General features: G+C 42.7%; 2 protein-coding genes across 2 annotated transcripts; both read left to right on the forward strand.

Annotated features, from left to right (window-relative positions):
* Window positions 1-15,343: 15,343 nt before the first annotated feature.
* LOC147603570 (GTP-binding protein OBGC, chloroplastic-like) lies at window positions 15,344-70,428 on the forward strand. The gene is made up of 6 exons (XM_086795790.1): window positions 15,344-16,996; window positions 61,990-62,263; window positions 68,971-69,265; window positions 69,348-69,513; window positions 69,670-69,778; window positions 69,878-70,428. The coding sequence occupies exons 1-6, from the start codon at window positions 15,402-15,404 to the stop codon at window positions 69,962-69,964; spliced, it is 2,526 nt and encodes an 841-aa protein (XP_086651916.1). The 5' UTR covers window positions 15,344-15,401; the 3' UTR covers window positions 69,965-70,428.
* A 34,970-nt stretch (window positions 70,429-105,398) lies between these two features.
* Window positions 105,399-106,653, forward strand: LOC147603571 (glutaredoxin-C1-like). Its single transcript, XM_086795885.1, has one exon. The coding sequence runs from the start codon at window positions 106,104-106,106 to the stop codon at window positions 106,482-106,484; it is 381 nt and encodes a 126-aa protein (XP_086652011.1). The 5' UTR covers window positions 105,399-106,103; the 3' UTR covers window positions 106,485-106,653.
* Window positions 106,654-144,179: the final 37,526 nt, after the last annotated feature.

Here is a 144,179-nt window from a genome sequence, read left to right on the forward strand (position 1 = left end):
CACTCCCAGGGGAGATTTGTTACCATATATATAGGCAGTGATGTGTGTGAACACACTTAGGACCGTCGGGGCACTTTTTTCCTCTTTAGGAGGTTTGCTGGTGCATTGGTCAAGCCAAATGGCATCACCCTATAGGCATACACTCCCCAAGGGATTATAAATAAGGTTTTTCTTTGATCTTGTTCACAAATCCGGATTTGAAAGTATCCAAAGTATCCATCACACACTAAATACAACTCATGACCTACAACTTGATCCAAAATCTCATCCTGAAGGGTAGAGGATAATAATCCCTCTTTGTGCATGCATTTAGAGGGCGAAAGTCCACACACACACACAATATTTTCCACCCTTTTTGGGAGTGACTACAACTGGGGAAATCTACTCTGAATTCTCTATCCAACTTCAAGCAACTTTGGGAGAAATTCTGATTATCAATGAAGTAAAGGTTAAGAAATTAGTTACATGAGTGGAAAGAGCATATAAAGAGCTTCCTAGCCATATGATCAATTTTAGAAACCAATACTCGAGTGATGAGTAATTAATAAGATTTAAAATGTACAAAATCTTTCTTTCAAAACGCTAGTCAAATCACAACAAAAAGATTTTAAAAGAAATGATTCAAGCTAGAGGGTAAAGGTTAACATTGCTCAGCGGACAATCGTAAAGATTTACCTATGGTCCCCAAAGTCTTTCCACATGCTCATTACCGCTAAAACCATTGGTACTCCCAAAGGAGGGCGGCAATAAGGCAAGGGCTACCTTGAGAAGTCACAGGCCCACCAAGATAATAACTCCTTATCCCACAAAGAGGTCCAAAATTGGGTTAATTATGAGGAGCTAATGCTAAATGAGACATTCACATGTAAAGCGAGTGTTTGAATAAGCGTTTGAAGATAAGAGAATGGCAATGACACAAAATGCTCAATTGAGGAGGCTTTCATTCATTGATTTGAAAGGGAGAGGAGGGCTCCTTTTATAGGTGGTGGAGAATCACCCTCTCTTCCATTGTTACAAATTACAACATAAAAATCTTCAACCCTTCAGTGACATAAGGGTAGATGTCACCAATTGTCCTCTTAGGCTAAGTCTTCTATTGATTATTAAATTGAAGACTTTTTGACTTTGAAAGTGTGATGAGATAATAGCCAAGTCTAAGTGGCATGTAGGTGGAGATCCCACTTACACATGGCAGAATTCTCCTCTTCCATGTAGGCATTCTAGAAGAATCTTTTCCAATTATGCACCTACACACACTCCTCCACATGTAGGCATTCTAGAAGAATCTTTCCCAATTATGCACCTACACACACTCCTCCACATGTAGGCATTCTAGAAGAATCTTTCCCAATTATGCACCTACACACACTCCTCCACATGCCTTCCACACTCCCCAACTTGAGCCTTTTGGGGTGAATACTATATCAATAATACAATTAAAATCCATGTGAGCATGAAGGCCCACTTTTATTTTCCACATCACTAGCCTATCTACCATACCAAAGTATTTATCAAGCATACTTGTGGCATTTACAATGTGTGCACCCTAAATCAAGTAAAACCATTATATTTGAAGATAGAATGCTGTTATCAGGGTAGCCGCCAAGCTGCCACATCACCACGTCGTTATTCCATTGTGGGTGCCGCAATCTTCTTGGACAAGCTTCCACCTTATTACCTTTGAGAAACCATCAAAATCTGTACAAAATTGAAAATAAAAGATATTAAATTTTCGTCACATCTTTCCCCCCCCCACAGCAGATCCTTCATGCTTGTCTTGGGGGTTTGTTGGCCATGGTGCTCGAGGGTAAAATATCTTTAGCCGATACTCATTGGCACGTCCGAGAACCTCCTCGCCACTTGCATCCTCTAGAAGATAGGTGTCATTTTTAAACTTTTGCTTTATCCTGAAGGGGCCTTCCCAGAGTCAAAGAGAAGAAGCTTCTTATCTAGCCGTTTCTCCACACGGCCATCATACCTCATGACTAAGCTTCCTTGCTTGAGTTCTGGCTTCTTCTTCTTCTTCGTGAGAGTGTCATGCCTTGCCTTGCACCATTGTTGTGCAACCTCCAAATGTTGAAGTGCCTGAAGTCACCTCTTATCCAAGGTCTCCAGTTGTACTAGGCATTGGGCATGTGTTTCTTCTTCATTATTCAAGCGTGCAAAAGATGTGCGAAGACTTGTGATTTCCAATTCTATTGGCAAAATAGCCTCCATTCTATAAACTAACTGAAAAAGTATGAAACCAAGAGAGAGCTTGTGAGTTGTCCTATAGGCCCATAGGACCTCTGGCAAATGCACATCCCACTTTCTCTCTTCATAGTATCCACTAGCTTAGACAAAGATCCACAAAGCAGTCCGTTAGTTTTTTCTACTAAACCATTACATTGGGGATAATAGGGAGTTGACATAACATGCTTTATTTTTAATTTCTACACCAAAGCTTCAATCAAGTCATTCCTGAAAGACCTCCCCCCATCCGTAAAGGATTTCTAATGGACACCCAAATCGGGCACATATGTATTCCCTGAGAAAGGATGCCACAGCCACTGCTTTATTATTGACCATGGCCTTTGTTTCTACCCACCTTGTTGCATAATCTATGGCCCACCAATATGTATTTTTGTATTTTGGGTTGTTGTATTTTGTGTCACACATATGGGTGTTGTGGTTGTGTGTGGTAGCCCTTGAGGTAGATGCTTCTGCATCATGTGTAGCTTTTGGCTCTTTTGGGGTTATATCCTCCACAGACTCTTTTTCCTTGTCCTTTATTCCAACCTTGGTGTTGACAGTTTGTTGCCCCTTGTTTTTCTTGGGTTTAGAAGGTTTTACTTTCTCTTTTGGTTTCTGATTTAAAGCATGTTCCTCTACCCATTTAAAGGTATTGTCTTTTACGTTCTTTTTTATTATTTCTTGTGCCTTGGCTTGTAAGCGCGTAAGCACGTGATCAATGCTACATTGTTTACACATGGGTTGCAAAGTGTCAGTGGACTATGGGCATTGAAGTATTCCAAACTGTGCAATCTTCCACTTTGTGAGGTCCACGACAGTAGAAACACTGAAGTGTTTGCTTAACTACTCTTGAGCAGTTTCTACTCTTTGGACTGTTTCTGTTTGGTGCATGGGAGATAGAGGTTTTGAGTTAATTATTCATGAATTGGGACATAGGCTTGTGTCATGACCAAAGGTTTTGCAATACATGCAATACAAAAAACAGGTGCCTTGTATGCACAATGGAGATTGGGATGGTCGTAGATTGATTTCACTGAACATAAGGCATTTCGCTCATCACTTAAAGAGGCATTAAGGATGTTTGGTTTTGAAGAATCTCATCCTCTGTTAGAGATGTCGGTTGAAAGCTTTTAATCAAGGCTACATAGAACAAGATAGTCAAAATGCTTCCCCAACATTCTTGACATAAAATAATCTTTAAAAAATAGGTTTCATATACAAATACAGTTCCGAACAAAATTTCCATCTTTCCTCATCATTCCACATCCTTTAACATTATTCCTCACCATCCCAATCATTCCGCGTCATTTCTCATTATCCCACATTTTCCTACATCAATTCACATCCATTCACATCATCCCATATCAGTTCACATTATCCCACATCAGTTCACATCCACTTACATCATTTCCACATAACTTCTAGCTTGCTCATTTTCAGCCCTATCCTCATGAATTACATCCTGTAAATCTGCATCAGAAATAGGTTGATCTATGATGTCGTTTGAAATCTGCATAGGCTGAATATTTGCCTCATTAGGACTTACATTTGAATTCCCACCTGTAAAGAGAGGCAACAACGTATCAAATACATCCCGTGAGCTCACACCTGTCTCTTTGGTACATGATAACAAAGGTTGCACAGCATCTTCCACAAAAACAACATCTCGACTAATCAAGATACGCTTTGACTGTGGATGATACAATCTGTAACCCTTAGTCAGCACTGTAACCAACAAAAATGCATTTGAGAGCCTTATCATCCAATTTTCTACGTTGTTGCATAGACACTAAAGCATAGGCCAAGCAACCAAAGACACGCAAGTGACCAATAGAAAGCTTTCTGCCATGCCAAGCTTCGTATGGAGTAATAGACTGCAAGGCCTTAGTGGGACACCTGTTGAGTACATATGTAGCACACATGACAGTCTCAAGCCAAAATGCATGTAGCAAAGCTTAGCTCTTGACCATACATCGTGCCATCTCCATAAGTGACCTGTTTTTTCTCTCAGCAACACCATTTTGCTGAGGGGTATACGGCACTGTACATTGGTGTTTTATCCCACGACTAGCCAGAAATGCATCAAACTCTTTAGACATGTACTCCCCCCCTCAATCAGAACGGAGGGTGCCCACCACAGTACAATTGGATACATTTTCAACCATAAGAAAAAACTGTTTGAAGCACAAAAACACTTCGGACTTTGCCTTCAGTGGATATACCCATGCATGCCTTGAGTAATCATCAATGAAAGTCACGAAGTACAAGTGTTTACCAAATGACGGAGTTTGCATAGGCCCACATACATCACTATGTACAAGTTGCAATTTGCGAGTGGCTCGCACATAACCATCCTTTGGAAACGCAGAATGCTGCATTTTGCCCAAAATACAGCCTTCACAAACATGTTTCAATGGTGCCTCAAGAGGGGACAATGAAGCAACCATATCAAATTTCTGCAAACGCAGCAAACTAGCAAAGTTCAGATGACCAAAACGAGCATGCCATAGTTTTGCATCTGAAACTGCCTTTTCATCAGAAACTGCATTTGCTGAATCTTCTACACACTTGTCATAAGAATTGAGCCTATACAGCCCACGAAACAAGGTGCCAGATGCAATAATTATATCACCAGAAGTCAAATCATGAACAGTACATCTGTCATCCACAAATTTGACTACAAATCCAAGTCTAGCAAGTGCAGAGATAGACAATAGACTCTTCTTTATCCCTGGCACATACAAAGCATCTGAAAGTGTGAAAGCGCTGCCATTTGCAACAGTAAGCATAATTTTACCAATGCCCTTCACTGGGTAAGAAGCATTATTGGCACATGTGACAGTATTCCTATTAGAGACAGCCTCAAGACAAGTGAACATATCACGATGTGAGGTAATGTGCTTTGTAGCACCACTGTCAAAATACCAAACATGAGAGTCAACAGAAACTGCCAAACATGCATCATGTACAGATAGGTCATACTGGCAATACACGCTAAACGCCCATTCTGTATCCTGCACAACATTTGCAGAATCTGCATTTGTAGAAGCATCCGCTATTGTGGCTGCATTTGACTCTTTTTTCTTTGCCTCTTTAGCCTTTAGCTTACGGCAATTCTTAATGACATGATCATTTGCCTTACAATAGTTGCACCTGGTCTTTTTCTTGCCTTTATCAAGAGCCTTCTCAGACTTATTGTTGTTACCTGTGGAAGGAGAAGAAGTTGCAGACCTACTAATAGGAGAAGAAACAGTGGAAGGGACTGCCTTACCACTTCTTCTCTACTGCTGGGCAGCAATAAATGCTTGATCAACTACACGCTGCCTAGCCCTGTTTTGCCTGGACTGCGCTTCTTGCAAGAGCTTGTTGACTAAAGTATCATACTTGACAGCATCAAGTCTGTCCTCAAGAAGTCTCCACGTGGAAGCAAAAATCTGATATGTCTCAGGTAAAGCATCAAGAACAGTCTGCACAAGAGAATGATCAGGAATAATCTCACCTGCAAAAATCAATTGTTCTTTGAGATCTTTAATCTCAGCAAGAAAAACATTCATGTCATCATCTTCTTGCATAATCTTCAATTCTAGCTCTTTACGCAGGTAAGCGATTTTTGCCTCGTTACGACCTGCATACAAACCAGCTAGAATATCCCAAGCCTGTTTTGCTATTTTAGCTGAACGAATATGTGGGGTGATGTTACGTTTGACAGAAAGTGCAATCAAGGCATGAGCCTGCGCATCTTTACCATCCCAACGAGCTTGTTCAGTAGTGGATAAAACAACAGCAATAGTAGAGCTACTAGAACCTGCAACATCCTCAACAGATCCTACATCCATAGAACCTGGACGTACATCCATACCCTGCACAATGTTCCACACTCCTTTTGCAACCAAAACATGCTGCATCATGTATGCCCGAAGTGGATAGTTGCTGTCTCCATCCAATTTGTCATCAGCAGATAACATGCGAAATACATCATTGCTGTTATCAGCCATGGCCACTGACTGAAACTGATGCAAAAGCTACCTGTAATGAAGTAAACACTGAACAGAAAACAACTCGTGCTATGTAGCATGGTCCACAATAGAGTACGTATGCCTGCTTTGCAGAAAACTGCACTGTCGAAATTTCTGCAGAAAATGACGAAAACACCTGTGCAGAACTTGAAATGCAAAAACGGAGCCTGAAACGACCTCAAATGCAAATTCTGAGAACGCAAAGCCCTACGGGTTTATTTGCAGAGTATAGGGACCTGCAAGCGCTCATGAAAACTCACCTCAATCGGAGAACGTGAGTCGGAGGGTACTGGCGGCGTAGCCCTGGGAGCCGATGCCTGCTTTGATATCAATTGTTGGAATTAGGGTTGCAGGAAAGCACACAAAGCTTGGAGAAGAAGAAGCAAGAATGCACACAACACAAAGTTTATTAGATTGTATCAATGTACAAAAGATAAGTTAGCCCTAGAAGGATGGGCGTATATACAAGCCGGGGAAAAAAACCTCCTAAAGAGGGAAAAAGTGCCCCGGCGGTCCTAAGTGTGTTCACACACATCACTGCCTATATATATATGGCAACAGCTAGTGAGTGTGTGTGAGTGATATTAGATAAGAGAAGGGACGAGTACCCGTACTACAACCCGGCGGTGTGACAACGCTCGGGAAGTGCGATGGAATTGCTTCTCAAGGAGTTGTAGAGCTTGGAGACCTCAAGGGTTATGAGCTCGGCCATTGGAAAGATCCTCACAACAGTTGCAGTTCACCAGGTAATCTCTTATTGGATGTGTTTCAAGGAGGGTTAGGGTGAGCCATAATAGTAGGTCCTATCTTGATCTAGGCAGTTTGGAAACCTCCACTTGATGTTAGAACACAAGCTGATGAATAAACATATATTAACAAGTGGAGTCTATGACATCATCTCTTGCTAGGTCCTCTCTTGATCCAGATGGTTAATGAATAAACATATTCTCATTTTGTCTTAGTCCCCATCACTCTTAAGAACACAAAATACAAATGCTTACATGCTAAGTATTATTCTTCTAAACCCTGGTTGCAAAATTTAGGCATAAGCAAATGGGGTGGCATTGAATGTGCACCTCATAGGATACTCGATGCGCTCCTTCCCCGATACTCCCAATCTTGAAAATCTCGTGTCCCCTGCTTCACCACTATTTCATGAGTCAACGATGTTTATGATTCAGCAATGCATTCAATTCCAAGGCTCTCTTTATTCTTTTTGCAGCCTCTTCTGAAATGTGAGGTCGATATCTTGCATGCCTTCCATCTCTTGATATTCTACTAGAAGGTGATGATGGCTACTCTATCATGTGCTCTATCATCATCAAATCAGTACCTTGATTTATAGAATACTATGTTGGGCCATTCTTTGCAACAAATTTTGTTTCTACATTTAATCCACCTTCAATCATTGAAACAACCTCATCCTTTGACAAATTAGTTCCTTTTGCAACTAGCCACCTCGATGAAGCACTTGGAGGGGTGTGATCAATGTTCTTGTCAACTGTCCATGTTTGCATTACATCTCTATTGCAAAACCACATCATTTATCTCTTTTTACCGAGATGGGATGGGATCAGCTAGAAAAAAAGGATGGTTCAAGGGCTCTTTTTGCACAACCAACAATGCTGCACCCACATTATTTCTTGTCCCCAATCATGCCCATGCACTTTACCCATCTAGTGGGAGAGTTTCTTCTAATTGCCCAAAATGTCTCATATACCTTAGTTTCGGAAACTACCGTATGTGAGCCCTCCACACTACCATTACATTTTTGGATTAAAGCTTCAAATTATAACATTTCAATTGCTATCTCACAATTTACTTGCTTAATAACTAAAAACATAAAATAGTCATTGATTTAGGTTCATGCAAAATTTTATTTATTTTTATTGGTTTCTATGAATGTAAAATATATAAAATATTAGTTATTTATGCTGTGTGTGTGTGTGTGTGTGCGCGCGCGCATGCATGCATGTATATGTATGTATGAATACATATCTCTCTCTCTCTCTCTCTCTCTCTATGTGTGTGTGTGTGTGTGTGTGTGTGTGTAAGGTCCCTCCCAAGTCATGTATGTGTCTCTTTTAATATAGATTTCAAGAAGGAAAGAGAGTGAACTTATAGAAGAGTGAGACAATAAGTAGAAACAATAGGAAAGTAACAGAGTAAAAATATTAGCTCCAAAAATCCTAAAAGAAATAAGAAGACAAGAATAGTTCTATTAAGAGATAAGTATCTCCAAAAATAGAATTTTGAATTTAGGTGATGGAGGTCATATTTAGAGTACTTTTACATATTTAGAGTCCATGCATACTAAAAATGTGGTAAAGCAACACGTTTCTAAAGATGGCGTGTTTACAGACGTTTTTGCCTATTCTACCTACAATGGCTTGCAGACCAAATGCCTTCCGGTTCTTTTGAGTGGTTACATGACCATATTATGAGTTTTTATCAGAGAGTTATGGCCAAAACAATTCTTTGATTCTACCAAGGTCTCTACATAGAGAAACTATAAGAATACAGCTAGTAGCCACAAGGTGATTTTAGACCTTGAGATGCATGTATCCCTTCATTCTTATCTAATCTCTTGGAAAAGAAAGCTAGCTTGCTATGCATTTATGAGGAAGAGACTACTACTCCATAGCCTTTCTTTTAAAGAAAGAATAGTATGCCGTAGCCCTACAAGAAAAGGCTACTTTGCCATAGACCTTGGAAAGAGAGAAAAGTCAGAGTACGAGTAAGAGGAGATAAAGCTTGGGGATGATCGAATGTTTTCAATCGTAAGAGAAGGTATTAGAAAACTCTCTATTCTCATATATCAAGTTCCGAAACTCTTATTAGCAAGAAAAGACAACGATAAACGATAAATTTCTATAAGGTATATATATATTTTGTTTTCCAATTATATATCATTCTTAGGGGTTGAGGTATGGCCCTGGCTTCTCTATTAATTATTAATAGTGATCTATTTGAATGATTTACTAGTTAAAGTTTTTATTCTTTTAAACAACAGTATATGCCTTAATAAAGAATGTCTTATCGCTCGTAATCTCAAGTTGAAATGTTAAAATCTTTGTGAAAGGGTTGTTTTCTTAAGAAGGTAACGTGGATTCTAGTCTTATGGTTTAGTTGAGTAAATGGATTGTTATCTTGGTTAAATTAAGGTACAGGTACAACTTCTCCCTGCCTTGATGCTGCCATGTTCTTGTGCTTGTGTAGCCGGATGACAGAGATGTTAGTAAGGCCCGAAAAGTCGGCTCATGGTATCCCTCATACTATTGGAAGAATGAGGTTCGCCGATTGAGGTGAGTGATTGTGATGCTGTCTAGTTCTGAGGGCCCAGGCTAGTGCGGTGAATAAGCCCACCTTGGCGCGTAGACATCCCTTTGAGGGGCGGGAGGATCGAGCGATGGAGCCTGAGGGAGCGACAGGCCGGCTTGAGTCCTCGCTAGCGGTCGGCGATGAGGTGTATGGTCCCGTAGGGTTTTGCCTAGCATGGAGAGGCTAGAAGGCCGAATTCTAGATGATCGGCAGTATAAAGGAAAAGAATAAGAGAGCCGGTTTGGCTTGTATGGAATTGATTCTTGTATAAACTTTTTTTTCTATAAATTTTATCTTTAGCATTATTATATTATAGAAAGAGGTTGTTTTAATGAACCTTGTGAAAGGGTCTTAATTAAGGAACATGTTTATTTATATCAAACAGTGTAGTAGGATTAATTAGAAAACAAATTGACGCATGAGTAGGGTGGAAAGTGGGAGGATGGAATGCCCTGACGGCACCATCCTACGGACGGTGTTGGGTGGACCCAATTAGTCAGGTAGCTTTCCAATAGATTAAGTGAAAGCCCTATGCTAGATAAAGAGATTCTCGGGCAACTCTATTCTAGAAGACTAGGCTAGTGTGGCTGTGCCTTGCATGGATGAGAAAAAAAGCATTTTTCCTAGGAAATCAAGATTATTAGTTACGCAAATTATGATTAATTACCCTATGGGTTATTTGATTTTTAAAAGACCACGCTTCCCTTGTTGCGAGATAGGACTAGGTCTTACCTACAAATCGTATCCTTGAATCTTTGCAATGTCAAGGTGTTGACGAGTATAAAATTTTCTCCAAGTTAAGACTTAGTAGACTATCTTAAGTGTTTCCCCTATTTTGGAAGAGGGGAACCTTACAATTGGTATCAGAGTAAAGGCTAACTATCAAGGGATTAAAACAAGTGATTGTTTGTCATATGAGAATGAATCAATCATCTCTACTGGCCATAGAAATGGTTTGAATATCCTCACATGTTGAGACAATCATCCTATGAAATTGTGCTTGCATCTTGGGGGTGCACATGCAAGATATTTGTATAATAAATTTGAGAAATAAGATTGGGGAGAAAACCTTTTGAGGAAAAACATAGGGTAATCAAATTAAGAAACTAGTGAGAGACTAAATGACTAGATGGATAGACCGAAACTTTGTTTAGAGAAAATTTCTAGGATATATCTCATTGATTCGCATATTATAAATTATTAAGATTATAACTCCATTAAGGTTTGAATAGTTGGCGTATGAATGTCATCCATTGGATGCTTTACACTAGGACGATCATCCAAGATCTTGAACCCATCTCAGGTCTAACTTTGGATGTGTAATTCCCATAGGATCATGCTATTAGATGTGTTAATCCTAAGATACTAGATGTGTAATTTTCAAAAAACTAATCATCTCAGTTGTGTTAATCCTGATAATCTTTAGATGTGTCAATCCCAAGGCACCATATGTGTAATTCAAAAAAAATAAAGATCTCATATGTCTTAATCATCATGAGTGCCTTCAGATGTGGTGCTATGGTAAGTATTTGATAGTTTTGAACTTTTCATGGATACAATGAAAGAAGCAAGTTCACCCTTGCTCATCTAAAAATCATAAGAAATGCCGAATTAGTTGGAAGCATCATTGTCAATCTAACCACTCAAACTAGAATCAGTTATGGGATGCCATGAAAGTACACCTTCGTGAAAGGTTTTGTCCTCCAGGATTTCGAGAGGATAAAATGAATGAATTTTTGGAGCTAACCCAAGAAGGGAAGACCCTGGAAGAATACCACCAAAATCTTGCTAAAACTTCTCCGATTAGCTCTAGAGATGGATGAGGTAACTCTTCTCCATCGATTCACTTGGAAGCTTAATCTACCTTTGAATAACCTCGTCAAGAATGCAAAACCATACTCTATTTCAGAAGCCATAATTATAGCTAGAGACTATAAAGTTTTTTATATGGAAGGACATGAGTCCTTCCATGTTAATCAAGAAGAGGTCCCCTAATTCAAGAGGAACATCAAGCCCACCCTTGGCTACAAGGCATCATGAGCTAGAGTAAAATTAGGTCAAGAAATAGGAATAGCAAGGTTAAAGATAATCAAATTCAACAAGTATCTCTATGAGTAAATAGAAGAGGATTGGTGCAAGATTCATGTGAAGTAATGTACATGATGAATAGAGGTACTACTACTCCATAGCCTTTCTTTTAAAGAAAGAATAGTATGCCATAGCCCTGCAAGAGAAGGCTACTTTGCCATAGACCTTCGAAAGAGAGAAAAGTCAGAGTACGAGTAAGAGGAGATAAAGCTTGGGGAGGATCGGATAATTTCAATCGTACGAGAAGGTATTAGAAGACTCTCTATTCTCATACATCAAGTTCTGAAACTCTTATTAGCAAGCAAAGACAACGATAAACGATAAATTTCTATAAGATATATATATATAGTGTTTTCCAATTATATATCATTCTTAGGGGTTGAGGTTTAATTGTTAATATTTGAATGATTTACTAGTTAAATTTTTTATTCTTTTAAACAACAATATATGCCTTAATAAAGAATGTCTTATCGCAATCTCAAGTTGAAATGCTAAAATCTTTGTGAAAGGGTTGTTTTCTTAAGAAGGTAACGTGGATTCTAGTCCTATGGTTTAGTTAAGTAAATGGATTGTTATCTTGGTTAAATTAAGGTACATGTACAACTTCTCCCTGCCTTGACAACGCTGCCCCGTTCTTGTGCTTATGTAGCCGGACGGCAGAGACGTTAGTAAGGCCCAGAGTTGGCCCATGGTATCCCTCATACCATTGGGAGAATGAGGCTCACCGATTGAGGCGAGTAATTGTGATGCTCTCTAGTTCTGAGGGCCTAGGCTAGTGCGGTGAACAAGCCTACCTTAGCGCGTAGACATCCCTCTGAGGGGCGGGAGGATCGAGTGACGGAGCCTGAGGGGGCGACAGGCCAGCTTGAGTCCTCGCCAGCGGTCGATGATGAGGTGTATGGTCCCGTAGGGTTTTGCCTAGCATGCAGAGGCTGGAAGGCCAAATTCTAGATCATCGGCACAGTATAAAGGAAAAGAATAAGAGAGCCGGTTTGGCTTGTATGGAATTGATTCTTGTATAAACTTTTTTTCCTATAAATTTTATCTTTGGCATTATTATATTGTAGAAATAGGCTGTTTTAACGAACCTTGTGAAAGGGTCTTAATTAAGGAACATGTTTATTTATGTCAAACAGTGTGGTAGGATTAATTAGAAAACAAATTGACTCGTGTGAGTAGGGTGGAAAGTGGGAGGATGGAATGCCCTGACGGCACCATCATACAGATGAGTGGACCCGATTAGTCGGGTAGCTTTCCAACAGATTAAGTGAAAGTCCTACGCTAGATAAAGAGATTCTCGGTGGGCAACTTTATTCTAGAAGAATAGGCCCGTGGCTGTGCCTTGAGGAAAAAAGCATTGTCTCTAGGAAATCAAGATTAGTAAATGTCCAAATTAAGATTAATTACCCTATGGGTGACTTGATTTTTAAAAGACCACACTTCCCCTGCGAGATAAAACTAGAACTTACCTACAAATCGTATCCTTGAATCTTTGCATGGTCAAGGTGTCGACGAGTAGGAAATTTTTTCCAAGTTAAGACTTAGTAGACTATCTTAAGTGTTTTTCCTATTTTGGACGGGGGGAACCTTACTCTCTCTCTCTCTCTCTCTCTCTCTCTCTCTCTCTCTCTCCTCTCTCTCTCACACACACACACACACACACACACACGTGTGTATGTGTGTGTAATAGAAGAAATATACAATGTTAATTGTTAAATCTTATAAATCTATAAAAGATATATCTATAAATGGACTGCACCCCCACCATGACCAGGGAAACACCATGGATGTTTTCGTCAAAAAAAATTTCGTAGCAGTTGGTGGGCGGTCCGGCACGCATATCGAGGTCGGTGTCCCAAATTAGGGGTCCCTATCCCAAAAAGATGGCGTTCACCTACCCGGGCACTTGTACAACAGCCATGTAAGGACCAAAGGTTGACTGTCCCAATGTATGGTCCACATTGGCTGACATGTGGACACCTATGCGGCCACTGACTCGGAAGGTACTTGCGTACCTCATCTTTTGTCCACGTACATGCACCATCCCTTTCCCTAGACTCATGCAACCACACAGATCGGTATACTTTCACCGTACACCATCCTTTGTACCTTGCTTTGCTCTCCCTTTCCCTGCACCCGTACCCCGTACCAGCCCCTATATAAATCCCTCACCACCCCCATGGTCGATACCCCGATAACCTATGCTGCCCGTACCCCACACTTTGTGCAGAGACTGTACCCGACAGTCCGTACTCGACACTCTGTGCGGGACGAGCATTATGATGCTACCTAGTTCTACGGGCCCAGGCTAGTGCAGTGAATAAGCCTACCCTAGCATGTAGTCATCCCTCTGACAGAGCAGGAGGATCAAGCGATGAAGCTTGAGAGAGCGACAGGCCGGCTTGATTCCTTGCCAGCTGTCGACGATGAGGTGTATGGTCCCGTAGGGATTGCCCAGTCTATAGAGGCTGGAAGGCCGAATTCTAGATCATTGACAGAATAAAGTAAAGGAATAAGAGAGCCTGGATCTGGCTACGGGGATAATTTTGAACATTGTATATAAACAAAAAAACAATCAATAAAAGGTAACTGATAAATATTGAAGGTTTATAGATATATAAATGATGCAATTTACTATTGGCTACATGCATGAATAGCAAAAGAAAAAAACCATTAATATGACGTCTTCTATTGATATGGATTGCTAGAATGAAGAGGGAAAGTAACCATCAATCCATGTGCTTGCATTCATCAATGAGAGCCTCTCCAAAGTCCAAGAGGGCTTGCACTTTGGAAGCGTGAACAATAATAAGCCCATAAAAAAAAGTAGCATATATCAAAGCATAAATAATAGAAAGTAACCCATCATTAGGATTACTAGTGGGTTGACTCGTGCTGCTTCACATCTCTTCAAACTTCCAAATTCAAATTCTACCCCACCTCTTCAAATCTCCTCCTCCTCTTCTTGAACCTCCAAATTCTTGCCACATGGCATCTTTTAATATAGAGGTGCCTTGCTTTGAAAGAGTGTTTTAAGAATTGTTTTCAGAAACTACTAAACTTTTTTTTTTGGTAAACAAATTATCAGAGTTAGTGTTAAAAGCAATATACTCAGTGTCAGAAAAAAACCGTCCTTTAGTGTAATTTTCACGGGTTAAATTAAGAAGAACCGGTTGTAATTTTGCTTAGCCTTGAATTTAAAGATTCAATTTTTTGAGGTTTTAGTTGTAAAACCATTAATCTATGCATTTTTAAAATTAAAACCGATTGGGCTTGAAGGTTGCTCTTTTTTTCACTGGTTAGAAAAAAAGTTTAATTCTGACACTGAATATACTTTTTTTAGAAAAATATTATTCCCGAAGAAGCATTTGTGCCCACTCTGGAACCTCCTTCTGCGACTCCTTTATTATACCCTGTACGGTTCTCACTGTGCAAGTGGCTTCCATGCAATCCAAAGCGAGTTCGAGATACTACGTGCACGTTGCGATGCGTGGATTTGCCACGATCTTCTAACCTTCAGAAATGTTCAAAGGTTCGTTACCTTCAAAAATTAAACAAAGCTAGGTTTTCCTAAGACAAAACCAAGACTTTAGGATAACAAAATTATTTATTTCAAGAAAAACATTTTGGGTGCTTATTTTGGTTGCTTGGGAGGACTAATAAAAATAATAAGGCTAATAAAAATAATAAGGCTGTGTGTGTGGATAAAGCTACAGCAGAGGGAGGCACATACAAGAACAAAAGATGGCGATGGCTGTATCGTGCTCACCAAACCCTTTAGTGTCGCTCTCATCCCCTGCGACTCGCCCTACGTTCAGCTCCCCTCGCTACTTACCCATCATCTGCAGCAAGCGAAAGAAGAAAACTTCTTCGAAGCCCAAAATACTTCCCACTTCAAAGCCCAGCAAGCTCAACGTAACCCAGCACGAGGACATCCTGCTGTGCATTGGTGGTGGGGCCTCTACACTCACTGCCCTTCAGCCTCACCTGGATGAAGAAGACCCTCTCTTGCAGCAAAGGCAGCAGCTGGAGCTTCAACTCGCCCATGAGAGACTCCTCCAGAAGCTTCCAGAGGAGCAAAAATTGGACCCGCTGTTGCGGTTTTCCTTGGCTGCCTATGAATCTTCCGATGCCGACATTTCAAAAGTATGTGATACTGTTGATGAGTTGGAAGATGATGATGGTGATGGTGATGAGGAAGAGTTTGAGTGGGTTGAAATCAATGCAGAGGATGACGATGATGATAGTGATGGTCATGGGGATAACAGTGAAGAAGATGAGGATAGATATGTCTATTACGAAGGGGACTTGGGCCCCATGGCAGAAGAAGAGGAGGCCGAACTTCTCCGTGAAGCTGAGAAGGAGCTCACTCAACTTGAAAAAGAAAAGAGAAATGCAGGTAAATGGGTAGCTTCATATAGTCATCTTACCCAGAATGTGGATGATGTCGAGGAGGAGGAAACAGATGAAGAAGAACTAGACAGTGTGGAGGATATAGGGGAAAATGATGAAGAAGAAGATCATAGTTCTGATCACAGTGGGACAGATGAGGTGGAAGAAGATGCACTTTTTCCCGAAGCAGAGAAAGAACTGGCACAGTTTGAAGCAAGAGCCTGGAAGGCGAATAACGCAGAGAGTTATTATGTAGTTGACTCTTTGAACGAGAAACCATTGTATACTTCAAAGAAGAAAAAGCTACAAGACAGTCACACATCATCAGAGAATGAGGTGGCAGAGACACCGGATGATGAAGAAGATGAAGCTGCCTTCATAGCGCGCATCACGAATGAGATTGAAGCAGAAGAGAGGAGAGGGGGCAAGACTCAGGATGGAAAGGGCGGGGAGAAGCCACAAAAGAGGGGACTTCCAGCAGTAATGCGATCCTTTGACAAGGCCAAGATATATGTCAAGGGGGGCAATGGAGGAAATGGTGTTGTGGCATTCAGAAGGGAGAAGTATGTGCCTTTTGGTGGGCCCTCTGGGGGAAGTGGTGGTAGAGGGGGTAACATATATGTCGAAGCAAACCCCTCAATGAATTCTTTGCTCTCCTTTAGAAAATCTGTACACTTTCGTGCAGGTAGAGGCAGCCATGGACTGGGTAAAAGCCAAGATGGAGCGGCTGGTGTAGATTGTACAATCAAAGTTCCTTTAGGCACGGTGATCAGAGAGGCTGGGGATGATCTCTCTGGATCTGGGAAAGTTCTGCTAGAATTAACGAGGCCAGATCAGCGGGAATTGCTACTCCTGGGAGGTCGAGGTGGTCGTGGCAACACATCATTCAGGACAGGCCGCAACAAGACACCTCAACTTGCAGAGAATGGGGAAGAAGGTCCAGAAATGTGTGTTATCCCATTTTTTGCTTACTTTTCTTTCCAACATGGCATTCAGCTGCTTTTTTTAGTAAACAGAGCTGTATGCATATGTATTTGTATTCTTACATGTGCACGTGGAGCGTGGGAGAGACCTCAGAACTGCATATGATAACTAAAATGGCTGAGTAATGCATTTATTGAAATCTTTTTAAGGGACTTTTTTTCCCGGAAAATAGATTTTTCTATTAGTTAAAAAACAGCAGCCATAGCCTAGGTTTATATGCTTAGAACCCTCATAAGAGGCAAAAGAAAACGGGGAGGGCAGTTCCCTCATGGCTGGCAGCTCACGGAGGGAACCACCTCATAAAGGGGTGTGGGGGGAAGCCACACCGGTGGCCTGTAATGCTAAGTGTTCTTGCTGGCCTGATCAGATAGAAAGGGGCCCCAGCTCCATGTGTACAAGAAGGCCTTGCACCGTCTTCGCACCCAATCTGCCCTGAAGCTTCTCTCATTGGCCGCGGTGGAGGGTATGAGTGATGTTGGTCCAAATGGAATGGATGGACCGTCGTCGCACCCAATCCGCCCTGCAGCTTCTCTCATTGGCCGCGGCGGAGGGTATGAGTGATGTTGGTCCAAATGGAATGGATGGACTCAGCAGGTCGGTGGTGAGAGTGCCCTCAATGGTCTCGCTACGATGGGCCGGCCATATATGCCATACAGCTATGCTGCTGACGATCTCCCATCTTTGACTAGTCCCTGAAGGTTAGGGATTTGACGATCTGTCGGGATTAGGTACTATATCAATCTTGCAGTAAGAGAAGCGGAGAGTCTATCCTCCTGCTGCCTCCTTGTAGGAAAGAGCGGGGCTGGCCTCCATCACCCAGTGGCTCTAGGTGATGATACACGGTGATGACTGTTCCGTCGTGTAGAGGCAAACTGCAACGCACACACTGTGCCCTCTTGTTACATGCGGAAGCTCTAAGAGTCTTCTTTCAGCCCTAAACACCATGTAGAACATGCTGATGCAAAAACGCAGACGGGAGAGAGAGAGAGATGGCTGGAAATTCAGTATCTTCATATGGTACAAAAAGGTACATAGGTTCTTGCAGCCATGGGCTGCCTTCCATGAAAAGGTGGAAACACCCAATACAGTCCTAAATACTGGACCCACTCCATAAGGGAGTGAATAACTTTAACTATGAGCTCTAGTGCCCTTATATAGGCCTTTTGGACAAAGAGCAGCAGTCGGCCAGCCGACTGGACATGTTCTCCATTAAACGCAGCTCCGACCTGTTCCATGCAGCCGTCAGTCCACTTGTGCAGCCGACAGGTCATCCTTGTCCTTCCCCATGCCCACATTATAGGTTGGTAACTTCAATGCTCAAAAAAACAGCACACTTGTCGCGACAACATTAACGCACAAAACTGAATATAGATGTGGAGAAAAATAGAGAAAGAGAAATGAAATGTTATATTAACGTCTTCAAAAGGCCAAAGTGACCTATGAAACCAAAGTTACAACCATGTGACATTTGATACATTGTCTGGAAAAGAGAGAGGGAGAAGAGGACACAGTATTGGGTCCCGAATACCCTCTGTAGGGCCCCCACCACGACTGGTGTATTTGCTTTTATTAGAATGATGTAAAATACTGAAATAAAAGACTGACTGAACCTTTCTTGGCTGAGAGGAATCTCTGCCCTTGACCTGCAATCCTTCACCCCTTCTTTGTTAGCTTGATCAGCACTTGGCAAATGGTGAGATGAAGTGAACCGAGGCATGGGTATTTATACCCCTCTAGGACAGCAGTCGGCTGTCAGAAAATCCTCCACAACGGAATAAATACAGCAAAAAATACCTCTCTAGGACAGCAGTCGGCTGTCAGAAAATCCTCCACAACGGAATAAATACAGCAAAAAAGGCTATTAAATGCTGCGCATGCTTTCATACTGGGTTGGGCACTAGGTGCATGGTGAACAGGCTGCTGGGCACTGTGCGCATGACATAAGGGATGCTAGGCAGCCTGTATGGGCTGCCCCACACATGCCCTACAGTCCCCTAGGGCTGGATAACCAGTTGGTTACCCTTGCAAGAGCCCTGGGACTGTCCTAAAGCCCTCCTATGGCCCTCCCAAGGTTGGTGGGTACAGCCAGGGCCTTCCTGGCCCTTATGCGGATTGTCTTGTACTTTCCCCATGCCCACATGAGTTCCTAGGGTAGCTCTATTGTAATATGCGGAAGCTTTGGAGAAGAATCGGTAACTTCAATACTCAGAATTCAGTACTCTTTTCGCGACGGAAATTAACGCACAAACTGAAAGGAGATGTGCAGAAATAGAGAGAGAGAGGTAGAGGACACAGTATTGGGTCCCAATTACCCTCTGTAGGGCCCCCACCACGGATGGTGTATTTGCTTTATTAGAATGATGAGAAAACTGAAAGAAAATACAGCAATCTTGGACCTTTTCTTGGCTGGGAATACCCTGCCCTTGACCTTCAGTTCTCCACCCCTTTGCTTAGCAATTCCCTTGGCTTGTCTAGCCCTTGATTTGCTTGAGCTCTTGGTGAATAATGAGATGGTGAATGGGATTGTGGCCTCCACTATTTATACTACCCCATCAGGAGGAGTCGACTGGTTCACTTTTCCCTCCACGACCTGTTTTAATAGTATTTAAAGCTGAAAATTCCCACGTTCACACTGGACTGTCCTAGCTGCCTTTGTGGGCTGCTGTCGAGGCCAGCGCAGGCTGCTGGGCAGCACCTGGGCACTGGCCGCCTGCACTCCAGGCTGCCCTATGGGCTAGCCAACTGGCTGGGCTGGCCCAAAAGCCAGTTGGCTGCTTGGCCAAGCCCTCTTGGGCTGGCCGACAGCCTGCCCAGCCCTCTTGGGCTGGCCGACAGCCTGCCCAGCCCCTCCTTGGGCTGGTGGGCAAGTCTTGGGGCTGCCTGGCCCCCTTGAGGTGGCCCATAGGTTTCCCTGTGTCCAAACCTGCTGCATACCTACATCTACACAGTTGTCTGACATCTAGTGGCAGACCAGACATACAGAACAACTGACATCATTCCAGAGGGAGACACACAGCGTGGACTGGCACTGTTTCGTGTGCAGGACAATGCACACCTGACCTTGGACAATGCACACTTGACCTCGGACGACTGAGATGGATCCTTGGCTGACTCGTCCCGGACTGGGCTCACATGGGACCAGTTCACCATCCCAGGTCCTGCACCTTCTGTACAGAAATGTCTACGTGGCATCCAAGTGCGGGATGCACGTGACATCCCCTTCTGCTTAACTTGACGGAAGCTGCATAGCCTCCAAATAATCCGTCAATAATGCCGGATAGTCTTCGAAAAACTCTTTGTCGAGCCATACCGCTTCATGAGTTCCTTGGTCCTGAAACTTCGTGAGGAACTGCCGTAGTCTTCGGCCTGAGCCACGCTTGAAACGGTGCAGAAGGATTTGTTCTGGAACCATTACTTCTGCTTCATCAACAATGTCTGGTTCCGCTTCGTCTTTGACCTCTGAAGGGGGTGGACCTGCATATGGCTTTAACCAACTGACATGAAATACATCGTGCATAGTCCAACTCGGAGGTAGCTTTAATTGCATAGACACCTCATTGATCTTTTTCCGGATGGGAAAAGGTCCGAAGCTCCTGAAAGACAACTTTGGGCATCGCTTGCCCACCTGCTTCAATCTTTGCTTCATTATCCGAAGATAAACCCAATCTCCTTCCGAAAACTTCATATCCCTTCGGTCTTTATTGGCCTGTCGAGTGTAGGCCTCTTGTGCTTTAGCCAATCTGTCTTTTACTGACTCTAAGATCTCCCGGTAAGACTCCGTCACTCTGTTCGCCTCCGGTACTGAAGACGAAGTCCTGGTTAACGATGACTTGAAAGGTCTTCCAAACGCTGCCTCATATGGAGTCTTATCAATAGCTGAAGAAAAAGAGTCATTCAAAACAGCTTGAACTAAAGGCAAATACGATTCCCACTTACCTTGCTGATCGTGGACATACCACTTCAACACATCAAAGGCCAATTGGTTGTATATCTCTGTCTGGCCGTCTGTCTGTGGGTGGAATGCACTGGAAAAATTCAACTTAGTACCAAAATTATCAAACAATGCCCTCCAAAAATGACTGGTAAACTTGGCATCTCGGTCTGACACTATGGTCCTAGGAATTCTGCCAATCGGGTACCAATGCCGAATGAACAAATGGGCAACATCCTCGGCGGTCACATTGGCCCTGCAAGGAATAAGCATAACAAATTTGCTAAACCTATCAACAATAGTTAAGCACTGCGTATTACGCTTACTCGAACTGGGAGGCAGATTCGTGACAAAGTCCATGGAAATGTCTTGGAAAGGACCCACAGGAATTGGCAAGGGCTGTAACAACCCTATCTTCTTTCCACCTTGAGCTTTCACCTTTTGACAAATGTCACAGCGTTGTACATATGTAAACACATCACGCCTCATCTTTGGCCAATAGTATTGCCGTTCTAATTCCTCCAGAATCGAATTCATGCCCCTATGACCACCTGTAATGGCGTCATGGGCATCATGGAGAAGAGCTGCCCTGAATGACATCATGACACATAGTCGGCCTATGTAGAAAAGCCAACCATCGCGTATCAGAAAATGGCATGGTCCTGTGGCATCCAATGCCTGTTCCCACTGAGTACCGAATTGCTCGGAATCCGCGTACGTGTGCTTCATGTCCTCTAGTCTTGTACCAACAAGGTCAAGTCTAGTGGTCTGAATCGTAGACACTTGTCCCTTCTTGCTCAAAGTGTCGGCCACTGGATTGGCCTTTCCTGGAAGGTACTCAATCATACCACCGAAATACTGGAATATTTGACTCCAGCGGTGTTGTCGATCACTCCACTGTGCACTTGGCATCGTCTGAATCCCAGCGTAATGCCTGATGGTTAGTGCGAACCTCAAAGTCACGGCCATACAGGAAATGTTTCCAATGTTTCAAGGCCTGTATAACTGCTAGGAGTTCACGATCATAGATTGAGTAGTTCTTCTCGGCGGGTAGTAACTTACGAGACATGTAAGCTACTGGATGACCATTCTGTTGCAATACACCTCCAATTGCGATGTTACTCGCATTGGTGATCACCTGAAATGGATCGTCCCACGAGGCAAGTGTAACGCGCGGAAGCTCTGGGTAGTCTTCTTTCAGCCCTAAACACTCTTGAAGACCTTCTGATGCAAAACGCACCATCTGATGCAAAAACGCAGGTAGAGAGAGAGTAGAGAGAGAGAGTGAGAAGTGCTGGAATTTCAGTATATACTATGTACAAAAAAGGTACAGATCTTTGCAGCCATGGGCTGCCTTCATAAAAAGGTTCCTAACCCTAAATTCTGTCCCCTATGGGACCTCCTATTGACTCACACCCCTAGTGGGTGGAATGCCTAATACAAAGAGCAAGGGGGCTATTTATAGCCCCTTGGAGTGCATGAGAAACTGGCCGACTGCTGGTCGGCCAGTTCATAATTCATTAATTCCATTTAAATGCTGTCGACTGAATCTCTTGATGCGCCTTCAGCCAGCACCCCTCTGTCCTGCAGCCGACAGCCCACTGGTGTTGCTGATGTCATGCTCCATCCAGCCGCCGACAGCCCCTCTGTTCCATACTTGGCTCCAAGTTCTGCTCCATGTCTATCTTCTACTGGTTCATAGTCTTTATTTGCTTGCCTCTTCTGGATCTAGCTCTGGAAATGTCCATGGCATCTGTGATGCACATGACATCCCCCTCTGCTAAACTTGATGACGGGAATCCAACCTGCTCTTGGATGACTGTCATCATCCCAATCCTGTTCCGAAGTCCCTCTGTCATCATCCATTCCTGGCAAACCTTTTTCTCTGAAAATCCGGTCTGTTTCTCCAAACCACTCTGTCTCTGATGAAGATCTATGCATCTGGTCTTCCTCTAGTCCACAATCCATTCCTGCCCTGACTCTGAACACCGTCTTGGTCTTCGTTCCTGGAACTGAGTCTGGCACTCTCACAGCACCCTTGGAGGATCAACCTCCCTTGGGACCGTTACCTGAGAACCCATCTGGCTCACGGCACTGCCATCCCCATCTGGCACTGTGGAACACCACCAACAAACCTCCTGGGAGTTCTTCCCGATCTGTGTTCCCGCCTTGGGCTTCGAATCCGTGTACTTTCCTGTACCTTGGACCTGTACACCATCATATGGGACTGAATCAGTGTTTAGCTTTGCTGAGCCTGATGCTCTGATACCAATGTAACGCGCGGAAGCTCTGGGTAGTCTTCTTTCAGCCCTAAACACTCTTGAAGACCTTCTGATGCAAAACGCACCATCTGATGCAAAAACGCAGGTAGAGAGAGAGTAGAGAGAGAGAGTGAGAAGTGCTGGAATTTCATTATATACTATGTACAAAAAAGGTACAGATCTTTGCAGCCATGGGCTGCCTTCATAAAAAGGTTCCTAACCCTAAATTCTGTCCCCTATGGGACCTCCTATTGACTCACACCCCTAGTGGGTGGAATGCCTAATACAAAGAGCAAGGGGGCTATTTATAGCCCCTTGGAGTGCATGAGAAACTGGCCGACTGCTGGTCGGCCAGTTCATAATTCATTAATTCCATTTAAATGCTGCCGACTGAATCTCTTGATGCGCCTTCAGCCAGCACCCCTCTGTCCTGCAGCCGACAGCCCACTGGTGTTGCTGATGTCATGCTCCATCCAGCCGACAGCCCCTCTGTTCCATACTTGGCTCCAAGTTCTGCTCCATGTCTATCTTCTACTGGTTCATAGTCTTTATCTGCTTGCCTCTTCTGGATCTAGCTCTGGAAATGTCCATGGCATCTGTGATGCACATGACAGCAAGTGCTAAACAAGGTGCTTGTGATAAAGCCACCTTGAGGTTCTGGAATGCCTCCAACGCTCGTGGAGTCATTCGAATCTTTTGCCTTCGTGTTTCACTCCCTTTAGCAGATCGGTGAGATCTGCCGAGAGGTCAGAAAACTTGTCGATGTGGGTGGAATATGCGTGGCATATACCCACAAATGATCTAATGTCATAGGTTGTCTGAGGCACTTCCTAGTTGACAATCTCGGCCACTTCAGCCGGATCAAGTTGAATGCCTTCAGCACTAATTATATATCCCAAGTAATGCACGTGGAACAGATTAAATTTTGACTTCTTTTCATTGACATAGAGCTTGTTGCTTTCTAGCAACTTAAGGACTTTCTCCACATCAATGTCATGCTGTTCAACCGTAGCTGAAAATACCAGTCTGTCGTCCAAATATATGAACACACACTATCCAATCAAATCCCGGAAAACACGCATCATCATGCGGTTAAATGTAGCTGGGGCGTTCGTCAAGCCAAATGGCATGACCACAAATTCATAGTGGGCCCGTTCCGTACGGAAGGCTGTCTTGGGGATGTCCCCTTCCACAATCCGCACCTGGTGGTGCCCACTCTTTAAATCCAGTTTTGAGAACACCTTTGCTCCATTGAGTCTCTCGAGAATATAGTCAATTCGAGGCATCGGGAATCTGCTCTTGATAGTCAGCTTGTTGAGTGCACGATAATCGACACACAAACGGGAAGACCCATCCTTTTTCTTGACAAATAAGATCGGTGCTGCAAATGGCGACACGCTGGGGCGGATGAAGCCAGCTTGCAACAATTCTTGGAGTTGGCGGTCCAACTCCGATTCCATTGCCTTGGAAAGGTGATACGGAAAGTTTCTCGGGGGTTCCGAGCCTAGGAGGGGTCAATCCTGTGATCCTCCGGTCTGGACGGGGGAAGTTGGGGAGGGAGGTTGTCCCGAACAAAAATCTTCTGGAACTTTTCGTGGAGAACCGAGTACTTCTCGGAAGCACTGGCCACTGTCTGGGCTGTCTGGATGTAAATCATCGCACACTGTGTGCCTTTCCTGATTGCTCGCTTAGCCTGCAAGTGGCTTATGAGCGGAAAGTTCGGAATTCATGGCTCACACTTAATGGTCACCGGGGTGTTTGACACATTCCGATTGATCTGGAACGAGTGCTTGTCCCACTTGACATCAGGAAGAAACTTCTGAAACCACTGAATATCCAAAATTATGTCTGCTCCTACCAGAGGGGCAACCATAAAGTCACGCACAAACTCTATGCCCTGAATCACTAACTTAGCACCTAGAGCTTCATACTTGACACTCGTTGTCATACCTGTGCTAAAACCCTCAACCTGTTTGTCCACCGAAGTCAGCTCGAAACGGGCACGCCTAGCGGCTTGTTCCGTGACCAGATCCTCCGTGTTGCCACTATCAAACAAGACGACTCTCTGGCCACCTATGTAGCCAAAGGACTTGAGTAATTCGTTGCACTCATACTCCTGGTCATGGGCGCCCTTGTGCTTATCTTCGAGCTCCCAGCTAATAATTGCTCCAACTGAAGCACCGGGGTTTGAAGAACTAGGGTTAGCCGCCGCTGGGGTCTTTGTGGGAGCTGAGCTCACCACGGAAGCTGTGGAGGCGGCGGCAGCGGGCTTTGGAGGCTTCTTAGGACAATCCCGAGAAGTATGTCCTTTTGTATGACAAAAGAAACATCTACCCTCCTTCTTGTACCGAGAAAGCTCCTCAGCACTCAACTTGCCACCTGTCTTGCCTGCCTCCGCTTTCTGGTCTGGAGTAAGCTTTGACGCATTGTTCGAGTTCTTGGAGCCAGAGGCTCCCGGGCTCTGCCTTGGGGAAGACCCCGTCTAGTTCTGGCTTTTGCACCCCCCAGGCGTTAGCCTTGGGAAGAGCCGACTGGGAAGTCTTGGGCTTGCCACCATTATGTTTCATTTCTGCACTCTGCGCAAGCGAGAGTGCGTCTTCAAAGGTGGCTGGCCTAAACATACGCACCTCCCATTGGATTTGCGTGTCCAGGCCATACAAAAACTGCCCTTTCTTGTCCGTATCAGATAAGCCTAATTGCAGACATAAAGTCAAAATTTTATTGGCAAATTGAAGGACTGGTTGCGCGTTCTGACGCGCTCCCCTGAACTCGTCTTCGAGTCGCTCAAGGTAGTGGGGCGGTAGAAACCGCTGCTTAAGGTCGCGGACAAACTCGTCCCACACATAAGCTGCCATATTTGCTCTGGTGTGGGCATGAGCCCACTGAGTCCACCAAGGAATGGCCTCACCTTCCAAGTACCAACTGGCTAAGATCACTCTGTCAGTATCTGTTTTCCTAACTACGGCAAAGTAAGCTTCAAATTGATGTAACCATGAATAAAGAGTTGTGGGACCGAGCTTACCATTATACTTACTAAAGTTCATTTTCTCGGGAAAATGATTCGAGGGCGCCGTTGGTGTCAATATGGCGTCCAAGGCTCTGAGGTAACGCCGTCGTCTTCTCGTTGTCGGATCTCCAATGCACGCATCTGCAACTCAAGTAAAGAGCTTGGCTGCGGCTGTGACCCCGCTAGAGGATCCTTGTGACAAGGATCTCGAATTTGGGATACGGAAGGAGAGGGAGGAGATGGAAAACGCGACGCTGGAGAGCGGGTACGCTCCTCCAGAGCCAAGATTTGCGCCTTCTGCGTATCCAACTTGGCTTTTTGTTTTGCGATAGCTTGCATCATCTGCTGGAACATGTCTGTGACACTCAAGCCTAGTGCCCTAGCTTGGCTGCCTGGTGCACTCTGGTCCCATGGTTCTTGGTCTCTCTCGTCGTCGAAGCTCGCCATAGCAGGAAAATGCAATTCCTTTCCGGAACGCAATCTGACCATACACTATCTGTGTGGGAGACTTCCGGAGGACCGTCCTTCGAGGGACAGGAGTCACTCTGAAACCGATCCGGTCAAGTGGGAAGAGACTCCGTTGGACAACCACGCGCATAATAGCACAACTTAAAATCACAATTTGAAATGGACAACTTAATAACAACTTGAAATTGAAATGAAATGAAATGGATAGATGGACACCAGCACTGGGGCCGGAACGGGCCGACCCCTCCTTCAATATATGATATATTTATTGGGAGTATTTAACAAATACAATGCTCCATGGGTTCCAAGAACCAGATGATGTCCATGTACATATGAATACAGTACCAAACAAATAGGCTTGAAGTAGATGCTCGAAGCAGTACGACCACTAGCGTGGTCCAGTCTCTATGTTCTTGTGCTTTCACTGGACTCCGCGGAGAGCGCCCAACTGGTGTTTCAAGACCACGCACAAACAGGCGCTCTCGTACTAACGCCTGGCTCTCCCGATCTCAGCACCTTTGGACCGAGGTTCTCCAATAGCTTGGACTACCCGGCACCGAACGGGTGTTGCCGTGGAGAGAGTTCTTTATCAGATTTATCACAAAATACTTTACTTAAATCTGAAATTCACTTACTTGTGGATTGTAGTTGGAAGACCAAAATTCATGGTGTCAATACGCAGTTACTTGAGAGAAACACCATGATGCAGTAGCATGTCGAGAGGAGTCGCTGCCTGAAGAGAAGTATGGCCTCCTGGCTGCAGAAGCACAACTACCAAAAGGAGGAACAGCAGCTACACATGGAAGGTACAGCCGCCTGAGAAGTACATATTGTGGACAGCCGCCTGCTGGAGCACAGCCTGCTGGTGGTGGACAAAAGGCCTAGCTGCAGAAGATAATTTGTTGGAGATGTTCACACAGCCTGCTGGTTATGGATACACAGCCGGCTGCTGTGCAGTGCAGCAACTAGCAGTGCAGCTGCCCAAGAGGGAAGCGCCGTAGGCTGGTGATCATGCGCACAGCCGCCTGGGGGAGCAATTCAGAAGTTGCCTGGGTGTGCAGTTCAGTAACGCCTGGCTACATAGTGAACAGCCGCCTTGTAGAAGAACTGGGGCAGCCGCCAAAACCAGTACAACCGCAAGGCTGAAGAAGCAGCCAACTGTGGTGTAGCTGTAGTCGCTTGGTTGCAGTACACAGCCGCCTGGCTGTAGCCTGAAGAGAAGATGGCGTGGAGGAGCAGCCGGCTGTAGAAGAGCAAAGAACGTAGCCTTTAGGTGGTGGCAGCCGCTGTGCAGAGGAAGAGACGCTTAGTTGCAGCCTGTTTTGGCCGCCTGCAGAGGTTCACGCAACCTGCCGGGAAACAGGTGCAGCCGCCTGGGAGAGGGCTTACGCATCAACACGGTAGCCGCCTATGCGCAGCAGTTCAGTAGGAGATGGCAGCCGTCTGTAAGAAAAAATGAACTCAGAGATGGACGCCTCATTCCTTTTCGATGGAGGTGGTGGCTTTCTTTTATTAAGGTTGGAGAGGGAGTTAGAACCATAGTGCTGGCTGGCTCCCCACGCTTGCATGTGGGTGGCCAGTTCCAAAGGGGTGTGGTAGGTGACCATGCCCACTCACACACTTAAGTGTGGCTCCCCACCTTGGCCCCTAAGTGGGTGCCCACTTTTAAGTGTATGTGAACATACAACCTTATAAATCAAAAGGTTAGAGATTAAAGTATTAAACTAACATGTGCAATATACTTACCACCTGTTCACATGCACCAAAACTTGTCAGAAGAGAGAGCTAACTTCACGACTCACTGGCAGGCGTCCCCGCTCAGTAAGTGACACGTCAATCAGGCAGACACAAAAATACAAGTCATGCGAAAACAGTTTCAAACATGCAAAACATGAGTGCATGTGCAAATAGTATCATGGACATATCTCGCGTTCATGGAACAAGTACAAAATATCTGTCGGCACAGAAATTGCACGACGTAAAACATAAAAACCTGGTCTTCCTATGGAGTGACAGTCCCATAGGTAAGACACAGTTCCAGGCACGAGCCTCCCTATGGAGTGACAGTCCCATAGGCAAGACACGGCACGAATACTGGCTCTTCCATGGCGTGACAATCCCATGGATAGAACACAGTCCAGGTCATACACGGGTGGCACCAGTCTGGCTCCCGTCCATACGACACCATCCTGCTAACACACGGGTGGCACCAGTCTGGCTCCCGTCCATGTCAATAAAATACTGGCCTCTTCACATGAGACACTGGCCTGGTCTCAAGTGAACGAGACACAAAAACTGGAGATGGACCAAATGGTCGGCCAATTGGTGACATCCCCCTGGGCTTCTAAAGGGTTGTCCTGAACTGAAAAGCCTCAAGATATGCATGCAACAACTGTGGGTAATCAACAAAATAGTCCTCATTTATCCATTTTGCATCAATAGGCAAATAATTTTTAATTTTCACAAGGTATCTCCTGGAAAGCTTTCTTGCAGGTAGCTTTGTCTCCTTGTGAAAAACAATCTGTTCTGGCAGGAGGATCTCCTCAAGCTTATCAATCTCTGGCGGATCTTATGACAGGCTCATCAGGATCCGGCCCCACATATTTCCGAAATAGACTCACGTGAAAAGCATTGTGAATCTTCCAGTGATTAGGCAAAGCAAGCGTGTAGGACACTCCATTGATCTTCTGAATTACCTTGAAGAGTCCATAATAGCGAGGAAAAAGCTTAGGATATGATCCTTCTCGTCTTGGCCTCTTCCGAAGCCTGGCTTTCTCAAATTTCAGCAAAACCCAATCACCTTCTTTGACTTCCATGTCCCTTCTATGCTTGTCAGCAAAACAGCCATTTTATGCTTATCTTGAGATCTTGCAATGGCTGTCCGTACCTGACCAAAGGCTACATCCAAGTCACGAACATATTCATCAGCTGCAAAAATCTCATCCTTTGTACGAAGGATGGGTGGCAATACCACTTTGCCATAAATAAAACTCAAACGGAGCCTTTCCCGTGGAGGCATGGATCGTATTGTTGTAGGCAAACTCAACAAGTGGAAGATACTTCTCCCATGCAGTCTTTTGATCTGCCACATAACATTTCAACAAATCCAACACGGCTGAATTTGCAGCTTCACTTTGGCCATCCGTTTGGGGATGATAAGCTGATGAAAACTCAAGTTTAGTACCCGTATTATCAAATAAAGCCCTCCAAAAGAGACTTGTAGTCCTGGGATCTCTATCCCCAACAATGGATTTAGGCATACGATGATGCTTGAAAATATTAGCAAGAAAAAGCTTTACCATATGATCAGCTTTAATGGTTTTCTTGACGGGCAAGAAATGAGCTTGCTCGCTAAACCTGTCCACAACGGTCCAAATAGCATCATTCCCATGCTGGGATCTAGGCAAGTCCATAATAAAATCCATAGTAATACTTTCTCAAGGTTGCGAGGGAATAGGCAATGGCTGAAGCAAACCTGGAGATTTTTGCCTATCAAATTTGACCTTTTGGCAAGTAATACATGCACGCACATAAGCCTCAATGTCTGTACGCATGTTTGGCCAAAAGAAATATCTCTGAATCATGCGAGTAGTGGGCATAATACCTCTATGACCAGCATAAGGTGGAGCGTGACATTCGTCCATAACCTTTGGACGTAAATCCTTCACCACACATAGGCAATTATCCTTCATAAGATAACCCTCGTTGATAACATAAGAGGCATGTGAATGACCAACCATTAAATCAGTCCATATATAGCAAAAATCAACATCCAAATGATACAAATCTCTCATAGCAGATAAGTCCCCATGAGAGGCCATTGAGACTGCAGCTACATAAGGCCTCCTGGATAGTGCATCGGCCACCACATTTTTCTTCTTGGAGTATGCACAATCTGAAAATAAAACATGGAAAGAAAATTCGCCATTCTCATTTGCTTCTCTGAAAGCTTTGTTTGAGATAGAAAGTATCTCAAGCTTTGATGATCTGTCTTGACTACAAATTCAGTCCCAAGAAGATAATGTTTCCACATCTCTAAGGCATGAATTACAGCCAAGAGCTCTTTCTCATAGATATTCATATGAAGCTCGGCATCATGCAAACGACGACTTTCGGACTTGATTTGAAGAGTGGTTATCACCAGATACAAGTGGTGCCACAAGATGTCCATAAAACTGCATTCAGGACAGCCTTTGGATTATATGAATTTCTGGTAATGCCTTTTGGTCTCACCAATGCTCCTGCTACGTTTAATCGTATGATGGATAGGATATTCCGACCCCATCGCAAATTTATAGGAGTATTCTTTGATGATATCTTGGTTTTCTCCAAGAATGAGTAGGAACACAGAACTCATTTGGTCACAGTGTTTGAAGAGTTGCGGAAGCATAAACTTTTCATTAATGCTAAGAAAAGTGAGTTCTTCCTTTCAGAGATTCATTATCTGGGTCATATTGTATCCAAAGATGGAGTTACAATGGATCTTGCAAAGATAGAGACCATTCGGAATTGGCCCGAATTGCAAAACGTACATCAAGTACGTAGTTTTCTGGGATTATGTTCGTATTATAGGCGTTTCATAAGGCATTTTGCTATGATAGCCACTCCTCTAAATGATCTCACAAAGAAGAAAATCACTTTCAAATGGACTTCAAAAGAACAGGATGCTTTCTTGCAGCTCAAGCATGCTATTATATGTGGTCCAGTATTGATTGTTCCTGACTTGCACAAGTCATTCGTAGTTGAATGTGATGCTTGTGGTGATTGCATAGGAGCTGTCCTAAATCAAGAAGGGCATGCAGTTGCAAGCAAGCTGAGCCATCAAGCTTATCCAAAATATCATCAATTCGCGGAATTGGGAATCTGTTCTTGATGGTAAGCATGTTCAAAGCTCTATAGTCCACACACATGCGGAATCAACCACCTTCTTTTGAGACAAGAAGCAGAGGAGAGCAGTAAGGTGAGGAACTGGGCTGAACCAAACCTTTCTCTAAAAGCTCGTTTCCCTGCTTCATGATCTCTTCTTGATGTGCAGCACTCACTCGTTATGCGGATTTGTTGGGTGGAGAACTACCTGGCACAAGATCTATGCGGTGATCTTCGGGCCTTTGGGGAGGTAATTCTCTTGGCAAAGTATCAGCAAAACAGTCATTGAATGCATAAAGAATATTCAGCCTATCATTAGACATAGCATCCACATTTTGATGATTTGGCACAAGGCTATCACGCACAAAAACCAAGTACGCAGAAGGACTCTTTTTGATTGCTTTATTAATTTGGATGTGTGATACAAGTGGGATGGAATCCCCTTCTTTGCCAGCATCAATAAAATGCATGTGACCTTTATGCATAAAAGAAATCATATTAGACTTGTAGTCTTTGCGGGGCTCAAGCCTATGGTGCCACGGCTTGCCCAACAATACATCACATCCATTTAGTGGAGCAACTAGGAAATGTTCATTATCAAGGTAGCCCTGGATATGGATGCGCAGCTTCCCTATCAACGGGGTAACCTGCACCTCTTTACCAATAAATGCAGCTTCAGCTTCAATCTGAGGTCTCATGTTCTCAACCTCAATACCCAATGCAGCTGCTGTTTGCATAGAGATGAAGTTATCGGTTGCACAGTCATCAAACATGAATAGGGCGGGCTGACCCTTGATTTGCCCCCAAGCCTTGCAAACCATTCGCTCTTTTGCATCATGACTTGTATTTCCTTGCACATCAGGAACTGCATGTACATTAGCCTTGGTGTGCTTGTCCTCGTGCTTAGGTTTGCGATTTGGGCATTGTCGAAACATGTGGTCTTTGCTACCACAAGAAAAGCATTTTTCATCCTTGGCATATTGCTCTCTTTGCTCCGGGGTTAAGCCGAATTTGTTCTTCCTTGGGCCCTGATCTTTAGATGTGGTATTTTCAGAACCTCCTTGATCCTGTTTAATCTTGAGCGCCAATTGCTCCGTAGCAAGAGCAGAAACTGTGAGCTGTTGCAAAGTATGTTTCGGGTGCAATTCTATGCCCGAACGATATGCTGGTTGCAGTCCAGAGCGAAACTTCCTCTTTCTTTCATCCTCAGTGATTTGCATAAAGGGAGTTACTTCCAGCAACACTTTCCAGAACTTGTTGACATACTGTTGCACGCTTTCATTATCTCTTTGCTCCAACCTGTCCCACTTTTGGGTGAGAGTTTGCTCCGCATTTGGTGGCAAAAACTGAGCATAGAATCGGTCCTTAAATTCCTTCCAGGTGCAAATGGGATCCTTGGTGATCTTTTCAGTGATCCACCAATGAGCAGCAGTCCCTTTCAAAAACATGCTAGCATGGCGTACTTTAGATTTTTCGGTGAAGTCCTCATCGCTAAAAGTAAGTCGAACTGTGCCACAAATGCTAACACTTTAGAAGCATCATGCTCTCCATGAAAGACATCAAACTTAACAGATTTGTCACCTGCTTTAAATTCCTTGAGCTTTCTGGCATGAGGCTCATGGTCTTCTCTTTTTCTTTTCCCCTTATCCAACGGGGCAGCCCTATCTGCATGGGCTCCATGGGCCGTCATAGAAGTTTCATGAGGCACGGTGGCATGTGCTCCATGAACTTGAAACTGAGATGCATGTGACTTTTCTGCATATGGCAATGTCTCTCCATGAGACAACTCAGAAGGCAAAATTTTTCTAGGAGACCTGTCACCCTTACCATGGGATACATGTCTTGCATGCATGTGACTTTCATGCCCTCCATGAGCACTAGCATACATATATCTGTCAGGCTTTGTGCCTTGTGGAGAAGATGCATGACGAGAGGTGACTGTCACCTCTTCCTTTTGCATAAAAGATTTCAGCCTTTGAGATGCGGGATCTCCATGCTTCAAACGAGGTGGATTTCTGAATTTCAGCTCTCCGTCGTCCCTGCAAAAGTTTTCTCATATGTTCCATTTCAGCCCTCATTGCATTAGGCTCTTGTTCAAGCATGGCTGTCTTTCTTGGAGACAGTTGACCCTTTGATTCACTATCATTAACCCTTTCAAGGGGCTTGTGCCTTTCTCGCAGAGCATCGGAACCACGAGAGGCACTAGATGGACCCCTCAAATTAGGCACTTCTAGAGGGTTGCCTTGGCTGTCCATTGTGTTTAAGTGTGCTAAAAGCGGGGTGTCCAGTACACAGGTTCGTTTCCCCACTAGGAAGAGGGAAACAACCGTGCTCTGATACCAATGAAACTGATCCGGTCAAGTGGGAAGAGACTCCGTTGGACAACCACGCGCGTAATAGCACAACTTAAAATCACAATTTGAAATGGACAACTTAATAACAACTTGAAATTGAAATGAAATGAAATGGATAGATGGACACCAGCACTGGGGCCGGAACGGGCCGACCTCCCCCTCAATATATGATATATTTATTGGGAGTATTTAACAAATACAATGCTCCATGGGTTCCAAGAACTAGATGATGTCCATGTACATATGAATACAGTACCAAACAAATAGGCTCGAAGTAGATGCTCGAAGCAATACGACCACTAGCGTGGTCCAGTCTCTACGGTCTTATGCTTTCACTGGACTCCGCAGAGAGCGCCCAATTGGTGTTCCAAGACCACGCACAAACAGGCGCTCTCGTACTAACGCCTGGCTCTCCTGATCTCAGCACCTTTGGACCAAGGTTCTCCAATAGCTTGGACTACCCAGCACCGAACGGGTGTTGCCGTGGAGAGAGTTCTTTATCAGATTTATCACAAAATACTTTACTTAAATCTGAAATTCACTTACTTGTGGATTGTAGTTGGAAGACCAAAATTCATGGTGTCAATACGCAGTTACTTGAGAGAAACACCATGATGCAGTAGCATGTCGAGAGGAGTAGCTCCTTGAAGAAAAATGGCCTCCTGGCTGCAGAAGCACAACTACCAAAAGGAGGAACAGCAGCTACACATGGAAGGTACAGCCGCCTGAGAAGAAGTACATATTGTGGACAGCCGCCTGCTGGAGCACAGCCTGCTGGTGGTGGACAAAAGGCCTAGCTGCAGAAGATAATTTGTTGGAGATGTTCACACAGCTTGCTGGTGATGGATACACAGCCGGCTGCTGTGCAGTGCAGCAACTAGTAGTGCAGCTGCCCAAGAGGAAAACGCCGTAGGCTGGTGATCATGCGCACAGCCGCCTGGGGGAGCAATTCAGAAGTCACCTGGGTGTGCAGTTCAGTAACACCTGGCTAGAGAGTGAACAGCCGCCTTGTAGAAGAACTGGGGCAGCCGCCAAAACCAGTACAACCGCAAGGCTGAAGCAGCAGCCAACTGTGGTGTAGCTGTAGTCGCTTGGTTGCAGTACATAGCTGCCTGGCTGTAGCCTGAAGAGAAGATGGCGTGGAGGAGTAGCCGGCTGTAGAAGAGCAAAGAACGTAGCCTTCAGGTGGTGGCAGCCGCTGTGCAGAGGAAGAGACGCTTAGTTGCAGCCTGTTTTGGCCGCCTGCAGAGGTTCACGCAACCTGCTGGGAAACAGGTGCAGCCACCTGGGAGAGGGCTTATGCAGCAACACAGTAGCCGCCTATGCGCAGCAGTTCAGTAGGAGATGGCAGCTGTCTGTCAGAAAAAATGAACCCAGAGATGGACGCCTCATTCCTTTTCGATGGAGGTGGTGGCTTTCTTTTATTAAGGTTGGAGAGGGAGTTAGAACCATAGTGCTGGCTGGCTCCCCGCGCTTGCATGTGGGTGGCCAGTTCCAAAGGGGTGTGGTAGGTGACCATGCCCACTCACACACACTTAAGTGTGGCTCCCCACCTTGGCCCCTAAGTGGGTGCCCACTTTTAAGTGTATGTGAACATACAACCTTATAAATCAAAAGGTTAGAGATTAAAGTATTAAACTAACATGTGCAATATACTTACCACCTGTTCACATGCACCAAAACTTGTCAGAAGACAGAGCAAACTTCACGACTCACTGGCAGGCGTCCCTGCTCAGTAAGTGACACTTCAATCAGGCAGACACAAAAATACAAGTCATGCGAAAACAGTTTCAAACATGCAAAACATGAGTGCATGTGCAAATAGTATCATGGACATATCTCGCGTTCATGGAACAAGTACAAAATATCTGTCGGCACAAAAATGGCACGATGTAAAACATAAAAACCTGGTCTTCCTATGGAGTGACAGTCCCATAGGTAAGACACAGTTCTAGGCACGAGCCTCCCTATGGAGTGACAGTCCCATAGGCAAGACACGGCACGAATACTGGCTCTTCCATGGCGTGACAATCCCATGGATAGAACACAGTCCAAGTCATACACAGGTGGCACCAGTCTGGCTCCTGTCCATACGACACCATCCTGCTAACACACGGGTGGCACCAGTCTGGCTCCCGTCCATGTCAGCAAAATACTGGCCTCTTCACATGAGACACTGGCCTGGTCTCAAGTGAACGAGACAAAAAAACTGGAGATGGACCAAATGGTCGGCCAATTGGTGACACACTCCGAAAGGGGTAGTCCACTGGCGTCTAAAAACCAACCACACGGGCGAGAAAAAATTCTGGTTTCTTTGGTGAATCTTTGTACTTGAAGTAGGCTCTGATACCACTGTAATATGCGGAAGCTTTGGAGAAGAATCGGTAACTTCAATACTCAGAATTTAGCACTCTTTTCGCGACGGAAATTTAACGCACAAACTGAAAGGAGATGTGCAGCAAATAGAGAGAGAGAGGTAGAGATGGAGAGGACACAGTATTGGGTCCCAATTACCCTCTGTAAAGCCCCCATCATGGATGGTGTATACAATTCCCTTGGCTTGTCTAGCCCTTGATTTGCTTGAGCTCTTGGTGAATAATGAGATGGTGAATGGGATTGTGGCCTCCACTATTTATACTACCCCATCAGGAGCAGTCGGTTGGTTCACTTTTCCCTCCACGACGTGTTTCAATAGTATTTAAAGCTGAGAATTCCCACATTCACACTGGACTGTCCTGGCTGCCTTTGTGGGCTGCTGTCGAGGCCAGCGCAGGCTGCTGGGTAGCACCTGGGCACTGGCCGCTTGCAGTCCAAGCTGCCCTATGGGCTAGCCAACTGGCTGGGCTGGCCCAAAAGCCAGTCGGCTGCTTGGCCAAGCCCTCTTGGGCTGGCCGACAGCCTGCCCAGCCCCTCCTTGGGCTGGTGGGCAAGTCCTGGGGCTGCGTGGCCCCCTTGAGATGGCCCATAGCCTTCCCCGTGTCCAAACCTGGTGCATACCTACATCTACACAGCTGTCTGACATCTGGTGGCAGACCAAACATATAGAACAACTGACATCATTCCAGAGGGAGACTCACAGCGCTGACTGGTACTGTTTCATGTGCAGGACAGTGCACACCTGACCTTGGACTCATGTGCAGGACAATGCACTTGACCTCGGACGATTGAGATGGATCCCTGGCTGACTCGTCTCGGACTGGGCTCACATGGGGGACCAGTTCACCATCCCAGGTCCTGCACCTTCTGTACAGAAATGTCTATGTGGCATCCAAGTGCGGGATGCACGTGACACCTATGGGCTGGCCCCTTTTCCTAACTGCAACCGTATCTGTCTACATAGTGTTCTGGCATCCGGTATCATACCAGATACACAGAGTCACTGACATCATTCCAGAGGGAGACTCGCAGCACGGACTAGCACTGTTTCATGTGCAGGACAATGCACACCTGACCTCGGACGACCAGGATGGAACCCTGGCTGACTCGTCCCCGGACTGGGCTCACATGGGACCAGTTTACTATCCCAGGTCTTGCACCTTCTGTACAGATATTTCTACGTGGCATCCAAGTGCGGGATGCACGTGACATTCCCTTCTGCTTAACTTGACTGAAGTTGGATAGCCTTCAAATAATCCGTCAATAATGCCAGATAGTCCTCGAAAAACTCTTTGTCAAGCCATACCGCTTCATGGGTCCCTCGGTCTTGAAACTTCGTGAGGAATTGTCTTTGCCTTCGGTGTGAGCCATGCTTGAAACGGTGCAAAAAGATCTGTTCTGGAATCATAACCTCTGCTTCATCTCAACAATATCTGGTTCCGTCTCGTCTTTAACTTCTGAAGGGATCGGACCTGCATATGGCTTTAACCAACTGACGTGAAACACATCGTGCATAGTCCAACTTGGAGGTAGCTTCAACTGCATGGAAACCTCATTAATCTTTTTCTGGGTGGGAAAAGGTCCGAAGCTCTTGAAAGACAACTTTGGGCATCGCTTGCCCACTTGCTTCAACCTTTGCTTCATAATTCGAAGATAAACCCAATCCCCTTCCGAAAACTTCATATCCCTTCAGTCTTTATTGGCTTGTCGAGTGTAGGCCTCTTGTGCTTTAGCCAACCTGTCTTTTACTGACTCTAAAATCTCTTGGTAAGACTCCGTCACCTTGTTCGCTTCAAGTACTAAAGACGAGGTCCTGGTCAAAAACGACTGGAAAGGTCTTCCAAACGTTGCCTCATATGGAGTCTTGCCAATAGCTGAAGAAGAAGAATCATTCAACACAGCTTGAACTAAAGGCAAATATGATTCCCACTTACCTTGTTGATCGTGGACATAACACTTCAGCACATCAAAGGCCAACTGGTTGTATATCTCTGTCTGGCCGTTCGTCTGTGGGTGGAATGCATTGGAAAAATTCAATTTAGTACCAAAGTTATACAACAATGCCCTCCAAAAATGACTGGTAAACTTGGTATCTCGGTCTGACACTATGGTCCTAGGAATCCTGCCAATCGGGTACCAATGCCGAGTGAACAATTGGGCAACATCCTCGGTGGTCACATCGGCCCTGCATGGAATAAGCATAACAAATTTGCTAAATCTATCAACTATAGTTAAGCACTGAGTATTACGCTTACTCGGATTGGGAGGCAGATTCGTGACAAAGTCCATTGAAATATCTTGGAAAGGGCCCTTAGGAATTGGCAAGGGTTGTAATAACCCTATCTTCTTTCCACGAGGAGCTTTTACCTTTTGACAAATATCACAGCGTTGTACACATGTAAACACATCTCGCCTCATCTTTGGCCAATAATATTGCCGTTCCAATTTCTCCAGAGTCGAATTTATGCCCCCTATGACCACCATTAATGGCATTATGTGCATCATGGAGAAGAGTTGCCCTGAACGACTTCATGACACAATCGGTCGTTGTAGAAAAGCCAACCATCGCGTATCAGAAAGTGGCATGGTCCTGTGGCATCCAATATATGTTCCCACTGTGTACCAAATTCCTCGGAATCTGTGTACATGTGCTTAATGTCATCTAGTCCTGTACCAACAAGGTCGAGACTAGTGGTCTGAATCAAAGTCACTTATCCCTTCCTGCTCAAAGTATCAGCCCCACTGGATTGGCCTTTCTTGGAAGGTACTCAATCGTACCACCAAATTGCTGGAATATTTGTCTCCAACGGTCTTGTCGGTCACTCCATTGTGCACTTAGCATTGTCTGAATCCAGCGTAATACCCGATGGTCAGTGCGAACCTCAAAGTCACGGCCATAAAGAAAATATTTTCAATGTTTCAAGGCCTATATAACTGCAAGGAGTTCACGATCGTAGATCGTAGATTGAGTAATTTTTCTTTGCGGGTAGTAACTTACGAGACATGTAAGCTACTGGATGACCATTTTGTTGTAACACACCGCCAATTGCGATGTTACTCGCATCGGTGATCACCTGAAATGGCTCGTCCCACGAGGCAAGTGCTAAACAAAGCGCTTCTGATAAAGCCACCTTGAGGTTCTTGAATGCCTCCAACGCTCGTGGAGTCATTCGAATCCGTTGCCTTCTTGTCTTAACACCCTTTAGCAGATCGGTGAGATCTGTTGAGAGGTCAGAAAACTTGTCTATGTGGGTGGAGTATGCCTGGCATATACCCACAAAGGATCTGATGTCATATGTTGTCTAAGGTACTTCCCAATTGACAATCTCGGCCACTTTAGCCAGATCAAGTCGAATGCCTTCTGCACTAATTATGTATCCCAGATAATGCACCTGGAACAAATAAAATTCCGACTTCTTCTCATTGACGTAGAGCTCGTTGCTTTCCAGCAACTTAAGGACTTTCTCCACATCAATGTCATGCTGTTCAACCGTAGCTGAAAATACCAGTATGTCGTCCAGAAATATGAACACACACTTTTTAATCAAATCCCGGAAAACACGCATCATCATGCGGTTGAATGTAGCTGGGGCGTTCGTCAAGCCAAATGGCATGACCAGAATTTCATAGTGGGCCCGTGCATGGAAGGCTGTCTTGGGGATGTCTCCCTCCACAATCCTCACCTGGTGGTAGCCACTCTTTAAATCGAGTTTCGAGAACACCTTCGCTCCATTCAGCCTCTCGAGAATATAATCTATTCGAGGCATCGGGAATCTACTCTTGATAGTTAGCTTATTGAGTGCACGATAATCAACACACAAACGAGAAGACCCATCTTTCTTCTTGACAAACAAGATCGGCGTTGCAAATGGCGACACGCTGGGGCGGATGAAGCCAGATTGCAACAATTCTTGGAGTTGGCGGTCCAACTCCGATTCCATTGCCTTGGAATTGGAAAGGTGATACGGAAACTTGTTTGGGGGTTCCGAGCCTGGGAAGAGGTCAATCTTGTGGTCCTTCGGTCTGGACGGGAGGAGCTGGGGAGGGAGATTGTCCCGAAGAAAAATCTTCTGGAACTTTTCATGGAGAGCCAAGTACTTCTCGGAAGCACTGGCCACCGCCTGGGCTGTCTGGATGTATATCATCGCACAATGTGCGCCTTTCCTAATTGCTCGCTTAGCCTGCAAGTGGCTTATGAGCGAAAAGTTCGAAATTCCTGGCTCACACTTAATGGTCACTGGGGCGTTTGACACATTCTGATTAATCTGGAACGTGTGCTTATCCCACTGAACATGAGGAAGAAACTTGTGAAACCACTGAATGCCCAAAATTATGTTTGCTCCCACATGAGGGGCAACCATAAAATCATGCACAAATTCGATGCCAGGAATAACTAATTTAGCACCTAGAGCTTCATACTTGACGCTCGTTGTCATGCTTGTGCTAAAATGCTCAACTTGTTTGTCCACCAAAGTCAAGACGAAACGGGCACACCGAGTGGCCTGTTCCGTGACCATGTCCTCCGTGTTGTCGCTGTCAAACAAGAGACAACGACTCTCTGGCCACCTATGTAGCCAAAGGTCTTGAGCAATTCATTGAGCTCATACTCCTGGTCATGGGCGCCCTTTTGCTTATCTTCGAGCTCTCGGCTAATAATTGCTCCAACTGAAGCATTGCGATTTGAAGAACTACGAGCAGCCACTGGGGTCTGTGTGGGAGCTGGGCTCACCACGGAAGCTGTGGAGGCTGCGGCGACAGTCTTTAGAGCGGTAGTCTTCTTAGGACACTCCTAAGAAGTGTGGCCTTTTGTATGACAAAAGAAACACCTACCCTCCTCCTTGTATTGAGAAATCTCCTGAGCACTCAACTTGCCACCTGTCTTACTTGCCTCTGCTTTCTGGTCTGCATTAAGCTTAGACGCATTGTTCGAGTTCTTGGAGCCAGAGGCTCCCGTGCTCTGTCCTGGGGAAGACCCCATCTAGTTCTGGCCTTTTCCCCCCGAGGCGGTAGCCTTGGGAGTAGCCAGTTGGGAAGTCTTGGGCTTGCCACCATTATGCTTCATTTCTGCACTCTGCGCAAGCGAGAGTTCGTCTTCGAAGGTGGCTGGCCTAAACATACGTACCTCCCACTGGATTTGCGTGTCAAGGCTATACAAAAACTGCCCTTTCTTGTCCGAATCAGATAAGCCTAATTGCAAACATAAAGTCGAAATTCTATTGGCAAACTGAAGGACTGGTTGCGCATTCTGACGCGCTCCCCTGAACTCGTCTTTGAGTCGCTCAAGGTAGTGGGGCGGTAGAAACCGCTGCTTAAGATCGCGGACAAACTCGTCCCACACATAAGCTGCCATACCTGATTTGGTGTGGGCATGAGCTCACTGAGTCCACTAAGGAATGGCCTCACCTTCCAAGTACCAATTGGCTAAGATCACTCTGTCAGTATCTGTCCTTCTAACTGCGGCAAAGTAAGCTTCAAACTGATGCAGCCATGAATAAAGAGTTGTGGGGTCGAGTTTACCATTATACTTACTGAAGTTCATTTTCTCGGGAAAATGATTCGAGGGCACCGCTGGTGTCAATCTGGCGTCCAAAGCTGCAAGGTAACGCTCATGTTCCACGCATCGCATGGCTTCGTCTTCACGTTGTCGGATCTCCAATGCACGCATCTGCAACTCAAGCAAAGAGCTCGGTTGCGGTCGTGACCCCACGAGAGGGTCCCTGTGTTGAGGATCTAGAATCTGGGATACGGAAGGAGAGGGAGGAGGAGATGGAAAACGCGACGCTGGAGAACGGGTACACTCTTCCAGAGCCAGGATCTGCGCCTTCTGCTCTTCCAACTTGGTCGTATGGTCTGTGATTGCTCGCATCATCTGCTGGAACATCTCTATAACACGCAAGCTTGGTGCCCTAGCTGGGTTGCCCGGTGCACTCTGGTCCCAAGGTTCTTGGTCTCTCTCGTTGTCGAAGCTCGCCATAGCAGGAAAACGCACTTCCTTTCCGGAGCGCAATCTGACCATCCACTTTGTGTGTGGGAGACTTCCGGAGGCCGAAAACCAACCGTCCTTCGAGGGACAGGAGTCACTTCGAAAGGGGTAGTCCACCAGAGTCTGAAAACCAACCACACGAGAGTGAAAAAATTCTGGTTTCTTTGCTGAATCTTTACACTTGAAGTAGGCTCTAATACCACTGTAACATGCGGAAGCTTCGGGGGAGATCGATAACTTCAATGCTCAAAAAAACAGCACACTTGTCGCGACGGAATTAACGCATAAAACTGAATATAGATGTGTAGAAAAATATAGAGAGAGAGAGGGAGAAAAGGACACAGTATTGGGTCCCGAATACCCTCTGTAGGGCCCCCACCACGAATGGTGTATTTGCTTTTATTAGAATGATGTAAAATACTGAAATAAAAGACCGACTGAACCTTTCTTGGCTGAGAGGAATTTCTGCCCTTGACCTGCAATCCTTCACCCCTTTTGCGTTAGCTTGATCTGGGCTGTCCTGGCCCTTGCTTTAGCTTCAGCACTTGGCAAATGATGAGATGAATGGACTGAACTGAGGCATGGGTATTTATATTCCTCTAGGACAGCAGTCGGCTGGCTAATAAGCAGTCGGTCCTCCACGACTGAATAAATACAGCAAAAAAGGCTGTTAAATGCTGCGCATGCTTTCATGCTGGTGTCACCAGCCTGGACATTTCCCAGTATGAAAGGGGTCTGGTGGACTCCAAGATGTCTAAATATTTGGAAAGTACAAGCTTTGGGAATGGGGGATTATGCTAGAATACAAAGGACCGCATTCCTAAAATTTAGGAGAGTTGCTATTTTTGGCCCGACTCCGATGGAAATTCTGTTCGCGTCATTACATCTGGAATTGGGCAGATGCCAAGAGTTGGCAAAGTGCCTATGACAGAATGTCTACTAGTTGGGATATTTTTAGAGGTAAAGATTATGGAAGGACCCATCTCTTAGATTGGGACATGTGGCAAGAAAGTGGATCAAAGTGAGATAAGTGGCCTCACACTTGTCAGAAAGTGGATCAAAGTGAGACAAGTGGCCTCACACTTGTCACTCCAGCTATTGTGTGGCTCTCCACTTGTCATTGCAGCCTTCTCTTGCCATTTTAGCTCATGGGAGGCCCAAATCTATAAATTGGAGCCCTCTCTCTTCATTAAAAGAGGCTCTTTTGTTGCACACTAGCCTCTACCACTGTTACTGGTTGCCCTAATGATGGCTACTTTCTTTCTCTCTCTCTTGAAGGCTGCCCATGAAGAATACCGGCTGTTGGGGACTGTTTTGGAGGCTTCCATCGTGAAGAAATACTGAAGGCAAGGGTATTTAATCATTTATTATGATTTCTAGCCATTGTACTTGTTGTACCAATCTTTGTATCGGCTGTACTAGCTTTTGTACTTGCTGTACCAGCCACTGTACCTGCTATACTAGTCACTGTACATGCTGTACCAACATTTGTACTTGCTGTACTAGCCATCGTACCGGCTATACCAGCCACTGTACCGGCTGTATCAACCCCGGCTGTATCAACCATTGTACCTGTTGTACCGGCTGAATGGAGAGTTGTACTTGCTGTACCAGCTCTATTGCATGAAGACCCGTGGTTTCTGGGAAAGAATCAGTACCCACACGGAGGTATATGGATTATATTGTGGCTCGGCATTTCTGCAGCTTGTGTTCCGGCTCGGTTGCCTCGTGTTGGGCTGTGTTATGGCATTTGTATATGGATAATCCGGCATCTCCCGTGGGGAGAGTAAGGCTCTCAAAGCTTGTACATGATATTATTCTCCTTGGGTAATAAAATACTCCAAGGGGGGGCTCGGCCCATTCCGGCCTCTATGTGGTGTCACATGTGCAAGCTCCATTTTCAGCATTTGTGGATGTTTTGTCGAGCTTTTATGTTTCATGCAAAGTGATAATGGATGTATGTTAAGGCTGTGGCCATGTTTAAATGTTTTAATATGCATTGATGGTATCAACAAGTGTGTCAAAGGCCCTAGTCCCCCGGGCATCCGCCGCGACTTTCAATTGGGCTGGGCACTAGGTGCATGGTGAATTGGTTGCTGGGCACTGTGCGCATGACATAAGGGATGCTGGGCAGCCTGTATGGGCTGCCCCACACATGCCCTACAGTCCCCTAGGGCTGGATAACCAGTTGGTTACCCTTGCAAGAGCCCTGGGACTGTCCTAAAGCCCTCCTATGGCCCTCCCAAGGCTGGTGGGTATAGCTAGGGCCTTCCTGGCCCTTATGGGAATTGTCTTGTACTTTCCCCATGCCCACATGAGTTCTGGGGTAGCCCTATGGGCTGGCCCCATTTCCTAACTGCAACCCTATCTGTCTCCACAGTGTTTTGGCATCCGGTATCATACTAGATATACAGAGTCATTGACATCATTCCAGAGGGAGACTCACAGCGTGGACTAGCACTGTTTCATGTGCAGGACAATGCACACCTGACCTCGGACGACTGGGATGGAACCGTGACTGACTCGTCTCGGACTAGGCTCACATGGGACCAGTTTACCATCCCAGGTCCTGCACCTTCTGTACAGATATGTTTACGTGGCATCCAAGTGCGGGATGCACGTGACACCCCCGTTCTCTATGTCTTTGCCCTTCTGTGAGTCCCAAACTTGGAACTCTCGCATGTCTTTAGGGTCGTAGCTATACGCACTTTGTTAGAGAGATCACAAGGTCGAAGTGCATGCACATGAGTATGCAAGGACAACCTCAAGCCATCCACAAACCTCTTTCCTTGCCTTGATCGTCAAACAATCCTCAAGAGCATGAGCAAACACTTCTGAAAATGGGCCAAACAGTCTGTTATTGATTCATCATGCTTGTGTGCAAAGTGCTCTCATTGCTTCTTTAAGCTGTCGTGGTAATCCATAGGAACGAACTGTTTCAACATGGCCTTGTGGCAATCTTCAGAGCATGGAAAGAGGGAAGAGAAGGAGGGGAGGATCAAAGCTAAGCCACAAAATGCCATATTTTACTGCTTAGGTTCATATGGTGTTAACTTCATTCAAGGCACTTGTGGATTTTTTCATGTTTTGGTTTGCCCCTAGGAGGGATTTATGCCTCCTTTCTTTATGCTTGAAGCTTTGAGAGAAAATGTGTAACGATGAGGGATGTATCTACTAGTTCATATGGTTCATGTTTGGATATAGTTTGTGTAAAGGGGTGGTGCTATAGTATGTAGTGGTTCCCCAAGTAGGCTTGTTGTATAGTTTCCCAAAGACAGGTTGCAAAATGTGAATATTATGGGCACTTGCAAGAGGTTGGGCAACTTCAACACATAATTAGTGGATCTGCATCACATAATTAGTGGATCTACATGGCTAGTAGTTCTTTGGGCAAAACAGTTGGGTCACGGTGGGTTTCATTGGGTTTAAAGGCTTCCTAGGCTCTAATAAGAATTGTGGTATACTTGTGCTTATGTGCAAGAGTCATGAGAGAGAGAAAGAAATAGATATTAATGTCTTCAAAAGACCTTGAGGGTCTATGCGACCAAAAAGGTAGTAAATGTATCCATGCTGAATATTGAACCATGGAAAAGAAAAAACTATGTGGAACTAGCTACATAAGCAAAAGTATATGTTAAGCTTTTAGCTTAATTAAACATTATTAAACATAATTAAAGATCTCAATACTTATATACTTGAGTAAATAGGAGTTAGAGAGTGGAAAGCTGTGTTGTTTGCAAGCCCCTATACGGGTATGTGGGGTTTTTCACCACTCCAGACCCTCCACGCCAAATAATGGCGCGATGATCTTCTTTCCCCCTCAGTGCCGGGGACAGAGTGGGATCTTGAGTTGATGGTAGCCACCATCGAGGGACAGGCAGTTGAGCTCTCCCACCATCTCCATGATCTTCGCATCACCGACATTCTCACCCATTTTTGGCCTTTGGCTAGGATGGAGCTTGGAGGTTTAGCCCATCGAGGCTAGGACGGGGAGATGGTGGCCTCCAGACTGGAGGTGTTGCTCTTTGTATTCATGCATACTTCTGCTGCGGTACCTCTTCCTCCTCCTTATAGATACCTCCACTGTGATCGATGGAGTCTGGAGTATGCATACGCTCGCGCTCCGACAGAGTGGTGTCACATGGAGGACAGGATCAGTGCCCACATGGCGTGCCTTCGTCCTCGTACGGATTGTGACTACTCCTTGTCTAAACCCTCGCCCAAGACTATTGGAGTGGAGGGCAGTTCCGCTAGTGCCGCATCACACAGAGTTTGATATGCGGATTGTTTCATGGAAGATTAGGGTTTAGGGGGGTCTCAGTGCTTTCAGAGACGAGGTGTCCTTAGAGGCGAGCTTCAGAGAGCCATAGTTGGGGGACCCATAGACATTTTATTCCTCCAGGAGTATCACCTTTCAGAGGGGCGCACCCAACCCGATGCGGGAAGATTCTTCCAGGCAAGAGTCACACTTTCTGGTCCCCATCCTTCGGCCCCTCAGGAACGTAGGGAGGTGTGTGTATTTCTGTCAATGAGCAGGTTTTGTTGGCAGTGACTGGCTCTAGAGTCGTAGTCCCGAGGCGGGCACAATGGATTACCGTTTTGATTGGAGAGGATAGTGTTGGCTTCCTCAATGTTTATGCTCCTCTCGAGATTGGATAGGAGGAGCACCGGCCCCAACCTCTCTATCCTAAACAGGTTTTATGTTGATGAGTGGGCTTGCAACTGAGGGGGCATGATTAGTATCCTGGCAGGCACTGCCTTTTCTGATCACGCCCCGGTTATTCTGTCCTTAGAGGACCCCTGGAGGCATGACAAGCATGCGAGAGCTAGGATTCCGGACAGCCTCATTCAGGACCGCGAGATTTGTAGTAGGATAGAGCAGATATGGACGGGATTGGATTTTACCTCAGGCTCTGCTGCGTGCACAATGGATGTGAGCCTAGGGGAGATCAGCAGTTTCTTGCAGGAGGTAGCCCAGAGCCGATTGGAGGGCTTCCGGGAGTAGGAGAGGAGGAGTCTGAGGAGGAGTTTAGCCTCTCTACAGTGGCTAGAGGAGAGGTCCCTCGATAGCCAGTGGATCAAGAGTCAGCTTGCTACCGCCCGTACAAAGATTAGATCCATCAAGGAGAGGAGGGTGGAGTACAGATATCATGCCAAGGCCTTATTCTGAACTCAGGCCGGTGATAGAGTCATAGGAGATTTCTTTGATATAGCTGGCTCCCACAGGAGGAGAGACGGCATTCGCAGGTTGTGTGGCCAGGATGGAGCTATTGTTTCAGATCCCCCCCATGTGTGAGCCATCGCCACGGACTTCTTTCGGTCTCTTCTCACAGGTGCCCCATTATCTCCACAGGCGGTGGATGCATGGAAGAGGGTCTGGTGGCACACGAGGGAGGTGGTTCCCCTCTCAGGTCCTTATTGACACCATTCATTGCTGAGGAGTTGGCCCAGGCACTGACGGCACTTCCCAGGGGCAAACGCCTGGGGGCGGACGGGCTTCCAGTCTCTTTCTTTCTTCGTCATTGGGACATCATGGAAGGCGGCCTTCGAGCTGCCTTCAATGAGATTATGGTTACAGGTGCCATGCTAGAGAGGCTCTCAGAGGGCTTGGTTCACTTGATTCCCTAGGAGGGTGGTGACAGATTGGAGATCTGGCAGGGGAGACCCATCACTCTTCTAGGGACAGCCTATAAGATCTTGGCCAAGGCCATCAGTAGGAGACTTTAGACTTTCCTCCCAGACTTGATCCACGATACTTAGACGTAGGATCAGAGCATCTTAGACAACATCTTTACCTTCTGGGAGGTGACAGCCTCGGCCAAGATGTGGTAGCAGGACCTCATTGAGCTTCTTCTAGACTTTGAGAAAGCTTATGATAGGGTGGATTGGAGCTTTCTGAAGGGTTGGATGGGATTTCCCATGGAGTGGATTCGTGGAGTCTCAGGACTCTACTTAGCCTCACACAGCCAGGTTCGCATTTAGGGAGCCCGTGGTGACAGATTTCCCCTTTCGGGCTTGGTTCGACAGGTTTGTCCTTTGGCACCATACCTCTTCTTATTTGTCGCTGAGGCCATGAGCAGCTTTCTCTCAGCCTTGGAGATCGGGCTTTAGGGATTGCCTCTTCCCCTCCGCACGCAGGAGGAGCTGCCTGACTCTGAGTTTACAGACGACACAACAGCTTTCCTTTCAGGAGATGTGGGGAATCTCTAGAGATTCGCGGAGGCGATAGAGATTTTTTGCCGCGCATTAGGAGCACAGATCAAGTGGCACAAGTCGTGTGGTTTTTGGGTAGGCTTAGCACCCACCCCGACTTGGCAGCCAGTTGAGGCTTTCCAGTGGATTCCGAGGGGCACCCCAGTTCGTTATCTTGGTTGCCAGGTTGGCATTGATCTCTCTCCAGAGTAGCAGCTCGCCCCCGCTTCTTCTAAGTATTCGGAAGAAGCTTTTATATTGGAGTTTGGCGAGGGTCTCCCTAGTAGGCAGAGTGGTGGTGGCGAACCAGGTACTTCTTGCCACCATGTGGTACATCACTTCGTGCTGGGCCTTCTCTCGGGCATGTATTGGCTAGGTACAGTGATTGATCCAAAACTTCTTATGGGCTGGCAGCGATGTGAGGCCAGCCAGGGCCAAGGTGGCATGGAGAGTGATCATCCAGCCACTTCGTAGAGGGGGGCTAGGCCTCATTGACCCTGCTATTCAGAGCTATGCCGTGCTGGGCTAGCTGATTGTTAGAGGACTCCTTCCTGATGGTGAGCCCTAGAAGGATTTCCTACTGGCCCGGATTTCAGCCCGCACTCCGAGTCTTGGGGGCCCTTGGCCTCATAGTACCAAATGGATCTTTATAGGGATGCGAGCCTGCGGATTTAGTCTAGCTTTTGAGGACAGATTTGCAGCCATCTTACTTCGAGCTTGGGATCATCTCAGGCCGGCTTTTAGATAGTTAGCTCCAGTTGCCTCAGAGGAGCGGCTTCGGCAGACTTTGGTATGGAACCCCCTGATCCATCTACCCAGTGGCCACATGTTGGGGGCCCGACCGCATGTATCATGGGGTGCCTTGAGCATGGGACCAGCCACGTCTCTTGGAGATTGGATTGCACATAGGTAGTTACCCCTGGAGGTGCAGAGAGGTCTGATAGGGGTTCGGGGTAGAGATAGGCTCAGCATCGACATCGACGCAGCTATCCCTCAAGAGTGGCTGACTCCTATCCCAGACCCTGTGAGAAAGAAGAGATGAGAGAAGAGACAATGTACTCAAGAACTCATCAATGAACCACTAGCCAACTTCATTAGAAATGAACTACAATGCCTCATATATATAGGAAAGTTCCTCCACCCTTTCCTCCACCCAAAAATGTGTGTAAATAGGAAAAAATGGAAATGAATGCTATAAATCCCAAAAATGCCTAGAGCTTAAAGAGTGTGCCACTAGCGTGACACCATCTGGAGATGACACCTATCCAACACCTCCTCTTCATGTCTAGATGGGAGGACCAACGCCAACGCGCTGAAGAAGATAATCCAAGGTAGGTCGAGGAAGAGGCTTAGTACACAAATCAGCAACATTATCTTTGGTAGGACAATACTCAAGCTGAATGCGACCTTCAGAAATCCAATCACGAACAAAATGAAAATGAATATCACTGTGTTTGGATCGTCCTCGAATAACTGGATTTTCTGTGAATCTGAGTAGATGAGTGTCGGAGTAGATGAACATCCAAGGTGATTCAGAATTTGAGAAACAGCATCAGACTTCTTAGGTAAGAAATAAACCCATGATTTGCGAGAGAAGTCATCCACAAGAAGCATATAATACTTGGATCCACCAAGCGATTGTACTTTCATAGGTTCTGCAAGATCAGCATGAATAAGCTCAAGTATGCGTGTGGCCCTATGAGTAGCCTCCTCTGGAAAAGAAGCCCGATGTTGCTTTCCTTGAGCACAAGAAGAACAAATATGATGGCGAGGTTTCTGAAGCTTTGGTAGACCTGTAACCATGCCATGTGAGACAAGATGTTGCAAAGTAGCAAGAGGAACATGGCCAAAGTGGAAATGCCATATATCACTATCTTCATTAGAAACAAGTGCTTTAGGAGAAGCAAATAATTGATGAAGATGAGACTCATGTGGTGGCAACTGTGCTGTAAAAGAGCTTATATGATAAAGCCCAGCATTTTGATAACCATGTGCCACACAAGAAAGTGTTTGTCTATCAATGATTTCAATCACTTCATCATCAAAGTAAACCCCAAGACCTTTAGAAGTAGCCTTAAAGATAGAAAATAAGTTGGCAGACATCTTAGGCACATGCAAAACATCATGTAAGATAGCATCTCCAAAAGAAACATCACCAATACCAATCACAGGGAGAGACGAAGCATCACCAATGTGTACTGATGAAGAGATAGACTTATAGTTTTCCAATAAGGAAGAACTATTCGTCATGTGAGAGATAGCACCACTGTCGGCAATCCACTCATGCGTAGTATGCGTATCAAGATCTTTGATTACCACAAGTGATGTGTCACATGAAGAAGTAGAAGACATAGCAACATATGCAACCTTGGCGTTACCGTCTTCCTTCTTGTCTTTGTCTTTGTCGTGAGAAGATGTTGATGTAGAAGAACCCTTAGATTTGGATTCAAGTTCAGCTTTTACCTTCTTGGATGCCGCCTTCTTAGCAAAACAACGATCCTCCGTATGGCCACTACGACCACAGAAAGTGCACTCCTTGGAAGAATCCTTTGATTTGTCCTTGTCGCCTTTGGTTGAAGTATCTTTAGCATTGGAATTAGAGCCTTTGCGTTGATCATTCCCCTTGCCTTTGCCTTTGCCCTTGCCTTGGCTTACAAAAGCCGAGTCCTTTTTGTTTTGCTTGCGAGTAAGGCACTTATCATGAAGAAGACCCATAGTCTCTTCAAAGGAAGGGAAAGGAACTCGAAGAAAGATGTTATCTTTGAACGATTCAAAAGAAGGCGGCAATTTACCAAGTAGCTTGTGGACCGGATTGCTTACCAATGTACCAAACTCTTCAAGTTGCCGCTTGATTCGATTGAATTCTCCAAGATTCTCCACTATGTTGTCGGATTCGGAGATAGAAAGCGTATCCAAATCTTCTTCCAACTTAGCCATCTTAACCGTTGAAAGTCTTCCATATTGCATTTGTATAGCGTGCCATAATTATTGAGCCGTACTCCTTGTAGAGAGAAATTGAGACACAACCGATGTAGACATGCCATGCACAAGTAAAGCTTTGGCCCGTGCATCCATATAGGTTTGATATTGAGAAGGCACCATATGAGGAGAAGTGATTATAGACCACATCCCGGCGCTTTCCAAAAGAAGTTGCATAAACAAGAACCAAGTGTGGTAGTTGTTTGGGGTAAGCTTTTGTGAATCGGAAAGACTTGGAAAGCTCAAAGATTGAGTGAATGGGTTAAAGGCTGATATGATTTGAGTCGGGAGAGGAGTAGTAGTGGAAGTAGTAGAAGAAGGAATCATAGTAGATGAAGTTGCCATAAAAGGCATAGATGATGTAGGGGGATATACCATAGAGGGCATAGAAGTATGTGGATAGGAAGGCATAAAGGACAAAGAAGAAAGAGTGTATGGATCCGTAGAAGGTAATGGACACGACGGAAAAGAGAAAGTAGAAGCACCTACCGAAGAAGGAATTGCACCAACTTCCGTTGTAGTAGTTGTCGGTCCAACCGTCGTAGGAGATGTAGGATCCATAGTATCTTCAAGTTTGCCTTTGTCTTTTGGAGTAGAGGACTTCCGAGATCCCATAGGGAGTGGAGGGTGGGAAAACACAAGGCAAGAAGTGTCGTACCTCCAAAAACGCAGCCAATAGATGGGCTGTCCACCAAGAAAGTATCTCCAAAATATGCACAAAGATAGTGCAAAAACGCAGCCACAAAACGCAGCCGATATATGAACCAATAGACTCCGTAGAAACCACCAAAAGAGGGCTGAGAATGTAGCCTTAGGTAGAAGGAGTATAGAGGAGTTGATTGTCCACAAAAATGCAAACACAAAGTGTGTAGCAAAGTGGAATTTTCAGCCGGTAGAAAGGTGTAGAAAAGAGGATGAATATGTACCTCAAAACACCATGAAGAGGGCTGAAGTTGATGATGAAAACACAGCCAAGAAATCTCTCCACAAGAAGCCTCCAAAAAAAGGCTACCGCATGTAGGGAAAACTAGTTGGCAATGTTTTCACCGCAAGTAGAGTTGTAGGACTCGGATTGAAGTGCTTTAAAAACACACTTGTAGAGGATGGTAAGGGGCTGGTTTGAAGCCTCTTGCATCATTGAATGAGTGCAAGGATGATGAGTAAGGGCTTCTGCAAAAAATGCAAGCAGAAATTCTGCATGCAGGCAGTCTGCGAAGAATAACTCAAAAACGGTGAGGAATTTGCGAAAACTTTCTTCTGCAAAGTTGTAGACCACGATGATTCCAGTAGGTCACGCGGACACAATCCTCAAAAACGCATCCGTTTAGCAGATAATCAAGAATGTAAGGGCTTCTGCAAAAAACGCAAGCAGAAATTCTGCATGCAGGAAGTCTGCATGCAGGAAGTCTGCGAAGAATAACTCAAAAACGGTGAGGAATTTGCGAAAACTTTCTTCTGCAAAGTTGTAGACCACGATGATTCCAGTAGGTCACGCGGGCAAAATCCTCAAAAACGCATCCGTTTAGCAGATAATCAAGAATGAAAAAACGCAATTGAAAGCGGGGTTGTTGAAGAGGACTAGAGGTAGAGAGGAAGAAGGATAAGAAGGCTCTATGTGCGCCACCACCTTGCTCTGATACCATGTGAGAAAGAAGAGATGAGAGAAGAGACAATGTACTCAAGAACTCATCAATGAACCACTAGCCAACTTCATTAGAAATGAACTACAATGCCTCATATATATAGGAAAGTTCCTCCACCCAAAAATGTGTGTAAATAGGAAAAAATGGAAATGAATGTTATAAATCCCAAAAATGCCTAGAGGCTAAAGAGTGTGCCACTAGCGTGACACCATCTGGAGATGACACCTATCCAACAGACCCGACCTCCCTAATATGGCTAGGCTTGTTTACTAGACACGATATTCTCGTGGCGGTCCACGGAGCAGATGAGGGCAATGGTTTGCTCACTTTTTCTATTGGATCCCAAGGCAGACTAGAGAGATCCGAGCTTCCCTTAGAGGATTTCAGTGGCTGCACCTTGCAGAGGGTGAGGGTGATCGGTTTTCGGGCACAAGAGTGGCACATAGACCCAGCACCAGATTCCGACGGCTATGGATATAGGAGTGCCGACCTCTCACACGCCTACAGTGGGACCTGGGAGAGTGGACGTGGCATGACTCCGCGGATGGGGAGGAGACTCTGGATGCCCCCTTCTTTGCATACATAGCGCGGCTAGTCTGCAGGATCCAGATGCTAGAGATAGATGGCACACCGGTAGTAGCAGCACATTGGCAATCTCATAGGGCTTGTCACAGTGCTTCCTTTAGATTTCTGGAAGAGGCTTTGGGACAGCTTTCGGCCTAGAAAGATCACCCTCTTTTCTTTGGCTGACGGCACATAGGAGTTTGGCCATCGACACTTGGCTAGTAGTCGGAGGTTGGCCAGCACGGTGTGGCCACCCTCAGGAGTCTCAGTGACATTGTCTTTGGGATTGCCCGAAGGCGCAGGAGATTTGGCAGCGGATTCTCCGCATCTTCACTATGGACAGGGCATCGACCCGGATCATTACATGGGGCACTGTTGCTTGGGCCCACAAAGGCTGGAGTGGTTAGGGCTTATGCGGAGGATGGGGGAGGGCTAGCCCTTAAGGTCTCTCACCATCGTATTGCAGCAGTACCAGTCATAGCCCCACCTACAGGCGACTGGCGGCCGGACTCATGCCAGAGATGGGAGATTTGCAGTAGCATAGCCGCCTAGCACATTTGGCGAGCTAGATGTAGCGAGGCCATTGAGGGTACCCACACTCCGCCGGTTGAGTCCATCAAGAGCATATGGCTCGATATCATTCACACCCTCTGCGGTCAGTGGGGGAAGCTTCAAGGAGGTTCTAACTGCATGCGGATGCAGTAGGAAGCTTTCTTGAGGCTTTGGAGCCCTCGCCCATTTCTCACAGATAGAGGTGGTGACCCCACTTGGCATTACACAGACCAACTGTGTGGCTGTCCCTCCCCCCCCCCCCCCCCCCCCTTGTTATGAGATAGCCTTCTCCTCACAGAGCGGCCAGCTAGAGGAGAAGCGTCTCTCCCCCTCTTGATCATTTGGTTCCTGCCCTTAAATGAGGTGCTTTTGTATCTAGCCCTTCGTGGTTGACATCATAGTCATAGGGAATGGGAATTTTTAGACTCGGGAATGTTGGGGATGGCAACATCTTCCCGTTCCCATTCCTGTCCCATGTCACTCTATAGTCACAGGGAATGGCCATTCTTAATCTTTTCCGTCCCCGTTCCCCATCCCCATTTCGCGTCCCATGTGACTATGGTGGTTGTATCTAGCCCTTTGTGGCTGTTTTTTCATTAACTAATAGAAGGATCTTTTTCCCGGGAAAAAAAAGAGAGGACAAATTAGCTGGCCGACAGTAGTTGAAGCTGGCCAACTAGCATCCAAACATCATATAAATAGAAGTAGCATCTTTTGTATCATTTTATCTCTCTCCATCATGGAGTTGGATCATGTATAGGCAGTAGAAGTAGTTAGTAGCCCTTTTGGGGATGCCTATGGTCTATGTAACCTTTTCTTACGTACATAATAAATTATTCTGGAAAACTTCTCTCTCTCTCTCTCTCTCTCTCTCTCTCTCTTCTCATGCGTTTTGCATTATGATCCTACAGGGTGCTTAAGGGCTGCAATTAAGGCATGAAGGCTTTCACATGTCACATTGGTATCAGAGCATCAGGTGTAGCCACATCACCAAGCACTGCAGGTCCCACAGCTTCACATCAGAATATGTAAAGTTCCCATGCCTGGACTAGTAGGCATTCCTTGACTAGTAGCCACACCCACCCTATCTTCATCACGCCAGGACCAACCTCCACCCCAAGGGTGTCATACTTGTACCACAAGGGCATTGTCGTAGTTCTCAAGGGCATTGTCCTAAGGGGTGTACAGGTCCAAGCAAGGTAAATGCAAGCAGTTAAGAAGCTTCAGAAAGGTCAGGCATGCATTAGGTGAATCCTCAGCATTTAGCCCATGGAAGTTAGGGTCCTCAAAGGAGTACCTTAGTGGCTTCCCGGGAACGGGAGTTGCATCTCAGTTCGGTGCCTTGATCAACCTCAGTCATCAATCATAAGTCAGTGCGTTCAGGAACAAGGGTATGCATGCAGGGGGACAACATTGGAACATATGCACAATCATGGAGATTCAGCTAAGTTGCCATGGAAGAAGTATGACAAAGTTGAAATCCCAGAGCAGTCAAGGGATGATGATAGTCATCCAAAGTCACAAGACAGAAAAAGTTGAATTCCCGTCAATGAAGCTTAACAGGAGGGGATGTTGTGTGCACAAGGCAGTGCCATGTCTAATCCCTGATCATATCCCTCATTAGGCAGCAATATTAGATGCATTTAGGACATCTTCATCAGCATGCATCAGGTCGGCAGCAATTCAGTACACATATATCAGGTTGGTAGCAGTAGAATATCAGTCAACAGCATTGTGTGAGAGTCGGCAACATTTATCAGTAATTATGGTGAAGAGTTTGGCATTTTATGTCACACATGTCATGTTGGAGGAAAAATCAGGTGGTTTGTTGGGTTTTATGCTGTGTATGCACCCAGAGGAGTGCTAGTGATCATCAGTAGATTACTGGGGCACTTTTTACTTCAGTTAGTGGAGGGTTTTTCCCCCAGTTTAGCTTAGTTTCACTTATAATTGTTTATAAGTGATTTGGTCCACCTGGCACACTTATGGCCGGACATGTGAACACATCTTTTAGGTCACTTCATTATGTGGCTATTGTACTTCACTTTAATATACTGAATACTAGAGTCGTGTTCACTCTCTCTCTCTGCTTCCCACGTTTTCTGTTTTGCAGTACCTCAAAACCCTAACCCTAACTGTTCAGCACCTTCATTTGGTATCGGAGCCTCCAAGTTGGTCTGCCCTACCCTGCCCTCGCCGTCAACTGTCTGTACACTCCTACGCAGCCAGACGACTGTTTCCGTACAGACAGCGCCGCCTTCAGTCGTACATTCAGTACGGGCACCTGTCCTGTTCCGTACTCTGCTCCGTAGAGTACCAGTCAACTGCATACAGTCGACTGAGTACAGTACCTGCTTCCGTATTGTACCTGCTACGTGTAACTCGTCAGCTGCTGCAGGTACAGTCGCTCTGCTTCGTACAGGCGACCTACTCTTGCTGTGTACCTGCTGGCCCTGCTCAGTACAGTACCACGACTGCAGCTCTGTACATCAGTCGTACAATCGACCAAACCTGCAGTCTGCTCCGTACAGTCATCGTACCTGCATAGTACAACAGTCCAGTCATCCATACCTGCACAGTACAACAGTCCTGTACCTGCTGTGCATATCTGAAGCCAACAAGTCGACTTATACATGCAAAAATCACAGTTGTGGTAAGCTTTACAAGTTTTGAAATTTGGGCATTTTTCTCTGTGAAAATTTTCTGGCAGATACAGGCAGATTTTCTTGCGAAGAAATCTCTACAGGTTTTTTGTTGCAAGGTTTTAGGTGCAGTAATTTTGGGCATTTTTGGGCATTTTGTAAGCCATTTGTGCTGCTCTATTCAGTCAGTGGTGCATTGTGTTGCACATTCAGAGGATTGAGAGTGCAGGCATATTTGTGTTAGCTGTATTCAGTGGAGTACAGTTGTTTTCAGGGTTCTTGCTATTGGGTTTCTTGATACACAGGTACAACATTGTGCATTGGCATAATGGCAAATCAACAGCAGAGTGATGTATTCACGTATTTGTCCAAGGAAGACAAGTTGGACGGCATGAACTACTCCTTGTGGAGTTTTATGTTGAGAAATGTGCTCGTGGCAAAAGGTCTTTGGGATTTTGTTAGTGGTGATGAACCACGTCCATGTCCATTGGCTCCAGAGACTCCTCCCCAAGGGGGTGCTCGTGGACGAGGACAACAGGTACAGGCACCAGGTCAGCCTTTGCCTGTTCAAAGAACAAATGCTCAGAAGACATGGGATGCCAGAGATGCACAAGCCTTGTCACTCATTGCATTGTCAGTACAGAGGTCTATTATACCTCATATTCGTTCAGCTGGCTCTTCACGGAATGCATGGGTGACTTTGGAGCAGATGTATGCTGCTCGTAATGAGGCTCGAATCTCGTTTTTGAAAAGAGAGCTGGAAAATCAGAAAATGCATGAAGGAGATGATATGTCTAGCCACTTGAACAAGCTGCAGGATTTGAGAGAGCAACTCATCAATGTGGATGAGATTATTCCTGAGACACAGCTTGTGTCCACCATCTTGAACTCTTTGCCAAGATCTTACTTGGCCTTTCATACCTCTTTGAACCTCAGCATGAGGAATGTTGTTGAACCCCTTAAGTATCAGGAACTTGTTGCTCTCTTGCTACAAGAAGAGCAAATCAGGAAGAATATGAATATGAACACAAGTGCTGAACAAGCATTTACTACAGGTCAAAAAGGGAAAGGCAAATCTCAGCCAAAGAGTTCAAATCAGAATTCAGGTGATGGTGGTTCATCTCAGGATACCAAGAAAGGTGATGGACAGCCCAAGAAGAAGGGCAAATGCCATTACTGTAAGAAGCGAGGTCACTACATCACAGAGTGTAGAAAAAGGATTGCCAAAGAGAAGGCAAAGGAATCTGGGATGTCTGTAAATGATGCCTCTAAAGCTCCTCCAGAGACTGCTTCTTTTGTTGAGGACAGGGATTATTGTTTCTATACATGCAGCTATGATGCCTCTTGGTCTTCACAGGCACTCAGTATGACAGAGCATGCATGTACTTGGTATTTTGATAGTGGTGCTTCAAAGCATATCACATCTCGCAGGGATTTGTTTTGTCATGTAGGCCCTGCCCCTGTTGGCAAAACTGTTCAGTGTGCCAATAATGCTTCATATCCAGTTCGTGGCATTGGGGAGATTCAGCTCACAGCCATTGATGGCTCTATTCTTCGCCTTACAGATGCCTTATATGTACCAGGGATAAAGAAGAATTTGTTGTCCATTTCTTCTTTAGCACACTGTGGTATGCAAGTCCACTTTGAAGGGTACAGGACAGCCAGCAAATCATGAAGGTGGTGCAGAAATTCTGCAGCAAAGTGAGCCAGAAGCTGAACCAAATATGGGGCAGCAGGCACCACAGGTCAGACACATACCTAGATGGTATTTGAGGACATTATAGGACAGCCATCTAGAGGGTCCTCTTGCTGGTCGTACTCGTAGGGAGACGAGGACCAATGAGCATGCACACATCATGGATTTGAATATGGTTATGGCAGCCAGTTTACAGGATGATGATGAGCCTGATTCATTTGTGGATGCACGAGACAATGTGCATTGGAATAAAGCCATGCAGGATGAGCTTGATTCTATTAAAAGGAATCAAACATGGGATTTGGTTGATCTGCCCAAAGGCAAGAAAGCCATTGGTACTAAGTGGGTCTATAAGTTGAAAAGACATGCAGATGGATCCATTGACAGGTACAAAGCCCGTCTAGTTGCAAAGGGCTATGCACAGAAGAAGGGCATTGATTATGAGGAGACATTTGCTCCTACATCCCGTATGTCGACACTTAGGTGTGTCATTGCATTGGCTGCACATCGTGGTTGGGTTGTTCACCAGTTGGACATCAAGACTGCTTTTCTACATGGGGACCTCGAGGAGGAAGTTTATGTATATCAGCCCATAGGTTTTGCAGAACATGGTCATGAAGGGAAAGTATGCAGGCTGAAAAAAGCCTTGTATGGTTTGAAACAAGCTCCACGAGCTTGGTATGCAAAGATAGATGCTTTCCTACTCACTCAAGGCTTTGTGAACAGTCCATCAGAAGCCACTTTGTATGTAAAGAAAGAAGAGAAAGATCTGCTGGTCATCAGTCTTTATGTAGATGATCTTTTGCTCATGGGATCAAATGATGACAAAATTGCAGCTTTTAAAGAGATACTGCAACAGACATTTGACATGTCTGATTTGGGGCTCGTACACTACTATTTGGGCATACAGTTTGTGTAGGATAACAGAGGCATTGGGTTGTTGCAATCTCGATATGTTGCTAAACTTCTGGAGAAGTTTAAATTTCAGGATTGCAAGCCTATTAGCACTCCTATGGAGCCTGGGATGAAACTGTCACTACAAGATGACAATATTTCCTTTGATGCCACTACATATGCTCAGGCTGTTGGGTGCCTTATTTACCTGTGTACTACACGGCCAGATATTCAGTATGCCGTATCTCAGTTGAGCAGATTCATGCACAGCCCGCGATTGTCACATTGGCAAGCTGTGAAGCGTGTATTCCGGTATTTGCAGGGTACCTTGTCTCTTGGATTGCTTTATCCTGAGGGGGGTGACATGCAGTTATATGCTTACAGCGATTCAGATTGGGTTGGTGATTTTGATACCAGACATTCCACTAGTGGAAATTGTTTCTTTCTTGGCTCTTCATGTATTTCTTGGCTAAGCAAGAAACAGACCACAGTGGCCACTTCGTCTTGTGAGGCAGAGTACAGAGTAGCCTACACTACTACTGTTGAGTGTGTTTGGCTGCGTTGTCTCATGACTGATATGGATATTTCAGTGGAGGAGCCTACACCTATCTATACTGATAGTCAGAGTGCCATTGCTGTGGCCAGGAATCCTGTGTTTCATGCTCGCGCGAAACACATTGAGATTCACTGTCATTTTGTTCGGGAGAGACTCCAGGCAGGTGATATTAGTCTGATCTACTGTCCTACAGATGAGAATGTGGCAGACATCTTCACTAAGGCATTACCACGTCCGAAATTCAAAGCATTCCGCACTGCTTTGAATTTGTTTCCTTTTGGTGGATGATGTACAGTGATCACATATCACTCCAGGGGGGTTTGTTGGGTTTTATGCTGTGTATGCACCCAGAGGAGTGCTAGTGATCATCAGTAGATTACTGGGGCACTTTTTACTTCAGTTAGTGGAGGTTTTTTTCCCCAGTTTAGCTTAGTTTCACTTATAATTGTTTATAAGTGATTTGGTCCACCTGGCACACTTATGGCCGGACATGTGAACACATCTTTTAGGTCACTTCATTATGTGGCATTGTACTTCACTTTAATATACTGAATACAAGAGTCGTGTTCACTCTCTCTCTGCTTCCCACGTTTTCTGTTTTGCAGAACCTCAAAACCCTAACCCTAACTGTTCAGCACCTTCATGGTTGACAGCAGTTGAAGCTAGCCGACCAGCATCCAAACATCATATAAATAGAAGTAGCATCTTTTGCATCATTTTATCTCTCTCCATCTTGGAGTTGGATCATGTATAGGCAGTAGAAGTAGTCAGTAGCCCTTTGGGAAGGCCTATGGCGTATGTAACCTTTTCCTATCTACATAATACATTATATTGGAAAATCTCTCTCTCTCTCTCTCTCTCTCTCTCTTTCTCTCTTTCTCCCGCGTTTTGCGTTAATGTTCCTACAAGGTGCTTAAGGGCTGCGATTAAGGCATGAAGGCTTCCGCTATGTCATGTTAGTCTCCTCCAACTCTTAATTTTGCTAATTTTCCCAATTTTCCTATTTCTAGTAATCCCAATTTTCTCTATATTTATCTTAATGCTTACTTTCGGTACTTGTACATAACACTCTCAAAAACGTACCATACCCAACTTTTCTGTCCACCCTGTTCTCCTCAAAAGGGGGGGCCTCACATTTATGAGTTAGAAGATGTCTGATCCAACATGAGACGAGAGCATTGATTTCTAACACCCCACCTCAATGTCCACCCTTGAGTGAACTACCTTCATAGTTTAATCCCTAGTCGATGAAGACAATACTCCATTAGATCTTTGCTGAAAGCCTTGGTGATGAAGGTGATGGTGCAATTTTCTTGCCATAAGGCAATAGATGGTGCCGATTTCTTTTTGATGATGAGCCTGTGCATGAAGTGATTATAGACCTCACGATGCTTTGTGCGAGCATGGAAAATTGAGTTTCTTGCGATTGCCACTCGGCATTAGTTGTGGCATTGCAACCTTGTTGGCTGCTTTTGCAGAGTTCCACTGTCTAGCAAAATCCACCTCAACCATATTGTTTGCAGGATGCAAAACACGTAGCCTTGTGCCCAATGTTTGCCAAAGGGAGTGCCATCGTGATTTTTTTTCTTGCTGATCCAAGCAACACACCTTGAGTTAAGAGTGAAGTAATATCATGTAAGTGAGCACTTGGTGTCTGAATCTCATGCTAGTTAAGTCACTTGGAGTCCTTATTTTATGGTGGAACTCTAAAGGTTGGCAAGGTGTCCATGTATTTGGTGACCAGAGTGATCTTTGGACAAGTAAGTGCTAAATTAAGCTCAAAAGTACCCATTGTTTACGACATGATTTGAAAGGTGTCCTTAGGAATAGGGTGACAAGCTCCACAGTTCATTAGCTGCAAGAGGGCTTTTGTTTTGCTCATGTTAACTTGGAAAATTCTGACTTATTATGAAGCGATGGTTGACAAAACCATTAAATTATACTAATTATGTCATTTAAAAGACTTACTGTTTCCTTTCCTACTTATGCTAGGTGGCTAGAACTGGAGTTGAAGCTTGTTGCAGATGTTGGGATAATTGGAGTTCCTAATGCTGGAAAAAGCACACTCTTAAGCGTCATTAGTGCAGCTCAACCTGCAATCGGAGCCTATCCATTCACTACGCTTCTGCCCAATTTGGGGGTGGTACCAATAGGATTTGAATCATCGATGGTAGTAGCTGATTTACCCGGACTACTAGAAGGTGCACATCGTGGCTTTGGCCTGGGCCACGAGTTCTTACGACACACAGAGCGTTGTCGTGTCTTGGTAAATTTTTTTTTCCCTTTTAAATGATTTCTTGTCAACATCCTGCTTATGATTAACATGTTGCTTGCCAATGGATCAGACATTTAATGGTTTTATAGTGGCTGACCACTTTTTATTGCATGTTTTTTCATAGCTTCCCATTTGGCCATAAGCGAGGAGTATCTAGTCCATCAAAGACCTGAGGCTTGCACTCGGTTCTGTCCATGCGGCATACGGTTTAGTTTAAGTCACAAGAAATTAGTAGCAATCCTTTTCAGTAGGTATGGAGTACTCCTTTCCTTGCTAGTTCGCAAGCCATGGTGTGACCGTGGCTAGCCACACCCATGGGTAAAACTGTTAGTGTTTTTCTTGAGTCTTTAGACAACGTCCTTTTGCCTGTGGTGGGATTTGAACACATGGCCTTGGGCTACAAGCATGAGTGCTTACTGCTAGGCCAACTCACCGGGGACAGCATCCAATACTACTATGCCTGCAAATGCGAGGAAAAGCTCTGTTTAAACCTCCCACTGTTTTTCTCTCTTACTTTGATTTGGGATTAATCAAGGGTAGCCCAGATCTTCAGCGTTCTAGCCCTAGTCCAATGAGTCTAGTTGCTGGCCAGGGAAGCATGTGGCAGCCCCTCTTATTTCACTTGAACATGCTAGAGCCCCCAAAGCACCATTTGGATGTGGATCTAGTGGATCTACTGTGTGCACCACTGTGACAAGCAACATCTAGAGGTTTTCAAGTCGTACGTTTATTGGATACTCATTGGTAATGGTTTGCATTCTAATCTTGTTTGGTGTGCAAGAAACTTGTCCTTTCTTGCCAAAATCTGCTATTATTCCAGTTCACAAAACAAAAGTGAAATTGGTATGAGGTTAGTGAATAATACTCAGCAAAGAATAAGCAGAGTTGGATTGATCTCAAAAGATGAGTTGAAGTTCTAGAATCTGGGTTGTCTGATGACATGCCACATTGCATGAGGTGTCTGCTAAGGATCTGCATGAGATGCAAAGTGTAGATTGCATGGGATGAGAATTGTAGAGGGGTGGTCTGTGCCAGTTGCTGTGTATATTTTCTGGGGGTGTTGGAGTGTAGGATGCACCCCAGCTACTGTGGCCTGACATTAAAAGGCTTTCATGAAGGCAGAAAAATGGAAGGAATTATGGCGGAAGCATGGTGTGTGAAGAGTTAGTTTCAAGGGATTTATCAACTGTTGCATGCATGGAAGCCTTGCTGCGCTGATTGACAGCCCTAAGTCTGATTAAGAGCAAGATGCTGAATTAACATGATTAAGACATAGGAGAGAGAAGAAGAGAGAGATGGTTGGTGTCAGGTTTTCTTGTATTTAATATGGTACAAAAAGGTTGCTGAATGCTTTTACATAATGTAGGCCCTTGGTCAGTCCCAAAGGGGTGACCTCTGGCCCCTACATGACTTCTACTGACTTTCTACAATGATGGATGAATAAATGACTTGCTTCTACTGAATGTCTGCTGAATCATGACTTCATGCTTATATATGAGTTGGAGATGCTGGTCGGCCAGGTCCTGGACATGAAAAACGATTAAAATATTCTTTAAATAGCTGTGCTGCCTTTCCTGTTGTCCCATGTGACTGGCCTTCAACTAGGTGCTGCCCCACCTACTGCTAGGGCTCCTGCTGGCTACCGACAAGCTGTCTACAGGCAGCCGACAGGGATCCTATGCACTCCATGCTAATGGTGATGATGATGATGGTTCTGATGTTGCTACTGATGATGATGGTACTCATGCTATGCTGATGATAATACTATTGATGATGATGACACTGAAGATGGCCTAAGTGCTGTCCTAATTGCTTATCCTAATCAAGGATTATGCTGTTCATGCCGAAGATTAGCCATGGCACGGGCATGCATGTGACATCCCCTCTTGCTAAACTTGATGATGGGGTGGACACTGTCATCCTTTCTCCTTGGACTTCTAACTTTGACCTACTACTTTTGACTCTGACTTTGACTTAATATTTTTGTCTGAACACCTTCCACTTCTGATCTCCACTTCCAAGCCTTATTGAAGAACTGAGCATTTGTTCCACTGCTGTCCCCATGCTTGCTATCCCTTACCCTTAACACAACGGTGGGTCACTTGCTAGAACTGATCATGCCTGTTGCTAGGCCTTTGGAACTGATCTGAGAGCTTAATGATGTACTGGTTTTGAGTACATACCCTCAGAGATTGCTTTCCTCTAGCTTCGCTTGTTGTAGATCACTCCATCTGCTACCTTGCTGCATTCTGTTGATGGATCTGTGCACCTCCTTGGGACTTATGCTTAGTGGCTGAACCTAAATGCTTTGATACCAATGTTGCATGCGCGGAAGCCTTACTGTATTGATCCACAATCCTAAGCGTGATTAGGAACAAGATGCTGAATTAACATGATTAAGATAGAGGTGAGAGTAGAAGAGAGAGATGGTTGGTGTCAGGTTTTCTTGTATTTAATATGGTACAAAAAGGTTGCGGAATGCTTGTACATAATATAGGTCCTTGGTCAGTCCCAAAGGGGTGATCTCTGGCCCCTACATGACTTCTACTGACTTTCTATAATGATGGATGAATGATTGACTTGCTTCTACCGAATGTCTGCTAAATTATGTTAGAACTTGAGGATCCAAGCTCCCAGGGAGATAGTGATGGTGAAAGTGAATCAATCCTATACTCATTAGATGTGATTAGTACTTAGCTAAGCTAGGATGGGTGATACCTAAGAACAATCATGATGAATGAACTAAACTAATGAAGATTTAGACTCGAGCACTATTAGGTTACAAGATTAAGACTTATACTCATAAAGAGGTTTGAGAGCTTGCTTGATTTTATTGACTGAAAATGACCCCTTTTATATGAGGGAGATACAACAAAGCTTTGATAGCTCATGGTGGATAACTTTGACTAGGTGACATAGCACTCTAGCATCACTCATTTCAACACTCCCCCTTGATACTAGATTGGGTACAATTTTTAGGCTTTCACTCTTCCTCCCTCTTTCCTTGTGCTAGGCTATTTTGGCCTATGCTACTTTGGCATTATAGCTACTTTGGCTATGAATTTCAGCTTGATGTCCTTAGAGGCTGATTACATCACACTGAGCAGGTCTGAGTGTGTGAAGAAAGAGCCTTTGCTTTGCTTGGTAAATTCATGTACAGAAATTTTGTAAGCTTTTTGCTGAAATTTATCAATCTTTCCTTTTCTACAAGTTGCCTTTCCATGTTGAAGGTTAGATCATTGCTGATTCTACTATTGACAATTACAAAGCAAGACTTGTGGAAAAGGGATATGCTTTGCAAAAGGGCATCGATTATGATGATACTTTTGCACCTACTTCCAAGATGACCACCATCAGAAGTGTTATTGCATTGGCTGCCCATCATGGATGGAATGTACATCAGTGGGATATCAAAACAGCCTTCCTTAATGGGGACTTGCTGTAGAATGTTTATGTGAGTCAATCCATGGGTTTTGTGGCACATGGTCAAGAAGGGAAAGTATGTAGATACGCAAGGCAATGTATTGCCCCAAACAAGCTCCTCGAGCTTGGTATGAAAAGATACATACTTATTTGATCCACCACCAATACGGAGAGTATCCTCTACGTCAAGGTAGACAAAGGATTTGATTATCATCATCCTATATGTGGATGATATGTTGCTAATAGGGACCAATGAGTATAACATTGCAGCATTTGAGATGTCAGATCTCGGGTTGTTAAACACTATTATTTGGGCATACGGGTTGTATGGTTACAAGAGGGCATTGTTTTGCTGTAGTCCAAGTACATAAAGGGGCTGCTACAAAGGTTCAAATTTCAGGATTGTAAGCCTTTTTCTACTCCAATAGAAGCCGGACTTGGGCTGAGTATGTGTGATGTAGAAGAGCCTTGTGATGCCACTCTTTATAGCAAGGCTGTTGGCTGCCTCATATACTTGTGTAACACAGGTCAGACGTACAGTTTGGAGTGTGCCATTTGAGAAAATTTATGCATAGTGTAGGGACAAAGCATTGGCAAGCTGTTAAGCGTGTGTTCAGTTACTTATAGGGCACCCAATCTCTTGGTTTGTTCTATGCTCGGGGTGATTTTCAGCTCCATGCTTACAGTGATTTGGATTGGGTTGGTGATTATTGAAAGAGTGCATAGAGCGGAAGCAAAGGGGCACTAGAGTGTGTTGAATAGAGAGTGCGAGAGAGAGAGAGAGAGAGAGAGAGAGAGAGAGAGAGAGAGAGAGAGATGGAGCAACTATGCTGAATATACTGAAGCAAAATAGTCCCAAGCAAGAGACACAGATAGTCTCATAAGTGAGGGAGCAAAATATGTACAAGACTGAATGAAAAGTGAGAGGCCATCCCCACCTATTTATAGGTGAGGAGAGATGGCCGACTGGAGCTGCATATGCTGGCCGACTGGAGTAGATGAGCTGGCCGACTGGTAAAATACCAAAAGGGCTGGGAAAAATCCCAAAAAATATGGAAAAAAGGGGTGGCCTGTCCACAATCAAGGGCCATGCAAAAGGGACCAAAAGGACACCAGAAATGGGCAGAAATTGGGGATGAACTGACTTTCTCTCCGCAGCAAAACAAGCTTCAAATTGATGAATCTAAGAATACAAAGCGATGGAATCGAGTTTACCATTATACTTATTGAAGTTTACCTTCTTGTGAAGATGAGTTGAGGTATCACCCTTGCATCTAGAGCTACAAGGAATCACTCGTGTTTCATGTGTCGTCTTTGGGCTTCTTTCTCAACAGCGCGAGCTGCTGCTTCGAGGTCCGCCTTCATCTGAAGCTCATCCTTCATATCTGCAATCAAGTGGAGAACGGGCTTGCTGTGTTCCCCTCATCAGAGTTAGTAGAGGTAGGAACTTGGGTGAGAACTGGCGAGGGGGGAAGAAGAGGCTGGAAGAGGTAACCGCTTCTCCAAGGCCCGAATCATAGCTTTTTGCTCAAGCAATGATTTCATGAGGTGCATGAAATTCTGGAGCATCAATGTCATCTGGTCCTCACTAAGATAAGTGCTCCTTGATACCGTTGCTATAGAAGTGACAGTCTCTTCCCAGGTTGGTTGTTCTCTCATCGTCGGAGGTTGCCATAGTGGGAGTGGTCAATGTTCTTCCTGACCGCAAACAAACCATCCACTGTGTGTGTCAGAGATGTTTCTGGTTGCATTCTGGAGGCTGAGAACCAATTGTTGAGGAGTCACACCGGAATGGGGAGTGCTTCCGGCATCTATAAACCAACCACACAAGCGATTTTTTTTTTCTTTGGCTCAATCTCTTCACCAACAAGCAAAGCTTTGATACCATTGTAACATGCGGAAGCTTATATAGGAGGATTATAGTTTGATAAATAGCTTTCCGCACCTTTCTTCTTGACGATGTATAGCATGATGTAATGAGACTAAGAGTGCTGAGGGAGAAGAGAGACAATACACAGTGTTGGATCCCAAATACGCTCTGAAGGCCCCCCACCTCATATGGTGTATTTTGCTTTATTGAATGAGTAGAATGACTACTTGCTAGCTGTCAATAACCAGGACTGAACTGACTCTAGAGACCTTCACTTGGTTGAGGTAACTCTCAGCTTGAAGATGACCCTTGATCTTCACCGTCCACCTTGCCCTTGGCTCCTACTGGCTGTCTATGCCTTTAAATCCTTGGCACTTGCAGAATTATGAGATGAGATGGGCTGGACTGAAGGGCTGAATATATATTTCTCCATATGCTTCCGGTCAGCCAGTTTTACATGCTCACGACTTGCAGAAATTAGCCCATATGTCATCGCTTTTCACACGTGTGCTGCTGGGCTGCCATCGCTACTTGCTGACAAGCTGTCGGGCTGGCCGACTGGGTGATGGGCTAGCCCCCATGCCCATGGTGGCTCTCGGTGTAGCTCTTGGGGCTGGCCAATTGGGTCCTAAACCTTTGGCTGCCCCTTTGGTGGGCCATGGGCTGCCATGTGCAAGGCTATAAGGCTGGAAACCTACCAATGCCCAGTCCATCTCTACATCATTCCAGAGGTTTACAAAGACGTGTGGGGCATGCACACCTGATCATGACCATGTATGGGATTTGTACACCTGACCATGACGCTCTACAATGGATCCCTAGTTGACTAGTCCCAGACAAGGGCTCACAAAGGGCCAATTACCCCTCTTAAGTCTTGTACCTGATGTACAGGTATGTCCACGTGGCATACAGGTATGTCCACATGCATCCAAGTGCGGGATGCATGTGACTATCTGTGCTTATCTACAATGCAATGCAAGTCGTGCTATCCTCCGGCCGTGCATTAATGTAAAAAGCAAAGAAAGCTGCAAATCTGATGACCCCTGATGTTGCATTTACACTTAGCTGCCAACAGTGCTTCTAGGATCCCCTACAATGATCCTCACTTGCCCTTGTATAGGGGCTAAAGGGCTGGTTGGCTGGTTGGCTGGTTGGCCAACTGTGCATGACTAGATACAATGTTTTCAAAAGCTGTTCCCACTGGGACTGTATCCTTGGGCACTGTGTTGTCCAGTATTCATTCAGCTGCCCAAAATTGCAGTCCATCAGCCCAGGTTGGTGCAGCAAGCAACGTGTCAATAGAAGTAGGCGGTTTTACACACCAGGTGCGGGCGAGTTCAACTCTAGGAGAATGCCGAATGTGTCATGCATCAGAAATTATACCATAATGGATTTGTTTATGCAGGTGCATATGGTGGATGGCACGAGTCAACAGCCAGAACAGGAGTATGAGGCAGTGAGGCTTGAGCTTCAGCTCTTCAACCCTGCGCTCTCTGAGAAGCCCTATATTGTAGCCTTCAATAAGATGGACATTCCTGAGGCAGCGGAGCGTTGGCAGAATTTTCAGGCTTATCTGAAAGAAAAGGGAATTGAACCTATCTGCATAAGTGCAGCCTCAAAGATGGGCACTACTGAGTTGATCAACAAAGCATACTCCCTACTACAATCTCTTCCCAGGACTCTAGATGAAGACGATACAGGTCAGTTTGTGCTGCTTCGTCACAGTTTTGTGTCAACTGGTCTTGTTTCAGCCTCTTAGGCAACACACATATACACCTGCAGGTAAGGAATCACAAGCCGAAGGTGAAGGGTTGGCAATTGGAGAGATGATAAGGAGGCAGCGCAGTGCTTCGATTGAGGAGTTTGAGATATTTGGTGATACAGGATCCAAAACATGGCGAGTCCAGGGGGTCGGTTTGGAACGTTTTACACAGATGACGAACTGGGAGTTAGTATCCGAAGCCCCTCCCCAGTATCTTTTGTTTGTTTTGGACAGATATGCTTGTGTTTGTATATGTATATGTATGTATACATACATTTACATAGATTGTTTGCTGGTTGCCAAACTTTGGATTTTTTTATTTTTTATTTTATTTTTTTGCAGGTATTTTGAAGCTCTTAAGCGGTTTCAACATGTTCTAAATGTGAGTGGAGTAAACAAGGCTTTAAGGCAACGTGGAGTCTGCGAGGGTGATGCAGTGATTGTTGGAGAGGTGATTATGGTTTAATTAAATCTGGCAGTTCCAATTTCGTGTGCAAACCTTGAATGCTCATCTCTGAGTGTAAGGTAATACTTGTGTGGATATTTCCAGATGGAGTTTGTTTGGCATGATTCTGAGGATATACGGGTCACTGAGTGGAAAAGAGGTTTCCGAGGATCAAGACTATGGCCTCATTAACTTCTTTTTCAGAGGACACCTGAACTTTTCCAACCATTATTCACACATTCTGTCCAGCCCAAGCGTTTTCATGAGAGCCAGATGAAGACATGTAGAGGAACACAGCTGTCTGGAGATCTGTATGAAGAGGCTGATTTGTGCTGGCCAATTGGCCTTTTGATTTGTTGCACACGATATTTCTCATAGATGTAAATTAGTTATGAAAAATGTAACAGGTTAGTCTCAGTGTCAAGTATATGGGATGAACACATAACCACTGGAGACTTTGGGTCCCTCTTTGGACGTGTGGATTCTTGGGTCATGAGACTGAGAATCAAGAGGTTGTGGGTTCGAGCCCTGACAGAGAGTGGTGTAGCTTCTAGCTCGGCTACATCCCCTTGAAAAGGGGACTTTTGAAAAAAAGAAAAGAAAAAAGAATTGTGTTCTTGACAGACTACATAACAACTTGATGTTGGTTCTGGATCGAGGCTATAATGTATTGGAGTATGTGGTAACATCTGCATGATCTATCCTTCAGTATGTGGTGTGACACCTACTATAAAGAAAACCTCTAGGGGGCACACATGCAAGGTATCTTATGAGGCCCCTAGTTTGACATGTTGCCGGGAAGTGCAGTCCTTAGCTCCCTTCTAGTTGTCTTCCATAGTTGAAAAGGGGGCAGTGAGTGTCTACATCTGATAGATGGTCTCTAGTTTATCCTTTGTTCTCAGAGGAGCTTCACCTTGAGGAGGAAGATGCCCCCATGTAGACTCAGGGTATCAACCATATTCCTCCAAGAGTAGCCACTGATATCTCCCTATGTCATGGTACAATGCATCTAAAAAGAATTGATTGTGGTCTCCCGAACTTTGCAAAGCCTGAGTGTGTACCAAGCTGTGTGTGCCTATGGAGTCCCATATAGCCTTGTCTCACATGTTGTGCAATGTGTAGACCAATGGAAGCTCTCATTACTATGGCAAATGCCTCTACTAATGCCGACGAAACCATAACTGGTGGTTATTCCTACAGAATGGTGTTTGTCTGATTGCTTCTTGTTTGAAAATGAGGTACCTCGAAATATCTAAATGAAGAAAATGTACTTTTGGGCAATTTGGTTCAGCTCTTGTATGCCGAAAAGGTTGTGGGCATCATGGTCATACTAAAATGGTGGTACTGTAATGGCTTGAATCCTTGGAGATCAAGTCTAACATGTGCATCTTACATTGTTTGTCTTTTATGTTTCACATGTGCTCACTTATGTTCCTTTTTTTCATGTTCATTTTTTTCACTATTTCATCGCCGTAAGTCTAGTAAACCCTTTTACACAGTGAATGGGCATAGTTTCATTTGCATTCAATAGTACAGCTAGAAGTGTATGCCACAAAAGAGAATTGATTCCTCAAGATTTTCTTCAAAAACTAATCATCCACCTTAGTAATGTAAAGCCCAAGAAGAGCGAGTATATAGACCTTCGATTGAGGGCCTAGAAGTCTTACATCTCTCCTTTTAACGTTGTCCATTTGCGCACACAAGTGCACACGTACCACACTCACTCGCAACCCCACGCTCACACATGCACACCCACCTTCATGCATGTGCACCCACATTTACAGTTGCATATGCATGCGTGCACGCCTCGCACGTGTGCTCACCATTCACATGCACGTGCACACACACAAATGTGTTGTGTGCATGCACGTGAGTGGGGAGCACACACGTGTAAGTGTGCGGGTGGGTGAGTGTGAATGTGGAAATGGGAATAGTGCACATGCGAATATAAGTCAAGGGTGCACGTTTATGCAGGTGGGTGTGCACGTGCGTGGGTGCAATGCAAAGATGTAAGTGAATGTGGATGTGCACACGTGCACGAATGTGTGTATGCATGTGCGGCTATAAATAAGTGGGTAAATGTGTAGGATTGTGTGTGCCTGACACAGCCAGCCTGTGCGAGTGAGAAAATGGGAGTGTAGTGCACGTGCGTGTGCATAAGTGCGTGCAATGGTCCAACCAACTGTTTGCAGACCGCTTCATCTCGTGTATGGTTTAAAGTATAAAAAATAAAATAAAATCATTCCTTGAATTTTAAACATATTCTTTTCGAGATTTTTTTTTTAAAGAATCATATCTTTTCTTGAATTTAAAAAAAATGTCATTGGATTTTATGTACATTAGAAAAAAACCAGATGACAAACAAGTCGAGTATTCTTTTTAAAATTAACTCATCTTAGTCAAAATCTCGCACGTGAGATAGATACCTTACTATCAATTGATTCATTGAGTTTCCCATTTACAACCAGGTGCATTCCCTAGCAGGACCGATACCCATTTGAGCCTTGAGACAGTCTCTAAAACTAACTAATTTTAATTTCAATGCTTAATCATAAATTCAAATTCTTAAGAAACTATTTGGCTTTATAACTAAGTCCCACATTATTCGTTCTACAATCTTTTTATAAATAATACTTTTATAATTTTATAGATTAAGAATCAACTCATAATTTGAATAATCCTTAAATCCAAGATTTTATAATTTAAAATCTTAGATTTTTTACAAGCATTTATTCAATCTTTGCTTTTAAATAATGATCCTAACCATAAACCTAGAGATCTTTTATAAAACATGCTTACTTATTAACTCAAGATTTCTTAACACAAGTTAAAGCCATGTAGGATACACGATAGTGGAAGCAGGACCAACATAATACAGAGCACTAAATTGGAGAAAGAAGTGAAGAGTAAACAATATTACTCTTTGCAAACTTGATTACAAATTGATGGCAACCATCCACCTGTGTACTTCGAGTGAGCTTTGATGGCGATCTAGACAGACTTTTTGGACAGAGGATGTCTTTCTTCCAAGAATGCTTAAACACAATGAACTCGCTGATGAACTAAGGTTGCTAAACTAGTCAATATACACTATCGAGGGTCAACATGGACGTAGGTCGACCATGTGGTCAACCCATGACTGGTTAAAAAATGGCCAACTGACCATGTTAGACTATAACTAGGATCCGAAGGGAATGTCTCCTTAGTTTGTTGTTCAACACTCACTAATATAATCACATAGGTGGCACAAGCATGCATCCTACTTGGCAGAGTGCCAAGTAGGATGAGCCGTCTCCTAACCATCTGGCCACATGGCTATCCAGTGTCTAAACAGGGAAACTGTCGGGTGCTCGGCTGCTCGCCACAATGACTATGACTATTGCTCATAAGGGGAGCCTTACATAATAGAGTACACCCGTCATCCATAGAAACAACGTGAGAGTAAAGCATTGAGAAAATGCATTTTCCAACTCCCCCCTCAATGTTCACGTATAGGTGAACTACCTCTTGGGTCATACATTGAGTTGATGAAGGCGACACTCTAGAAAATCTCTCATTAAAGCCTTTGTGAAAATGTTTGCACAATTCTCTCTTGTCGGGCATAATAGACAAGCTTCATCTCTCCATCCATGATAAGCTCATGTATATAATGATTCTATATCTCAATGTGCTTTGTGTGAGCATGAAACACTAGAACAACACAATACAAAGCATTGAATTGCAGAAAGAAGTGGAGAGTAACTAATATTACTCCTTGTAATCTTGATTATAAATTGATGGCGTTTGCCCACCCATGTGCTTCGAGAATAAGGAGCTTTGATGGCGATCCAGACAGCCTTGATACAGAGGATGTCTTGCTTACAAGAGTGCTTGAATACAATGAACTCGATGATAAACTAAGGCTACTAAATTGGTCTATATATAGTATTCACTGTTGGCATGCCATGTCAACTAACCCACGACGGTCAAAAATGACCAACCGACCATATCATCTAATTAAGACCATATTAGACTACAACCAAGTCACGTAGAAATTTAGGATAGCTCCCACGACCATTTGCTGAGACCATTTAGACTCTTAAATGGGCCTTCCAACAATAACAACCCAAGAATAGTCTCCCAGGTTTGCTGTCCAACACTCACTAATGTGGTCACATAGACGGTACAAGCATACATCTTACTTAGCAAAAAGCCAAGTCTTCATATTTATGTAAAGATTGTGGTGTGTATATTACCAAGATTACCCAAGCTCATTGATAAAGCAACTATGAGAAGAAAGGTTATATATAGACTTGGAATCCAGACATTAAGGGAAATCGAAACTCATTTTGGGGCCCTCTAAGAAATTCTTCATTTTCCTATTTATTTAATGTCAAGAATGTGCAAAAAGGAAAAACATGATCCAAAGGAAACATTATAATATCCCCATGTAATGAAAAGATGAATCTATTTAGATTCTCGTGCATTTAAGATGGAATATATGACACTAACTACATTACACATCATATTAACGAATACTAACTACTGTACACACCATACTAAAGGTATTTTATATTTAATATCAAACATTAAATTCATTGAATTTTTAAATTTTGGAGAGCAACAAACAAGTTTTGCGCCATTAGTTCTAAAGGTCTTGTTTGTATCAGTAGACAACTAAACAAATAGAAGGATTTTAAACTGGAAGACGTGGAAGAGGTTTTATCATCTTCATATAGATCTTGAAGCACATTATGCTCCAATTTAGAAAAGGAGAAAGGGTCCACACATTGGTGCGATGGAGAGAGAGAACATGAGTTCATCAGGATTGCACCATATTGATCTATGGTGTGATGGCTCAATTTATCCCAAATGCCCAATCACAAACTCCACTCCCTCTTTTTTCAATCCAACATCACTCTTAAGATTTGTAGGGGATGGTTACACAGGTCTGCTCGGGTATATATCAGGTCACTCTTGACAGTTGTAGATGTGTACAAACAGGGTTTTTTTTGGCGAGCATTTTCAAGCGAGCGCTTTTTGGGCATCGGGCGAGCGGATTCCAAAACGATACCCCCCCTCCATGAAGAGAGAGGGACAAACCAAGTTGGAGAGAGCAACATGACATAATTATTTGAGATGGAGAGGACGGTAGTGAGCCAAAGGGAGTGAACACATAAAAACATGTCAACATCACATTCTCTACATTGAGGTTATTGCTTCAAATTGAAAATAAAACCAAGTTCTATCACATTCTTCAGAGTTGGAAGACCTCTGGGCGACGGGCTGTCTAAGATGGCTATTGGTTGTGGGTTTGAGTTCAATGAAGTATCAACTATTGGTGCTGAGTAATTGGCTAAAAGAGAGTCCTCAAGTATATAGAACTCATCCCCCTCATGATTAGAGGTTGCCTCGAGAGGGATATGCAACTCTCGGGACCCAATATTTACTATGGCTTTGTAATCCATAAAATGAGTGGGGAGCTACTTGTTCATGTAAAAACTTTACACTCACCAAAACTCGTCCATTGTTGAAAATTAGATTCTTCTTAGAAGATGGGAATGTGATTGTACAACTCATTGTAAAGAGGAACAAAAAAGAAGTACACAAGAATAAGAAAGAATGGTACAATAGGTAGGGAGTATAGAAGTATTGAATGGTGATTAACAGCCTTAATAAGTTGGCCGTTTTAATTCGAATGTTTTAAATTAATTATTATTTTTTAAAAAATAATAATTAAAAAAGTTAATTTCAAAGAAAAATTATCATGTAATATAAATATAATGTAATATATATATATATATATTTCTAAAAATTAGCATCCCTACATTCTCTCTCCTCTTCTCTCTCCATCACTCCTCTATCTCTCTCTCCCCTCTTCTCTCTCCATCATCTCTCGGGCCTCTTCTCTCTCTCTCTCTCTCTCTCTCTCTCTCTCTCTCTCTCTCTCTCTCTCTCTCATCATGGTTCACAAGATGAATATCAAAAAACATAATCATCATTAAGCTTAAAAAATTTGACAAATACATTAAATAAGTGGGCATTATGAAGTAGTGTCAGCGTTATTACTACGTTCAATACTTAGGAAATACACTCATTAGGCTCTACGACGACGCGCAACCATTGACTGGGCCGAATTCTTAATAAGTTGCTCATTCTCATCGTTGATGACTTTGTTTGTCCTCCAATAAAGCAATTGCACTTGATATTCTGAGCTCGAACATATCTATCATTGCAAGGTCTTTCTCCTTTTTGCATTGATTATTTGCTTTAATTTCCATAATAAGCTCCCTGAAATCTCTCTAGCTTGGTATAAGTTTGGATTGTTTGAGTCCTTCTTGTACATCTCATCAAGTCATGTATCCTTGTAAGATGATATACTCCATGGTTAGCTCATGTAATAATGGCTTGTCCATGACGCGTAGAAGGAAAAAAGGAGGGCGTGTTGATGGAAGAGAGGTGGGCGTCTGCACGTTGATGGAGAATAAGGGGCGAGTTGGTGGAAGTGAGGTGGGGCGTGAGGCTTTGATAGAGGAGAGGTGGGGCACAAAGCCTTGATAGAGGATAGGGAGGGGAGGGGGTACTTTTGTGGGCCCTCCACCATAGGCTAGTAGCGTGGCCTGCATGCCACCGGCCATGTCGAGTGGCCGGTGGCATGGAGGCCACACAGCCATGCATGGCACAACGCCACGTCGACCTGGTGTGTGCCGCATGCCACATGCACGCGGCACGCGCCACACGTGACTAGCAACGTCGTGTGATGCCCGCACTCGGGCATTACACGTAGGCACTTGGGCATTACATGTGGTAGGAACGTGTAATGCCCGAGTGCGGGCATTACATGTGGCACCCATGTGGAGTGCGCACAGTGCATTCATTGCATAGTCCACATGGGCGCCATGTGCATTACATGTGGCACCATGTGTAGTCCATGTGGCTGGACGTGGCATGCCACGTGTGCCCACGTGCAAGCATTACACATGGCACCGGCCGCGTGGACTGCGTAGTCCACATGGCAACACCACGTGTAATGCCCGCACACGGGCATTACACGTGGCGTGCCGCATGGCCTATACCACGTGCCACGCACGCGACATAGGCCACACAGCATGGTGTGCAAGGTTATCCACCATGCAGGCCACATGGCCGTGCAACGGCTTTAAAGCCGTTACACAGCCAACGTTGAGGGCTCACACTTTGTGAGCCCTCAATGCAAGCTCTCTCGCCCTCTCTTGCCCTCTTGCCCTCTTGCCTTCTCTCGCCCTCTCGCAAGCTCTCTAGCCCTCAAGCGCTCTCTCGCCTTCCCTCAAGCGCCCTCAACGCCCTTCCCTCAAGTGCCCTCAACACCCTCCCTCAACAAGCACCCTCAACGCCCTCAAGTTCATGCGGCCCCCCTCACATGCCCTTAAGCGCCCTCAATGCCCAAGAGCCCTCAATCATCCAAATTCTCGAGGTAATCTTCTTTTGATTAATATAAATGGCATAATAATTTCTAAATATTAAGAGATTATGTGCATATTTAACACAATGCTAATTTAGATAGTTGCATCACATCTTATTTGAAAGAATGGATGTATTGGATCAATAATTAATCATGATTCAAGATTAATTTAAGAACGATTTCTTAAATATGGTTGATATCAATTTTAGAACTATTCAAGACAAAATGCCTCCATGCACTCGTTTGCAATTGAAGGGTTCACCAAATCGCAAGATGAGATCGCACTATTGTAAGACGTGGGCATATCATAAGTAGCCACATCAAGTGAGGTAACGAACACCTCTCAATTGCAGTTGACTATGGGAGCTAATTCTTCAATGCCCATTGACATCCGTGTGGCCAGTAGTAGTGCCACGATTGTAGAAGAAGAGAAATTTGTAAAAGAGAGTTTCGGCCAAATGGTTGATCGACACATCTCCACGAATTGGGTGGAGGACCACTTGGTCGACAACCAAAACTGCCTTCCTAGAGTGCCACTTTGTTGCCTCCTTGCAAATCGGGCAATCCACATGAATGAGGATTCCATTGAGGGGTTAATCAGAAGCATTGAGGAGAGCACATACCAGTTTGACAATGGCCGCATTCATTATCTCTGAGGGATTCCCTGGCAAAGCACCCGTTCCATTCAACCATTGAAGAGCAACCAGTCACGGCCTACCATTGTTAGGTGAGTTTGACATTATACTAGAGGAGATCGAAGGATGGCAACACATGGTTGGGAAGATGTTTGTTGTTTGGGATGGCAACCATCGACTCAAAGCTTGGCAAGAATGGGTGAATACCAATCGAGTAAAAAAAGAGAGGATTCCCAAGGTGAATTGCAGAGTGGTCCGATTCCTTGAGGAGGAGGAGGCAGAGTCCTTGTTGGTGCTGTGCATGAAGTAAGTGGATTGTACATTATTTTTTGGTGTATGAAATGAACAAACATTGTATATGTCATCATTAACACCATATTGGGGAATATGGGAATTTCCCAGTAGTTTGGGACACGTAGTCAAATCTTTGGATTAATCATAACTTGAACACTGTTACTCCAAATTGAGCGCTCTATAGCTCACTAGATTCCATTTTCCAAGCGCTTTCCAACAATAGGTCACATGATATGGTTTTGAGAAACTTATAGGCATGTTATCCAGATCCCACCTTTTTAGTATTCAAAAAATGGGAGTTGGGAAATTCCCAAACTCACGAATATAGTGTTCATTTACCTTGTTTAAAATGCATGCAAAATTTTTAGGGTCACTACCATTCATGTGCTCACAAGCACAATGACACATTATATATTTATGATGCAAAGTCTCGGTCCAGTCGATCCACAATCATTGTTGTCAAAGTTCAATGATGCTGATTATGCATGGGCCCAGAAAGCGCTTACTCATCTAGGACCTACAGATCCAAGTGGCTGAAGCTTCCCATGGCACTCTTGTCATAATTAGTTTTTAGGGTGTGTGCATGCCTCTTTCTCAAAGCATGTTTTGATTTCGAAATAGGTTACTTAAATATGAATGCATTGCAGCCGGAGTTCAATACCACGTACCAAGCTAAGATCAGTGGCTTGCATGAGCAAGGGAGTATAGAATACATGATGAATGTAGAAATGTTCGACAAGAACTATAGGGATGCCCTCAAGGAGAGAGAAGCACTTTTCACTAAGTGGGGACATGAGTTGGCACAAATTGCCAACCCTGACTGTGAAAAAGATTTTTTTTTTCTAAAAGTGATCTTGTACTAGGGCTGTGGTGAAAAGGCTAGCAAATTCACTACTCTGAAGCTAGCAAAGAGATTGCTCGAGCACATATTTCAAATGAAGAGTAAGATCTCTAACTCTCTTGATGCATTACATTCTTTTTTTAAAGTAAGTAGAAACATAATGCTTATTCACAATGCAAGAAATATAGGCTCCTTGACATATTGGCTGGTGGCGAGTTCGCTATGAGGGAGATGGATAGATTCCACCATCTAATAGAGCGTTCTTCATGTGGATCCATCGTTATGTGTACTGGTTCCAATTGACTAAGTACACGCTACAATTGTACACGATGTTAGAGGAGGCGGGCTCACCTGCAGTAGTAGCCGGCATGCACGAGAGAGCCACAATGGACTATGGAGTAGGTATGAAGGATGCTCTGAAATCGTACATGAAGTCTTATTTTGAGAAGGCATTCGTAAGGTGGAAAGGACAAATGCATGCCACCTTAGATCTTGACCAGCAACCACACTTGTCGTGCACAACACAACGCCTCTTGTACAGGTATGAAGTAGCAAAACTCTTTGTTTTTCACCTTACATTGTGGAGAAGTTGTCATTCGTGTTATATTGGTTTCTTAGACTTCTTTAATGTTTATGTATTAGGTGGTGGAGAAGTAGTGTATGTGATTAGGTATACATTCTCGAGCACCCTTCAGATGCATGGGTGCTACTTGAGACAGAGGAGACATGATTGTACCCTGAAGAGTGGATCGACGAGCTTCGGGGCAAGGACACATGGATACTTTGCCCATGGTAGTTATACTACCCAGAGGGGGAGTTTCCTCCAGAGGAGGCAAAACTGTTTCAGAGTACATTTCCTTGTGTATAGTATTTAATTTGTATGAAGTGTGAAGCTTGTATTTTGGGAATTTAAAGTTCTAATGTTGGTTGAATGCAGTAGCCAAAAAGGGTGAGAAGCCTACCACCAACCAGCAGTCGCCCCCCGAGAAGAAAAAATGTAAGAAGTCCACAAAAAATGAGGAGCCCCCATTGTCCCAAAAAAGGTATCGGCCAGAGTGGGAAGGGGATGCCATTGATGAGGAATCTAAGGACAGCCATTCAGGATGAAGAGTATGATGATGAGCAACAGTCCCATGCACAGGGTGAAGAGGAGGTGACCCCTTTACATGGTGAGAGGAAAGGGTAGGGGTTGGAGAGTTTAAAAGATGACGAGGCAGACATCTTGGGATCTAGTAAGTGAACTTAACATGTTTGAACATTCATTAGTTCATTTATTCATTAACAATAATAATATGTATTTGGTATTGTCTAAATGAAGTGTACCGTCTTGTTGTGGGGACCCCCTGCGCTTAGTTTTGAGCTCCAACATTGATCACCTCCGTCTAGCGCTTTTGGGAACGTGAAAACATAGGTACGAACTCTCAGGCATGCTAGTGACTCTCTCCATTCATCGTCATTATAGTGCAGTCCCCTTACATGCTTTGTTGTTCCAGGAATCTTGACGTATTGCAATGATTCATGGGGTCTTTGATGAGGTGGGGAAGCATGGACGCCTTTGATAGCCTAGACATTAAAATAATAACATTTAAGGTTAAACTAGCTATTCTTATGCTTAAAGTAAGAATTCTAGTGCTCAAAAAAGTTTTTTCTATTCCTTTGAAAAGTTATAAATACAATAGAGATTGCCATGTTCCAATACTCTTCTTCTAGACACATCCCACAGCATCCTCCCCTTATATCTTCATATTGCAATGTAAAATTCTTTGTCATGGCTTCACTGTAGCAATCCCCTCTAATACTACTATGTTTGCAACCATATTAAGTAAAGTTCTTCAATATTTCATGCACCTCAAAGAAAAGGAACCTAGATCGGATGCCATTATAGAAGCATGGACAACAACGTCTAAAGTGCATGAGCTCTACAAGAAGCTCAAAACATGCCAAGCGGTAGACCTTGTAGACAAGAACACACGCTACTAGAGGTGAAAGCAACAACAATCATTGGGATATGGAGAGCTTTTGAGAGGCAAAGGAGGATTCTCTTAGACTGAAGTTGCCACCTTCATTCGCCAGTTAGAGTAGATGGAAAAGGCAAAGGAGGATTCTCTTAGAGCTGATTCAGTTGCCACCTGCCTCCTAAACACCAAAAAAGCTCTCGCTCAAAAATTCTTGCCAAAAAATACACCCTATATAAAAAGGAATGTTGTGCAGCAATTTGTTGATAGTAACAAAGTTGATGTTTATGCGATTCAAGAAGCATTAGATGAGATCAATGTTAGTAGAAAAAGGTACACTTCTATCTTCAAAACGATATCCAGAAAAATTTGAGACCAAAGAATCAAATGCGTGCTTTTGCCAACACATGCATAAGTATGGAGACAAAGAAGCCTCTTAAATTAGTAGGTGGATGAATATATTGGACAATGTTTCCATATCGAAGGTTCTTTTGAAGGCATAAAAGGCAGTATAATCTATAATGCATGGAATAATATTTTCCTTGACTTACAACAACTTCAAAAAAGAATGGTCAAATTCTATGGTATCATGTTTGAGGAATGTAAAGGTCTTCTTAAGTTTGTGATCAAATTGGATGAATGTGAGATAGTAAAGGAAAAGAAGGTGGAACGCATGAAAATCACATCGGCGAATAGGGCACTTGATCCATCCATGATAAAAGATAACCCAAAGTATTCCAGTGTGCAATCAGATAAAAATATATGGTGGTTAGGATCATTTAAGGTAAGTAAAATTTTGAAACATATATCTACTTATGCCATCTGTATTATTAGGACCACTATTGAAGATCTACTTATGTTACTTGTATGTTTGCAGGTTAAGACAAAGGATCACGAGACACTAAATTGGGTGTTTCATCAAACTAAAATACCATCTATCATAAAAAGTCAAGTTCAAAGGTGAAATGTTTCATGTAGAAGGGAGATGTGATTTTCAAGTTTAATGGCATCTTGTTGGGGACCTCAAAATACTCAAGTGTATGTATAACATTAGCAAAGGAGGTAGCTCAAAGTCCCCATACATATATTGTAACAAGCCAGCATCAAGGTTGAGCCAAAAGTGCTGGAAGAAAGCACCCAACAAAAATAAGGTTGATCCAAAGTACAAGCCTATGCTTGACATCCCTTTATCTAATGTACACATATACACATTGCATGCTTTATGTCGAAGCATTGAAAAAATTGTATTCTTGTACATTGGATTTTATTGGAAACTTCTTCCAAAAAAGCAAAGAAAGCAAGAAAAGGCATTGGAAAAGTACTTTCAAACATCGGACTTCATGGTGGTGATGTTAAAATTACTAAAGATTTGAAAAGGTCGATAGATGGTAAAGAAGTTCCAATCAAACTATCCATTGGGGGTATTAAGGTAAGAAGGTTTTTGTCAAGGCCACATGTTAAGAGAGCTTAAAAAATGAATACATTATATCTCTACAATCAAGTACAACTTGTGGAAGGGGTTCCATAATACTGTGAAAGATCATGAAGCGGATGGTCTCGCAACAACAAGGAACGTAAAGTTTGAAGTATGGCAATCTCTTGATTAAGTATTTATATTCTATGACAGACAAACTTGGAACAAAATTAATCATAAGGCATTTGAAGAACATTGGAAAGAGCATGAAGGAGGCTTGGATAGATTGCAACATAACACATTACATTGTAATAATGTTAACCTAGCCCTACTATATCGATTACATTATGAATGTTTAAACCTTTGTTTTATTAATGCAACATATAATTCACAATCATCTACCTTACTTTGTAAAGAGGTATGGATGTCATGCAATCTGGTCAATGCAAGGCATGGAAAAGTCCCATTATATAGCACGTAATGCATTCTTTCAGCACACACAACATTTCAGAGGAATAAAGAAGGCAAATAGTATGAAAGATGTTTTTCAATGGTTTTATAGAAGCATAATACAATGACTTAATAGAAAACGAACTATTGCAAGCTCACAAAAGTACTGTTGGCATTCGGAACTGCTTAAAAACAATGAAGAAGAGAAACATTCAATAGTTCTATAGCTACATAAAAGCATGCAGAGTGGAGATAAACTGAAGTGTTTGCAAACCATCGTTGGGTAGATAAACAATAGAAAGTAAAGTACAATAAATCTGAATATAAATTACCCTTTTGAGCAAGAAAGATATATCTTGTATAAGAAAAACCAAACATTTTTGGTGATGTCTCTACACCATAATATGCATTGAACCTCACCAGCAAGGGAGACTTTTCTTTTGAGCCCCATCCTCCTTTTGTTAAAGAAATCTAGGGCTTGCGTGATACTGATAATCATAATCTAATACACAATGCATGAAGACCATAGAACATTCTCATAATATTGATGGCTCCCAAATGCGATTTGGGGGCGTGGAATGCATATGAGGTCCCTGAATTACATTTGGGGGCCCCCAAACGAGATTCAGGGACCTCATATGCATTCCAGGCCCCTAAATCGCGTTTGGGGGCTATCAATATTTTTGGTTTTTTCATTCACTACAAAAGAAAGTACCTTTCTCATCTGGGTCCATTGTAAGAATTCTTTTTCACTACAAAGATCTGTCGTGCTTGCTGGTGAGTGGTGGAGCCCGTGTGATCTCCCACTGTAGGCGAACATGGGTCTTGCAACACTCCTCATCATACCAACTATTATGTGGAACAGTCCCTCTACGTGGATCGGGGTGGCTCTAGTGTGAGGGAAAGTGGTTCGGGGGTGGATGTGTGAAGGGTGGCTGCAAGCGGTGTGGTAAGCTCATCAAGTGTTGGATATGTGGGTCAAGGTCAGAAAGGGTGCAGAAAATGTGGTCAGAGTAGACAAAAGAGGTATCCCTATTGAAGTGGTATCTTGAGTGGCAGTGGTGTGGTGGTAGGGCCTGTGTTGGATGATATGTACTAGCATGTGAGGGAGAAAGCTAAGTATGCATGATCATCTGCAACATCAATGGGGTGTGGCGAAATGGTAAAATCTAAGATGAGGGGTATCAAGGATGGAGAGCCCACCAAGTAGTCCACTATACTAGCTCCATGTCCAAAGGGGTAGCAAGTGAAGGCGCTAGGGCCAGGCCACCAGGCTAGGTCATTAAAAATGGCTAATCCATGAGCTCCTCCAAGGTCCAGGAGGTACTTCCTATAGTCTTTATGGGTTGTCATGTCCTATGATCTCCACTTGAGATTTCTATGTCAGTCACATAGGTGCCATAGTTGGTGGTGTGGTGCTTGCCCCACTAGATGAGGCAGTGTACTAGTATTGTCTTGGGCGGGGGTAGCTCTAGGCTCTAAGAAGGTGAAACTCATGCTAGTATGCTCTCTTGAGTCCCTATAGCATGGCCTTGTAGGTTAGAAGATGTGGGTTGGTCCATGGTATAGCTGGGTGATACTACAAAAGTAGGATATGCTGGGCTCACAGGAGGTGTTACCATGTGGAATCCTAATGGGGTGAAAATGAGAGTCCATTTTTTTCCTAATTCTTAGTATGTATTTTATCAAGCCCTTGATATATGGTAGCAATGACTTTTTTTCTTTTGGTGGTGCCTATACATCTTGCATCTTAAAGTCCATAGGCAGAGATATGTCAAGGAAATTGGCCACTGCACCTAGAGCTTTATCCTCCTTCAAGTTGAACAATTCTTTACTGTGGATGAGGAAATCATAGTTCCATAAACAACCATTGAGTGGAGGTATTGTACTTTCTCTTGAGTTTCTTTGCCTCTAGCTCTGCCTATTCCCCTGTCTCTTCCTCTTGAGCTTATAGTTAAAGGAAAGTACTTATTAGTGATAAGGATCCATGTCTCGCCTCCTCTTTTGTGTCCTCTAGTTTGAATACACCCATTTTCTTGAATGCAAGTAATGGTAATGTTTATCACTTGACATTGTTGCACTTCCAGTGGCATCCTTGTCTTCTTCCTCTTGTAGAAATAGGATGAAGTTGCCTTAAATTTAAACCACATATCTTTAACCCCTTTGGTCTCTAAGAACTAGCTCTCCATCTCAGAGTAGCTATCCAAGTCAAAATGCTTGATAAAATACCTAAAGTGATTTCCAAAGGCAACATCGTTTCTATGAAGATAAACTAAGAAGTCAAATGGAATCCATCTCTTCCCAGAACCATCAAAATGAACAACTTATGGGGCTAACATGTGTATTCAAGTATTCAATTAGGTTAGCTAGCATATCTCTATTCCTCTCTCAGACATCCAAACCACATCAACATTTTGGGAAAAGAATTAGAATATCTCGTCACATATTTGCTATAATTGGTCCTACCAATAGACTCGTTAAATGTGGCATGTGTCCATAGTGGGTGGTGGCTCTAAAGGGTGTGAAGTTGGGAGGGCTATGAAGCTAGGAAGAGGGCTCATTGAGTAGGTGAAAGAAATAAGAGATTATAAGTGACCTTGGTTTTTTATATTGAAAAAAATCATTTTGGAAAAGAAACTATTTATATTTTAAAAACCCAAATATAGCAAGTTCACATATTTTTAAGCATGAACATAATTTTGGTCTAAGAACAAGTTTAGCTCAATGTTTCCTTAATAGAACACCTATCATTCAAGTTATTGAGATGATTGGTGTAATCTCTCACATAGATTTAAGTTTAAGCCACTTGAATTGATACAATTGTGATATAGAGCTCTGCTTGATACCCATTTTAGAGAACAAAGTGACGATTGCTCTAGGAGCACCCTATTATGGTCATTATAGACTAGGAATTTTGTAGTCTCGTGATAATCGTAGCATTATAACACATAGTCTTCACCAGTTGATTGCGTTTAAGCTCGTTCCTTTGCATTCAGACTATTTTCTTGTCTCCAGTTTGGTGAGCTCCAGTCCTTTTATCCCTTCTTGATGATTCACCAATCAATACTTGGTGCTTACTAGACTCAATTCTAATTATTAACGAAAGCTTAATAGGGTTTATATCCTATAACACTGATCTAGTCTATTGCTTGAGTCTGGCACAATTAAGGGGGTCAACTCTACGTGTGGTCCAATTCCACTGCCTAATGCCGATGCATGAGATGAAGTATGGTATTCACACATCAGGCTAGAATAGGACTAAGTGATGATTCTACTTAATCACAAATGGATAGGCACCTGATTCAATGCCATAATTGCTTGGTACGGTTATTTTAATGAGTATTTTGTGATTTTTGGTATTTTTATAGGTTTTAAGGGTTTTTGATGGGTTTTTTTAATTTTCAAGTCTTTTATAGTAAACAAACTTACAAAAGGAATAAAAATGTGCAAGGTGCATAGAAACAATGTAAACGTGATTTTTTTAAAGATATTTTTTTTAAGTTTTTGCTTTCTGGAAGTCCAGTGGATTGATGATCCAAATATGGGTAAATTAGGTTGACGATTTGGATCTCGAATCGGTAAGATAAAAGCTGAGATGATCTTAACTTTCACGATCCAAAAGATGGGACAACGGTTTGGATCCTGAATGAATTTGAGAGTTCGATTGATGAATTGAATTTGATAACCATTAGGACATGGGATTGTATGATCTAAAAATGAATGATTTGAAAGTCAGATCAACGATAAAAAAATGGCTAGGGATCAACAGTCCAAAATTAGGATCGACAATCCAAAAGTGCATTTAAGACAATAGTTGGCATCATTCTCTATGTACTTTCCAAGTACACCAATGGTCTTTACACAATTTTATACCCTCTTACAAGATAAAATCTAATTAGTAACCTTGACAACCCCCTTTATACAGCTCAAGTGTGTGGGAAGATATTTACCACCATAACTCACTTTCAACTCTGGTCAACAACCTAAACTTAAAATGGGTGATCCGAATGCTAAACGACGACGACTTGGTGTTGGCCTAAGAACATAATCTATCTTTGAGGGGGGGTGTTAGTATATAATCAATGCTCGCCTCTTAGCATGTATCTTACATCTATCTTTGGTGCACATTTGTAAAGGATCCCATAAGAACATAATCTATCTTCAAGAAGACATTGAGGGGGGGTGTTAGTATCCACTCGATGCTTGTCTCTTAGCATGTATCTCACATCTATGTTTGGTGCACATTTTTAAAGACCCACATTATGAGGAGAAGCCATTGGTGCATATGTCTTTGGTGGGAACCCTAGTTTAGACACTGATGGGGTCATTATTATGACCATTGATGGTTAGGGGTTTGAGCGATAGTTCCAAGGGGGGCCAACTAGGCCCCCCTGGTAGGGATCTAGGGGGGGCAAGATCCCCCCAGCATGATAGTATGGATTCTTATTAATACACGATGGTTATCCACGTTTTGAGGGCATTGTGATCATGTCTATGTTTTGAGGGCGTTGTCATCGTGTCTATGCCATGTTTTGAGGGCGTTGTGATCGTCTCTATGCCATGTAATTGCCTGTGTTGTATACACGTTGTGAGAGGAATCGAGATCTTATTTCAAACATGTTGTAAAGATAGATGTAATGTATATAAGATAGTGTGAAGTGGATCCTTGGTGGAAAAAGTGACACGTGGCAACCTGGTGGATATGTGCAAGTGTGAAGGAGAAAGGAACGAGTATGGGCAATCAATAGAGTTGGGCAATGCAACATTCTAGAAGAAACAAGGCAATGATGGTTTGAAGAGGAGGGGAGAGTTTTAGAAGTTTTCAAAGGATGAGTGAGCAGAGGGACTACAAAGGAGGGGTTGCCTACAAGATGAAGGTTTTACATATAAAAAAAGGTGGTAGAGAGAAGATCAGTACATTGTGAGTAGATTTGTTTGAGTTAGAGTACAAGGTATGCTGAGGACCAGAGAATCAGCTAGGATGTGGTTGCCCTAGGATCTCTATGTGTGGCATCTCTGTTATAGACTTGGCTCGGTCTAATACTTGCTCAACTATAGAGCTGCCATCTATCAGATGAAGGCCGGTTTGTATGTATTTGAGAAAGACATGCTGTTTATGGCAATGGATTCAGTGAGGTTAGAAGTTGTGGGTGTGAAGATGGTTGAATGAAAAGTTGTTGCTAGGGTCTACTTGTGGAGGCTCCCTAAGGTTTTTGGTGTTTTCTTCTCATATGTTTGAGCCCATGTCTTAGGGATGTTGAGACAGTGATGTGTTTTTTTAATCTATTTGAAGAAGTCAGAGAGTTTGGATTGAATCTATGATGAACGGATGTAAAGTTTTTGATTTGATGTTCTAGTTGTAGAGAATGTGTTGCTTTGATTGAGTTCATGGAAATGGAACACTTATGAGTGTTAATTTGATGTCTTGGGAGCTGATGCTGAGTGGTCAGAGCTGACTCAGTCAACATCAGATGAGAAGATACAGGTCAAATAAGGTCGATTGACCATAAAATGTAATCAACTAGAGGTGTAGAGAACTAGGATTGTTTTATCCGGGTTGAAGGGAAGTGGTTTTGAGTTAGGTCTGACCGTCAAGGGAATGTAAGTAGTCAGATAGATTAGTTAGTGGATTGAATTGATTGAGAGTCAGTTGTAATTAGTTGAGAGTCCATAGTGTTGGATCCTTGGGAGGTTTGAGTGTTTTGAGGGTCTAAAAGTGTCAGAGGATGCAGAGGAGAGGAAGTCTGATTTAGGTGAATCAACTGAGACAATTGAGTCAATACAGTCAGATTTGAGTATGTTGTAGTCAATTGTTGAGAGTCTATAATGTTATATCTTTATGAAATTAGAGTAGCCTAAGAGTTAGGGAGTGCCAGAGGACACATAAGTGGAAATTTATGATTCAATTGAGGTAGCTGAATCGGCTAGGTATGTTTCACACAATTGAGTCAGTTTCAGTCAAATTCAATCTAACAGGTGTCAGTAGAGAAGATCAATAAAGTGTTTATTAAGATTGTGGGGTTGTAGGTTTAAAGATAGATTTCACAAAGTTGAGTCAGTTTATGTCAAGTTCAGTTTGACAAGTGTCAGCACAGAAGATCAGTAAAGTGTTCAGTAAGATTGTGGGGTTGTAGGTTTATTATACTCTAGCTGATGCTAGAGGATAATAAAGGAGCCAAGAGGACTCATATTGAACTAGGGTTAGCATGCCAGCCTTCTAAATTAGTTTACAGTAAGCCGTTTTTTAGCTGTGAAGGATTCAGGTCAGCTGATTGTCAGAGAAAGTCAGATGGGGTGTATAGGTTGAAAATTAGAGGTGTTGGAAGTTAGATCTGACTTGGGAGGACATCTAGAGGAATCAACTGAGTCAGATTAGGGTGTGTATAGTTGTCCAAAGGTGTCGGTTGAAGCATTGAGGATAAGCACAGAGTTGATTGGTGCCCTTGGAGCTGAAATTTTAGTGTCTCGTAGTTTGATCCCTTAACATATTTTACTTGTGTGGTGTCTCGTGTTGTTGTAGAGGTCATCATCCAGCATCCTCACATGTTTTGGTGCCTTCACTGAGGATTGGAAAGCTATTGTTCAAGGCTTTGATTTACAGGTTAGAACCCACTTGTTGCTAATCAAATCAGGACCAATGGTTGGATTTGATATGACGTGTTCAGAGGTGAGAAGGGAGAGGATGTCATTGTGTCCCTTGCATCCTCACATGTTTTGGTGCCTTCACTGAGGATTGGAAAGCTATTGTTCAAGGCTTTGATTTACAGGTTAGAACCCACTTGTTGCTAATCAAATCAGGACCAATGGTTGGATTTGGATATGACGTGTTCAGAGGTGAGAAGGGAGAGGATGTCACTGTGTCCCTGAGGAGAGTTGAGTTGGCTATTTTGAGGAACAATAGAGACGAGGATGCCTACAAGTTGAAATAGGTGAGTTTGTTGTTAAAAGATGTAGCTAAGGAGTGGTTTGAGGATGAGGCCACAGATGCTGAGAGAAGAAGCCGGGATGTATTGAGTGAAGCCATAAGGAAAAGATATGGGAAAGTAGATAGTCGAGATAACTTGTGGAGAGAGCTGGGCAGGCTGAATCAAGGAGAGGATGAAGAAATGTCAGATTTTGTTAGTAGGTTTGAAGCTGCATGGAGGAAGATACTCAAGACCTTAGGAGAGAACCAGGTCCCTCCTGACTTTTTGAAGAAGGACAAGTTGATTGAAGTGCTACATGAGAGGATCAAGGAGAAGGTGGAGGTGAAAGACCCACACACATTTGCAAAAGCTATGAAGATTGCCATGTATCAAGAGAGGAAGATGAAATGGACATCTGGTTTGTGTATGCCACCCACTATACCAGGTAAAGTTAATACATTTGATTTTCTTGATGTGTGTCATGCTAGTAGTAATGTGCATGTTATGGATCACTATGTGAGTGATTTGTTAGTTGATGCAAAGGCATTAGATCGGTGTGTTTGTGAAATTACAGAAAGTGCAGGTTGTATGGCTATGGACCAAGAGTTGGAGGTAGTAGATGCTGGCAAAGTGATGGAGGATTGATCAGAGGTTGGTGAGTTTACTATGGAGGGGAAGGTGGTCCCTAGTGTGTTGGAGATATCACAGGTATCTGAGTTGGGGATTGCTTCATCAGAGGATGCTAGTGTGGATTCTTCAGGTTTGTCTTGTTATATTGTTTAAAATCTATTTACAGAAGTTAAAGAGTTTGGATTAAATATGTTATGAACAGGATGCAAAGTTTTTTGATTTGATGTTTTAGTTGTAGTGAATGTGTTGCTTTGATTGAGTTCATGGAAATGGAACACCTGTGAGTGTTAATCTGATGTCTCGAGAGTTGATGCTAATTCAGAGGAGCTGACTCTTGAGAAGATACAAAGTCAGATAAGGTTGATTGAGCATCAAATGTAACTAGCTGAAGGTGTAGAGGACTAGGATTGGTTTATGCAGGTTGAAGGGAAGTGGTTTTGAGTAAGGTCTAATAGTCAGGGGATTGTCATTCAGTAGTCAGATAGACTGGTTAGTGGGTTGAATGGTGATTCAGAGTTAGTTGTGAGTTAGTCGTAATTAGGTGAGAGTTCATAGTGTTGGATCCTTGCGAGGTTTGAGTGCTTTGAGGGTCTAAAAGTGTTAGAGGACGTAGAGGAGAGGGACTGTCAATAGTCAAATAGATTGGTTAGTGGGCTGAATGGTGATTCAGAGTCAGGTGTAACCAGGTGAGAGTTCATAGTGTTGGATCCTTGCGAGGTTTGAGCGTTTTGAGGGTCTAAAAGTGTTAGAGGACGTAGAGGAGAAGAATTTTGATTCAGCTGAGACAATTGAGTTAGTACAATTAGGATTTTCTTTTGGGCTTTTGTATCCTGTGTTGCACATATGGGTTTTGTGGTTTGTGTGGCGGCTTTTGACGTGGATGCTTCTGCATCATGTGTAGCTTTTGGCTCTTTTGGATTTATGTCCTCCACAGGCTCCTTTTCCCTGTCCTCCACAGGCCCCTTTTCCCTGTCCTCTTTTTCAACCTTGGTTTTGATAGTTTGTTGTCCCTTGTTTTTCTTGGTTTTAGAAGGTTTTGTTTTCTCTTTTGGGTTCTACCTTAAAACATGTTCTTCTACCCATTTTGAGGCATTGTCTTTTGCGTTCTTTTTGACCATTTCTCGTGTCTTGTCTTGTAAGCGTGTAAGCACATTCAAGGGTACTGTGGACAATTGCCCGTTTTGTACACTTAAGATGTTAAGAATTGTATTTTGTGAGACAAGTTGAATTGAGGAAACTTGTCTTGGAAAATCTTGGAACATGTGATCAATGCCACATTGTTCACACATGGGTTACAAAGTGTTAGTGACTATAGGCATGGAAGTATTCCAAACTATGCAGTCTACCACTTTGTGAGGTCCACGACAATAGAAACACTGAAGTGTTTGATTAACTGGCTCTTTAGCGATTTCTACCCCCTTTGGACTGTTTCAGTTTGGTGCACGGGAGGTGGAGGTTTTGAGTTATTTGTTGATGAATTAGGACACTTTGTAGTATCATGATCAAAGGATTTACAATATATACAGTACAGAAAAACAGGTGCCTTGTATGTACAATGGGGATTGGGATGGCCATAGTGATTGCACTGAACACAAGGCATTTTGCTCCGCACTTGTAGAGACATTAAGGATATTTGGCTATGAAGGATTTCATCCTCTCTTAGAGATGTCAATTGAAAGTTTTTAAGCAGGCTGCATAGAATTCAAGGAATGCCAATTCTGAGATTGATCATTCTTTAGCCTTTGCTTCACTTGGTTTAGTTGTGAGGAACATCTCGGCATGATCATCTTCCAGCATGTTGTCATCTAAACGTACTGCTTCTTTACAACATTGATCAAATGTTTTCGGGTTGGATACAATGATCAAGTTGTGTAAGCTGTTATTCTTTCAGCCCATCATGAAACATCTCCTCAATTGAGAATCATTTAATTTTTCCCAAGACTCACATCGTGAGTCCAAGAGTTTTATCCATAGGATAAAGTCTCTAATGGTTTCGTTTGGTTTATGCTCAATTGAATAGAGTTCTTTTGCTACACTCCACTGATCACCTTGTCTTGAAAAAGTGTGGATAAAGGCTATTTTCAAGGTTCTGAAGTTGGTTTTGATCATCAGCATCAATGTGATGAACCATCGATTTTCCCTCTAAGCATAAGTTTAACGCATGTACCTTGGTGGGGCAGTTTGGGTTTCTGAAGGCTTCATGTCTCTGTTCAAACATTTGAATGAATTGAACAAGATCTGTCGTTCTGTCGTATTTGCCCATAACTCTTGAAATCTGTATGGCAGTATTTCTGTATGAGCCATTGAGGCTGTATGTGAGTGCTCTTGTGGGTAGGGACTCACTCAGTCCTTGTGGGAAACCCCCCTTCCTAGACTAGTAGTATGTCCAAGGTGTGGGCGTCCCAAGGGTTGGAACCTATAGGAATTGTGGAAATGCTAGGTAAAGGACCAAAGCCCGTTGGGTTTGAAGTGACAGGGGGTGAAAAACTCGATGACACTCTTGTTGTTAGCATGGCAAATGGTATTGGGAGGTGCATTTGGGGCATAGATCTCAATGGCTTCAAGATGTCAGCCATTGGGTTCAATGAGGGTGTTGGCCCACGTAATCCCTCTATTGTTGCCATGTTGTTTGATGCTGTCAATTACTCCTTAATAAGCAACCATACATGTGCCACTGTTCTTGAGAAGCAGTAATTATAGCAAAAAAACATTGGTATACTCTGGGAAAAAATCCAAAGAGTAAATGAAAATTACATTTGAGTTAAACATGTCATATATATATACAAAAAAATAGGTAGTTAAAAAAAACATCTAGAGTAGTAGATAAAAAAAAGAGAGGTGGTTACAAAAAAACATGTATGTTAGTACAAAAGGACAAAAAGGTTAGAAATGCATAGTAATAATAGTAGCGAAGTTCAAACACTGCACTGCAACAAAATTAGCAGCGTGCGAAATTAGTAGCATTATTTCGTTGCTTAGCAACATGCAAACTTAGCAAGCGAAAGTTTGTTGCTCACAGCTAGTAGCCAACGTCTTACAAAAGGGAACCTTGGCGCTCTATGAGAGAAGTGCCAAATGACACTTATTTTTAGCATAGACTAAGGTAAGCTCTTATCTTGAACATGGGCCTAGTGCCTAAGAATCATGTTTCTTTTAGGCCATGAAAGCTAGTTAAATTATAGCTATGTAAGATGTTAAAAAAGAAGAAGAGAAATTAACATTATCTCATTGCTTTGCTAGCTCTCAAGATGGATGACCCAACTTACTTCATCGTTGGTAGCTTGATGCGCATGGTTTTAACGAAAATCAATGTAGCTCTAGTAATAGGCTATGGCACTGTAATTTTTTAGTGTAGCTCAAGTTTGTGATTGTTGGTGAGCCCAAGTTTGTGATTATTCATGTAGCTCATGTTAAAATGATGGGCTAGGTGCTTGTTGATGTTGGAATTAGGGTTAGGCTTTCAACAATGCACACACACAAAAGATAGAGAAGCTTGAGAGCACACAAACTCACTAGAATAGAATGAAAAAATGTGTGCCAGATACAAAAGATAAGTACACACCCCAAAATGAGTAGATAAGAGGGTGTACATATGCACGGGGGAAAAAACCTCCTAGTGAGGGAAAAAGTGCCCCAGCGGTCCTAAGTGTGTTCACACACATACCCCTTTGCAAACAAGTTTGGCCTTGTAGCGATCAATGCTACCATCTGCTTTACGTTTTAACTTGTAAACCCACTTAGTACCAATGGCCTTCTTGCCACCATGAGGTAGATTTGTCAAATACCAGGTGTCATTCTTGAGTATAGAGTTATACTCATCCTGCATAGTATGCATCCAATGATCATTATCCTATGCTTCCTCAAAGGAAACAGGTTCCTCCTCATTACATAAAGTAGAAATGAGAACATGATCCACATGAGAATAATCTGCATGATGAGAACCTACACATGAGTTTTGCTAGGTAAAGGAGCTACCAAATTGCTATCCCTCAATGTCTGCACAAGCCATTTTGGCATACGCCTAGATTCTTCTATGGCTGCTCTCTCCTCATCCACTACATCCTCAATAATTGCCTCATCAAAAGGCTGATTTTGCACCTGCAAATGCTGAATTTCAGCACTTGGTTGAGCATTCAATTGCTCTACATATGGTTGCCCTCCATTAAACAAAGGTGTTGGAATTAGGGTTGCAGGAAAGCACACAAAGCTTGGAGAAGAAGAAGCAAGAATGCACACAACACAAAGTGTATTAGATTGTGTCAATGTACAAAAGATAAGTTAGCCCTAGAATGATGGGCGTATATACAAGCCGGGGGAAAAAACCTCCTAAAGAGGGAAAAAGTGCCCCGGCGGTCCTAAGTGTGTTCACACACATCACTGCATGGCAACAAATCCCCCCTGGGAGTGATGGTGTGAACGAGAGCTGGCACTCATGTATAGGGGAATGCCATGCCCGAAGTAGATCAATCCACAAAGGGGAGCAAGCCCAAAGCTTTCTGGAAAGCTTTGAACTTCTCACGAGGAAGCGCCTTTGTGAAAAGATCGGCGAGGTTGTCCTGTGTTGGCACATAGGCCAAGCTGATCTCTCCTGCTGAGAGTCTCTCCCTGACATAGTGATAATGCACCTCAATGTGCTTTGTGCGAGCATGAAAAACTGGGTTTCTCGCAACTGCCAATGCGCTCTGACTATCAGTGTAGATAGAGGTGGCAGACTCCTGTCCAACACCCAAATCAGCCATAAGCCGTCTGAGCCACACACACTCAACCGTAGCTGTGAAAGCTGCCCTGTACTCAGCTTCACAACTAGAAGTGGACACAGGAGGTTGCTTCTTACTCAACCAAGATATGCATGAGCTACCGAGCATGAAACAAAAACCACTTGTGGACACTCTTGTGTCATAGCAACCAGCCCAATCTGAGTCCGAAAAGGCATGTAAATCTAGCAGCAATGATCCCCCCTTGGGATAAAACAACCCAAGATGTATGGTGCCACTCAAGTTAGCGAAAGATGCGTTTAACTGCCTTCCAATGCTGAGACCCTAGGCTATGCATAAACCTGCTCACCTGTGAGACTGCAAACTGAATGTCTGGACTCGTAATGCATACATAAATGAGGCAACCAACAGCTGTCTGATAGAGTGTGACATCAAAGTGATCTCCAGCATCATGAAGACTCAACTTCAAACCTGTCTCCATTGGAGTAGCAATAGGCTTGCAGTCTTCAAGGCCAAATCTCCGCAACAATGTCTCAATATACTTTGTCTGACACAAAGCAATACCTCCATCACACTGCTTAAATTGTATCCCCAAATAATGATGCAAATGCCCCAAATCTGACATCTCAAAAGAGGCATTCAAATCAGCCTTAAAATCAGCAATATGACTCTCATTTGGTCCTGTGAGCAGCATGTCATCGACATAGAGAGCAATGATTAGATGTACATCATCCACACGTTTAACATACAAAGTGCTTTCTGTTGGACTATTCTGAAAACCATGTGCAGTCAAATATGCCTGTATCTTTTCATACCAAGCTCGTGGAGCTTGCTTTAAACCATATAAAGCCTTTTTCAACCTGCACACTTTGTTTTCCTGCCCTCTTTGAACAAAACCACGAGGCTGCGATACATACACCTCCTCATGCAAATCTCCATTCAAGAACGCAGTCTTTATATCCAACTGATGTACATTCCAACCATTATGAGCTGCCACTGCACACATGCTACGAATGGTAGTCATACGACAAGTGGGAGCAAAGGTCTCATCAAAATCAATGCCCTTTTCTTGAGCATAACCCTTTGCAACAAGCCTAGCCTTATAGCGATCAACACTGCCATCTGGCTTTCGTTTCAACTTAAAAACCCACTTACATCTAATGGACTTTTTACCAATAGGCAAATCACACAAAGACCATGTACCATTCTTCATTATAGCATCATATTCACTTTGCATTGCAGCCAACCAATTTTTTGAATTTCGTGCCTCATCAAATGAAAGAGGTTCTTCCTCTTCACACATACTAGACACAGCCAAAGCATAACAATCTGATGCATAAGAGGCATGCTGAAAACCTGAACGAGTACGACTAGATATAGGTGCATCAATTTTACTATCACGCAAGGTTTGCACCAGCCATTTAGGCATACCTCTAGCCTGCTCATTTTCAGCCCTATCCTCATGAATTATATCCTGTAAATTTGCATCAGAAATAGGCTGATCTATGATGTCGTTTGAAATCTGCATAGGCTGAATATTTGCCTCATTAGGACTTACATTTGAATTCCCACCTGTAAATAGAGGCAACAACGTATCAAATACATCCCGTGAGCTCACACTTGTCTCTTTGGTACATGATAACAAAGGCTGCACAGCATCTTCCACAAAAACAACATCTTGACTAATCAAGATATGCTTTGACTGCAGATGATACAATCTGTAACCCTTGCTCTCAGCACTGTCACCAACAAAAATGCATTTGATAGCCTTATCATCCAATTTTCTGCGTTGTTGCACAGGCACTAAAGCATAGGCCAAGCAACCAAAGACACGCAAGTGACCAATAGAAGGTTTCCTGCCATGCCAAGCTTCATATGAAGTAATAGACTGCAAGGCCTTAGTGGGATACCTGTTGAGTACATATGCAGCACACATGACAGCCTCAAGCCAAAATGCATGTGGCAAAGCTTGGCTCTTGACCATACATCGTGCCATCTCCATAAGTGACCTGTTTTTTCTCTCAGCAACACCATTTTGCTGAGGGGTATACGGCACTGTACATTGGTGTTTTATCCCACGACTAGCCAGAAATGCATCAAACTCTTTAGACATGTACTCCCCCCCTCGATCAGAACGGAGGGTGCCCACATTACAATTGGATACATTTTCAACCATAAGCAAAAACTGTTTGAAGCACAAAAACACTTCGGACTTTGCCTTCAGTGGATATACCCATGTATGCCTTGAGTAATCATCAATGAAAGTCACGAAGTACAAGTGTTTACCAAATGACGGAGTTTGCATAGGCCCACATACATCATTATGTAGAAGTTGCAATTTGCGAGTGGCCCGCACAGAACCATCCTTTGGAAATGTAGAACGTTGCATTTTGCCCAAAATACAGCCTTCACAAACATGTTTCAATGGTGCCTCAAGAGGGGGCAATGAAGCAACCATATCAAATTTCTGCAAACGCAGCAAACTAGCAAAGTTCAGATGACCAAAACGAGCATGCCATAGTTTTGCATCTGAAACTGCCTTTTCATCAGAAACTGCATTTGCTGAATCTTCCACACACTTGTCATAAGAATTGAGCCTATACAGCCCACGAAACAAGGTGCCAGATACAATAATCGTATCACCAGAAGTCAAATCATGAACAGTACATCTGTCATCCACAAATTTGACTACAAGTCCAAGTCTAGCAAGCGCAGAGACAGACAATAGATTCTTCTTTATTCCTGGCACATACAAAGCATCTGAAAGTGTGAAAGCGCTACCATTTGCAGCCGTAAGCATAATTTTACCAACGCCCTTCACTGGGTAAGAAGCATTATTGGCACATGTGACAGTATTCTCATTAGGGACAGCCTCAAGAGAAGTGAACATATCACGATGCGAGGTAATGTGCTTTGTAGTACCACTGTCAAAATACCAAACATGAGAGTCAATAGAAACTGCCAAACATGCATCATGTACAGATGGGTCATACTGGCAATATACGCTAAATTCCCATTCTATATCCTGCACAACATTTGCAGAATCTGCATTTGTAGAAGCATCCGCTATTGTGGCTGCATTTGACTCTTTCTTCTTTGCCTCTTTAGCCTTTAGCTTAGGGCAATTCTTAATGACATGATCATTTGCCTTACAATAGTTGCAACTGATCTTTTTCTTGCCTTTATCAAGAGCCTTCTCAGACTTATTGTTGCTACCTGTGGAAGGAGAAGAAGTTGCAGACCTACTAATAGGAGAAGAAACAGTGGAAGGGGCTGCCTTACCACTTCTTCTCTGCTGCTAGGCAACAATAAATGCTTGATCAACTGCACGCTGCCTGAGTCTCCATGTGGAAGCAAAAGTCTGATATCTCAGGTAAAGCATCAAGAACAGTCTGCACAAGAGAATGATCAGGAATAATCTCACCTGCAGAAATCAACTGTTCTTTGAGATCTTTAATCTCAGCAAGAAAAACATTCATGTCATCATCTTCCTGCATAATCTTCAATTCTAGCTCTTTACGTAGGTAAGCGATTTTTACCTCGTTACGACCTGCATACAAACCAGCTAGAATATCCCAAGCCTGTTTTGCTATTTTAGCTAAACGAGTATGTGGGGTGATGTTACGTTTGACAGAAAGTGCAATCAAGGCATGAGCCTACGCATCTTTACCATCACAACGAGCTTGTTCAGCAGTGGGTAAAACAGCAGCAACAGTAGAGCTGCTAGAACCTGCAAAACATCCTCAACAGATCCTACATCCACAGAACCTGGACGTACATCCATACCCTGCACAATGTTTCATACTCCTTTTGCAACCAAAACATGCTGCATCATGTATGCCCAAAGTGGGTAGTTGCTGTCTCCATCCAATTTGTCATCAGCAGATAACATGCGAAATACATCATTGCTGTTATCAGCCATGGCCACTGACTGAAACTGATGCAAAAGCTACCTGTAATGAAGCAAAGACTGAACAGAAAACAACTGTGCTATGTAGCACAGTCCACAATAGAGTACGTATGCCTGTTTTGCAGAAAACTGCACTGTCAAAATTTCTACAGAAAATGACGAAAATACCTGTGCAGAACTTGAAATGCAAAAACAGAGCCCGAAATGACCTGAGATGCGATTTTTGAGAACGCCAAGCCCTACGGGCTTATTTGCGAAGTATAGGGACCTGCAAGCGCTCGTGAAAGCTCACCTCAATCGGAGAACGTGAGTCGGAGGGTGCTGGCGGCGTAGCCCTGAGAGCCGATGCCTGCTCTGATACCAATTGTTGGAATTAGGGTTACAGGAAAGCACACAAAGCTTGGAGAAGAAGAAGCAAGAATGCACACAACACAAAGTGTATTAGATTGTGTCAATGTACAAAAGATAAGTTAGCCCTAGAATGATGGGCGTATATACAAGCCGGGGGAAAAAACCTCCTAAAGAGGGAAAAAGTGCCCCGGCGGTCCTAAGTGTGTTCACACACATCACTGCCTATGTATATGGCAACAAAAGGTAGGAGCAAATCAAACATGCCTTGTAAGCATACATTCTGCTATTTTTTGCATGAAAGCATAGGCTGAACTAAGTTTTTGACAAAAACAACATCTCTACTTACCAAAATCCGCTTTGAGGCTGGATGGTAGAGCCTATATCCCTTGCTTTCTAAACTGTATCATCCCACAAATATGCATTTAATTGCCTTATCATCAAGATTACTACGTTGTTTCTCAGGCACCAGAGCATAAGCAAGACAACCAAAAACACGCAAATGAGCCACAGAAGGCTTCCTGCGCTGCTGCCATGCCAAGATTCATAAGGAGTTTTAGACTGCAAGGCCTTGGTAGGGCATTTGTTTAACACATAGTTTGTGCACATAGTTACCTCTCTAACGAAAAACTATGAGATAAATCTTGGGCTTTCACCATACATCGTGCCATTTCCATGAGAGACATGTTCTTCCTCTCAGCCACACCATTTTGTTGAGGTGTGTATGGCACTGTACATTGATGCCTTATGCCTTTTTCAGCCATATATGCATGAAATTCCTTGGACATATACTCCCCCCCTCAATCTGAAACGAAGGGTGCCAACTTTACATTCACATGCATTTTTAGCCATGGATATGAAGTGCTTAAAGCACATAAAAACCTCTGACTTCTACTTTAATGGATACACCCAGCTATATCTGGAGTAATCATCAATAACAGTGACGACATAGAGATATCTCCTAATAGATGGTGTCCTCATAGGACCACATACATCACTATGTATAAGCTGTAATTTCTTAACAGCTCTCACAGATCCATCCTTTGGAAATGATGCCCGATACATTTTACCAAGAATACACCCCTCACATACATGTCTAGTAGGGGTCTCAAGAGTTAGCAACTCAGACATCATATCATGCCTTTGAAGGCATAACAAACTGCCATAATTCAGATGGCCAAATCATGCATGCAATAATTTTGCATCACTCATAGCACTAGTCGAGACTAAGCAAACATCATGCTGCAACTTCTCAAATACATCCATCTTATATAGGCCATGAAACAAGGTACTTGAGGCAACGATAGAATAACTATCATTTCTATCCTGAACTGTACATCTGTCATCCATAAATTTCACTGCCGTCAAGCCTGACAAGGCTAAGGCTGAAACTAACAGCAAGTTCTTCTTAATGCCTGGCACATATAAAACTTTCGAAAGAGTAAATACGCCTCCATTTGCAGTAGTGAGTACAACTCTACTAACTCCTTTGACAGAATATGAGGAACCATTTGCACATGTGACGGTTCCTGCACTTGGGATAGATTTCAGAGATAAGAACAAATCTTTTTGTGAAGTAATATGCTTACTAGCACCACTCTCAAAGTACCAAGCATCCGATTCTGCCATTGACATCATGCATACATCATGAACAAAAGGGTCATAACTGCAATGTACAGTCCATGCCCAATCATCTTGAGCAAAACTTGCAGATTCCTTCTTCTTTGCACTTGGTGCAGATGCATCAACCACAGCCATGCCCGATTCTTTCTTTTTCTCCTTCTCTAGCCTTTTCTTACACTCATGTATGTAGTGCCCTGGTTTCCTGCAATAGTGACACTTGTCCTTCTTTTTAGGCTTATCACCTGCTTTCTCTGCATCCTTATCGAGGATTCTAATTTTGGCTTATAGCCACTATGCGAAGAAGCTTTACCTTTGCCTTTCTGATTGGCAACAAAAGCTTGGTCACCAACTCACATATTAGATCTGTTTTGCCTAGACTACTGCTCTTCTGCAAGAGTATTGAAACCAACTCATCAAATGTAAGGGCATTTGGATTTCCCTTCATCATGAGTCTAAGGGTAGAGGCAAAACTCTGATAAGAATCCAGCAATGCATTGAGAATTGTGGGCACCAATGTACTATCATGATATATCTCATCCACACTAGCAAGTTGCTCCTTAAAATCTTTGATCTTGGTCAAGAAGCTATCCCTCATTCATGTGCTTAGACTCCAACTGTTTGCGCAGATATGCAACTATTAGGGCGGTGCTTGCCTTGGATGCTCACAAAAAGTGGCTAGTCTTTCACATGGATGTCAAATCAGCATTTTTGAATGGCCATCTTAAGGAGGAGGTATATTAGCTCAACCACCAGGTTTTGAGATGCCCAGATTAGAAAACAAAGTTTGCAGGCTGTGAAGAAGGCATTGTACAGGCTGAAATAGGTCCCAAGGGCATGGTATCACAAGATAGACCAATTTTTCAAAAATATTGGGTTTATAAGAAGTGCTTTTGATACTAACTTGTATGTTCTAAAAAGTCATGGTAAGATTATTTTGGTTGTCTTATATGTAGATGACTTAAACATTTCAGGTGACAATGAAGAGATGATCGCTTCGCTGCATAGAAAGTGCAAGCAATGCATGTGCCTGTGCATCTCTTCCATTCCATCTCATTTGAGCAGTAGTGGGAGGTACTGGTGGTGCATGTGGAGGAGCCACATCTGTATCATCAGATTCTACTTCAGATGTACCTGCAGCACCTGGTTGCACTGGTAGTTGTGAAATAGGATGAGTTTCACTACCACTGACCACATTCCAAAGGTCTTTAGCAACCAATACATGCCTCATCATATAGGACCACAATGGGTAGTTAGTCCCATCAAGTTTGTCCTCACAGGAGACAACATGTTGAATACATCACTACTACCAGCCACCATGACTTTCTACCAAATGCAAAATCTTTCAACACACTGCAAGTACTCAATATTCACTGAATGCAACCCTGGATGGTTGCCAACTGACTGAATCACCTGCAAAGTGTATGAAAAATAACGCAGAGTAGAGAATAGAGTGTTACTGGCAAAAGTATGAGGGTCGATGTTGTTGAAGACACTGTAGATGCTGCTGCACACCAAATCTTTGCCGCTACATAGCCCAAATACCCAAAATTGAGCAGAACCAATAAAAAATGACGCCTCTCCAGAACGTCTATAGAAACCTTGTGGTGCCTAAATTGCACCCTAAAACGCGCTCGAATCGCATCGTAGACCCTAAAAACATTATGTATACTTTGTATACAACACACTACAGTAGTATACACCTTCTTCTCCTAAGAGGGGATCTCAATCGGAGATAGAAAAAATAGGGTCGTGAGGAGGGAGGCAGACTACTAGATCAAGTGTTAAGGAAGCTAGCTCTGATACCAATTATTAGAATTAGGGTTAGGGTTTTAACAATGCACACACACAAGATAGAGAAGCTTGAGAGCACACAAACTCACTAGAATAGAATGAACAAATGTGTGCCAGATACAAAAGATAAGTACACACCCCAAAATGAGTAGATAAGAGGGTGTACATACGCACGTGGAAAAAACCTCCTAGTGAGGGAAAAAGTACCCCGACGGTCCTAAGTGTGTTCACACACATCACTACCATATAATGCTATAGTTGAGAACTATTTCTAGTGTTCTCAAGCTAACAATGGGCTAAGACTACATATATGCTAAGCAAAATCGACTATTTTAGTTCTTGTGCTATGTGATAATAGCCACCAAGTGTGGTTCATATCTCTTAAGTGGATTGTGTGTGTGTGTGTGTGGAGAGAGAGAGAGAGAGAGAGAGAGAGAGAGAGAGAGAGAGGAAGAAGAAGAAGAAGAAGAAGAAGAAGATTTAGAAGATTAGATTAATGCTCACAAGGGCCAAATATGATCAATGTAACCAAAATATAATGATGTATAAAAGAAAAGCTAACTGAATTTGTGCTTATGAAAATGTTAGGGTCATATCTAAGAAATTAAACATGGTCTTTTCTTGGCTTGGGGGTATGGAACTTCTGGATGATGGTTCTTCACGACTCCCTCATGGTAGATTGCCCAATTACCCGACTTGCAGAGACTATTGCTCATACTAACTCTCTTTCCTATTGCTTAAGTTTGTTGATGTGAGCTCCGTGGAAACCCTTCAAAATGACACTTTAGTTTATTTCACTATGTGACAATGTTGCGATCATGATGGTTTTCTCTTGTTTGTAGGGTAAGCATTGCATGGTCCTTGCTTGTTGGTTTGATGCTTTGTATTCATTTAGAGTTTCGACCAAGATCTAATAGTTCATTTGATGGGTGAAAATTTTTAAAAAAAGGTCTCAAAAAATACAACTTTTTCTTTGAGGCTAATTAAAGTTTTAAGGAAAAAGGAGGCATGTTGGGGAAAGGAAAAAAGAAATGAGCAATGAGCATGGAAGGAGGGAAGGAGGGGGTGCTAAAGTATGGTAGGAATCTTTTACAGCTTTGTTTTGTGTGGGCAGGAGCGTGGAAGGTTTTCTTTGCAAAACCACATGGGACCATGACGAAGGGTGAGGTGGAGGAAGGCAGCGGAAGAGTGGGGAGTTAGAAAAGGAGGGTGAGGTGGCGGGTGGACTGGTGGTGTCTCGTGAGATCATGATGAGGATACATGGGGGGTGCTGATGATGCGCATGCAGAGCGCGCCGCTAGAGGAATGTGGACTGACGCCAGCTCGCGTACCGCCCCTCCCCGCCGGTGCGCCCAGCACAGCATCCCACTCTCCTTTGAACACGTCGCTTTCCTCTCCTTGGGCGGCCACGCGCCGCTCCACTTGTCCGGCCGCCCGCACGGCCCTCTGCTAGGTGGGAATGCAAGTGCTTCTTAGTGCGCCCTGCAGCCGGTCAGTCGCCCACCGCCGCACAGAGGATAACCGGCAGCTGCCACCTCCCCTCCCGCTGATAGCGTGCCTGCGAGGTGTTGACTGACAGAGTGCGCAGGCACGAGGTCGCACGCCGGTCGGGTCGGCGTGACTGCGCCCACTGGCGACTCCCAGTGCCCACCGTCCGCCAGCTTCGAAGTTCGGGCGGGGCACGAGTCGGCCGTCCGAGGCGACCAGCCGGACACTTCTGTCAGGCGCGGCCGGACGCGGCTAGACGGCGGTTGGGCGGCGTGACGTGAAGCCCGAAGTGGGAGGCGGAGGGCCGTCACATGACGGGCGTTACCGTTACCCTTGCATCATCCTTTTCGTTTTCAAACGGTAAGACAAGGAAAAAAACTTATTATTAATCCGCTGAAAAAAACCGTGCTCGTGCTCTCGCCACTGACAATGCTGACATAGACAACCCGGCCTGCTAATCAAGTCTATTTATTATTCATCTCCGTGTAACGCAATCTTTTGATCAAAGATTAGATTATTAATTCCATTTATAAACCTTGAAGGACAGTGCGCCGAGTGCGGGTTGGCCTACGGAGGCTGGCTGGAGCCGCCTTTGAGGGGAGGTACACCGCTGTAAGCATTGATCCAATTTGAGCTTATTTTAGAGAGGAGTTTAGATTAATCGTTGGTTTACTTAGAGTTTTATGAAGGGTTATTAAGCTACTTAAGTGAAGGGTTAGTGGTACGTAGAGCTTCTACAATTTAATGCATTTCTTGAAGTGAGGTAAGGCTACAAGTCACGAGGCGGGAAAAGCGTAGACCGTAGTGGTACCTGGTGAGAGACAATATTAGAAGAATTGTCAGGTGATGTAGTAGTTGTGACGGCCTAGTTAGTTTGCCTAGTGGTCTGCAGAGTTGAGTGTCCAGACACCTATATTATATTATCAAGTACTAGACAGACGTATAGTGTAATATATATATATATATATACCCTTGAATTTGAAGGGCTCATTTGCAAGTTTGGACAGTAGGTTTGGAAAGGTATACGATATATACATACATATACATCAAGATATATATACATACAAATATAAAACCCTTGAATTTGAAGGGCTTATTTGCAGGTTTGGACAGCAGATTTGGAAAGGTATACTACTATTTTTAACGAAATTTGGCTTAGGGCAAGATATATATATGTATGTAATGTGTGTGCGTACATACATACATATTTCCATCTCTCGCAGCGTGCTGGGAAACGTGAGAGAGAAGAGAGACAGGCTGAGCAGTGAGGAGTGTCCTCGAGCTGTGCGCACCTCCGCGTGCTTTTGAAATTCCGGATTTTTCTTCTCCCATTCTATTGCTAGTCCTTCGAATTCGGAGCGGAGACAAAGGTCTGCCGTGCAGTCGTACACCTTCTCACATATAAATAGCAGAGAGGTTGAGAGCGGCCGATCAAAGCAAGCAGCAAAGCCTCTTTGTATAAGTCTGATTGGCTGGTGTTGTGTGTGGGCTATCAACATACACAGTAGAGGAGGAGGAGGAGGAGGAGGAGGAGGAGGAGGACGTTTTGTCTGTGTGCATTGTATCTGTGCTTGGTAGCTGGAGGCATGTCTACATACACTAGAGAGGCTAACGCAGCTGTCTTTAGCTTGGTGTGAGCCATCACCATACACTGCAGATACTATTTGAGCTTGTGTGAGCCTTCGCACTGATCCACAGGGGTAGTTGGCTAGCGTTTCATTACATCATAGCAGGGTACAACGCAGGGCTAGATATATGCTGTTTAAGTCTGTTGAAACAAGCCAATATAGAGGGTTTTTGAGTACGTGTATTGGTGCTTAGCTAGGGTTCGGAGGAGGTTGCAGAGAGCCACGTAGGAAGGGGTGTATTGGTGCATATATAGACAGTAATACTAAGAGTACCCACACTCAGAATGCAGTGCTACGTGAGGTCCGGCCGAAGAGCATCGCTGAACTTGTCGCAAGAGTCCGAGGAGGCGCCCATGGACACCATCGAGAGGCTCGCCAGCGAGAACGCTGTGGTGGTTTTCAGCCTCAGCTCGTGCTGCATGTGCCACGTTGTGAAACGCCTCTTCTGCGGTCTGGGTGTGAACTTGACCGTCTACGAGCTGGACGAGGAGATGGGTGGCCAGCAGCTGAAGGAAGCCCTGGCGAGGGTGGTGGGCGACGCCCAGCCTGTCCCGGCCGTCTTCATCGGTGGCAAGCTCGTGGGAGGCCTGGACCACGTAATGGCCGCCCACATCAGCGGCGCTCTTGTGCCTCTCCTCAAGGAGGCTGGCGCGCTTTGGCTTTAATCCGCCACTTCTTCTTCTGTTTTGGCCTCCCTCAAGCGCCCATTTTTGTAACGAGGTCGCGGCGCACGCATCTCTTTTTGTTCCACTGTATCTAATCATATATTAATATAGAAAAAGCAAAAAAAAAAAAAAAATCACTCGTCCCCTTAACCCTTCTGCCCTTGTAGTGTGGACTTGACTGCAGAATATCTGGCTTTTGCCACAAAATTATGTTTTCCCAGTACTCAGATCTTTCGATTTTCGCGAGTTTGTAATGTGGAAGTTTACGAGTCTTTTCAAGTTTTTCTGTGCCTGCGCCTTTGACCATTGCATTAATTGACTGAAATTTCCAATTACAATCGTGCGCATGCTACGTGAGTTTACAAGCTGGCGACTGCCTGCTCTCCAACTACGATACTGCAAAATACTATAAAACTACAATTTCTACAGAAAAAGATTGTGCGAAACTCCCAAATCTCCTAAGTTTTGGTTCTAAGGTGGAGATGCATACAAAATGTATACAACTTTACAAGTGTTTTACTATTACTATTAATGATAATCAATATTATGATCTTGAAGATCTTCTTCTTTTCCTTAGCATGATTAATCAGAAGTAGTTCATGAGGAAGAAAACGAGAATCTCTCTTTCTGTTTCTTCTTCTCTCCTATTTTAAGGACAAGAAGATAGATAAAAGTAGAAGTAATGAATAAGAGTAATAATAATAGTTATTAAAGTAGAAGTTAAATTATATAATGATCATTTTATCTTATAATATTAGTATTATTATGATTGATAAGAAGACAAAAAAAGCCTTCTCCTTATCCTCCCCCTAATTTCTCTCCTTATCCTCATCCTCGTCCTTTCTTTTTCTTCTCCTTTGTTTCCTCCTTCTTTGTTTCCTCCTTTACCTTTCTCACAGTCATCAACTTTTGTTCATTTTGCCATCATTTTCTTCATCATTGTCTTCTTATTTATGATGATCATCATCTTCATTTTCGCCTTCATCCTCCTCATCTCATGACCATGATCATCTTCCTTCTTCCATGTTTTCATCATCATCAGCTTCATCAGCATCATCTTCATTAATCCTCCTCCTCATCATCTTCTTTTTCATTTTTATCTTAATATTCTCCATCATCTTCTCTAACGTCTTTATCATCTAACACTATTGCGGACAAAATAGGTAATATTTCCTAAAAACGAGAAACATTTGGCATCTTTCAAAGATTCCATCAAAAAAGTTTAGTTTTTTTTACCTCTTTTTAAAAAGTGATCTACGCATGCGTACAACACTGCCAAAAAACGATAATATTTTGGGCACTTTACATGTTTCTTATAAAAATTGACATGAAAAAAATGTTGAGATATCGAGCTCGTCTAGTGAGGCGGTGGACACTGATGACCCGCTTGGGGATAGGCCCCACACTTACACCATTGGCATGGTTGGTGAGATCATGGGTGATATGCGGCCAGTGAGATGATAGGTTGTGTGACAGCCATTCTAGAGATTGGCATAGTTATAGCGCCAGCTCATTTTAGTTGGGTTCACACTATAGAGAACCCTTGTATGTATTTGGTTGAGTACCGTTTCATATGTATGTACTCTTATCTTGTATATGGTGTGTTGAGTGTTGAGTAAAGAAGAAGAAGATTTTCAGCCTCTCTTCTTGTGTGTATTCTATTAGGGTTTTGTGAGTGTGTGTGTGCTTGCAAGAGCTCAAGCTCTCTTCTCCCCTGCATCTGTTCATGGTATCAGAGCCTGGTTCATGCTAAGGGCTGAGCTGCAAGCAAGAGAACCACAGGAAGCGGTACGAGGGTAAGAGCTTCAACTACTCTTCCCTATTTGAGTTGGTGAGACTACACCCTTGTCGAGAGCTCTACGGGAGGCACCGGCAACAAACGATCTCTGATTGAGGAGCTTTCTTCGCAGGAGTAAAGCTATAGGGTAATTATTTTGTCCTATCGGACGAAATTTTCAGGGCCGAAAACGCGTTTTGGGCGCGTCTGGACCTCCGTTTTTCAGAAAGCAGGTGATTTCAAGAACTGCGGGGTAAGTCATCGATTCTCTGCAGAACTCTCTTTTAAGAACTGCAGGAAGACAGATTGGCTGTGCAGACATTGTGTGTGATGCAAGAGGTCAACAGTTGCCATTGGGTGTATGTATTCACATTGAGGTCACTGGTTGTGACATTTGAGTGTACTACAGTACCGTTGCAGAAAATACAGCAGTTTGTGCAGGACAAACCATAGTGCTGTTTCTGGTAAATTTGTGTATCTGGCAAGATGTCAAATGATGGCATAACCCAGATTATTGCTGAGAAGCTTGATAAGAACGACTTCCATGCTTGGAGATTCAGGTTGACGAATTTCCTGATGGGAAAGGGCTACTGGGACTATATAGAAGGTGAGCATGAAGAGACACCGGAGATACCGGATATCAATCTGACTGCTGCAGATGTGAAAGAGTTCAAGGATTGGAACCAAGGAGCCAGAAAGGTTATGTATTGGCTCTTTATCAGTATACAGGACACCATGATTGGACACATATAGGATGCCAAGTCCCCCAAGGAGGCATGGGACACCTTGGTAAAGCTCTATGAAACAAATACCAAGGCACGAAAGTTGAAGAATGAACTTCATACTGTGGAGAAAAAGAGTATGTTTGTGAATGACTATGCATTGAAGATAAAGGGTATTGTGGAATCCCTTGCATCTATTGGTGTCTCAGTAGATGATGATGATAAGGTGGAAGTCTGTCTACGTGGTCTCGGGCCACAATACAAGGCGTTCAAGACGTCTATTCAGACTCGGGAAAACATTCCCAATTTTATAGATTTGGTGTCTATGCTGATTATAGAAGAGAAGAGCTTGGGTGAAGACCAACAGTCTTCATAAAACAAAAATAGTTCGGAGCAACATGCCTTCTACATAAGTTCAGGAAGAGGACGAGGTAGAGGAGGCCGTGGACGCGGTCAAGGAGGTGGCCGAACAGGTAATCAGAATTATGGCCAGCAGCAGCAACAACAACAGTCCCAGATTTCAGAACAACAACAACAACAACACATAGGTGGAAGCGGCCAATTCAGAGGCAGGGGGAGTCAAAGAGGTCGTGGAAATTGGCAAAGGCAGTATAATGACACACGTGGATGCTTTTATTGTGGTAAGCCTAGACATGTGCAGGTAGAGTGTTATAAGAAGCAAGCTGATATGCAAAATGGAAAATTGTAGCAAAACAACTATGCATCCTCAAGCAGAAACAATGAGGATAATGAAAGATTGAGATGATGTATGGTACGTTGATTCAAGTGCTTCGAACCACATGACAAGTCATGGGGAGTGGTTCAAGGAGATGAAAAACCTTGAAAGACTAGGTTTTGTGGAAACAGGGGATGACACTGTTCACATCCAATTGCCCATATTGGAGATGTGCCATTGTCTATGCAGGATAGCAGAGTGAAGTACCTTGCAGATGTACTTCATGTTCCAAACATAACAAAGAATCTGGTTTCAGTAGGCCAGATGATTGAGCAAGGTTTGCAGGTTTGGTTTAACCCTGATGGTTGTTATGTTGAAGACTTCAAAGGCAAGTGCAAGTTGGTTGCAAAAGGCAACAGAGTGGGCAGAATGTTTACGTTGAATGTAAACATGCCTGAAGTGAGTGCTGCGATGTTTGCAAATGGTTCAGGAATTGTTGCAGACATAGACATTTGGCATAAAAGAATTAGACATGTGAATGTGCAGAGATTGAAGTCTATGCAGACTAAGGAATTGTGACAGGGCTGCCAAAATTTAAAGTTGAAGGTATGCAGAGAATATGTGAAGCATGCCAATTTGGAAAGCAAACAAAGCATGTATTTTCACGTAACAGATATGTGAGCAGAAATGCACTAGATGTTGTGCATTCAAATGTATGGGGTCCTACGAAGACCATGTCTATGGGAGGCTGCAGGTATTACGTGACATTTATTGATGACCACACAAGGAAAGTGTGGGTATACTTCATGAAGGAGAAGGATGAGGTATTCACTCACTTTCAGAATTTCAGAGTTATGGTTGAAAAGCAAACAGGGAAATATGTAAAGTGCCTAAGGTCAGATGGAGGGGGAGAGTACTTCTCCAATGAGTTTCTGAATTTTTGAAGAAGAATGGTATTTGAAGACAGTTTACATGCAGATACACTCCGCAGCAGCAAAATGGAGTCGCTGAGGGAAAAAACAGGCACATTGCTAAGATTGCGTGAGCATTGATGGAAGAGAAGAATATGTCGCATAGCTATTGGGCTGAGGCTGTTTCTACAGCAGTTTACATCATGAACAGGACTCCAACTGCAACCATACATGATGTAACTCTAGAGGAGAGGTTTACTGGCAGAAAACCTGATTTGTCTCATCTGAAAGTCTTTGGATGCATTGCATATGTGCATGTGCCAGATGAGCTGAGAACTAAGCTGGATCCAAAAGCTGAAAAATGTGTGTTTATTGGATATTCCCTTGAGCAAAAGGGATACAGGTGTTATAAGCCTGCTACACGTGAGTTGAGGGTAAGCAGGAATATTGTTTTTGATGAGATGAGCAGCTGGTATGCTGCTGAAAAAGAAGCTGTTGGGACTGATGTGAGTGGAAATATGGTTGCACAGAATGCAAGTCAGCAATCATAGTCTTTGAGTGGACCAGGAGAGTCCTCGTCTAGTGGTTCAGTTGTTGTTGATAGACCATGGAGTGGCAGGCTGCGTCATAATACCAGTCCTGCAAATGTGATTAGTACATCACATAAAGGAAAAGAGAAAGTGGTTGAGCCCCTTGGTATGCTTGAAATTTCTGCAGGGCATTCTCATGTTGATGGAGAGTCTAGTCAGAGATGAGCCTTGATGAGGAGCTTGGGATACCAGTTATGAGAACACCTGGTGTAAAGAAGGCTATGGAAGCCATGAATGCAAAGCTGCGAAGATCTGGGAGAGTGAAGAATCCTATGCAAAGGTTTACATATGATGGTTATGTGGCACATCACTATGCATATATGGCAAAGGTTGTGCAGGTTGTAGAGCCCACATGCATTGATGAGGCTATTGGAAATGTGTGTTGGGAGAAAGCTATGGATGAGGAGATGGATGCACTATATGTAAATAAGACTTGGGATTTAGTGCAATTGCCTGAAGGCAAGAAAGCCATTGGATGCAAGTGGGTGTACAAAGTAAAACATAACAGTGATGGAAGCATAAACAGGTATAAGGCTAGATTGGTAGCCAAAGGGTATGCGCAGACATATGGCATTGATTATGAGGAAACTTTCAGCCCAGTTGCCAAGATGGCAATAGTGAGAGTTGTGATAGCAGTGGCTGCGTCAAAGCAATGGTCTTTACATCACATGGATATAAAGAATGCATTCTTGCATGGGGATTTGCAGGAAGAGGTGTATATGTTGCAGCCACCTGGTTATGAGGATGGGAGTCATCCCGAGCATGTTTGCAGGTTGAAGAAAGCCTTGTATGGCTTAAAACAAGCACCAAGAGCATGGTTTGACAAGATTTCTGAATATCTTGTCACTATTGGCTTTCATGTAGCCAATGCAGATTTCTCGGTGTATGTAAGACACAGTGATAGAGGGGTTGTGCTTGTTGTCATCTATGTAGATGACTTGATCATTACGGGGGACCATGATGCAGAGATCTTTGATGTAAAGATCTTGCTTAGACAGAAGTTTGAGATGAAGGATCTGGGGGAGCTCAAATATTTCTTGGGCATTGAGGTGATTAGGTCACCACATGGTATTGAATTACTACAGAGACAGTATGGCTTGGACATGTTGTCCAAGTATGGTATGACATGCTGTAAGCCTATCTCAGTGCCATTGGATCAGAATGGCAAGTTGAGTGTAGATTCAGGAGAGATTTTGGAGGATCCTACTATGTATAGGTGCATAGTAGGAAGCTTGATCTACAGGATGACAATCACCAGGCCAGATTTGAGCTATGCTGTTGGGTTGGTGAGTCAGTTTATGCAGGTTCCTCGGAAGCTACATTTGGATGCATTGAGACGCATACTGAGGTATGTGAGGTCTACTTTGCATTGTGGACTATTTTATTATGAAACTAGGACAGAGATATGTGTACATGGGTACACAGATGCTGATTGGGCTGGTAATATCTCAGATAGAAGATCTACTAGTGCATTCATGTTTTCTTTGGGGAGTGCTGCTGTGACTTGGAGCAGCAAGAAGCAGCCTACGATTGCTCTATCTAGCACAGAGGCCGAGTACATAGGAGCTGCTATGGCAGCATGTGAGGTAGTTTGGTTGAGAAAGCTACTGCAGATTTGGGTCTATCAGTGGGATAGACAAGTTGTCATTTTCTATGACAACATTAGCGAGGTCCACTACCATTTTGTCAGAGAGAAGGTCTTGGCAGGAGACCTTGACCTTGTTTATGTCAGCACACACAGGATCAGGTAGCTGACATCTTCACCAAAGCATTGGGTACAGAGAAGCTCCACAGATTCAGGGCTTCGCTTGGTGTACATGAGATGGAGTTGAGCTCAAGGGGGAGTGTTGAGATATCGAGCTCGTCTAGTGAGGCGGTGGACACTGATGACCCGCCTGGGGGATAGGTCCCACACTTACACCACTAGCATGGTTGGTGAGATCATGGGTGATATGCGGCCAGTGGGATGACAGGCTGTGTGACATCCATTCTAGAGACTGGCATAGTTATAGCGCCAGCTCATTTTAGTTGGGTTCACACTATAGAGAACCCTTGTATGTATTTGGTTGAGTACCTTTTCATATGTGTGTACTCTTATCTTGTATATGGTGTGTTGAGTGTTGAGTAAAGAAGAAGAAGATTTTCAGCCTCTCACCTTGTGTGTATTCTATTATGGTTTTGTGAGTGTGTGTGTGCTTGCAAGAGCTCAAGCTCTCTTCTCCCCTGCATCTTTTCAAAAAAGGCTTTGTTTTGCTTACTTTTTGAGATTATATATTAAAAATCTAACAATAAGTTTTCAAAAAACATGCCAAAATAGAGACAATGTTTATTATTTCCATCTTCAATCCATTAAAAAAATGATACAACTGTAAAAGAAGCCATTTTCTAAACATATAGCTTATGACATAGATATGGTTCCTCATAATCATTGTTACACCATCACTATTAGTCGATGTGCCTTTCTTTGAGAAGGTAGACGAGGCATCCTCTTCTTCACTATCCACAAATACATTTTTTTTCTTCTATGTGTACACTTGAAGCTTAGACTCCTTGGGTCATCTGCCATGTTAGCATGATTGAGGATGTGCTACAGAGTGCAACTATAAAAAACTATTTGTATAATTATATTACAAAAGCGTTATCTTGATACAATTATTATCTTAATTGTAAAACCCTATTTTGGCTCTCGATGAGAGTAGTCTTAAAATCCATTTTGAAGCTCTTGAGTATCACAATTTCTTAATTGATAATATATACTTTTTTAAAAATAGTTTGTTATGTACATATGAATTTTAAAATATCATGAATAAGCTATTTAAAAGTTTTCTAATTTTGAAAAATAATTTCATAATCATTTTTAAAGAAGATGCGTCCTTGATGTAACAAAAAAGGGTTAAATGGTAATTTTAGGTATTAAATGAGTTTAGAAAGTATGAAAAATGTCTCTTTAAGAAACAAAAGTTTATACTTTTCAAAATACTTTTTTGTAAAATATCAGGTAGGGACTTAGGCTCAAATCCTACTCGTTACTACACATTAGCTATAACATTTGCAGCCAGCTTAATGCTGAGTAAGAACTTAGCTAAGAGTTGATATTTTCGATCAACTTGATACAAAACATAACTTTTATGAAAATTTGATATTTTGCACATCAAGTTGATGTAAAACATTAACTTTATATTCAAAACATTAACTTTCTATGCAAAAGATCAACTTTTTTACAATACTTGATGTTTTGTATCAACATTATACAAAATATCAACTTCCCACAAAACTTGATGTTATACATTAACTTTGATACAAAACATCAAGTTTTATGGAAAAGTTGATGTTGTGCATAAAATCGATGTAAAACATCAACTTTTTCATAAAACTTGATGTTTTGTATCAACTCGATGCAAAACATCAAGTTTTGTGAAAAAGTTGATGTTTTTCATCAACTCGATGCAAAACATCAACTTTTTTACACAACTCGATGTTTTGCATTGCAAAACATCAACTTTTTTACACAACTCGATGTTTTATATCAAAGTTGATACAAAACATCAATTCTACCGTAAAACTTGATGTTTTGCATCAAGTTTCAGATGCTCTGGAGAAGAAAGTTGGAGGATCAGAGATCGATTTTCACAAACGGACTGTTTTAGCGATTCCGTCCACGATGGCATGCTCAGACAACCTATTCCATAAATTTTAAGTACCAACATAACTATGTTTCGATGCGATTTGTAGGACGTCACAAAGCGACTTGCTGAGCATACTACGCGGACGGAATTGCTAAAAAAGTCCGTTTGTGAAAATCAACCTCCGATCCTCCAACTTTTTTCTCCGGAGCATCTGAAACTTGATGCAAAACATCAAGTTTTGTGGTAGAGTTGATGTTTTGTATCAACTTTGATGCAAAATATCGAGTTGTGTGGAAAAGTTGATGTTTTACAAAATATTGAGTTGTGTGGAAAAGTTGATGTTTTGCATCAACTCGATGCACAACATCGAGTTGTGTGAAAAAATTGATGTTTTACATCAACTCGATGTAAAATATCAACTTTTAGCCTAAAAGTTGATGTTTTGCATCGAGTTGATGATGCAAAACATTAAGTTTTATGAAAAAGTTGACGTTTTACATCGATTTTATGCAAAACATCAACTTTTTCATAAAACTTTATGTTTTTCATAGAATTAAAGAAAAATATACCTAAGATAAGGTGATATAGGTAGAACATAGGTTTACGGCTAAGGACGTGAAAAACACATATGGTCACAACCTTTGACTACAAATTTGAGAGGAGGTCATTAAAAAAAATGCTTGTCTATGTAACCATGTAACCTTTGTATCATAAATAATATCGCTACATAGTAGATGCCAAAAAATCATTATAACAGAAGAGCTAGATGAGATAATCCATGATGACCTGTAATCCATTGATTTTAATCCAAGTGTGTACATTGATTTGGAATACCACAAGTCGATTGATTTGCCAATCCTGATTTATGTTCTACAATTCAATTTTAAAGCTGAAGAACTATAAGCAAATACACGTGGTGCGACCATCTATGTCGAGGAGGGAGGTGCATGTGAGCTTGGACTCTGCCATGCCTATGTGCAGCAGTAGTATGCTCTCCAGCATAGGGGACCTTGAATCTACCGTCATCGTGAAAGCTGTAAGCTCTTCTCTACCACCATTCCAAAAGTCCTAAGCTCCTCTTTTTTCTCTTTGTACACAAAGACAATGTCGCGAGAGCGAAGAGCGAAGATTGCATCTCTCAGCATCCTTTGCATGTCCTCTAAATAATTATAACCAGAGTTCATTCTACACTACTCTGACATACCATCTTTCAACATCCTTCACATGCACTTTAAATAATTATAACTAGAGCTCATTCCTACACTACTCTTAGATATACCATCACCTATGTTCATGATAACGACTATCTGGATCAAACATCAACATATGCATACTATGAATTTTTGCCACCACCACATATGTACATGATATAGGCTACAATTTCTTCCCGCCACCCTTATCCATATTGCATAATAAAAATTCCCTTCATGAAAACAAATGCCTATGTGGGTTAAAATTTACACCCATAGGCTATATGATGTCTGCCTCTAAGATTGTCCTGCTGAAAAAATATCTCTTTTAACATGCTTAGGTTTACTTAGAGCCTCCATATTTACCATCTTCTACATATATATATGAATAGTCCCAAAAAGTCCATTAAAGAAAGTGTCTTATATTCATGAAATTTATAAAATAATTTTTCATTTGAAAAAGATTGATATTTCTTTAAGTCATGTAGACTCCTATGTAATTTTGTAAGTCAAGTTTATTTTTATGTCACAAACAACACCAGTTTATAAATCTACGAAGGTCACACATGTTTTCAATCTTGAAAAAAATAGCTAAATTCATGTATTTTTTAAATTTATACATGGAATTCTAGATGTCTTTTCAAAAAACTATGTTTTTAAGCCTTTTTTGAGATTTCACACATTTTGGGAGGGAATCTTTTTAGGTAACCCTCGTCAGTTACCTATTTTGCTTGCAATAGTGTTATCTTCTTTTGCATTTCATCATCAACGTTGTTGCGGGCAAACTAGGTAATATTTCCTGGAAATGAGAAACATTTAGTATCTTTCAAAGATTCCATTAAAAAAGGCCAAAATTTTACATTTTTTTGGAAAGTGGTCTATGCAAGTATACAATGCCGCCCAAAAAATGACACTATTTAGGACACTGTGCATTTTTTGCAAAAAATGGAATGAAAAAAAAGACATGGTTTTCCTTACTTTTTGAGATTACAACTTAAAATCTAACAATAAGTATTAAAAAATATACCAAAATAGAGACCATTTGTCATTGACATCTTCAATCCAGAAAAGTAATTAATACAACTCTAAAAAAGGAGCTATTTTCTAGACATACAACTCATGGCATAGTTATGGCTCCTCATTATCACTGTGCTACCTATACCATCACCATCACTCGTTGGTGTGCCTTCCCCTGAGGAGGTAGATGAGGCATCCTCTTCATCACTATCCACAAAGACATTTTTTGTTCTATGTGTACACTGGAAGTTAAGACTCCTTGGGTTCGCTGTCGTGTTAGCACACCCAAGGATGAATCCAAAACGGATGTTTTAAAGCATCATCCTCAGCTAGGGTAGCAACAAGGGTACCCTCCTTTATGTCTTGTGGATCACCACTCCACATCTCTTGAATTCTTTTTCGCCTTTCTTTTGATCGTCTGGCTCCTATGTACATCTCTCTTGCTTCCCCATGAAGAAGTTTATCGATCTCTGTTGGAATTGGTGCTACGAAATAAGTGGTTTTTTCAGCAATAGTTGGCCACTGAAAAGAACTAGCTAGATTCCATGAGTTATTGATATTCCTTTCAAGTATTTCTTCTTGTTGTTTTCAAAGAACGTGTCCCACCATTTTACATCTTGCTCTCCTGTGCATACTGCTTTGCCTTCTTGATTAGCGATCTTCTCTCTGCAATGCACCTTTGAAAGTCCATAGCACGACCTACCTTGCTTGCCTCCTTTGCTTCCTTTAAGCTTTCCAAGGGTGCCATTTTTGAAGCTTGCATAACCATGTCTAGAATAAATTTGAGAACTTTAAGGCCACCTGAAGGAAGCCACTCTGCATCAGTGGAGAAAATCTTTCCATACAATAAAGTTTGTCCACTTTCTTCTACAGGTTTAATAAGAAAGGCATGCTAATAACTTAGATCATTCAACTACTCCAAGCACCTCCTTTTTTCTATCCTTGGCCCATTAGCAAAAAACTTGAAATCCATTGTCTCCTTCAAATGCTCTACCATTGGCTTTGGTGTGTAAGCTTTCTCTATAACTATCATCATGGTCGGCAAAGTAAATGCCTTGTGGTGAGATAATTTTTTTTGAAAACGTGCTAAGTATCTAATCAATGTGGTCATGAGTGTGACCCACAAGTAGAAAATTCACATTCACTTTCTTAAACATGCCTAAGGAAACAAACATGTTTAGGTATCCAAGAACTATTTGATTCTTATTCTCTCTTTGCGGTGTTATCTAGCTGTAAATATAATATACTTGGCAATGCACCTTCCCAATTAGATATCACATGATGAATGATTGTGATGGTTAGATTTGGATCATTATGGATATGTGAAAAAAACCCTTGGGTGAACTTGAGCATTGTATACAAGGAAACCAAGCAAATGCATTTGCACAAGTGTGTCTTTTGTAATGTCCTTAGGCAACCTAGCAAAGTGAGGCAAGCAAGTTTTTTCCTGGTCCATTCCATCAATAACTAGCCCAAGATACTTTTCTGGAGATGCAAAACACTTTCCTCTATGGTCCATTTCCTTCCTTCTTTCATTTGCTTGCTCTTCCATGTGAATTCTCAAAGCATCCTTGACTATCCTTAGCTCATCTAGATCACTTAAACTTTCTTCTTGTTTTTAGGTTGCACACACAATGCACACACCCATTCAAACTTTTCGCGGGATAGTCACGTTTCCAAAGAAGGTTTTCCAAAGCTTGGTAAAATAAGAGTAGCTTGTATACTGCTCTTGTTTAGTTGCCATAACATCTCTATATAATGCAAAGGTTTTCCAAAGCCTGGTAAAATAAGAGTAGCTTGTATACTGCTCTTGTTTAGTTGTTGTGAGGTGAAAAAAAGAAGAAAAGACCTGCCTCTATAGCTCTTCCACCTCCCAAACTTGGAAACACTACCACGAACGGGGCACCACCAGCCACCGGCTGGAACACTCTCTCACAATGCACCACCCACCCGCACCATAAGACAGCTCAAAACCATGAAGGACAGATGATCATTCAATAAAAAGATACACAACACCATACACACTGTATAAACACAGCAAATACACCAAAGACCAGGACTCTGGCCAGGATTTACTGCCAAGGGAATACACCCTTGCGTCTGACAACCGAGCCTCTGTCTCCCGGTCCCTACAATCTCCAGAGGGCGCCCACACCAGCAACCCTTCTTCACTTCCTCTGTAGCCTGGCTACTCTCTGTTCCCAGCTGCTACCTGCCAATTGTCGTAGGCGAGCCCCATTGTCTCCAGCCCACACATCAGCACCTCTTCTGCATCCACCAACACACACAAAAACCCAAGGCTCTCTCTCCGGTCAGCATCCATGCACTGCCTGCAATCACCGCCCACACAAGACTAGCTACTCTCACCAGAAGGCGCCCACACCAACTAACCTTCACTCAGCAGCTCCCACTCTCTGTATGTCGTGACCAGCAGTTTCACCAACCCCCAAAGCCTCGCACAATCTCTTCACCACGAATCACTGCTTAACGCAGCATCACCCTCTGTATCCAGCCCAAGCCACATCACCCAATCCTTTCCCGGTCGCCACTACGGCTCTCTTCTCATGCGGTTACCTGCAGCTGCTTTCCATTCCAGAGCAGCCTCCATGCATCCTGGTCATTCTCTACAGAACCAGCCCGGCTCTATACTTACATCACCAAGGCGCCTCCAGTTTCTCAGCTCTGCACCAGCCTGTCGTTAGCAGCCGCAGTCAACTTCACTTCACTCTGTCTCTGCAGAATTATCCACCAGGCGCTTATCCACACTCATGAGCTTCCAGCTGCTGCGCTCCCTCCAGGGTTCTTCGCCTTCACGCTAGCTGTTACGCTCCACACACTAGGTGGCCAGCTTACTTTACCTGCACACTGCTCAACTCTTATCACCAGATGGCTCCTTTACCCCGCAGCCACCACGATTGACGTTTGCCCTCGAGGCCTCAACTCGCCAGCCCGTCAGCCTTTCCTCTATGATTACCCCCTCACCCTGGGCGGCTACTCTCTCCTTTTCGTCTCTGCAGACCCACCATCTGTCAGCTAGCCGTCGCCTCCAAACACCAGGCAGCCACTACCTGCAGCGCCTCACGCACCTGCAGCAACGATACCCGCCGTCCTTCACATCTGGACCCGGGCTCTCCTTTTCAAAGCGGGCCACTCGATGTTTCTTCCCCACAAGCGGCGCCCACCAGCCCTGCAGCTGCAACAGTACCAGCCCTGGCACTTCACACGAGGAGGCTATGTCTCTTCTTTTTTGTCTGCAGAACTCCAGCCAGGTCGTCACTTTTTGGACCCCCCCTCTATATCTTCGAAGCCGCCACCTCCTTCCTTCACGCCTTCGACATCCTCTAGATCTTCGAGCTCGCGACCACCTAAGCTTCCAAGTGGTCACTTTAATTGTTGGCCACGTAACATATACATTTTTTATTTATTTTTTATTTTAAAGCCTCAAGGCCAGAAAATAATGGCCACCCATGCCCTTCATACCTTACTTCGCAAATTCATGTGCAGCACCACTACCTTCCAAAACGGACAAGAGCTGCACACGGCCTCATGATCAACATCATTAACTTACCAAACCCGACAATTTCCAGTCGGTGCCCTCTTTTTAGTAACCACCCGCACATCACACAATTGCCATAAAACTCCGGATCTCCAGCGTCTGCTCCGGAAAACAAAACACGTGCATAAACCAGCTTTCTGCCAAACCACTCGGCCTGTACACTTGCCAGGGCATTCAGAGCAAAGTTTATTCGCACACCATACGGACCATATGTACACTGACCAAAAAACCCTTTCAGATTTTAGCCTGACAGTTGTCATAACATCTCTATACAATGAGAATAACTTAGACCTTGTAAAATTGTCAGATAAGTTAAACCTTCCTGTTGTCGGCATACATTCTGCATGATACTTAAAATAACAATGAAGCCATGTTAAAGCATTTTTCCCCGTTGGACCTATGGATAATAAAGGATCTAACGGCTTTGGTCTACCCCATTTTTTGGTCCTGAACTTCAACCTCTCAAGCCGTGCATTTCCAAGACTCAAAGCAACCTTAAAAGCTATCCTACATACCAAATCAGAGCTAAGGCTATATTCAAATTTTCCATGCAAACAAGGTATTAGCAGACCACTAAGAAGTGTGTCTTGCTCTCCACTGCTCATGTCAAAATGCGTATTCGTAATGCCTTTAACTTTTTTAACCCAAACTTTTCTAGACATTCTTGCTTGCAACATTCTATTTTAACTGCATTCCTTAATTGTCTAAATGCACATAAGAATGCTTTTCACTTCAACCCATGGTAGGTCTTACCTCGATAAATTGGAGATGATGTCAAGTGCTCAATGGTATCCAAGGCATCATGTTCATCACTACCATCATTTGTTGCTTGTTGTGGTGTGGAGGCTTTACTTGGAGAAGTAAATTAAGGACTCCTTCTTGTGCTTGTAGCTTCATATGGTGTAAAAGATATGCCTGTTGATTGCCCATGGCTTGGAGTGTCCACTTCTCTATCTCTATTTTTCAGTTTTTTTAACCCTAGGAGACAAGGAATAGGATGAGAATGAGAGACCCTTTGAATGTGATGCGGTGGTAGGGGATGAGCTCCCACCCACTTGTGTTGGGGAAATGACCAACAGAGTGTCTCTCCTCATGTATTTCTCCTTGGCTAACAAATGAGAAATGAGAACCTAGTAGCCCATGTGGCCATCATATAGAAAGTCATTAAACTTAATACATAATTAAGGTGACACTTGATTAAGAAACCCTAGAATTAAAACACTAAATAACTACTATTTTTGGAACTATGAGGTTACATAAGAAGTTGAGAAGCTCATTTGGTCACCTCGCATTGTGTGAGAGAGATATATATAAAGAAAGAGAGAGAGCACTATTTGGGAACACAAGAAGCAAAGCAACAAGGAGAGCAAATCGCACTTTTAAGTCCAACCATGGCAAGGTACACAAAATCTTGATCATAAGCATAAAGGTTCATTTTTTCTTATTACTTAAAAGCTTTATTTGTGGTAACATAACATTCTTAATATTTGTTTGAACCTATAGGATGTTTTAACTTAGATATTAGAAAAACTATTATAGAATGTACTTATGTCTACCGATGGAACAAAATTTTAATAACAACAACTAGTTTGAAATAAATCTTAAAAGATAAATAAAGTTTCTAAAGTATTTTTATTAAAAGAAAGTTCACACAAAGAATGGACACAATTTTAGTGTTTTTTATATATTTGGAGAGTAGCACACAATTTATAAAAATTGTTTGTGTACACAAAGTTGATACATTGCATCAACTTTGGCATAGAATCTTGATGCTATGCATCGAGTTGATACACACAACATCAAGTTGAATTTGTTTGTCTATGCAAAGTTGATGCAATGCATCAACTTTAAAAAATTTTGTTTCTGTATAAAAGTTAATGCATTGCATCAGTCGATGTTTTGTATAAACAGTTGATGTTTTATATCAAGTTGATGCACAACATCAAGGTGGCTTGGCAAAGTTGATTCAATGTATTAACTTTAAGAAGATGCATAACATCAAGGTGGCTTTGCAATGGCTTCGCAAAGTTGATGCAATGTATCAACTTTGAGAAGATGCACAACATTAAGGTGACGTGGAAAAGTTGATGCTGCAATGCATTGGTTTTAAGAAGTTTTGTTTATAAATGCAAAGTTAATGCATTTCATCAACTTTGTTAAGAAAACAATATATGCAAAGTTTATGCATTATATCAAATTTTTCATGCAAACTTGATATTTTGTATTGAGTTGATACAGAACATCAAGTTTATGTATCAAATTTAAGAAATTTTATTTGTGTGTACAAAGATGTTGCATTCCATCAACTTTGCACACACAAACTTCATTTTGTGCATCAACGTGATGCACAACATCTAGTTTGTGTGGCAAAGTTGATGCAATGCATCAATTTTGCATACACAAATAATTTTTTAAAAAGTCGATGCATTGCATCAACTTTTCCACATAGACTTGATGCTATGCATCGAGTTGATACACAACATGTAGTTGGTGTGGAAAATTTGATGACATGCATCCACTTTTGAAAACTTTTTTGTGTATGCAAAGTTGATGCACTGTATGAATTTTTTCACACAAACTTGATGTTCTACATTGAGTTGATACACAACATGTAGTTGGTGTGGAAAATTTGATGACATGCATCCACTTTTGAAAACTTTTTTGTGTATGCAAAGTTGATGCACTGTATGAATTTTTTCACACAAACTTTTTTGTGTATGCAAAGTTGATGCACTGTATGAATTTTTTCACATAAACTTGATGTTCTACATCGAGTTGATGCATAACATCAAAAGTTGATGTAGTGCATCAACTTTAAAGTTGATGCAATGCAAGAACTCTTTATTTTTTAGGGAATTCATATGAGATGGTTTTTGATTAAGCTAGCACAATGTTAGTTAGGTTACATGTATGTGTGGTAAGTTATTTCTAAACCTAACCATAGAAGAGCTATATCTAGAGGCACTGTCACCTCGTGTAGTTAGACCAATTTATAGGCACTCGATAAGGTGCATAGCCAGGGGGTGAAGGGGGGGGGCACGCCTCCTTCTTAGGGGGTTCGGGGGGTGGGCCGTATAGTAAAACCTCATTGGTTTTTTCCCCCCGTCCGACAGTGTAATTAGTACTCATATAGTGACTGCGAGCCCAAAAAAGCATGCATAATGGTTGTGTGAGATAATTATTATTTTAGGCCTAAAAAATCATAGTTTCTTACATAAAGTTGATTCATTGCATCAACTTCTCCATGCAAAATTGATGTTTTGCATGGAGTTTACCACAAACGCGATGCACGACATCGAGTTTGTGTGGAGAAGTGATGCGGTGCATCAACTTTGCTTACATAAGCATGCCAAAAATAGTGATCATGATATAATAATTTAAAAGTCTCTTTTTTTAACTAGTAAAATTACCCTAAAAGCACTTCAGCCCGAAAAAACCATCGCTTTCTCCTTGGGAACTTAATCGCTTGCGCATATCTTCTTGCTATCCCCTTTTCTACACAGTGGGTAATATCTTTGCTTGATTTCATGCTACGCCGCTTCTCTACATTTTCTATACCACATTGTGACTATTAAAATTTGTTGACACAAATATGGTGGATAGAAGTGTAGGAAACCTACATCTAAGGTGAGATCTTCTTCTCCATTCAAACTTTTTCAATTTTTCTTTTATTTGATTCCATTATAATGCATCCAATTCCCCTCCATGAACTCAATGCAGTGCATCGAGTTTGCACATAAATTGGCGGTTGAGAAGAATCTACACTCAATCTTCTCCTAAAAGGATTTATTTCTACCATGCATCTCAACAATTATTCTTATTCCTTTTCTTCCACCCTCAATGATTTGGCAACCATATCAATGTGCTGCATCAAAATCTAGACCCACAAGTTCATTCCTTCTCATCTCTCCCTTTGGTTTTCCATACCACTTTACAACAATGTAAGTCCTCTTTCAATGTTCTCCTACTTGTTGCATTTTTTCTACAAAAATTAGTTTATTTCTTAATTCATTCTTAAATTCTTCTTTTTTGATCATATAGAAGTAGAATAATTTTTGTTGTACTTTTAATGTCTTCTGATTTCCTTTTCTTGTCTTATAGAAGCTTGTTTTGCTCTATTTGTTGCATATTTTTGTTTCGATCTGCTTGTGATAGCCTTGTTGTTGCTCACTTTAATGGTTAGCTCCACCTTATTATTATTATTTTTTGGATTTGATTGATTGAACCAACTAATAATTATTTTGCTAAATCTATTTCTTTTTATGTATAAAGTAGGGGTGATGAGATGAAGAAGTCCTTTAAGAGGCCCACCATTGAGGCTCCAGAATTTGATTCACCTCCTCAAATACAAGCTAGAAAGAAGGAAAGAAAGGAACGTTCTAAAAACTACAAAGGATGCCCAAGCTGCTACTTTACCTGGGAAATTATCCCTCTTCCAGTAAGTGGAGGCTTCACAACAACATGAGAAGAGAGATAGATGGTGCTGTAGGTGTCAAGCATACCAACACAATGTTGGATGCTATTGTAGAGAAAGAAGTACAAACTCAAACTCAACCAGGTTTTGGGACCATTGCCACTTTTCCTCCCCGAGATACTGAAGGATGGACAGAAGCCTTCACCCAAAAGAGATTTATAGCTTCATAACCATCCTTTGTTGATGAAGATGAAGAAGAGAATCAGAAGGAGGATGAACCTATGCCTGTTCCAGTGAGAGCTAGGACAAAGACAACAACTTATTATGTACCCCCAGGAAGAACTCGTGGTTTTATAAATGCACCAAAAGATAGACCTCAACTCTCTGCAGGTACATCAATTAAAACTCTTGCTTATCTTCAACATGAGTGGACTCTTTCTGGGGTCGATGGTGGTCTTTTTTTTATCATTGCTGGGCACTCTGGCAAGGGTAATCTTCTCAGAGGTCAAAAGTCTTGTGGAAAAGTGTTAAAGGTGGATTATATAAGGGAAGAGAGAGATGATGTTGTTTCTTTTATTGTTCATGATACGAACAACATTAGAGAGTTTCTAGTGAGTTTGTGGTCCTGTGTGACTAACTTGTGCATTGGAAAAAAAATGACAATTTGTTAGTGAGCTTAGGACCTTTCTTGACTCCGACTATTGTAGCCTCTAATGTTGCTAGCTTAGAGGTCACCCCTCAAGAGCCTCCAAGGTCTTCTGCACTTGACTCTCATGGAAAAGGATCAAAAACCCTTTTCACAAGAGGCTAGTTTTAGGACCAAGGCTCTTCTTTAGATCATACATGTTGATCTTTGTGGACAAAGACTCCTCTTTAAATCATACATGCTGATCTTTGTGGAAAGATGAGTACAATTACACTTAGAGTTTCTTCCTATTTTTTCACATTGATAGATTTTTATAGTTAGGGATTTCATATTTACGTAATTACTCAAAATGTTTCCATTAATATGTGTAAATAAGTCAATGACACACAAGTATCATTGACACCAAAACAGTTGACCTATTCTTGTGACTTGTGAAACCTGTAAAGGTCCGCCAGGTTTATGTAATTTCCCAATGGGCCTAATGGGAAAATGTAAAAGCCTGGTGGGCATGACAAGGATATAAATATTGCATCTAGCGGGTCCATCGGGCGCATTTTCACTTGTGTGTGTGTGTGTGTGTGTGTGAGAGAGAGAGAGAGAGAGAGAGAGAGAGAGAGAGAGAGAGAGAGAGAGAGAGAGTGCAAAGAGACTTCATCACACAAGTAATAATTTTAACTTTTATGTTTAGTTTTATGTTGTTTTAAAAACCTAGTCAGAATTCGATATTTTTGGCATGTAATGTCAAGGATTGGCTAGGTTTTAGAGTCGTGTCTAAGCTACCCCATGTGGTGCTTATCTCTTGGCATTATATCATGATGTTTGGTTATATATTCCGTTAGATAAGTATGTCTACCATTTTGACAATTGGTTGTATCACTTGCCATCGTTGTCGTCATTGACAGGACACCTTCTCCTGTTTGCAAATTACAATCGACACTTGGTTGTACTGCTCAATCGTAACATGTACTCTTAACAGGCATAGGGTGGGGTATATAGGATTTGACTCTAAGTCATATTGTTCGGCTGTTTACGCCATCTCCAGGGTGGGGTATATAGGATTCGACTCTAAGTCGTATTGTTTGGCTATTTAGGCCATCTCCAAGGTTTATATATAGTGTGTTAGGTTTTGACACTGGGTCGTATTGCTCGGTATCACGTATCGTTCTTGGTCATATTTTGAGCATGTAAACTTTGACACTAGGTTGTATTGCTTGGTCGTAACATGTCACATCTTTTAATTATATGTGAGTGTATTCTTTGACACAGTGTTGTATTATTTGGCCATAACATGTCGTAGTTTATATTGCAATTCGTATGTGTATGTATTCTATGTTGTTTGTCTTTAGAATGCACATTGTTTATTCTCAGTCTTAGTCTCCATCTCCTCTCTTCATAGTCTACATTGTCTATTCTCTCTCTCTCTCGCTCTCGCTCTTTCTTTGCTTGCTTTGAAAATCTAGTCTCTCTCACTATGATATCTTAAATCTAAATTTGCCAAAAAAAAGTGATGTCTACTCTCTCGCTCTCTCTCTTTCTTTGCTTGCTTTGAAAATCTAGTCTCTCTCACTATGATATCTTAAATCTAAATTTGCCAAAAAAAAGTGATGTCTACTCTCTCTCTCTCTCTCCCTCCCTCTCTCTCTCTCTCTCTCTCTCTCTCTCTCTCTCTCTCTCTATCTATCTCCATATATATATATATATATATATATATATATATATATATATATATATATATATATATATTTGGCGTAGGTATAATGTTTTATTTACTTTAAAAATTTGGTATCATATAAATTCGTTTGCACATGTGCCATGTATGATGTCTTAGTGTGTTTAAATTACACAAATCGAGTATTTGATGCTTATCACCCTCTCTCTCTCTCTCTCTCTCTCTCTCTCTCTCTCTCTCTCTCTCTCTCTCTCTCTCTCTCTCGTGTGGTTTTGAAAATTGCCAAAAAAAAACCTTGATTCATCATATAATTCTCTCTCTCTCTCTCTCTCTCTCTCTCTCTCTCTCTCTCTCTCTCTCTCTCTCTCTCTCTCTCTCTCTCTCTTTATGGTGCAAATCATAGGATGACATCGACGACTTCATCTCCAATGAAGTCCAGCTCTAGGGGCTTGCAAGGGAGATTGTGAAAGCTACGAAGGCAGTCCTACATCTAGAAGACAGTAGAAGCTGCACAATCTCCTCAATAGCATCATAGGGGATATGTATAATGTGCCGCATATTTATGCGACTATCTCCCTCATGCAGTGAACATACAAACGGCTACAATTTTGGGACGCAAAGTGGAAAGAAGAAAAAGCTAGAAGCAAGAGAGCAAAGGAAGTAGATTATCAACACACACTGTCGAAGCACGTTTGCTTAGAGAAAGCAGTCCATGGGAAGGCCCCTCAAAGAAAATAATCAAGCCATGTATAGATGGAAGTATCACATAGTACGATGAACTTAGTACTTACTTCCAAAAATGTGCAATGCTCACTCCTAATAGAGGTGCCTTATGAGGCCATCCTATACAAGAGCAAGACCGTAGAGGGTGTCTTTGGGAAGTGTTGGAGAGTGCAATGTGAAGGCCTATATTTTTGCCCTTCTCACACTCTTCTCACATCACCTTTGTGTAGCAAATAAATAGGCTCCTATTTGCAGAAGCATAAGTCCTTCACAAAGGAGTATGGAATGCAAATATCACTCCAGGGCCTTGTGAGATGCATTGCATTTACCTGTCAGTCCCCCTCGATAACAATATTTCCTTACTACAATGGTGGTATGCTTGGATCCTTACTCATGATCATCCCCTTTAAACATAGGACCTTCAGGTGTATAATCACCAAGTTATAGCAAATGAGACACAATAGGGGAGGATCCTATTTTAGAGATTGCATAGATGGCTTGGCTGGATGCCTTTTTGGAGGGGCTACCTAATATTATTCATACAGTAGTCAAGGCCATGGGAGATGCTCATGAAGGGGGAATCATTCATTGTGATCTCCACGCATAGACTAGGGGATGCTAATGTTTGTAGGGGAGAAAAGAGAGTCTATGAGTAATGTTAGCCCATGGTCAGGCAGGTTGAGGAATGATGTAGGTACTCAAGTATCATGGAAAGGAAAGGAAAAGGTAGATCAACCTTTTGTGCCTGATCTGTCAGTAGGTCACTCATATGTGGATGGTGACTCTAGTGGCTCTGAGAAGAGCCTTGATGAGGAGCTTGGCATTCTGTCTATGGTTACTCCTAGTGTAAGGAGAACTAGGGTTGTTTTGAGGTCACCTGGCAGTGATCCAGGTGTACGCAGGTCGATGAGGGTTAGATACCCTGTCGACAGGTTGAGATATGATAGATATACATTCCATCATTATGCTTACATGGTAAAGCAATATGGTAAAAGCAATACAGGAGGTTGAGCCCACTTGCTTTGAGCAAGCAATTGGAAATAAGAAATGGGAAAATGCCATGGATGAGGAGATGGTAGCATTGGATGCAAATGCAACATGGGAGTTAGTGCCTTTGCCTAAGGAAAAGAAGGCAATTGGATGTAAGTGGGTGTATAAAGTCAAGCACAATGTTGATGGTTAAGTGAGCAGGTACAAGGCAAGATGGGTTGCCAAGGGCTATGCGCAGACTTATGGCATAGATAGTCTTTACTCCTCCCTCCCCTTACTCCCTCCCCTTAGTCTTTAGCCTCCCAATGTCTTGTTTACTCATCCACTCCCCTTACTCCTCCATACCCTCCCTTAGTCCTCCACTCCCCTTACTTCCTCCCTCACTCCTCCCTTAGTCATCCACTCCCCTTACTCCTGGAATAGAGTACGTCACAGGACACCACATCGCGGGTTGAGGGTTGTAGAGGGGTCACGCTGCAAGCATCATAGGAGGACACCACATACGGGTTGCAGCAAGCAACACCACAATTTCCTCCAAGTTGGTCTTCTTCATCCTCTCTTCTGCATTCCAATGTGCCAAAAAAGGGTAGAGAGGTCTCCCTAGAGGCCGCGATATCACGGCCTTCTAGGAGCCTTCTCTACCCATTTTTCTAGCCCATGAAAGGGCACCATGATGGCTGTGAGTGTGCTAGCAACAAAGGGCTCCTCTATGAACTTTCTACATGACACCATGATGGCTATGAGTGTGCGATCGATTGCAGGCACTAAAAAATGAGCAATCTTGTTCTTGAGCTTCTTTGAAGGGCCATAAAAAATGAGCAAAGGGGGCTCCCGGGAATATGTATTACATGCCTTCATCAGCAGATATTCCTTATAGAGGGTGAGCTTTATATAATTTGGTGTCTTTGTTTTGCATTGAAAATATTGTTTGTGTTAAATTCAATCTTCTGATGACTTTCTTTATTGCAACTAAAGGTGATTGGCTAGGGAGATTTTTTTAGAAAAGATAGAAAACCACACCCTTTGTAGTGCTTGAGGAGCTCAAAACTATAGCAAATATAGGGCGGTTGTTTACTCTACCTCCAGACTACACTCTCACTCAGTATTATGAAGACATCGAGTTGGAGGGGAGAAAGTTTATGTTCACCTCTCTGAAGATAAGAGAGAGTAGTGAACTGAGAGGCGTTGGGAAGGCTGAGAATTTAGCTGCCAAGAAGACATAGCTCAATCAGGCAGGACAGAGGGTTGCTTTAGGAAAACACGACATTCATTCTTTTTGCTAATGTCCATTTAAATTTCATTATCATTGTTCCATGCACAAATTTAATAGTTTCTTTTGGTTGTAATGACCTAGATATCTCACGTACTTGAGGAGTGAAGGCAAGATTAATGACCTTCCTTGACATTGCAAGGGGTGGACAGAGATTGCAACCCCAACATCCATGTATCTAGTCTCCATGCATGGCCGCTCCCAGTGGGAGTTGGCCAATTTCCCTTAGTGGTTGGATTTTTCTGGTGGAAATGTGCTGACACGAGAGCTTGATCTCTATAAATGGTATTCTATCATCGAGAAGACCGATGATCCTCCCAAGGCTCAAGATACTCCTAGAAGGTCAAGATCACGAAACAAGAAAAAGAAGGACTACAAAGAAGGTTGGTTTTTGTTCACTATTTGCGACATGCTACATGGAGTGTAATATACCAAAAGAAGTATGATTATATGGTGTTTAACCTTTCTTTTTGGTTCTTGCTAATAGTGGTGGATGTGGAGCGAACACCATCTTCGCCACCTAGGGATTTCCACTCTTGATATTCATGACGGTGGTGATGGTAATTTAACTAATTTTATGCTATGAGTTTTGAATTGGATGTGATATGGATAGGTAGTTTAGTAGATGTATATGTTTATTGATGGATTGTTGTGAATATTTCATTGACTTCAATCATTGGGTTTTTAATTAGCTAAAAGGGTAGTGAAAGTTGTCACTCCCATTATCTATTATTCGCCACCATCACTGGATAGGACACTGGGCCATGGAGGATTGGCCACATTTGGATGCTCAGTAGGCGACTATGTCTCCATGGGTCAGGACTTTTCTTGTGGCAAAAAAATGATATGTATGCTAGGATACATGAATTTTTTTTGCCAGCATGTGACCCTACCAAAGAGTATAAGAAGAAGAGGAGAGTAGTTTGATGGGCAATAGATTTCATTTTCTTGGACTTTCCCACTAGGGAGAAGTTGGGTGTCGGCTCTCCATTGCCTCCTTGGAACTTTCTTTCAGAGGACCATGTCAAATACGGTTTAGCCATAGTCGCTTCTAGTTTGGGAGATAGTGGATGTCTTGCCAATGATTCTTTGCCCCATTGCAGGTAATGTAGGATATTCATATGCTAATTGATAAGTGTATGCCTCTTTTCTTGGTTTATATGATGATCTTAAATACTGTGCTACATTGTCAGTTGACATGGATCGAGAGGTACGTCAAAGTCCAGGACCTCCACGTGACGGGAAGAGTGGTGGTGTTGGACAAGAACGAGTATGTCTTTGTTAAACATTATGGGGAGGACATGCGAGTACGTACATCCGATTCATCTCTATTATTGAAAATGGTTTCTATTGGAATAGATTTCAGTGTTACATGAAGTGTCTGCTCTTGTGCAGCTTTGTACTTCTATGTTGGTGTTTGCATGTCACAGTGGAGCCATGCCACCCATATTCATGGCCGAGAACCTTTCCCTATTTGCGAGTGAGCAATGACATGTGGACCCACTACATGTCAGAGGCGCACAACGAACTCATGGGCTCTCATCTACGAGTACACCACTTCAGGGTGCTAGGGGTGCACTAGAGCGCTCATGTGGTTTTGTTTCTATGATTTTGAGTTTGCTATGTGTGCCAAGAGGTCTAGTCCTGGGAGATGGGTTGCGGCACAGGCCTTCTCATGAGGTAATGTCAGGCTAGTGGTGGTAGATCCTATTATTCATTTGATGTGGATGCACTCATAGTGGATCTCGGGGGGTGTACTACTAGAAAACCCTAGATGTCACGTGCGTTCAAGAGGTATTTAAAAAACCCCTTAACTAAAAATTTTCCCCCAATAAAACAACCCCTCTTTACTCATGAACTAATGGATTTTTTTCTAAAATTGAATTAAAAAACCCCTCATGTTAATGTAATCCTGTTAATTTTTCTCAATGTATCTAATTAAAAAACCCCTCCTATTGAACTCACGTGGTACACTAACATTTTTTGAGGTGAACCCCCCAAGTAGTGGATACGCATGTGTTACCACTAGTGCAGACATCCATTGGCAAGAGAGCTCGTACGGATGACAAAGAGGTTGGGGAGGATGATTATTTAGCAAATCCCAGTTCTAATCCCTTTGATGACTAGTGAGACACTTTACTTTCATTTTGCAGTACTATGTACATTGTCTAGTGACATGCTTTATTTATGGTGGATTAAAAAATGGCTCTTGTCATGGCATATTTTTTCCCTAAACCCAGATGATTGATTTTCCTTATGATTGTGGTATAAGAGAATGGTTAACTTAACATCATTATATTCTTGGTCATTGTATTCCTTGCTTCCCAATATGAACTTATTCTTCTTTAAATTTTGTCGCCTGTAATGTTTTACCTATGTATGCGGAAGGAATGGCTAGAGCCATGGTGTGAGAGACAAGCGATTTGATCAATAGAGCAAGGAACATTCACGCATTCATAGTCTAATAGTGGATGATGAGTGTGAAGACAATGGTTGAGGTGTTTTAAGAATGTTTGAATCTTTTGGAATATTGAGTACATGGAATATTGAGCTAGAACTGGCATGGAGTGGAGTGTTATTATATTGAGTACATGGAATATGGAGTACAATGGTCTATCCCATAATGACTTGCTTTAATTTATTTTGAGGATTAAGCTTTATTGAATACATATTCAAAACTTCCATGAGTGAATGGAAAGGACCAATGATCTTCCTATGTTTTTGTTTATGTGAATATAATATGTAAAAATCAATTGCGAATAGAGTTTTACACAACGTTTCTCAAAAGCATCGTTTGAACTCTAGGCTTGCTCGAACGCAGTCGCTCGATGTCTTGACTTACTCCCTCACACGCCACCATCGTGTAGCTCCTCTCTACTCTACCTCTGTACACTCGACAAGGCAACTGTGGCCTACTTCTTGCTGCTCCATGTCACAGTAACACTCCCCAATGAAAAAATAAATCCACTGGAAGATCTCCTATCTATAATACTACCAGCCCAATCTAATTCTGTGTACCCATATAGCTCCAATGGTACACCTGCTGCATAAGATAATGCATAATCAACAATGCCTCAAATACTAAAGTGTGCGTCGCACACTGTCAAGATGTGGTTTGCGTAGAACCTACATAAATTGGCTCTCTAAGACAATAATGTAACTCAAATATGGCCTGCTGATCAAGACATAGATCAAACTCCCCATAATCTTCTTGTACATAGTGGGGTCGTCTAATACAACCTACATCCGCACACTGAGCTTGCCATTTTGATATAATGGCATCGAGATTGGCTTACAACTAGCCATCCCATGGACAACATGTCCAATGCATACTGTCTCTATGACAGCCAAATACCATCAGGTGTGTGAATGATCTCAATGCCCAAAAAGTAGCGCAGATCTCCCAAATCCTTCATGTTAAACTTTCTTTTGAGAAGACTTTTCACATGCTTAATGTCTTCCAAGTTGTCACCCCCAACAATAAGATCATCTACATAGATGGTGATGATATCACTCTTACGCACATACAAAGAGTGATCTGTATCTGCCATATGAAAACCAATAGTGACAAGATACTCAACAATCTTTTCATGCCATGCTGGTGGAGCTTGCCCTTATCACTCTTGTGCACATATAAAGAGTTATTTGTATCTGCCATATGAAAACCAATAGTGATATGATACTTAACAATCTTGTCATGCCATGCTCGTGGAGCTTGCTTCAGCCCATACAAGGCCTTACAAAGCTTACATATATACTCTAGATGACTTGTATCCTCAAAACCAGGTGGTTGATCCATACACACTTCTTCTTGCAAGTCACCATGCAAGAATGTTTTTTTTACATCCATTTGATGTAACGATCATGGTGGATGGCATGGGGACAAGTGGTTGCGCTTAAAACCTATTCACTCATTTGCTAATAAATTGCTAGCACAATGGATAAAAAGGACTTAATATCTCACAAACTTTAAAACTTATCCACTTATAGCAAAATTAAACAAGGACACACAACCTCACAAACTTTAAATATTGATTGATTGCAAAAATACGCATCTCAATGGACTGTATCAAATATTGATTGTAGCAAAAATATACATCTCAATTTGCATTAGATTGTATCTAACATTGGATCCACTGCTTGAGGACTCCCCAAGTCCACTTAGCACCTGTGGATTGCTGCTCTACATGTGATGCAACATCAGCACTTCTTACATCTGCATCTTCTGTTGCCTTCACTACTGGTGCATACCAGCTACTCATCTCATCGAAGACAACATTTATGCTTACTCGCATCTCACGAGTGGTAGGGTTATAGCATCTATAATCTTTTTGCTCCATAGCATAACCAATGAAGATGCATTTCTCTACCTTTGGATCCAACTTTGTTCTCACTTCATCACACGAACATGTGTAACATATGTAATACACCCAAACACTTTCAAGTGAGACACATCCGGTCTTATGCCTGTAAACTTCTGTTCAGGAGTCATACCATGAATAACTGCAGTGAGTGTCCTATTCATAATGTAAACAGTAGTTGCTACTTCTTCTGCCCAAAAGTAATGTGGCATATTCTTTTCAGCCATCAAGGCATGTGCCACTTCTACAATGTGCCTGTTTTTCTTTTCTGCAACATCATTCTGCAGAGTGTACCTACACGTAAACTGCCTCTTGATTCCTTGCTTTCTTAGGAAATCGCTGAACTCATTGGAGAAATATTCTCCCCCACCATCTGATCTTAGGCATTTTATTTGCATTCCTTTTTCCTTCTCAACTGAGGCTTTAAATCTCTAAAAGTGAGCAAACACCTCACTTTTCTCCTTCATGAAATAAACCCACACTTTCCTAGCGTGGTCATCAATGAATGTAACATAGTACCTGCAGCCTGCAATTGTTACAGTCTTGGTCGGTCTCCATACATCTGAATGTATGACATCGAATGGCCTTGCACACTGACATGGTTTTCATGTGGGAAAGCATGTTTGGCCTGCTTACCAAGTTGGCATGCTTCATATACCTTATGCATACCGTCAACCTTAAACTTTGGCAACCTACAACAATATTTTGGGCCTGCATAGACTTCAGCTTCACATGACCAATGCACTTGTACCATATGTCAATATCTGCAACACATGTTCCATGCGCAAACATAGCTGCCTTTATCTCAGGCATGTTCTCATCCAAAGTAATCTTCCTGCCATTTCTGCTACCCTTTGCAAACCAAGCGACACTTATTTCTGTTACCCTTTGCAAACCAAGCGACACTTATTTTTGAAGTCTTCCCTTGAGGATTAAACCTCACTTGCAGACACTGCTCAACCATCTGTCCAACATTCTTTGTAATATTTGAAACATGAAGTACATTAGCCAAGTACTTCATTTTGCCATCCTACATAGACAATGGCACTTCACCAACGTGTGCAATGGGATGCGCAATATCATCACCTATTTCTACATAACCTGGTTTTTCTATTTTCTGTATATCTCTAAACCACTCAGCATGACTGGTCATGTGGTTAGAGGCAACAGAATCCACATACCATATATATGGAGATCCTGACACATCCCCTGTTATGGAACTAAGCATGTGCTACATCATAAATAGCTGCTCACTTATGTCATCACCTCCATGTTTGCTAGATGATGCATAGTTGCCTTGTTGCAACTTCCCGCTTTTAATGTCATTTTGCCTTTTGTACCAGTCCTTTGCCATGTGTCCTGGTTTTCCATAGTAATAGCACTCTATGCTATTTGCATTTTGATTTCTTTTCCATCCACCTTGGCCTCTTTGGCTCCCCTTGTCTCTAGACTGGCCTCTTTCACCTGTGTATGATTGCTACTGTGAATCATTGGACTGTTGTTATCTAGAATTCTGATTTCCTTGTCGGCCACCACCTTGGCCTCCACCACAGCCTCTACCTTTGCCTCTACCCTAAATTAGAGTAGAAGGCCTGTTTTGATGTGTTCTTGCTTTATGAAGAAGTATCCTCACACCTAAATCCTTTTCTTCTATGATCAGCATAGATATCAAGTCCCGAAAGTTGGGAATATTCTCTCGAACTGCAATGGAGGTCTTGAATGGCTTGTACTCTTTACTAAGCCCATTCAGACAGACACTTACCAAATCATCATCCTCCACTAATACGTTGATAGACCCAAGGGATTCAACAATGCCCTTGATCTTTAAGGCATATTCATTGATGGACATGCTTTTCTTTTCCACAGTATGGAACTCTTGCTTTAATTGCAACTTCCTTACCTTTGTGTTAGTCTTGAACCTCTGAACCAGATTTTGCCATACAACTACTAGAGTATTTGCATCCTATATGTGTCCTATCATAGTGTCTGTGACACTAATTGAAAGCCAGTACATGACTTTTCTTGCACCCTGATTCCAATCCTTGAATGCCTTTATATCTGCAGGAGTGGCATTCTCCTTAGATAACTCTGGAGGCTCCTCATTGTAAGATTCCTCCCTCTAGCTTTTATCATGTAAAGGTGTAAGAACCTCCCCTTCTGTCTCTTGTAATCATCCCCCCCCCTCAAAAATGGAAAAGATCTAGTTTTACCCTATTTTGGCTTAGAGAGAGAAAATATCTAGAGAGAGGTAATTCAAAATTGAGATATCGTTAGATACAAAAATTCTTCTAATGTCTAAAATGGATTCCCCTGAAATACAAGTTCAAAATGAACTTTCCAATGTGCATTAGGAATTAATTGAATATGTGAATAAGAGACCTGAGCTTAAGGGTCCACATTTTTAGAAATTTTTGAATTAAGGTCCAAATAAGATCCCAAAGGGCCAATATGATTAATCCAAGTGTTGAGATGAGATAAATACAATGAATAAAAGAAAACAGCCCAAAAATGAGTGAATTCTCACATAAGCTAAAGAGTTGACTAAGTACAAGGTTTATTAGTTAAAAACTAAGGCATATTAGTAAAAAAATGAGATATTTGGGTGAAATGATGCATTATTGACACCTCAATAAGGTGGGAAACCCACTCAATAAGGTGGGAAACCCACTTGAGCTAGCCGCCTTCTTCATCATCATTTCTTGGATTTTTAATTAAAAAAATGTGATATTTTTATCTCTCCTCTCTCTTAATGCAAACTAGATCAAAAAGGGAGCCAAACTGATCCAAATCTTGTTCAAATTGGGTCAAACTGAAACTGGAAGGCTCTAGAACCCAGTTGGACTTGGTTAGTGGCCTCCCTCACCTTTAAATAGACCCTCATCCCTTTTTATTTTTATCCTGGAGCTATACCATGCCAGTATTATCCTCAAAATTAGTATATATCTATTATCCCTTTATTTTACCTCTTCTCTTGGGAGCTTTGGAGCTTCTCTCTCCTCCAACCTCATTTGGATCTCTCTCTCTCTCTCTTGGTGGCCAAGGAATTGCTTGGGGGCTTCACTTCTATAGCCAAATAATCAAGCCAAATTCAAAGGTAATCCTATTTTAATGTTTTTTTAAATTATCTCAATGATTTTCTTCTTCTCAACCCCTCTCAAGCTTGAGAAGCTTTCAAAGCAATGGTTCTTTCTTCAAACCAAGCTTTCCAAAGATTCATAATGTCTAATTAGAATTATGTTAATCTTTATGCTTAATTATAATGTTTTCTTTAAGAGATGAGGAAGATCTCGACCCAGATGTTCGTAAAGCTCTTCATAGATCTCAATCTGGACCTTTCAAGGGTGAAGGGGAAAACATGGGTGAGGCTATGGAGAAGTGGATCGAAGCAATGGAAGAATACTTCGATGTCACACCGGGTAGTAGTACAATGAAAAGAGTAAAATGGCTCTTGCAAGGCTGAAGATAGTAGAAACAGCCAGAGTGGCATGGAGAAACCACTGCGAGACAAACCATCTGGATCGGAACACCTAAACATGGAATGATCTCAAGATTTACCTAAGGAAGAGATTCTGTCCTCCCGGCTTTTGAAAACCAAGATGAATGAATTCTTAGAGTTAACCCCAAGGGAGCAGAACTATTGAAGAATATCACCAGGCATTCGCTCTCCTCCTCAAATACTCGCCACGGCTTGGATGAAGAATAGCTGATGGCCAGGTTCATTCGGGGAATGAATGAACCTTTGGATACCCTGGTGAAGAATGCCAAGCCAATTTCCATGGCTGATGTAGTGCGGATGGCGAAGGATTTTGCCAAGGCCTTTGTTGTCAAGGTTCTGCCGAAGCCAACACCATCATCCTTCAAAAGATTTCTAGCTCCGGAAGGTGATTCCAACTTTCCACTGCCTAAGAGATAGCAAGGTCAAACTCAGGATATGGGAAGTTCCAGAATGGAAGAAAGGTCTTTTTCTCCGAACACAATCCCCTGGAATTTAACTTCAGAAGTTCCACCCTTGAACAAGGAAGTTAAATGCTATAACTGTCAAGGATACAGACATCACAGTATGGATTGCCCAACTTCTTTTGGATCAAGGATTTCGGGGTAGGGAAGTCAGGGACCAAGATTCCAGACTCCAGCTCCTTCCTTCTAGAGTAATCAGGTTCCTTTCTGTCAAAATCAGGGAAATCCCAGAGGTAGACCCTCTAACCAACCCTCAGTTTCAATGTAAAGTAATGCAAGACCTCAGTCTAAGAATTGGGGAAATCAAAGAGAGAAGTTTCCAAACCAGTCGTCCACTTCCAAGGCACTAACACTGGAAGTGATAGAAGAAGAAAATGATGAAAGAGATTATTCTCGAGTTGCGAGATGAGGACATCTCGCAGTTTTTAACTGGGGTAGGATGTAAGATTCCTCCCTCTAACTTTTGTGATGTAAAGGTGTAAGAACCTCCCCTTTTGTCTCTTGTAATCATCTCCTCCCTCAAAAATGGAAAACGATCTTGTTTTACCCTGTTTTGGCTTAGAGAGAGATAATTTTTAGAGAGAGATAATTCAAAATTGAGATATCTTTGGATACAAAAATTTTCCTAATGTCTAAAATGGATTCCCCTGAAACAGAAGTTCAAAATGAACTTTCCAATGTGCATTAGGAATTAGTTGAATATGTGAATAAGAGACCTTAACCTAAGGGTCCACATTTTCAGAAATTTTTGGATTAAGGTCCAAATAAGGTTCCAAAGGGGGCCAATAGGATTAACCCAAGTGTTGGGATGAGATAAATACAATGAATAAAAGAAAATAGCCCCCAAAAATGAGTAAATGCTCACATAAGATCAAGAGTTGACTGAGTACAAGGTTTATTAGTTAAAAACTAAGGTATATTACTAAACAAATGAGATATTTAGGTGAAATGATGTAATTTTGATACCTTAGTAAGGTGGGAAACGCACTTGAGCTAGGCGCCTTCTTCATCATCATCGCTTGGATTTTTTAGTTAAAAAAATGTGATATTTTTTATCTCTCCTCTCTCCTAATGCAAACTAGATCAAAAAGGGAGCTAAACTCATCCAAATCTTGTCCAAATTGGGTCAAATTGAAGCTGGAAGGCTCTAGAACCCAGTTGGACTTGGTTAGTAGCCTCCCTCATCTTTAAATAGACCCTCATTCCTTTTTATTTTCATCTTGAAGCTATACCATGCTAGTATTATCCTCAAAATTAGTATATTTCTATTATCTCTTTATTTTACCTCTTCTCTTGGGAGCTTTGGAGCTTCTCTCTCCACCAACCTCTCTTGGAGATTGCTCTCTCTCTCTCTCTCTCTCTCTCTCTCTCTCTCTCTCTCTCTCTCTCTCTCTCTCTCTCTCTTGGTGGCCAAGAAATTGCTTGGGAGCTTCATCTAGCCAAAGAATCAAGCCAAATTCAAAGGTAACCCTATTTTAATGGTTTTTTTCAATTATCTCAAAGATTTTTTTCTTCTCAACCCATCTCAAGCTTGAGAAGCTTTCAAAGCAATGGTTCTTTCTTCAAATCAAGCTTTCCAAAGATTCATAATGTCTAATTAGAATTATGTTAATATTTATGCTTAATTATAATGTTTTCTTTTTAAGAAAATGTCTCTTGAAAAGATTAATCATCTTTATGGCTAGATCCTTAGTAAAAGGATGATTTTCAATGATAATCTCTTGTTTCAATAAACTCTAGGCTTAATGAGCTAGAGAATGAGAATTGATATTTTCATGATTTTAATTTAATAAAAATGATAGTTAATTCTTTCTTTTTAGCTTGATTATGAGTAGGAGAGATCACATTAGCTCATTCTAAATTGAAAGAGGATTATACCAACCATTTTGGAAAAGAGGAATGGTTATTTTAGTTTAATTAAGAGAAATAATCATAACTATGCTTATTATGGCTATAATTATGCTATGTATGCATAATCTAATTTTAAGTCTAAAAGAGGAGTTTCTATCATATTTTCATTACAAGTTTTCAATTCAATTAGAAAATTGAATATTATCAGTAATTGCAAATGAAGTTATGGCAAAAATTTTCAGAAAAAAAAAGATAAATCTTAATTTTATGTATATTTTGAATAAAGCAAAAAGAGGAATTCCCATGATATTTGAGATCCAAATAATTAAATGTTAAAAGAGGAATTTTTGGCATGATTCAAAAAAATGAGTATTTATCAAAAGTAAAATTTTGAGTATTATCATTTTCTTAAGAAATATGGGTAAAATTGATTTTGTAAATCCCATGAATCTTTTATTCAAAAAGAAGAATGTTTAATATATCGTATTTTGAGAAATTTGAGAAAGAATATGAAAATATCCACCATCAAGAAAACTTGGAAAATTCTTAATCAGAAAAAGGGAATCTCAAATCCTGGGAGGATCAAGGATCCAATAAGTAAACAAAAATTTAGAATTATTCTCATTAATGAAGCTTAAGGAATGAAAACACAATACGTAAATGCTCTTCTGAGTTTTAAGGTTCACTTTTCCTTTTTAAACCTTCAACAATACTCTGATACCATAGATTTAATGGGATCAAGAAAAATTACCTTTAACTAAGCCAAGCAATTGGCAGAAACTTAGAAAAGTTCTATCAGTATCGAAAGTAGAGTAGCCGTACTAAATGGATGTGATGTGATGTGGATCTGAATAGATGTAAATGGATGTGATGTGGATCTGAATAGATGTAAATGGATGTGGTGTGATGTGATGTGATGTGGATCTGGATAGATATAAATGGATGTGGTGTGATGTGATGTGATATGTGGATCTGGATAGATGTAAATGGATGTGATGAGATGTGGATGTGAATGGATGTGATGAGATGTGGATGTGAATGGATGTGATGAGATGTGGATGGATGATGAGATGTGGATGGATGTGAATGGATGTGAGATGTGGATGGATGTGAATGGATGTGGGTAAATGGATGTGATGAGATGTGGATGTGAATGGATGTGATGAGATGTGGATGGATGTGATGAGATGTGGATGGATGTGAATGCATGTGATGAGATGTGGATGGATGTGAATGGATGTGAGTGATGTGGATGTGGATGGATGTGAATGGATGTGATGTGATGTGGATGGATGTGAATGAACGTGATGTGATGTGGATGGATGTGAATGGATGTGATGTGATATGGATGGATGTGATATGATGTGGATGGATGTGATGTGATGTGGATGGATGTGATGAGATATGAATGGATAAGAATAGATGTAATGTGAGATGAATGGATCTGAATGGATGTGATATGATGAGAGTGGATGTAAATGGATGAGAATGGATGTAGGATGATGGGAATGGATATGGATGGATGTGGAATGTGCGATGTGAATTAATGTAGAAGAATGTGGAATAATGAGAAATGACGTGGAACGTTGTGGACAGATGGGAGTTGTTAGAAACTGTAATTGTATATGAAACCTGTTTTTAAAAGACTGTTTTATGTCAAGAATGTTGGGAAGCATTTTGACTATCTTGTAGATTAAGGTTGTGTGACAACCTAAGTGATAAGGTTACAACTAGCTAACGGAGAGTGATAAGGTTACAACTAGCTAACAGAGAGTCAATGAAGGACGTCTTGCATGGCAGGGTCGACTGAGGTCTTGACCAGCCTCGGTTTGATTAAAATGGTAAGCTTCCGGTATGGTGGATGAGGGACCAAGGAAGCGGCCTATGAGTGAAGCGCTAGGTGACCTGCAAAAGGAGCCTAGAGGGTGCTGACCATACGGTGCTCGGGCTATAGGTCACTGAAGATACCCACGCGTGTGTCAGGGAAGAAAAATGAGTTGGAGTTGTTTTCTGATCACGAGCATGGATCTAATTGATTGACCTTGCTGGTCTTCAACAGATGAGTTCATGACCCTTTTATATGGATCTTGTTGGATTGATCTAGCTGATCTTCAACGGAGAGCCCATCTGGGTTTTTATATGATTATATTCCCGAGTACTATGAGCTAGGAACTATTGAAAAGGCCCCTAAGTGAGCAGGTGGTGAAGCACTCTGGTTGCCAATGATGCCAATGATGCCAAAAGTGAGCAGGTGGTGAGCATTGCCCCTAAGTGAGCAGGTGGTGAGCATTCTGGTTGCCAATGATGCCATAGGTACACAGATGAAGGAATGATTGTTGGAAATTGGAATTCAAGCTAGATATTTTGAAGGATTATGATCAGTGATACTATGGTTTCATTAAAAATTTGTTTTAAAGACAATTGAATCTGTGAAATAGACCATTTTATATTGGGTGTGTAAGTGGTGTGACTATATTGGGTGTGTAAGTGGTGTGACTATCTTGGGTGTGTAAGTGGTGTGACTATCTTGAATTTTGCTTGAAGCACCGACTAAGGGGCCTAGGAACTCTTTTCCCTGGTACCCGACGGGACAAAACATAACCAAATTTCTAAATGAATCCTATCAATACAGTGGTTGGGCAGTTGGCTAACCCATGGGATTGGATGGGGTTAGGCTGACTGATGGATCCCTAAAATAAGACTCAAATCTGTTAAGTTACGATAGTTGAAGTAAATCACGGATAATCCTTGTTCTATGGAAAAGAATCAACGGCTGTGCCTCTTAACAAGGAAAAAAGTGTTGGTCTCTACGATCCAAGTGCAAGTTCCTCCCTTGACACGGCCATGTGACCTGCGGGTTCGGTTGGAATGAAAAAGGGTAATTTAAGGCTCTTGACTACGTTAGAATAAATTTTCTTGGAGGAATTGCCTATGCTTTCTGGGCGCGAGGGAAGTTTTTCTGGGTTCGGTTTTGGAAGAACCAAGAGATTAGTCTCTTGTTCAGATATTCGTGGGCGAGGCTCCGAGTGGGAGACTCTGTCTTGTGCAAGAAGTGCTACTTCTGCTGCTAGCACCTCCAAATTCATTGGGCAAAGGGGGCAAGGATCTTTCACTCATTGTCTCCTTCTACATAATCCCATAGTCCCATAATCCTTTACCCATTAGAAAATTGGTCATTCTGTACTTCCAGGCATGGAATTTATTCTTATCCAACTTCTCAGTAGTAACAATCTGATTAATTTCGTCAGACATGTTTTCCTGTAGCAACAATTAAATAACCTACAAAAAGACAACTTCTATATGCAACCTGTAATATAGTAGTATCTCTCATAACTCCTACAACAGCGGTACTTCAGCACAGCCTGTGTGTCACCAAATGTGACCAGAGTACATGTACATACACCCAGTATCAACAATACATGTGCAAACCCTGTCTGCATTTCCAAAATGTACTGTTGCACTGCAATAACCAAATTTCGAGCAGAAGCAGTTCTCTACCAGAACTTCCAGAAAACTACCAAAAATACCCCTGCAGTGACAAAATGGGGCCCATAATGTACCCGAAATGCAAATTTGGCCAAAATTTTTTTGTCCAAATTATGTTCAATAGAACAGTATACCTGCCCTATAGCTTCTCAATTGGAGATGTGTAGCTCCCAGAGCTACTGAGGGGGTGTTGTACCTAAACCAAGAAGGGGAAAGAGATGATGGTGCTCTTACCCGTGTAGTACCGCTTTCTTCCTTACTTG

The sequence above is a fragment of the Cibotium barometz genome, chromosome 63 (genome assembly GCF_041138505.1).
Source record: "Cibotium barometz isolate CiBa-2024 chromosome 63, ASM4113850v1, whole genome shotgun sequence".
Lineage (NCBI taxonomy): Eukaryota > Viridiplantae > Streptophyta > Polypodiopsida > Cyatheales > Cibotiaceae > Cibotium > Cibotium barometz.

Coding starts and splice junctions, on each gene's coding strand:
- LOC147603570 (XM_086795790.1), top strand. CDS start 15,402: ATGGCGATGGCTGTATCGTGCTCACCAAACCCTTTAGTGTCGCTCTCA. Junction 69,266..69,347: donor TCTAGATGAAGACGATACAG/GTCAGTTTGTGC, acceptor ATACACCTGCAG/GTAAGGAATCACAAGCCGAA. Junction 69,779..69,877: donor ATGCAGTGATTGTTGGAGAG/GTGATTATGGTT, acceptor GGATATTTCCAG/ATGGAGTTTGTTTGGCATGA.
- LOC147603571 (XM_086795885.1), top strand. CDS start 106,104: ATGCAGTGCTACGTGAGGTCCGGCCGAAGAGCATCGCTGAACTTGTCG.